At 42.4% G+C, this 126642-nt stretch overlaps 3 protein-coding genes across 4 annotated transcripts; 2 read left to right on the forward strand and 1 right to left on the reverse strand.

Moving 5' to 3' along the window:
* The first annotated feature begins 6334 nt into the window (after positions 1-6334).
* Positions 6335-24534, forward strand: wu:fc50b12 (uncharacterized protein LOC103911624 homolog). The gene is made up of 4 exons (XM_062533362.1): positions 6335-6350; positions 6492-6543; positions 6648-6811; positions 22326-24534. Exons 2-4 carry the CDS (start codon positions 6523-6525, stop codon positions 22555-22557), a joined length of 417 nt encoding a protein of 138 aa, XP_062389346.1. The 5' UTR covers positions 6335-6350; positions 6492-6522; the 3' UTR covers positions 22558-24534.
* Positions 24535-26398: 1864 nt separating this feature from the next.
* Positions 26399-61636, forward strand: ttf2 (transcription termination factor, RNA polymerase II). Of its 2 annotated transcripts, XM_062533762.1 has the most exons (23): positions 26399-26514; positions 27001-27112; positions 28224-28313; positions 34274-34343; positions 34764-35987; positions 37882-38002; positions 38385-38570; positions 38789-38946; positions 39763-39844; positions 40047-40157; positions 41642-41792; positions 44826-44931; positions 45213-45397; positions 47967-48120; positions 54855-54946; positions 55473-55552; positions 55708-55853; positions 57470-57646; positions 58088-58140; positions 58427-58580; positions 59369-59451; positions 60167-60241; positions 60535-61636. In XM_062533762.1, exons 1-23 carry the CDS (start codon positions 26487-26489, stop codon positions 60677-60679), a joined length of 3783 nt encoding a protein of 1260 aa, XP_062389746.1. In that variant the 5' UTR covers positions 26399-26486; the 3' UTR covers positions 60680-61636. The 2 variants fall into 2 exon arrangements, with proteins under 2 accessions (XP_062389746.1, XP_062389747.1); XM_062533763.1 differs by lacking the exon at positions 28224-28313 and having other exon boundaries at positions 26413-26514.
* An 835-nt stretch (positions 61637-62471) lies between these two features.
* On the reverse strand, positions 62472-63991 carry LOC134077725 (uncharacterized). The gene is made up of 2 exons (XM_062533363.1): positions 63395-63991; positions 62472-63200 (listed from the first exon to the last, which is right to left on the reverse strand). Exons 1-2 carry the CDS (start codon positions 63866-63868, stop codon positions 63015-63017), a joined length of 660 nt encoding a protein of 219 aa, XP_062389347.1. The 5' UTR covers positions 63869-63991; the 3' UTR covers positions 62472-63014.
* Positions 63992-126642: the final 62651 nt, after the last annotated feature.

Below are 126642 nucleotides of genomic sequence, written 5' to 3' on the forward strand. Positions count from 1 at the left end.
AAGCGCATATCGCGAATGGCGCAACTGGTTAAGTTGCATGTGCACCGTACTCCAGCGACCGGGGTTCGAATCTCACTTAACGAAACCCTTCAAGACAAAAGGCATCGTTTTATAAAAAAAATGAAAGATTTTCTCAGTTTTGCGATTTTTTTTATGTTTGCGATGTCTGCTGAAAAGAAAAGTTAATATGTGAATTCGTGGTTCAGCGCACACTCACACATTTTTACATGTAGGCTACATAGTGTCGGGCTCAAGTGTCTGTCGGGAGAGAAAGGGGAGGGTAGCAGTCGTTCTCATGCCGCATATAGGTAGGCTATAATGTAGTGAACTGGTTAGACGAGTGTGGGGGAGGAGGAATGATCGCACAAGACAATTGCTCTTCATGAAATGGATCTCACAGACGGCCGTCGATTTTCTCTCTCTCTGGGTTGGGAGCGTCACCTGGCTGTGTCAGCAGACTGCAATACAGTCGGTCTCGAGGGGTTAAATAGTGCACGTTACTTGAATTTTAATCTGAAGAAGACCAGACAGTAGAAATGTCATTCCTTTGTGCTAAAGAAAAGAAAATAAAATCAAAAAAGAAGGATTTCAAGTGTGCGAACCTTTTTCCAATTTTTATGATTCAGCCTAACTCTTGTTCTGCACCTTGACCGGGGATGTGCACAAACTTTTTTACTACACTTGAATTTTAAACCAGCTCTTCTCTTACCAGTAGCCTATATCCTACAGCCATACTTTAATAATCAGATGTTATGCTCATTTTTGTAGGCTACACCTCACCGGCAAGCACGCACGCAAATGCTGGTTTTGCACATCTACAATATAGGCTAATTGGCCAGGCTATAGGCTTAGGACTGTATTTTGCCTTCGTGCAACTTTAGTTGTACTCAATCTAAATTATTGTCAGTAAGGATAGGTCATATTACCAAATGGCGAACCTAGAAAATTATTTAGGATATAGAGCCGTGTCCATTACGCACTACTGTTATTTTTTAGGCTATTGTTTTATTTGAGTGTTTTTGTCTACCATGGGATACCGATATTTAGCAAACACATGTATTTCCAGCTCTGAAAACCGATGAGGTCCAGATCTCAGTGGTCTCATAGCTGCCTACAGCCATGCATAGTAAGCCTAATGATAGCCTTGCCAAATAAGTCATCAGTCACACACCCCTAATCGCGGGGTTGACCTCTTCCTTTCACACTGAGCCCGGATGAAAACAACCTCCTTGGCGGAGATAATAATTAGGCCTATCAAATTAAAAGCACACTACGACAGTTGTGTGATCACGCAACACAAGAGAGCATTTAGCGATGGGACAGTTGTGAATGAGTGCTTAACACCCTGGAGTCTAAATACCCCCCCGGGGGATTTGAAAAACTGTTCCAAACACACATCTCGACTCAATCTCTGCTTTTATCATATTATAGAAACACCATTAGAAACCTTTAATCAACTCGTTTTCAAATATATAGCCTATGTTTTAAGAGAATATGGCAATGATAATGGCACTTGGTAAAAACAATAAATTCTGTCGGTCCGCGGTTGCTTGGTCAATTGCGCAGCAAATTATCAGATGAAGCACCGGACCTAATTTCACTCCATGTCTCGCGGACCAGCAGCAGTCTCCACGTTTCGCGGCCCATAGTTTGAGAAACGCTGCATTAAAGTGTCATTAGGTTGTAGGCTATATGTTTAGTGTTTTCTTTGTGTGTTTTTCATTGTAGTGTGTGTGCATTGAGTAGTTCCTTTAAAAACGGAACAAAGAGCGTCCCGTGTGTTCAATACGGAAGAAGACTTTAACTATTACTTATATATTTCTTATAACGAAACGTGAAGCAAAAATACGAGGACTGACCATCTCGTTTTCCCCAATAGCCTACCATGGCGACAAAGAGAAATAAATATGATTTGACATTTAAGCTGATTGTTGACAAATTTGCCAAACACAATTGGGAGAAGCAGCGGACAGGAGCGCCACCACAAGCAAGCACTTCTAGCCCAAATTAACATGGCAACGTTGCCTATGACTAAAGTGTCTAAGTAGGCTAGTCCTACTAATATTACATTTGATTGGTAGCATGTTTGTAGCGCGCCAGTTTACCCATCCCCTACATCAACACAGCTTAGAATCAATCAAAGAATCAGCTGTGTCGGCGTTAGGCTGTAGGCGATTTTCTATAATCATTTTCATTCATTTCAACAATGGTTTATTGAAACGTCGTTTGATTAATTTCGCCAGTCATCACCTTCATTTTAATGATTAAATGAGATTAAGGAGTCGACTATTGACGGATATGCGGTCTTCATCATTAAATGCATGTGGGTTGAAACTTTCTGCCACCTGGTGGTTGTTTGGGTACATTGCCTTAGCCTCGAAAAAAATCGGCTTGACAGCCTGCGGGATCTCTTCGGGAGTCCCGCGGGAGAAGGTGCATTCTCAACCCGTACCATCTGTAGTTGTTGTCAATTTTTTTTTTTTTTTTTTCGTCATCGATTCTGAATTTTCCGTCAACGATTCCCGGGACACCGTAACACCGGGGCACATGAAACTTGGTGGGCATGTAGCCCCAGTAGACTTCTAAGGAAAAATTTTGTTTCGTCCCCGGGGGTCACTCCCCCCCCCCCGCGCTGCCCCCACCCGAAGCCCCAAAATTGCAAAAATTGTTTTTGCTACATAACTACCTGAACCGTGGCACCGAGGATGACAAAATGTGTATGGTATGTTGGTCTCAAGAGCTCGCATCAACTTAGCTTATAACCAGTCATTTGTGATGCAATGTAATATTGCTTTAATTGCCCCTATCTTCAGATGAGATGTTATGAACTGCACCAAATTTCACATGTATGATTAACCTGACACCCTCTGGGAGTATGCCAAGTTTTGTGGAATTTCATCCATGGGTGGCTATAAAATAAATAGATTAATGTGTACATTCAGGACTGTATACCCATCGGCCTGTAGATGGTGGTATTAACCCTCTGGAGTCTAAATCCCCCCCTGGGGATTTGAAAAACTGTTCCAAACACACATCTCAATCTCTGCTAGTTTTTGTCTTAGAAACATATAAGTGACACCATTAGAAACCTTTCATCAACTAGTTTCCAAAATATATGTTTTAAAAGAGAATGGTTGTTCTGGGTGCAACAAACATACAAACATGCAGAAACACACACACACACACACACACACACACACACACACATACACACACACACAGACACATACCTACACACACAAGCTCCAGCACATACACACATGTACATAAAAAATTACACAAACACGTGCACAAACACCCTTACACACACACACACACACACACCTACACCTACACACACACACAGATGCACAGTGCTCACACACACACACACACACCTCACACACACACAGATGCACAGTGCACACACACACACACACACACACAGACACACACACACACACACACACACACACACACACACACACAGTGAGTGTGTTTGTGTGATGTACTATATCCTGTGTGTGTGTGTGATGTACTATAGCCTGTGTGTGTGTGCGTGTGTGTGTGTGTGTGGGGGGGGGGGGGGGGGGTGCCTTTCTGTGTGCCCATGTGCATGTTTGCATGTGTGCATATGTGTGTTTGTGCATGTTTTGTGTGTATTCTGTGTGTTCTCTTCCTTTCTCTCTCTCTCTCTCTGTGTTCTGTGTTATCTGTGTGTATTCTGTGTGTATTCTGTGTGTGTTCTCTCTTTCTCTCACTCTCTGTGGGTGTATGTTTGTGTGTGTATGTGTGTGTGTGTGTGTGTGTGTATGTGTGCGTGCGTGTGTGTGAGTGTGTGCCTGTGTGTGTGTGTGTGTGTGTGCACGCGCGCGCCCGCATGTGTGTGAGTGTGTGCCTGCGTGTGTGTGTGTGTGTGCACTCATACACAAAAGCAAGCGCACACATGCACACACTTATTTACATACATAAAAGTTGCAGTAAGGGAAGGAGTAGGCGTTGGAAACAAAAGCGTGATTGATATTTGCGGAGAGAATGTGCAGGACTGAGCGGCGGTCATATTGTGTATCGCTTTGCGGTACATCTAGTTACTTATAAATTAGTAGTCGTCTATTGTTGTGACAGAACAGCACTATAACTATTAGGGATGTCACACATGAACAATGCTGCAGAAACGCGATATTTTGATATGAGTAGGCTATCGCATGAGTTCCTGACTGTTGATGTAGTGTGCGATGGAAATAATTTGAAAGAATCTAGTAGCAGTCTTGTAAATAGTGACCCACAGTCTTTGCAAAATCCTAATCTGAGACTGGCCTGTCAGGGCCGGTTCTCCCTATACGCACACGCAAGTTGCGTAGGGCCCCGCAAGTTAATGAAGGCCCCTCCCCCGTTTCCCCTTGCGTCAAGGGACAGGCAGTTATTATAGCGACAGTCATTATGACACCGGCTTAACCTTCAGAGCATGACAAACAGAAGAAGAAACGTCACGAGAATGAAATTCATATTTATTGTTGGTCGCTAGACTTTAACCCTGCACTGATGCACTGTTGGACTTGTGTACACTACCACTTTGACACACACTTCATACTGAATCACTGTACCAATCCTCAGTACATTCACATGGATCCTTGTTTTAGTATCTTTATCTTTGGCATATACTGTTCTTTTTAGTCATGCTGATTTTCTTTTTTATCATCCTGTTTACATGGTAGTGTGTTGTGTGTGGTGTCTTGAAGGAATAGTTCGGTATTTTACACTTTAAGCCCGTTTTCTGTATTGCCTAGCATGAAAACGGGTGTTTGACACCGAAATCTCGACGATTGAGCCTGTTTGTGCGATTTGGCAGCTTTAGAATGTTCTCTGTATGGCTTTAACATTGCTCGCTTTGTGCATGGACTATTCTGTCCTTAAAATACCCCTAAACGTTCTATTCCTTTAAGCTACTGGGCCCTTGAATTTCCTCTTGGGGATCAATAAAGTATCTATCTACCTATCCATCTATCTATCTATCTATCTATCTATCTATTTATCCACGGTCATGGTTGAAATTGTTGGCACCCCATGCTAAAGTTCACTAAAAAGAGGAATATAAAATCATCTTTTGGAAATTGATTTTAATGGCTTAAGTAATAAAATTATGAAAAATCCAACCTTTAAGGACACACCAATTTTCTTTGTGAATGAATAATGTATCATAAATAAATAAATGTTCTTCCCAAAATACTGGGGTCAAAAATATTGGCACCCCTATGTAACCCTATGGGAATTTAACACATAGGGTTAGGCAGTTTTTTTATTTTTAAAGGCCACTTATTTCATGGATCCAGGATGCATCCTGATAAAGTTCCCTTGGTCTTTAGAACTAAAATTGACCCACATCATCACACACCCTTCACCATACCTAGAGATAGGCACGGTGTTTTGTTCAGTTTTGTTCAGTTAGCCTATTAGCTTGTTTGATTTGCATTGAGTTCAATGAGCATCAAACAGGCTAATAGGCTAATAGGACCCTATGTGTTACATTTCCATAGGGCTACATAGGGGTGCCAATATTTTTGACCTCGGTATTTTGGGAAGAACATTTATTTATTTATGATACATTATTCATTCACAAAGAAAATTGGTGTCCTTAAAGGTTGGATTTTTCCTAATTTTATTACTTAAGCCATTAAAATCAATTTCCAAAAGATGATTTGATATTCCTCTTTTTAGTCAACTTTAGCATGGGTGCCAACAATTTCAACCATGACTGTATCTATCTATCTACAGTATCTATCTATCTATCTATCTATTTATTTATCTATCTGTCTGTCTGTCTGTCTATCTATCTGCAAATACAGCCGTCTTGAACCATCTACTACCATCTGTAATTCAATTCAAACTATTCCGTGGTGGAGGCAGAGAAGGGCGGCTTCTGGAGTTGAGTTCACGTGTTTCCATTTTAGTGTGGCGCTCCATGTCATCTGCAGCCAGACCCCTCTTAAAGTAACTGCTCAAAGGTGTTAACTCCATTTATCCATTAATATTCCCTGTCTCACACTCAATGTCTCTCTTGCTTTGTTTTTCTTTCTTTTTATCTTTTTTGCTTTTACTCACAGAATTGCATTAAATATAAGCCATAGACCTTAATATTGAATTGTTTTATTATATGCTTTGCACACCTTGGTATTTCCTTCAGAAATGCTTTGCTTGTTTTTATTGCAAATGCAAGATCCATCTTTTTAATGCTCTTCTGAAGTGGACATGGGTCTTTAACCACCCTCCAGAGGCACTCAACAAAGACAAAGGCTTAATTTTTAACAAGGCAGTGTTTTGCTATTTGAATCTCTATGGTAACATTTAACTCCCTGAACCTGTCCCTGAAACCAGTGAGTATTTTAGTAGTGCTGACTATAGCCTAAATAATAGCTTCAACATGAGAAGGACAAATCACTATTATGAACTTTTAGTTCAGTTATAATTAAGTTATTATAATAACTAATAATATTATTTGGTTGAATTCTCCACAGGCATATTGTGCTGTATGGAAATGATTTGAAAATGCCAAAAAAAGCACAAGAGGTAAGACCAAGACATATGCAATTTGAAAATATCATACAAAGCTTGCTTAATGTATCCTTGCTTTTGATGGATATGATATTGAACTGCCTAAATTATCCTCTTAGGATGCTGTTACTAATATGAAAACAGTACAACAAATTTCCAAGCAGCTGGGATTTGAATGGACTGTTGTAGCCTATGAGTTGGGTTTTACTCGAGAGGAGGTAAGGGAGTTCCATGTGAAGGTGCAGCAGAAAGGAACCCAAGCTAAAACCATGCTGGAGTGCTGGTATGAGTGCTTTTTTACTACCCGTAATTTCCCGACTATTAGCCGCGGCTTATATATTGATTTTGCAAAATTTCTTCCGCTATGAGGTTAATATAGGGGGGCAGTTAATAACAGTGTTACTATGGTTTTGTTTCTTTTAACTTGCATAAAACACTGTCCTGCGGCTTATACACAATGCGGCTTATATGCGGGAAATTACTGTAAGAGAATGACTGCCATTTTACACTGATGAGATTGTAGTGTGATGCAAATTGTACTGTAGGTTTACTTTTCTCATTTCAAACAGTTCTTGATCAGTTTACAAAACGCTTTTGCACACCTTTTGTAGGGACAGGTGCGTCGGAATAGGTTACCCAGTTAAACTTGTGAAAGAAAATCCCATACTCTGTCCATTACGCATGCATATTTATTTACAACGTTTCGGTCATAGACCTTCCTCAGGTAAATTCACCTGAGGAAGGACTCTATTACCGAAATGTTGCAAATAAACATGCATGTGTAGCATGGCGGGGGTAGGTTGGTATTTTTTTGGTGTCGGCTACGCCACCTGGAGGAGTTATGCTCCCCCAGGAATTAAGTAAAGAAGGATTGGCTCCAATACAGCCAGAAAACACTTTAGATTGAAAGGAACACAGGTTCGTTGCAATTATGAGACAGAGACTCAGAGATTCTATAAATCAATAAATACTTGTTTTTATTGTATTCCAAGAGCACATAATTGTCAGGAAATAGAAAGCAGATGGTCAGTTTATTCTGCACAAGAGAAAATACACTGTATGGATGATAACCAACACAAATCACATAACAGAACCAGAAAGTTAGACCACACGTGGAACTGGACACACACAACCACCCGGGTGAAGGCTACGGTGGAAAACAGTGAAACACACATGCAACATTGGACACCTGCCACCAGGTGACAGCCTCCCTGCGGAAAGACCCCAACTTCTGTAACCAAAAGAAAACAATAAAACAAAGACAATATCAAACCAATGGTTCAAGACACAGATTTAACAGTCGCTCTCACTGTCTGACTAATTGGGCAATGACACAGAAAAAGTGAGGATAGGGGTAGTTAGATTAGACATACCATGCACAAACTGTAATAAATACAAAACTCAGAGGCGCCACCAAAAGCACCTTACCCAAACTCACAGCAAGCTTCGTGACAAATACAGCATGCCCATGCAAACAGAAAGGACTTGCCACTGGTAAGATATCAAAGAAAAGAAACAAATAACGAACAAAACCAAATGCAGCACCAATGACCCGTAGACGCATTGACGGTGTCCACAGCAGACAGAGACAAACGAATAATAAACCAATACCAAAAACACAGGTACACAGGCCCACATGCACACACAGACAATGAATTACCGTGAGATGCCTATGTCAGCACACACGCTATGGCACCACGTCGCAGACGGACAGCAGGCGAACTCAAACATGAAAGTCAGACAAAACAGCAGCACAAATATTAGCTGGTGATAGAAATCAGCTCCAATGGAAGTAGCCAGCGTACAACCTGCTGAGGGTGTGAAGTGGATACAAATGTTAATACTACCAGTACAAAACTATAATCCAAGACATGATTCTCAAAGTAGCTAAATTACATACCAGCTGATGAACTGGGTTTCTATTTCATAGTTACAGACCGCCAGAGGCGATAGGGAGGGAAAGTAATCTCATAGCCATCTAGTGGTTGCGTTCCTAGACGCTAGCGGGAGGGGATGGGATTTTCTTTTAGAAAAAATATATCTCGACCCATGATGGGAACTTAGTTAAATGCCTTCAATATGCTATGCATTTAGGTCAGCTCTATTGCTTCAAGTGGTCATACTTTATTTTTTAGGATCAGTTTAATTGTTTTGAGTTTGTTTGTAACATGGTGATAACGAACTACAATACTAGCTACAGTAGCATTTGACGTCACCAGTTTGGGCGCTTCATCTCCAACTGATCAAAACGGCAATTTGCTGAACTGGCTTTACATATTTTTGTAATAACAGAGAGCGATATAAACCGTGTGGTAATTACCTTTATGTTGGGATAACTTGTGTTGTGCTCCTACTCACACAAGAGCTGGCAGTATGTGTGATTGTCTACTAACTAACCAACTAGCTAACAGGCTAATAAACAAACCATGCTAGGCGAGTAACGTCGTGGAAGGGTGTCACGTCACTTGTAGTTGTAGTCCATTTATGAAATGAAACGAGCAATTACGTTTTTTTTAAATAAGGCGAAATAGGGTCTGATATTTTCACAGTTAGTAGATTATTACAGTATGAAGACTGAAAAATATTATAACGCTTCAATGTACAGTATATAAGCCTACAAGTTCGTCATGATCTATCCTCTTTTTCATTTTTGCCTGGTAGAGAACTATTTTAGCTAACTTGGGCTGAGCATAAGCTCCCCCATTAATTGTTGTTATCAACACTTGGATTGTATTTTGCGGCTTCCGACGATTTCCCTCGGCGTCCAGGGACCCTTCATTGGAGACGTCAGCTAGCGGATCTACTCTTCTCTGGTGAGTACACTATTACTAGTACCACTACTACCTATTGGTTTTCCAGGGTTCCCTCGTTAGGTGTTTCACTGCTATTCCAACGAACACCCTTGGTTTCCAGGGTCACTTCGTTGTTGACAGTAGCTAAACTTGTGACTAGTGCTGGCTGCAGCAACGGTGAGTGAGCTACTGGGCAAGTAGGCCTAAACAAACGTCCAGCGAGTAGCCTACCTATTGGCTTCCAGGGTCCCCTCGCTTGGTACTTCTCTTCTATTCCCAACGAATACCCTCGGTTTCCAGGGTTCCATCACTTGGTGTAGATAATCACTCTCAGCTGGCTATATCTGTTCATGCTAGCCTCGCCTAGCTGTGGATATTAGCTCGACAGTGTCGGCGCTGGACCTCCGTGACATGGAGCATTCTGCTTGTTGCACACAATGCCTTGCCGGAATGGACATGTTAGATGGCCATGACCGCTGTCCATCCTGTTTGGGCGTGGAGCACCTTATGGAGGCACTATCTAACCCTTGCCCTGAGTGTAGCATGATGCCGCTTGAACAACGACAAATCCGGTTGTCCGTTGTTTACCCGAACGCATCTGAGTCTTCGTTTAAAGCTGCAGGCAGTATGCATGGTGCCAAACGTAAACGTTGTGAGAACTTGGAGCAACCTAAATCCAAGCGCAAATCCTCATCTGCTAATCTAGCAAAGCGAATGGATGAACTTAGAACAACTGTTCAAAAACTGCAGGCACTCCTGTCGGATCCTGTTATCAAAGCTGCTGAAAAAGACCACACTGATCAGGCGGACGGTGTAGCACAGCATAGTGTCCACGCTCTCCCATTTAGAGATTCCCCTTACAGGCAGCCACAATAGGTGGATGTTATGTCGGTGACAGCCTCAGAATCTCTCTTTATAGATCCCGACAGTCAGCCACCCACTGAAACACTGCTAACACCTTCACAGCGGTCTTCATTGCACTCGGTGAGTGGCAGTGAGTGTGAGAGCGACACCTCTGCTGTTAACTTGTCACTCCGTGACAACATCAAGATGGCACTTGCCAGGTTGAAACTGGACTTGCCTCAGGCCCCAGTGGGCCCTACCAACCTCCTGTGCCGTTCGGTGCCAGGGACAAAAGACGTGAACGTGCCTCACTGCAAGGACTTTACTGAAGTTGCATCTTCAGCATTTCAGTTAGCCTTGAATTTCCGGCCAGATCGTGCTGCTCGCACGTTGGCAGCCATGAGTATGCCGGATGCCATCGGTCTTGGGTCAATGCCGACACTGGAGCCCTGTGTAGCCTCTCTCATCGTGTCGCCTGATGAAGCCCTACGCCAGGATGTGCGATGCCCCAATAAGGAATGCAGGCGCACTGATGGCATGCTGGTTAAAATCTACAACACGGTTGCGCGACTTGGACGTGAGAGCAACTCAATGGGGCATTTTCTCTTGGCCTTACATTCCACTTTGGACGCAGCCGCTCCAGATATGGCTACGTCTGGTCTGCTTGATGCGTCTCTTCAGGCACTTGGTGCAATGGCGAGTGAATGCGGGAGAGCTCTGGGTCTCCTCGTCCATGCTAGATGACAGGTGTGGTTAGCACAGTCACCCCTGCCAGAATTGTGTCGGAACAACTTGCGACAGTTACCGCTGTTGCCTGGCCACCTGTTTGGGCCAGCTGCGCAGGAGGCATTGGAAAGACGCGTGTGACTGAGTCGCGTTCCCAACATGTTCCACAGCGCCCGCCCTTCAAGGAGCCTCAGGTAGGCATGTCTGCACCCCACCAGATGCCTGCTAAGCGCCATGCACCGATGCACAGTCATGGCAGGCACCCCCATGGCCAGTACCGCAAACCCGCCCCGCCGCCACCCCACACTGCTATGGGCGCACAGCCACAACCACCGCCTGCAAGGCAGCCGCCATTTCAGCGTCCCCCCAAGGCCAATGAATCAGCAGGCAGACACTACTGACGGCCTGAGGTCGGTGGTGGGTTGTTTTTCAGCACTCCAGCTGCAACGCTCAGGGTGTCTGCAGGTATAACAAGTGCAATTTTAGACTTTTTAAGACCTTTTTTAGACCATCATGGGTTAAATTTAAGACCTTCACGAAATATTAAAAAAAGAAATAACAAAGGGGGGGGGGGTTATGTATATATTACTATATATATCATTATATTATTATATATAATACATATACATGTATGATGTATGTAAACACAAACATACACACACACAGGGGAGAATACGTATTTGAACCCATGCTTAAGTTGACTAAAAAGAGGAATAGAAAATCATCTTCATGCCTTAATTCAAAAAATGAGTAAAAATCAAGGATTTTCTTCAAAAAATGAAGAATGTATTGAAATAAATACATTTTCTTAAATACAGGGGGCATACAGTTAGTAGGCCTGTTTTGACCCCTATGTCAATTCCCATAGGTGCAGGAGGATTTTTTTTATATGCCTATGTTTTTATTTTTAAAGGCCAGCTATTTCATGGATCCAGGATACTATGCATCCTGATAAAGTTCCCTTGGCCTTAGGAATTAAAATAGCCCCACATCATCACATACTCTTCTTCACCATAGCTAGATATTGCATGGTGTTTTTTTCCAGTTAGCTTATTAGTCTGTTTGATGCTCATTGAGCTCAATGCAAATCAATGCGCGTCCTGCGTTCTACAGAGGGTGCATTAAACGTCATTTGCACACCTATGACCTAGATCCAATTTGTTGGCCGTAATTTGGCAAACTCGTTGTGAAGTTTAAATGAACGGTCACGTTGCATCCAGGCTGTAGACGTTCAGAACATAACATTGTCGCACATGACGGTGGTTGATTTTAGCTAGTTGGATGGCATATAGGGCAATTGATGTTTCAAAGCTAAAGGTAGAACTTTAGAAATAAGTTGATATGTGGTGGAAAGTAGCCTAGTTCAAATCAGAGCTGCCAACCACACGATTTTGCCTGTTTACACACGCACTCACGCCATACATCCATTTTCTCACGCAAAACAAAATCTGATTTTGGGCTGAGACTCGTTCGTTTCTTTTAAAATTCCCCAACGGTATATGGTGCTAAGAAGCGCCACTGTAGAGTAGGCTAACCCTATTCGTTGCATAGACATCCAAGTTTGCGACAGAAGAAGGACACCCGCGGGAGAAAATAGCCTACATGTTCACTTCAGACTAACTTGTTGCACGTTTGTTGCACTGTTTTATTTGCTGGAACGTGTGGATAAATAACTTCTGGAGAGAGTTAAATCTAGTGCTCACTAAAATCATAAAGGAACATTGCAAGACACTCATCTCTTATATGATCCCTGGAAGATTTTCTTCGACTTGTTAGTGTTTTGAATATGTATTTTATCCAATGACACAGAAAGCAAAATTAATTGCATCCACATATCCTTGCATGCATCTTTTATTTCACTCGCGTAAAACCGTGAGATAGAAAGCTACTCACGTATTTCTTAAAGCGACAGGCACTTAATTACACACCACTAATGCACACTCAATTAGACCTAACTGTACTGTAGGCCTACACACCATTTTAAAATATGCCTGAGTAAGTGTAATAGTCTTGAAATCAGTACACGAATAACTAAACATTTTTAGCTACTAATAATTATGCAGATTGCAAAATATAACATTATCAACAAAATATGTATAGGCCTAGTTATGAATTCCAAAATATATGATATAGAGAGACATATGACTATCATTTTCTCTGTGAGTGGTTGAGCAGAATCTCAGATGGCCACTGGTGTGAATGATCACACAATATTCAATATTAGGTTACGGATGATTAAATCACCAAATACACTAAAATTGTTTTGTTTTTTCGAAATTGTTTCGAAATCACAATTCTTGACAATAATTTTGGTATTGCGACGAGTGCGGTAAAAACTTTTGGTCACCCCTGACAGAATCTCACTCCAAGGTTTTTTTAAAAGTTGGCAGCTCTGCCACCGTCATGTGGAATGTTAGTGTACAAACTCTGAACATCAAAAGTAGCCAACAGCAAATTGTCAGAAGTAACATCAAAGGCTTTCAGTGAATTAATCAAATCAATAGAGTCCATATAGGAAGGAAGAGAGACCACTTCTGATTTGATAAAATGATTAACATAAGCAGATATGTTTTCCGTTAGGCTGCCGATCCCACTAACAATAGGTCTCCCCTTGACAGGGGTATCTAAGCCCTTGTGTATTTTAGGGAGCGTATAAATTACAGGGATCACTGGATGTTCAACCTTAAGAAACTCAAAGACATTTTTATCAAACTCCTCATTGTTAAAGTGATGCTGCAATTGCGAGTGCACCCGAGTTTTCCACCTGCTAGTAGGATCAGATGACAACTTCTTAATTGTCTTTTAATTTCTTTTTCATAGTCCACAGCATTTTGCAAAAAAACAGCTCCCCCCTTGTCAGCAGGCCGTACCACAATCTTGTTATCTTTGCTCAAGTCCATTACAGCTTCTCTTTCGTCTTTAGACAGATTGTTGTACATTTTGTATTCCCTTTTCTTTTTAAGTAAGCCCTTTACATCATTCTCAACTAGACGGCAGTAAGTGTCAAGAGGGGCGTTACGGTACTTGGGAGGAATGAATGTAGACCTTTTCTTGAAGCGACTATGGGCCTCCTCTTCCGCTGGCTTCTTCGGCATCGTTTTTTCTTTGGTACAGGCCTCCTTTCCGCCAGCGATGTGGATTTTGAGGCCTTCTTTGTGTGTATCCTTAAAAAAGACGCTCCATGCTCTGATTGGCCATTCGCGTCAGAAGCTGAATCGTACGATGAGGAAGGCCTCCATGGTTTATTATTTCCTTGTTGTCGATGGCGTCCCTGCCGTGTATGTTGTCCTTGGTTTTGTTGGGATTTGGCTTTAGATTCGGCTTTAGATTCTGGCTTCCCATCCTTCCAGAAGTAGACTTTGTTCTGTTTGTATTGAGTGAGCACAGGAGCACCATCAGGACTGGGGATGAGCGCAGTCCTGTGGCCGCTCATTTTAAACTAGCTGGACATAATGTCAGCGCCCTTAGATACATCGGGGTGGAGCAGGTCAGAAAACCACATAGAGGGGGTGATCAAGACAAATTGCTTCTTCAACGGGAAACCTTTTGGATTCATTTCCTCAACACAATGTCTCCCTAGGGTCTCAATGAGGAATTTGATATTAAACCATTCCTATAGGACTTATATGTACTATGTGATGTAATGTTTTTTCGGTTTTTCGGTTTTCGGACATATGGGACAGTCTCTCTCTAAAAATTGTCTTTTCTACCATTTGTTTCTTCTTTGGTTTTTTATTTATTCTTTATTATTATGTAATTAATTATACCTATATGCAATGCTATTTACCCCTCAAGGCTGTAAGCCCTTTTTGACAAATCTGTTTAAACTTGAAACTTGTAACTCACATTGTGGGTCAGGTGACTGTTGGACCTTTATATGACCCTTTCATTGTATGTGTTCACCATTTGCCTGATGAAGACCCAGTAGGGTCGAAACGTTGCAATTTTCATTAAACCGGGAGCAATTTATCAGTGTTGCGGACATTACATTCTCTCCATGCTTAACTTTCTCTACCATGACTTGTCATGGAGTTTGGTATATCTGTTATATCCAATAAGTGACAACTAGTGCTCAAAATAAAACGTTAGGCTACGGTATTCTCCTGATAACGTTAGCCAAGATTTAATGTGAACGTAGCCTACATAAAAAAACGCAGAGTGGCTATATGATACAGCGCACATTTGCAATGAAATTGTTCCGCCTTTTTAAAGCAGGTGTAGTCTACACCGAATCGTGGTTAAATCCATCATTTAGAGAACAGAATTAGTAGGATACCATTTTTGTTTCATAGAAGTCTACCAGGCCTATGTCAAATGCAGGCTCGGGTGAAGCTGGGAGGAATAACACACAGTTTCCACACCATGTTTATCAACCGTGATAATAATAATATTTGAAATGAACACGGTAATTGTTATAGTCAACATTTTTATCATGGTTTACCGTTTCACCGGTAATCGCTACATAGTCACCAACTGATAACGAACGGATTGAAGAAAAAGAAGAATGGATTTGGAGTGACAAATCCAAATCTTGCGTGTGTGTGAGAGTGCGAGGTTGATGCTGAAAACGCAGGGCTGCCAAGTCTCACGCTTTGAGCGTATACTATATATTTTTTTTTCATGATGATAAACTTTGGTCATTGCCTTGCCGTAGTTTGAGCTCTGATTGACTGACCGCAATAACCAATCCATCAGTCCTTGTGCCTAAATCTCACCAACCACGGAAGGCATCACGCAATATAAACAAATCAGAAGCAACGTAAGGCGGGTCTTGGCGTCTCTAACTTATCTTTCAAACACAACAGCGCCGACTCCGAGATTTAAAATGTTCTCCTGCTTGCTAGATTTTGTTCACTGTTGATTCGCTGTTTCTCCTTAATTTTCCAAGTTAACGTCAAGGTTGCTAAGTCCATCATTGTCCTATACTTGTTGCAGAGCTGTGTAACATTTATATGCCTGTTTCTTGGTAAGTTCATACTTGAAAAATCGAATCTAATCGGAGCTGCCAAATGTCACGCTTTGAGTGTGACTGTCAAACATTTTTTCGACGAACGCATCTCACACTTGCCATTTTCTGAAACTTGGCAGCCCTGAAGCGTGAGTGTCCAGCCAGGTGCATAAGAGTTGTCAACTCTGAAATGTATATGCCTATAGCCTACAAATGCGCAAACATTTTATTAGGCTATACTTTGATCCACTTGGTGTGGATTCATTTTAGGAGCAAAATGCGAATGAAAGGGTTGAAATCAGTACTCGCACGTGTGCGAGCATTTATTTTTTCCCACTCGCACTAATATATTTGTAGTCGTTTTTGCGACGACCTGCTTGCACTGTACAGCCCTGTTTGGACCAAAAATCAGGAAAAACTGAGGACCATGGTGTCGGACCTGTTCCAACTGATATGGAATTGCCCGTATGTCAGCTACCCCTGACTTAATTGCCACAAGCCTGTAGCCTGGCAAGCCAAACTACACAGAAATGTATAGTCTGGGGTCGGACCATTCACAGAACTGAAGCCTGTGGGTGGGATGAACAGTTGTCTTTCAAACTGCCTCTGCGCATATAGGCCAGCATTTGTGACCAATCATACCCGGCCGGCAAAACAGCAAATACATTCTTCTTTAAAACGAATTACTTGAGTGCTTCTTTCTGCTCAACCTTCAAAGAAAAGCCCAAGTCTAACTCTTCCAAATTCGATTAAAACGAGTGCGCTTCGTTAGCCTCATCCATCTTTCGTTTTTCTCTATGGTTGTGCAACATGGTCTCACACCCAACTCGTCGGACGAGGACGCATGGTCCAGCCCCCTGGCGTCTTATCGGAAGCCGAAGGTGAGCTAAGGCGGGCTCAAGGACTCCGTACACAGATAGAGCGTTCTGATTGGCTAGGCTGAACTCGAGCCTAGCACAGGCTTGTTCTCAACGGTGCGACCCTAGACCATCCCGCTAGGCAAAACAATTTTTGGCCACTAGGGTTCGTCTAGATTTCTAGGCTATACTTCTGGTACAGTTGTCCTGCATTTCTTTTTTAAAGATTATTTTTTGGGCTTTTTATGCCTTTAATGGACAGGACAGTAGAGAGAATGACAGGAAGTGAGTGGGAGAGAGAGTCGGGGTGGGATCCGGAAAGGACCACGGGGCGGGAATCGAACCCGGGTCGCCGGGGTACGGTGCAGGTGCCCCAGCCAGTTGCGCCACTGCCGGGGCCTTGTCCTGCATTTCTGATTGGATATTGGCAGCACAATCAGCTCCACTGATTGGTTCATTGATGGAGGCACTTCCACGGAGGATCTTCCTCCCTTCGGCCATTTACTTGAATGGTATTCACGAGCCGCGGGGGTCTGGAGAGTTTATAATGGCCTCTAATGGGGGTCTTGAGGAGGAAGATCCTACGTGCAGTAATTTTCAATTGCGAGAGGGGTCGCTTTTACAAATTTGACTGATTTCAGTAAAATTGCGTTTGAAAAGCAGTTCTATGTTGTTTGAGTTAAGAAGTTGGTTCAATATATGTATATTTTATAATTTTAATTTCCCAGAAAAGTTTAGGGAGGATTGTCCTCCCTTTCCTCAATGGACGAGCCTCCTCTGCAGAGAACACAGATGATACAGGCTCTACCTATTATTCACGGACATTTCACTCATTGTCTCGCAAAGACTCTGACGGTATAAACGTAAGCCTTAGGCCTACATATTTCCACCGAAAACAAATTTCAACATCAACGACCTTAATTTCAAATTTGAAAAGACATTTGAGTTGAAGCATCAGTCCAGAGTGAAAGCTATAGGCAAAAGAATAAGTCATCGAAATGAAAGTAGAAAGAAGAATAAAAATGAAGTAAGGCCCCAAACCATGGGAAAAGTTTAGGAAAACCCCAACTCATGTAGGCTATTAAATGCAGCATGGTCATATTCTCTCCCGCACTCCATTTTCTTGTTGATACACGTCTGTTGTTTACATCTCTCACAATGCGCTATACGTTATGCTGATTGTCACCAGACAGTCTCACAAAGCAAGTAAAATCACAGTTTAGTAACGCAGCCTGCTTGCAGGAAAGTAACAGTAATCTAATTACTGTTTTTGCAATTGTAATCCCTTCCTTTACTCGTTACTTGAAAAAAGTCATTGGATTACAATAAGGCGTTACTCCTAACGCGTTACTGCCCATCACTGAACACAAGAGGCTCATTACATGAAAAGTTTACTCTTCATTACAAAAATGACTAAATCTGAAGGCCAGGAACATGTTCTCATTCAATTCATGTATCCTCACGGTCCAGCAAAAAGTTTCTTCTGGCCTGGGAAAGAAATCTGTGTCATAGATTTTTTGTGCATTTGAATATGCTTCCATAGGCCATTGAATGCTGGGTGTGTCCAAAAATACCGCATTTTCAAAAACACATTTTGAGAAAATGAGGCATAACACCATCACAACTGTTTGTTATGTTAAGAATAAACATATAATCTTTCCAAAAAAAGTTCCATGTTGGTAGATTAATTTTCAAGAAAATTCAAGCACCACAAATACTTTGATATACTGTACCTAAGCCACACCCTTGGAAATCCACATTCCTCAAGTCATGATAGCATATTTTAAGCCTGGAAAGTTTGAATGAGCTAGCTTAGACAATTTTCTAGTCATAGCAATTTGAAAATGGCTCTTCAGAAAACGCTGCTTAAAAATGCAAGGCGGGGTAGTTGCTAAAACATGCTTTTGTGCCAAAACTGTTGAGAGTAGAGAGCTAATATTTGGGAGTACACCTATTAAAGGTATACTATGCAGGATTGGCGATTTCATCGCCGGTTTCGCTTTCACTTTTCATTTTCGCTCGTTTTATGCTTGCATATTTCTCTGCAGAGCTTCCCCTACAGCTTTAGCGTGTATATTTGACAAAACTCCTCAAACGGTCAGTCTGCCGTGCCTTTTCATGAGACTTTACATGACACTTCCTGGAGTAGAGCATGGGTGCGTGCCCAGTGTCTCCTGAAGTTGCAAGCGTGGTTCTACCGCTACAGACCACTAGAGCGGCCAAAAAAAACACAGTTCGACCGGTAATGACTCATTTAATCATATATAACAGTATGGAACGAATTGATTAACTGAAAAACGTTGCATAGTATACCTTTAAGAAGTGTGTGAACAACCTTGATTTTTTTGTGACGGTCGAGTGGGGACATTTGTACATTTGCCATGGAATGACCCAAGTTTCTCTTTAAATTCAGGACTAAGCTGAGTGGAGGCTTTTCTAGGCACTCTTTTGCCATCTCAGAAATTCATACCCTGATCAGGGATGAGCTAATAAAGACGACCTTTCTGTGGGCTATGAACTGCCGAAGGGCTAATAGAATGCTGTCAGTGTCAAGACCTGAAGATCAAGGTGAACTCACTGGGTGGTCTGATACTTAAAAAAAGGATCTCTTCTCATTTCTATGACCCACTTGATGGCATAGGCGTAATTTGCGGGGGGACTACAGGGGTCATGACCCCCCCCCCCCCCCCCCAAAAAAAAAAAATCATATCCAGCTAATATAACCCCCTCAATATCATCACATAATTCAGATTACACTGAATATGAAATATTCTGGATGAATATGTTTTGTTCGTTTTCTTTATTCATTTCATTTTCCAGCAAGATAGTATCATGTTTTAGATATTCTGAAATGTACCCCCCTGCCCACCGACTACTTGGTACCCAACCTGTGTTCTCGAAAGTTTGTTTACTATTTTGCGCAGTCGCTGGGATGAATGGTTGGAGAAAGCTCTCAACTCAGGTGGGAAGATGAAGAAGACATTGAAAGGCAGCCAGACAGCATTTGTTCATTGTTGGTTGACACCAACCAAAAATAGGAAAAATCCTGACCAAATGGAGGTATACCCCTATTGCTAAGTTAGCTGTTAAATTAGCTGATGATTTATCGACTGGAGTTGGCTGGCTAGCCCTATGAGCCCGACGGACGCAAAGTGCGTCAAAAACACACCCATTCTTCTCTGTTACATTGCTCCGGGATTATTAGTCACAGCGAGATGAGAAACTAAACTAACTCAAGTATGAAACTAAAATAAAATCATGAAGTTAAATCATATTTACAGTCTATATTGCTCTGCATTCACCCAGGCATCCAGTACTCTCGCTTGAATTTACAACCCGCCATCGGAAAGATATGGCACGCATGTCAGATTAAAGAGGAGAGCTAGAGCTATCCACAGATACCAAATACAACCTTCTAGGCCATAAAACAGACGAAGTGACAGCAAAATAGTAACTTCATTTAGCTCCACTTACCCCATGTTTTTGTGTGGCATAATAGCCTATGTTCATAATCCAACGCTATCATGTGTTTCAGTTTCTCTATGGCAAGTCATGTTCATAATACGGTTTTGAGATCCTAGCAAACTCCTGTATGGTATCCAATTCAAGACTCATATTGCATCCAAATTTGTTTGACAAATGTGACCCTGTAAAGCGGAACCAGTCGTTTCGGTAAAATTTATTAAATTAAGTTATTGTACTCACGTGAACGGCCATAAACTAAGCTTTCCAACGATATGTATATCGAGGGTATTACACAAACTATCGCTAAGATAACCGCATCCAAAGTTGACATGGTTCCCCTGTCATGAAATGCCAGAAGAGTAGAAATCACCTTTTTAAGCGGCGCGTGCACAATGGGAATGACAGCAAATGTGTTGAATCATCGCCGAGTTTAACAGTCAAAACGTATGTTTTTCCGTGAAATGCGTTCACGATATGAAACTGTTGACTGTATACAGTCGAATTATGCGAAAACGTGAAATTCAACATTTTAACCCGGAAGTTTGTTATTGTTGATTTTCTCAAAATAACGTTGTGCGCAAAACGACTGATTTCGCTTTGAATGGTCACAAATAAACACTTTTTTGCCTTTACTTTGTTCATTGCAATGCAGTAAAAAATATTATGGAGAACCATCATCTGTGCACGTCATGTGTGCTACCACGCAAACAAGTCAGGTCCGATCAGCTAGTGTCACAAATATGGAACACAAAAAGTGTCAAAAAGTCATTTCTCATCACTAAATAAAAATTGCCATTTATTTCTGGAAGGCACACACCACATATTTCTGTAAATTGCTCAGCCCCAAAGTATACCTCCACCATGGTTCTTATATTGCATATTTTCAGGACAGTCAGGCCTACACAACCATGCAAGTCATGTCGAGCTGTCAGCTTGCTGTGGTGAGATATATGTCAAAATGTAAGAATTTGTAGGCTATAGTACGCTTTTTACATTTGTATTATTTAAAAATCAATGCAAGTATTAATACATGTGGTAGATCTGGGTAGCCTATACTGTGCTGAGAAAAAAAAACAATATGTAGCATGTGTGAATGGCACTTACAATGACCAGGATAAATGCTTCTAACTAGAGTAGTGAAAATGCCCTTAACAGCCTAGGGCTCATAGGGCTAGTGTAGGCGCGCACTTTATACATAGGCCTACACACAAGACGGTCCATGTGAGCACACTGAATTTAACTACTGTGTCATTATGGCACAAGCAGTCAAGTGAACAGCTGCATTTACGTTAAGTAGCCTAGCCTAAATCATCATGATGTATTTCTAATAAAGGAGCGCCAAATTAGCATGTTATCTTTTGCACAAGAAAATTATTCAATAAATAAATAAATTGATAAATATGCCGCAAGTTTAACCCCCCCAATGGTAGACCCAAAGTTACGCCCTTGCTTGATGGTAAAGGGACCGGAGGAGTCCATGCCAGATGACCAGAAAGGCGGATAATGGCCGGAATTTAGAGTTAGCTATTCAAGGGACTGAGGAAGAACTATTGGACTTTTGGTAACTGGACTTTCTTGACAGTCTGCTACCCATGCATGATCCAGTACTGAATCTGGGTTAACAGTCTTTGTGGACCATCAAGCAAGATACTCTACCTTGTCTGTGGACATCGTTATTTGCTGGATAAACAAATAGCGTGCGCGCGACAGAGGAAGAGGATAAACTAAAAAAGACCATCTACTCTCTTGAATCATTTTTGGAACAAACAACTGTCAAAGAATACCCCAGTCAATACCAATGTGACAAAGAACAAAACTTGACAAATAGTCACTACGCATGGCATTAAAAAGTATCTGATCATATCTTTATTTCAGCAGTTTCCTACTTTGGCTCCAACTAGCATTGGCTATGCATCATTAGCACCTGACCTCACATTACAAAATATACTGTATGCTTTACCTTTGGTGTTTTTTTCTCACCTTGAGTGGCATTAGTTAGGTGCATGTGATGATGGCCTCATTGTCAGTAGGAAATCTTGTGTGAAAATGGTTTTAAATCTTGTAAATGGGGAGATTCAAATGTGACTGATAGAAACAGGTTTATTCCAATTAACCATATAATGTATAACCTATTTCTTCATACCCTTATGTCCATATATTTCAAAGGTACAAGAGATCCTGGGACAAGAGCAATAAAACAAAGTTACTGCAAGATGGACTTGAGCGGGCTGGCCGTCGTGACCTGGCTGAGCATTTGCGCTGCCTTCACTGGGGACATCAGAAACTAAGCCACAAAGTGGAGCTTCCTTCGGCATTTCCTTATATCATTACGGTCCATAAGACCATAAAGAACAAAGAGGGTTTGCGTCGAATCAATGACCTTAACCAGAGTTATTAACTTTTATGATATCAATTTTTGAGTTTTCTGCTGGTTCCAATGACTGAAATTAAAGAATTTTACAGATGTCATTAAAGATGCCTTAAGTGATCTTAGGATTTATTTTTGCGTTAATATGTGATTTGAGTCAGGTGCCTTTTCCCCTATATAACATTATCACCAACTGTAACCTTCTTTTCAATTTATTGACAGTTTTAAAGACTTCGGGGGGAATTCTCCCATTTGCGCGTAAATCGCGCGTAAGCTTTTTTTTACGCGGTTCTCTTGCGCATCAATGTTTTACGCGCATTCTGCCGTCCCAGCTTATGACACACCCACATAGCGCAAATTCCAAATCAAGGCGGCCTTATGAAAGAGGCGTGATTTATTTAAAAAAAAAAGAACCAGACTTATCTACCTCCTCCTTAATTTAGGTTGATATGAAAACGTGGAATGTGGACTTTCTCATTGACCTTCTGAATGCCATTTAAATCCAGAAAGAACACCAACCAGTCTTTGATTTTGAAAACGTATGCAAGGTGAACTGAATAAAGAACTGCCTACAGTAAAATGGTGTCATCACATAGCTTAACAAAGAAATTACTTCACGAAATTTCACTTTTGCTTTGACGTTTGTTTATAAAGAGTCAAGACGTGCTTGAGGTGTGTAGACAACTCACAGTTGTCAAAAAGGTTTCGCTGGCAGCTGCCTCGCATAATATCAATTTATCTATGCTGACATATGTAGACTGACATCTGCAGCTTCGAACACAGTAGAGAGACTGACATAACGAGTTCAATCTCCATTACAAACAAATTAAAAGACGAGAGAATAAACTATGCTGCTCCTTCACTATAGTGCAGACGTCTGTGCAAATGTATGAATGTCTTCAGTGAAGTTGGAAAGAAACGGACAGTCGAACGAAGTATGTATGCATGGGATTATGACTTCTCGTCAAGTTAAAACTGAAGATACATAATCGGTAAGATCCAATACTGAAAGTGGGTGATTATAACGGGTTTTTCACTATTTAACAATGTAGCCTATGAAGCCAGTGATGGTAATGGCGCGAAATATGCCACCGTGTGACACTGTAATGCGGAAAACATGAAGCTGTATCAGCTTATAAGCATCACATTTGATACTGTAATGTCAATTTGTAAATTCCGTGTTGCATACATGTATTTAGAACTAGGCCTTCTGCCGACATGAGCAATATGCTGTTTCACCTTGTAGTGGCGCTCGACCTTATTCCAGCCCTCCAGGGTGCTTAAGCTGGAAAAGTGCTTAAGCCATGGCAGAATGCGCGCAAGAGTTGTATATATAAGAAACGCCCAGATTTTGGGGTTGCTGCACCCAAAACGCGCAACTCTCTCTACCACGCGTAAATGGCCGACTTAAGTGGATGGCAGAATCCGCTTAGAGGGAAACACGCGTAGTTGTGCGGTTTTTTGGACTTGCGCACCCTTACGCACCCTTACGCGCATGGGAGAATTCCCCCCATACTGTAGTCACCTTCCAAAAGATCTTATTTGCCCACCTACATTTTTTTTCAGGCATACATTTTTTTCACATCGAAATATAATGGATTGAAATATGATAAATGTTAGGGGGTGGTACACTTCATGATAAAATGGCTCTAGTTATCCAGTAACGGTCAAGGTTTTGACTTAAAATATATGCCTTCAATCAGAAATGCACTGTACTGTTCTTCTTGCTTCTTCTCGTTCTTCTTATGCAGTTAATGCAGCTTCAACCGTTTAACGCTCAATGGTGTTTTTTGCCCCCAACAGCACCTTCCAGCGCAGCCTAAAAGGCACTACCTTTACCCTATTCCTAACCCTAGCCCCCTCAACCCTCATCCTACCCCTAAACTGAGGGGAGTAGTGCCTTGAAGGCAGCGCTGCCTGGAAGGCACCATTGAGGGCAAATAATACCAAAGACCACCGTTTAACATAGAAAATTCATTCTGACTTTGTTACGTAGGTCTTAGGACATCTGGGGTTTGTATTTTTCAACTTTGTAACTTTTATACTTTTTGAACTATTAATTAAAAAAACTACTAAAATTTCCCCCATAAATTTAACGTTGGCTATTATGACATCACAATAGGGCTGTTAAAGGAATACGCCACCCAAAAATGTCAGTCTCGGTCACCCCCGGAGTTAGAACAGTGAAAGAAACCCGGTTAAAATCCGTCCGGGCATTGTCCTGCTTTGGGAGCAGCGTTTTTAGCTTTAGCTTAGCACAGTTGCTGTAAATGAAGAGAGTCAGTTAGCACGTCCGCCAAAAAAAGTGACAGAGACATTTTTTTTTCTTTCTAAATATATCTTGGAAGACGTGTGTTCAGAACGAGTACAAATCATAATGCAAAATCGAACGAGGCTATTACCTGGACAGACATTTACTTGGATTTATATTCGGCCTCATCACAGGCGAAGCACCGCTAAATAGGCGCAAAGTTCTCACGTAGCACTTGAAAACTCCCAACTTCTAGATTCGACTGGAACTTCATGGGATGGTTTTCAAGTGCTGCTGCGTGAGAACTTTGTGCCTATTTAGCAGTGCTTCGCCTGTGATGATCGGTGCTTCGCCTGTGATGATCAACACAGTATTGTGTCAAATTAATTGTGAATTGATTGTGAACAAAGATCCAACTTTAGAATAGGGAACATATTTGTCATTACAAAGACTTAATTATTAGGTATTTGTACACTATTAGCACTTGTGGTTTAGTGTCTAATTCCATTCAAATAGACCATCTTTGATAAGTATTATTAGGGGTGAATAACTGTTCTTGTGGTACTACCACCTTACAAGCCCCATACTGAGGCATACATATTTAGGTCAGAATTCATATGGAACAACTTATTTAATAACTATGAATAAGGGGAGCTTACATAGTAGGCCAGCCAATCTAGCTCAAAAAAGGGCCAAAAATGAAACTAATTGCAATAGTAATGATTCATACTTTTTATTGATCCTTGAACCCTCCTGCATCACATTAACAATCTACCCATTTATATTTAGTGGAACATACGTTTTTTCAAGGTCAAAGGTAGCAATTTCGAATGCATTTTGCCATTGGCATTTACAACAGGTGGGTAAAATTTTAAACTATAGATATCAACTTGAAACTTTCACAGTTGTTTACTCACATTAAGGCAAAGATTTTTTGTATTGCAAGTTTTCTGAAATGTGATGTTTAGATATGCAAATGAGAACAGTTTTACTTAAATATGCAATAATTTGCATATTTCTAGAAAACTAAATCTGAACAATAGGTCAGCTTCAAAATAATTGCGGCATTTTGCTTATATATTGGATACCAAAAGCCTTTGCAAAGGGAATATTAGATATCACTTCATCACCTCAAAAATGAGGAAATCAAGTCAAGTCAAAATCAATGCGTTTCATGGAAGTACATTATGGTAGATGGGGTATGAAGTATGATGTTAATTAGATAGGCTATAGGCTACCTAGGGATCACAAAAAAACTTAGAATGATTAGGCCTACTATTGCAATTAGTTATACGCTAGATTTACTGGCCTATTGTATTGTGTGTGTAATGAGGGAAGGGTGCTAGCTGCAGGGGTGAATATGAGCTGCCTTAAGATTTCAGTTTTATTTGTACTCTTTTGTTCTATGTTTGTTTTCCTTTTGTTTCTCTGTCACAGGCATTGAATGTTTATGAATGTCTGATTTTTGTGTTTGTGAATTGTAAAATCAATAAAAAACTTTAATGACAAAAAAGAAAAAACTGTAAGCCTACGCTGTGAGTTTGAAACACTAGATGGCAGCAAAAGAAAAATCTCTCCAACCTTATTTCAAAACAGAGAAGAAGTGGACTGCGCGCGCGCATTGAATTGACGTAGGAAGGAAAATCTGGCTGTAAACCTGCTGTAAACGAAAGCTCAAAAGCTTTTTACATCTGAAACGATTGTTATTATGGAAATTGTGCGTTGTGACACACATGGTAAGTTGCGTTTCAGATCAATTTTGTGACAATTGTTCTGTCGTGTTTTGATTGAATCGGCTTAACATGTATTATATCCCCATTTATAGTAGCCTAACTAACTTCGATGGAGTTGCCTACCAGTAGTCATCTGATTACCGTTGTTGTACCCACTAATATCGTCTGGTCTGATATATTTGCTGCCAGTGAAACTAATTTATACCGCTACTCTGCTAGCTTACGTAAGCTAATTTAGTTTCACCAAAGATCCTTCATTACAAGATAGAGCCCTAGTCCCATTATCAGACATAAGCATAACACTTGACTTAACTGCAGTAAACGTCTTGCTGTGATGTTGGAGATTCACATGTCTGACCGGTGCCTCTTTTTTTTTTTTGACTGTTAGCCGAATTGTTTTCCTCGAACGTGTGCAACTAGGCCCACCTACGTTAGCCAAGCATACTAGTTTGCAGGTCCCAGTTTCAGTTAACGTGCACTTTCTTTAAGGAACTACATGTTTATTGAAAACTGGTGTGAGAGATGGACCAAACAAGGGGAAATCGTTCTACGTCTGTGCAGCTCGCCAGGATCCTCCTTGTGATTTCACCCATCCAGCGGAGTAAGTCTATTCCAGCCCTTAGTTTGTTATGGGCTACAGTAGCTTTGACTGAATCTTTCCACCACTTAATCCTAGACTCAGTTTGATGTCTTTGTTGAGTTGGGTTCTCCTGTCTCGTAAACAGAATACATTTCTAAACTAGAAAAGCACTCAGAGAGCGCAGACCTCCGCCTTCCGTTCTTCCTAGGTTGTCATACATTTGAACCTAAACTATTCAGATTGCCACCACGTGGCCATACCATGCCATTGCACCATTAACCATTTAACACATAAACGGCTCTGGTATCCCGACGGAATTACGGATCACCCCCAAAATGTAATCGTTTCTTTCTTGGGTCAAGCCTGACATTCGCTGAAAATTTCAGCGAAATCCATCCATTACTTTTGGTCCCCGATGAAAAGTCCTTGGCAGAGGTAAAATACAGTAATTGAATAGTCAAAAGTCATAATCAGTGCACAGTGTGATCATGTGACAGTCAGGTCATAATAGGCGAGTTCATGATGGCTGCGCAGCACAAGATGCACGTGGTTAAAAATCTGTCCACGTTGGTTTAGATGGGTGTGTTTACGACTCGGCAGTCGATATCACATGGCCTTAACTTATCGCGGGAGCAAGGCGTTGCAAGGCGGCTGCTGAGCAAGCCTAGACCCTGCCTTCATGACGTGAGGACTTTGCCCTAATTGGCTTTTACATCCCTGACGTATGTGCAGGTGTTTAGATGCCTCTTCATATCCACAAGGGTCCATGCGGGTCCGTGCCTCATGTTTCGTCACTTGGTCAAGTCTAGACTACAGGAAGTAGAGTGTACAACTTCATAGCAGTGTTTGTATCCCCTCCCCTGCTGTCACCAGCAGCTCTCGCTGCTGCAAGAGGTCATTTGGAGTTGAACTTGAACGCGCCTATTGTTATATCTTGAAATTACCAGAACATGGCAAAGAAAGTTGCCTGACCCAAAACGTTCATGGGGTGAAAAAGTGGTCAACAGACCACCTGTGATTTTTGTGATTTATGAAACTAGGCTATTGAACAAATCACTCGGCATGTGATGATGATGATGATAATGATGATGATGATGATGATACTGATGATACTCATACTCCTCTTCCTCAGCATCCCTCCTTCTCACTGTTTACACCATGAAGACTCTGTAGTTGAACTCCAGGCTCTCATTAAGTCTGTCGACAAATCTCAGCGTTACAGGTGTGTTTCTATGTGTGTGTGGGGTGTGTGTGGGGTGTGTGGGGTGTGTGTGGGGTGTGTGGGGTGTGGGGTGTGTGTGTGGGGGGGGGGGGGGCAGCATTTTCATCTGTGTACTTGGATGAGTTATCGTTTTTAAAGGAATAGTTCGGTATTTTACACTTTAAGCCTGTTTTCTGTATTGCCTAGCATGAAAACGAGTGTTAGACACCAAAATTTGGACGATTGAGCCTGTTTGTGGAATTTGGCAGCTTTAGAAAGGTTATGGTTATGGTTATAGTTATTTGGCAGTAGGGATGCACCGATCCGATATTTGGATCGGATATCGGCCCCGATATGAACAAAATAGCTGGATCGGGGATCGGAAAAAATGAGCAGATCCATGGGCCGATCCGAATTTAATTTAGTTTAAAAAAAGGCTGAGCCATGACGCTCAACCAGCCATTTAGCGCCACTGTAGCAGACAGCTCACTGCTGCGGGTTAGAGTGTGTCATCACCTCACTGTGTGCTCTGAGTGTTTAAATTCACGGATGGGATAAATACAGATACCAAATTTATGTCATAGGATCAAAAGAATGTCTATACTAACCTCCATTTGTCATAGATTAATTACGATCTTCATGCGTTTTGTTGCATTTAGGCAACACGTTTAATGTGTAGTCAACACAAAATAGGCTACTCAAACTAAACACATTGTAATTTTCATCTCATATATAAACTGTTCTTGGTATCAAGACATGGAAATGTTCAAATTGGCTGTTAAAAACTTCTCATTTATTGGATAAAACGTAGCCTACAACTTTCAAGTGCCGTTTACCACCATTCAAACTCCGTGTGAACTAATTAGTTTATCGTTGGGAAACTGCGGGACCGTACCACTATGAGTAAATAGAGGGGTTTCGCGGGTGACACCATTTTGGCAGGAGTGTTTCAATGTATGTCACTAATATGGGATTTTTATCTGCAAAATTGTTTTGATGGGAGAAAATTATGCATTTGTTGAGTTTCATGTCAGCTAGTTAGATTTATTATTTAGTAATAACTGTAAACTTGAATTTGAATGCTGTTCCAAGTTGCTGCTGGTGCACAACTGTTTATTTTTAATACAAGTAATGTAATCAATAATGATGATGATGATAATGATAATAATAATAATAATAATAATACATTACCTTTATATCTAAGTGTTATTTTGTTAGATTTTTTCTAAGGAAAGTACTGTTTAGTTAGGGAAAGAATGTTTAAGTCAAGCCTGACGCTTTTAGTCTTTTCCACATGGTGAGGTATACAGTTTATTAATTAACAATGGTATCGGATCGGTATCGGATATCGACCGATACGCAGATCCCAGGCATCGGTATCGGTATCGAGACTGAAAAAGTCGGATCGGTGCATCCCTATTTAGCAGATGCCTTTGTCCAAAGCGACATACAAATAGATAACAATACAACTTAAATTAACAGTGAGCAATTACAAATTAGGGAGAATAGCAATATTATCAATAAAACGGTATAAAACAATCATTATAAGCACTAACCTAATGAGAAATAAAACAATGAATATGAGAATAGCAATTAAATAAGTCATTCAATTAATCATATAATAACAAAAACTATGGCAAGTGAATTCTGCCATCCACTTAAATTGGCCATTTACGCGTGGTAGAGAGAATTGCGCGTTTTCGGTGGAGCAACCCCAAAATCTGGGCGTTTCTTATATATACAACTCTTGCGCGCATTCTGCCATGGCTTAAGCACTTTTCCAGCTACGCACTCTGGAGGGCTGGAATAAGGTCGAGCGCCACTACAAGGTGAAACAGCATATTGCTCATGTCGGCAGAAGGCCTAGTTCTAAATACATGTAGGCAACACGGAATTTACAAATTGACATTACAGTATCAAATGTGATGCTTATAAGCTGATACAGCTTCATGTTTTCCGCATTACAGTGTCACACAGTGGTAGCCTGGAAAACCAGCGCCAACTGCTGGACGGCAAAATGTTTTGCCTGCATTTGGGTCTGGCCTCGGACCACTGTACATTTTGAAAACACTGCCCTGAATCTGGCAGATGGCAACTAAACCAATCACAACGCAGAGATGTGTTTTGAATCAACGCGGGCGGGGTTTTGAGGGAGCGTTGGCCTATAGGCACAGACACGGTTTGAAAGACAACGGGTTGTGCTCATCAACAATGTTCCGTTGTATCCATTCATCGAGGCCAGACTAAATTAGACATCCAATCCATTTAGGCTGGTTTATCAGGCTAACACAGTGGCATATTTCGCGCCATTACCTTCACTGGCTTCATAGGCTACAATGTTAAATAGTGAAAATCCCGTTATTTTTTTGTCAAAGTTCATAAGCTAGTAAAAAGATGTCTTCTGTAAGCCTAAACAGAGCCCAGCCAAGGACTCCAATAAAATGTTGATCAATTTTGGCCCCGGCAGTGGCGCAACTGGCTGGGGCACCTGCACCGTACGCTGGCGACCCGGGTTCGATTCCCGCCCCGTGGTCCTTTCCAGATCCCACCCCGACTCTCTCTCCCACTCACTTCCTGTCATTCTCTCTACTGTCCTGTCCAAATAAAGGCATAAAAAGCCCAAAAATAAATCTTAAAAAAAAAAAAAAAAATTTGATCAACTTTGAGGGACTGCTATGACCATTCAGGATCATCCAGACTACTCGTGGTGATTTTACTGCATACTCTTCCTATTTATGCACCAGCCTGCAAAAATTGAGTTTCCTACAGATTCTAGTTCTTGAGCAATGAGCTTCTGAACTTTGACAAAAAAAAGAGGCAGAACAAATTTGACACCCCCCTCCCCCCGTAAAACTGGCTGTTACTTGAAAAGTATTGATCTTGGCGCAAAAACATTTTACAGAGCGTCTCCTGGTTAACATAGGCACGCATGGTATTTTTTTCAGATTTTTTTCAGACGCAAGTGCGTTTGCTCTGGTTGATTTGACGTGGAATGACCCTATAACAAACGTCAAAGCAAAAGTTACATTTTGTGAAGTAATTTCTTTGTAAGCTATGTGATGACACCTTTTTACTGCAGGCAGTTCTTTATTCAGTTCACCTTGCATAGGTTTTCAAAATCAAAGACTGGTTGGTGTTCTTTCTGGATTTAAATGGCATTCAGAAGGTCAAAGAGAACGTTTTCAAATCAACCTAAATTAAGGAGGTGGTAGATTAGTCTGGTTCTTTTTTTAATATAAATCACGCCTCTTTCATAAGTCCGCCTTGATTCCGAATTTGCGCAGTGTGGGTGTGACAGAAGCGGAGCTGGGAGAATCTGCTTAACAGAGAGGCGCGCAACAGAAATGCGTTAAAAAAAAGCTTACGCGCGAACGGGAGAATTACCCCCTTAGTGTATATTAAACAAATATGCCTTAAGACCCCTCTTAAAATATCCAAAACTGTTGCTGGAACGGAGAGCACTGGGCAACTCATTCCACCAACATGGAACCACTGAAGAATAGGATCTACAATTTGACCTAGCATGTATGGTTGGTCGACATTACAGATGCCCCTCAGAAGATCGCAATGGGCGGTTGGGAGTGTACATCTTGATCAAAGAACTGGGGCCTGTACTACGAAGCTGGGTTACTGGCTTAGCTGGGTAACTTCGAGAGTAAGTTTATCACGTATGGCATAACTTCCCGGTTAACCCGTACTACGAAAGGTGGATAGGTTTTAACCGAGGTATGCTGCCATGGCAATTTACGCTGCATCTCAAACCTGCTCCGAGCAGGTTATGCTCTTGGTTAACCCGAGGTTTGCGGTTAACCACACCCTTAACAGGCGAAGTACCACCCCACAATTTCGACGTAGGCTGCCTGGAAGATCCATTGTTGGAGCGCAAATTGTAAGCGCCTCTCTTCGCAAGGCGAGGGTTTTTAAAGACCGCCAGAATCTTTCTCCATATAATATTCTCTATGAAAGATAGCCTATACATTCTCAGCCAAGGGAATTCGTTGCATTTGTCAGCTGATCGAGGCATAGTGGAGGCTATAAGCATAGGCAATATAACATAATTTTCATAATTAAGAAATATTAATGCAAACTATAACTAGGCCTATAAACCCTCTGAATATTTTTGAGTTTCATTTTCACCAGCGGCACTGCCGTTGCATCTAAAATGTTCACAGGATTAGGCATAGCCTACACTAAATCAGTCAATGGGGCTAAACATTCAATTATCATTATTAATCTACATGGCATGAATTATGTTGCATCTGTAGGACTCTTATGAACTCAAACTGTATCTATTTCAACACATTTCAGACATTCCGCAAGCTATTAATCCTCTGTAATACATAGGCTATTTAAGGAACATGAAATAAAACTTTACTTTGCTGCCGACGTATTTGATATGTGTTTTAGAGTGGGTTTTAATTCCTCGCACTTTTTATAATCATTGCGCATTCCTTATCCGTAAAATAACGTGATCGCGTCATGATTAAAAGTGGTGGCTTTGCACTGCAACCCGTCCATTTTATGTGAACGCGCACCAACTCGGATGAGGTTAACCCCAGTTCAACAAATCAACTTCTTACTCAGCGTCGTAGTACCGATTAACGCCAATGAAGATAACCAACCCCAGTTTAGCAAAGTAACCCTGGGTTACATCTGGGTAGGTTGAACTCCCTTCGTAGTACAGGCCCCTGAAGTAGCTGGGAGTAGATCCAGTCAGTGTCCTAAAGGCCAGAGTGAGAGATTTAAATGTAATTCTGGCTACTATAGGGAGCCAGTGGAGAGTAACTAGGAGAGGGGTTACTTGTGTCCTCTTCGGCTGATGGAAGACCAGTCGTGCCGCAGCATTCTGAATCAACTGTAGTGGTCTTAATACACAAGCAACATTGGTCGCTTTGTGCATGGTCTATTCTGTCCTTAAAACACCCCTAAACGTTTGTTTTTAAAAATGTGCAGCTCACCGAGTGGTTACTGGTCTTCAACGATCTTCTATAGCAAGTTTCGCAGTGAAATTCAAATTCTGTTGTGTTATATTAGGCACACACGGTTGAAAAAGTACTTCCGGGATTTCGAAAATCCCTGATAACAGATGACAGAAGCTGTATTTCGCTGCTAAACTTGCTATAGAAGATCGTTGAAGACCAGTAACCACTCAGTGAGTTACTGGTTTAGGGGTGTTTTAAGGACAGAATAGACCATGCACAAAGCGAGCAATGTTAAAGCCATACAGAGCTCCATTCTAAATCTGCCAAATTCCACAAACGGGCTCGTCGAGATTTCGGTGTCAAACACTTGTTTTCATGCTAGGCAATACAGAAAACGGACTTAAAGTGTAAAATACCGAAATATTCCTTTAAGTTGAATAATATCTTTTCAGTGAATAGCAATACAGTGGGGAACACATGTATTTGATACCATGCTAAAACAGGAATATAAAATCATCATTTGACAATTGATCTTAATGCCTTAATTAAAAAAACAGTAAAAATGATTTGCATTGAGCTCAATGAGCATCAAACAGGCTAATAGGCCTACTGGAAAAAGCACCATGGCAATCTCTAGCTATGGTGAAGGGTATGTGATGATGTGGGGCTATTTTAATTCCAACAGCCAAGGGAACTTTACCAGGATACATAATATCCTGGATCCATGAAATAGCTGGCCTTAAAAAATAAAAATCGGCCTGCCCCTATGATAACCCTATGTGTTAAATTCCCATAGGGTTACATAGGGGGTCAAATACTTCCTTCCCCCTAGCATTTAGGAAGAGCATTTATTTATTTACGATACATTCTTCAATCACAAAGACATTGAAATAAGACATTAAGATCAATTGTCAAATGAGGATTTTATATTCCTCTTTTTAGGCAACTTTAGCATGGTATCAAATAAATTTTCTCCTCACTGTATGTGTGTATTTGTGTGTGTGTGTGTGTGTGTGTATCTATGTGTGAAGCAATCTGTCTCTCTTTCTCTCATCACAGGTTGTACTTCCGCTGTGTGCTGGGAAAGAAGGAAGGACAGAAGTGGTGCGATAGTGTTCCCTGGAATTCCGTAAGATTCCTCCTTATTTGACTCCCTTGTTCCAGCTCTGTCCCCAAATTATCTGTCAGTGTCTCATGAGCTACATTTTGACTGGTGTATGTATAAGCAGTTATTGTCTCAGACGAGCTGTGCTTTTCCACTAAATCTGATTTGTCTGTGTGAAAAGTAAATGTCTACATGTCATTGATACTATTGGTGCCAATTAATGATGATGGTCCATCATGGTCTGTATATTTGACACAGCAACTTTTCAAAACATTTAAATGAACTCATTTGTTTTTTGTTGCTCTTTTTGTTCTAGACCCACATGATAATAAAGCAGTACAAGTAGTTACAGCAATGCCAGTAGTGGCCACAGTAGTAGACATAGTAGTAATGGTAGATAGAGTGGTAGTAGAAATATTAAGTCTGTATTTTTCTCAATGACAGAAAGACCCTGAGAAAAGGAGTCCTTTGGCAGACAAACAGCTGCAGGCCTCCAGCCTTCCTGCTGTGAGGAACCCCTTCAAAGCCCCCAGCAAAACGGACCAGAGCTCAGAGTGGAGGAAGCTGCAGGAACCGGGGGGGAAGGAGGGGGATGCAAGGAGCCTAGAGCAGGAGAACCGAGTCCAAGAGAAGAACAAAGAAGGAGAACGCCATGGCAGCAGCGGAGGAGGGGGTGATGGTCGTGATCTCGAGAGGGAACGAGAGCGAGGGTGTGGAGGTGGAATGGAGGAATCTGGAAAGGTGGTTGAGAAAGAGGGGTGTAGCAGTGGAGAGACCTGGAGGGCCAAACCGCTGCCTGCAGGGATGAAGATAAAGAAGAGAGTGTCTGGAGAGGAGGAAGAGGAGAAGAAGAGGAACGACAGCAACAGAACCACCGGAGAAGGAGAAGGAGAAGTAGTGGAAGAAGAGGGCCGTCAGGAGAGAAGGAAAACTGACGCCACCAACGAGAGAAGCACTTCAGAAGGGAAGAATTCTGCAAAAGCACTCAGTCCCAGCTCTAAAGCTGCCAGTGAGCAGACCACAGAGGATCAGTCTGGAGCAGTCTCGCCTCACGAATCCACCTCACACAGAGACAAAGACAAAAAACGGCATGCTGGGAAATCTCGCACCTCCGACTCAGACACGGACACGAACACTGCAGCAGCCAGACATCCTCACTTGGTCGGCAGCAGCAGCACGGACACGAACACTGCAGCAGCCAGACATCCTCACTCAGCCGGCAGCAGCAGCAGTGTCCGTGTCAGCGGCTCTGGTGTGGAGAAGACCCAGAAGGCGTCCAGCGGGACACCGGATAGTTTTGCCTCCATCGCCGCTCTAGCAGCCCAGAACAAGCCCAGCTACGCAGCAGAGAGGAACCAGGGGGCCCACAAGACTCCACGGGACCAATCTCAGAGAAGGAGCCCAGTTGAGCTGAACGATGACGACGATGAAGATGATGATGATGATGATGAAGAGGAGGAGGAGGAAGGGAAGGATGGCAGTGGTGATGTCGACGATGATGTCCAGTTGGTGTCAGTGCATCCCGGGCCCAAGAAGAGCTCCCCTGTCCGCCCACCCGCTCCCATGCAGAAGACTCTCACCTCGTACTTCCTGTCCGGCTCCAAGGGGCAGGAGAAGGACCCCCAGGCCCTGCACAGCCAGCTCAGTGCCCAGCTCAAACAGAAGAAGGTACAGTTGTGTGTGTGTGTGTGTGTGTGTGTGTGTGTGTGTGTGTGTGTGTGTGTGTTCTGTTCTGTAGCAGGGCTGTACACTGCGAGCAGGTCGTCACAAATGCAAGTAAAAATATATTAGTGCGAGTAGAAACAATTAAATGGGAGCACGCGTGCGAGTACTGATTTCAACCCTTTTATTTGCATTTTGCTCCTAAAATGAATCCACACCAAGTGGATCAAAGTATAGTACCATTTCCGCGCATCTGTATACAAATTTCAGAGTTGACAACTCTTACACACCTGAAATGTCACTCCAAATCCATTGTTCTTTTTCTTCAATCTGTTCGTTATCAGTTGGTGACTATGTAGTGATTACCGGTGAAACGGCAAACCATGATAAAAATGTTGACTATAACAATTGCTGTGTTCATTTCAAATATTATTATTATCACGGTTGATAAACACGGTGTGGAAACCGTGTGTTAAATTCCTCCCAGCTTCACCCCAGCCTGTTTGATACACGCCTGGTAGACTTCCATGAAAGAAAAATGGTATCCTACGATTCTGTTGTCTAAATGATGGATTTAACCACGATTCGGTGTAGGCTACACCTGCTTTAAAAAGGCGGAATATTTTCATTGCAAATGTGCGCTGTATCATATAGCCACTCTGCGTCTTTTTTTTGGAGGTTACGTTCATATTAAATCCATTCCACTAACGTTATCAGGAGAATACTTTGAGCACTGGTTGTCACTCATATAACAGATGTACAAAACTCCAAGACGAGTCATGGTAGAGTAAGTTAAGCACCCAGCCAATTAAACATGACCAAGGAAAAAGTGAACGGGACAACTCACAATGCCATGCCACGGTGGGCTACCTAAATCATAGAAGCTAACATTGCTGGACACTCATCTTTTCTATTACACCAGAAATATTTGTCTTTACATTTGTTAGTTTTTTTAACATTTAAGTTGTTTAATGAAAACATGATGTATCCTTGAACCCTTGACTCTTTTCCTAAAACCGGATGAAACCTAATTATGTTCACGTATGCTTCTTAAAGTGACAGGCACTCAATTAGACCTACACACCACCCCTGTACTATCATTAAAGACAAGTGTAATCAATATGAAGTATTCAAATTACTGAATATTTTAAGCTATAAGTAATTAAGAAGATCCTAAAATGCTATAAATTGTTAACAAAATGTGTACAAATTCTGAATTCAAAATATGAAATAGAAACAAGACAAACCATTTTCTGTGTGTGTGTGTAGGGTTTGAGCAGAGACTAGGATTGCCACTGCTGTGAATGATCTGTATCCTGCTTAAGGCAATAAGGTTTTCAAGGAAATTTCATAGTGCTCCTAAATTGTTTTCTGTGCTCCTAAACTTTTTCATTTAGGAGCACTTGTGCTCCTAGTGAAAAAGCTTAGTGTACAGCCCTGAAGAGGACACTTCTTAATTGTGACGAGGGTTCTATGTGTGTGTGTGTGATGTGCGAGTGATGTTTAGCATGGATTTTGGCCCAACTGTATAGTAGCAGACACAGTAAAAATTGATGAATTTTTCCATAGGTCTCACAAGTAGTTAAAATAGTGATTTTATTAAATGTACCTTGTTGCAACAAGGGTTGTGAAGTCAGTTTGACCGCAGGCTGTTTTTGTTTATAAATGACTGATCGTGGCAAATATCACTGCCGGTTTTGGTCCATGGACTGTTTCCAACCCCTGTTGAAGAAGATATTTTAACAAGTTAGTTATAACAAGTATGGAAGACCTGTGAATTGTTGATTTACAACTGTCCTAATATGTTTCCCTCTTTCTTATATTATATTCTTGTTTCTCTCTCTCTTTCTCTCTCACACATATGCACACACACACTTCCCATGGCTGTGCTCTGTGGCAGGCCACTCTGTCTATGGTGAACGTGTCGGCGCTGCCTGATAAGGGCCAGAGGCTGAGGAGTCAGGTGAAGGAGCTGGAGGACGCGCTGGACTCGCTGAGTCTCACTCCTCTCACAGAGTCTGGTAAGAGGGAGTCCTCCCTGCACTTAATGACCTCTCTTATTGATCCATATGAGGCATTGATTATAGTTATTGTTGTTTATTTGGTGTAAGTTGATTAAGTTGACTTTCATATACATGTATTTATGTCATTAAACATTTGTCATGATGAACCAAGGGCACATAATGCAATGCAGAGAAGCATTGTAAGACACTTTTCCAGAGAAAATCATACCTATCGTCTTTTGTAAATATCAACTATTAAAAGAATTTTGTCAAATTATTTAACTTTAACTTCAATATATGATGTTTTATAGATTTATTTAAGTTTTAAGTTCAAGTTATGCTTTTTAATGGTAAAAAAGAAAATATCAGAGTGGTGTTTATATGATGGGTCTGGTTTCAGAGTCACAGGAGGAGGCTAAGGAGGAGCAGAAGCCGTCTTGTGTGTCCAGCCCTTCCAACCCCTTCAGCCGTGCGGGTGGAACCATCCTGCTCCCCAGCGCCCCGTCCCCAACCCTCTATGAGGCCCCGCAGTCGGCCAGCTCTCTGGGGCTGGGGCTCAGCCAGGGTTACTCTCAGATGTTCGGAGGTATGGACTCTCCCGCTCTCTCGTGAGCTCAGACACGGACTCTTTTCTCACTCCCCGCCACGGCCATTTGGTTCACTTCTTATTTGTCCACTTCTTTTTTCATTGTACCTCAACCAATTAAATTCAACTGTAGCAAAGGCTATTTCCTAGACTGGTAGGGTAGCTTACAGTACTGTACTTACTCTGTTCTTCTCCCTCCCCCACCCCTCTCCGCTCAGTGGACCCCCAGAGTCACACCTTCTACGGGGGCAGGATGACCGACAGTCGGATGATGGCCATCCGTAACGCCACCACCGAGACCATCGACCACCTGCACAAGTCCCTGGAGACCTGCCCTGGCCCAGACACCGAGGTCAAAGACCCCAAAGGCATCAAGGCAAGACGACACACACACACACACACACAGGGGCTATGTCCGAAACGGAAGGCATCTGCCTATTGCCATGCTGCCTTCACTGCCTTGCGAGTGAGTTGCCGTAGATGGCAACAAGGTAGCAGCTGCAAACTCCATTTCGGACAGCCCAGCAAGATATCAACATAGAACTTCGTTGCCATGTTACCACAGCTGTGCTTTAGGTGCGTTAGCGTAAATCAATGCAAATTACTTGCCACTGATGTGGTATGACCGGACAATTTCTGGAAATGCTTTAAAAACCTGACCAGCCGCGCGGTTCACTTGTTAAGACTCCGGGGATGGTGTTGTGGAGGAGAGGAGTCGAAATTTGAAGTATAAACATGCTTTAGACGTGTAAACAGACCTATCGTGATTTTTGCAAGTTAAATACAAGGAGGTGAATGGAAGCATTTTACCGTTCACTGACATCATAGTTAAATAGAACTTTTGGCAGCATGAAGGATACATCTATGCTGCCTTCAAAACTGGGCAAAACGAAGGTATCTTAGAAGCGTTTTTGATTCGGACGTGACACGATGCCTCGCTCCCCTGTAAGATATCTTAGAAGGCAGCATTTTTGCCCGTTTCGGACACAGCCAGGGAGAGACACAGACACAAACACCAAGAATTCTAAATAGCACAGTCAAGTGTCTGAATACGCATTCATATCACCACAATACTTGTAACTCCTCACATACAAATATGGGAATATTTAACCAAATGTAGATGTGTTTTGCATATGGTCTTCATTGACAGGGTTTCCTCTTTTAAATGGAAGTCTGGTTCTCCTATGTTCAGGTGCAGTTACTTCCTCATCAGAGACGGGCTCTCGCTTGGCTGCTGTGGAGAGAGGACCAGAAGCCGTGTGGGGGAATTCTGGGTAATATTTACATTTACTGGTGTGAAGGTGGGGGTGTACATGTCCACATTGTTCATTGTTGTTGCACACTAGCCTATGTTGTTTTGGTTAAAGCACATTTGGTTGTAGCATTTGGTACTTTCACTCTGGTGTGCCATGACAAACATGTGTTGCATGTAAATGCACATGGTTTTGTTTAACATCTTGTTGATGTGCACTCCAGCGGATGACATGGGTCTGGGAAAGACGCTCACCATGATCGCTCTAATCCTGGCTCAGAAGAAGTCCCAGGATGAGAAGGACCCAAAACTGGAGGGATGGATCTCCAAACATGGTAATAGAGCAAACATAAGGCGCGTTTCCATTTGCGAGTTAGGGGTAAAACCGAGGAGGCGGTAACTTTTACAGGAACCTGCTTTCAAGCAGTCCTATCAGTCCTTTGCGTTTCCATTAGAATTGGACCCTGGTCAAACTCGCCAGCCGAATGCGGCACTAATTTGATTAACTAAAATTGCATAGCAGCTGCAGCAATATCACACTGATACACCTTTGCTAAAGTCTTTATTATCTTTTACTTACGTGCAGAGACAGTAGCTTAAACATTCTTATTCCCTAAATTAGTCTATCCTCCTCAGAGGCGAAAAATAAACTATTTTGAATCAGCTTAGCCTATTTTACACATATGCACTAATGTAGCACGTATAGTAAGCTCACGCATAATTTGTTTTAAGCATAGAGCTAGCGCATTAGTGTCTGTTGCCTGGTGGACTATAGGCTATCTTACCATATGATAAGGCTTAGGCTACTTGTTGACACTTTTCAAGAATAGGCAAGCTATGAAGAAAAAGGCTGAAGCAGCACAGGATGGGAGCCTCTAGCCTCGGCCTCGTTTCGACTCACAACATGAATTTCTGTCAATTAAACCACGCTATTGTCTTAGCAATACAGATTTATTGATGGATAGCCTCATGTATTGTGATGTCTTAGTCCCATGTTACGGGTTCTTCTTCCACGCATGCAGTGAATTGATTTGGATGAGTCAGACAACAGTAACTTGCCTGTCTTCAGCTTAAAGTTAAATTAATATAATCGCAATTCTAACCAGTAAATGCCTATTTTTAGCGGGCATTGTTCATCCAGTGTTGGCTACCTCAATTCAATAAGCCAACAGCCTAACTTGTAATGAATTCAGCTGTAACTGATATCTGCCCTGCTGTGTTTAAAATAAATGTGCTTGTCGCCTTCCACTCACACATCGTTTACACCTCGAGTTCTTTCAGGGCCGGCACTGAAGTACCTACCCCAGGGCAGGTAGTCCGTTCGGCCCTGTAATAGTTCCCGGAATGTCGCGTTACAGGGCCGTTCCTGTAATGGAAACGCGAACAAAAGTTCTGAACGTCCCGAAAATCAAGTTCCAGTTCCAATAGTGTAAACGCGCCTATTCTGTCATACTGCTCATGTCTCAAGTGATATGATGATGTTTTTGTTATTTAAGGTTTTTTGTTGTTGTTAATTGCTGTTACTAATTGTGTACATAGCACATTATAGGTTCCTGTTTCCCATCTGTATGTTCACCTGTCATGCATATGTATTTTACAGGCTTTTTGTCAACACGCATTTAGTATAGGGTATACTCTTGCTTTTAGTGTGCACACACATGTGCATTGAGTTTAGTGTGTTTGTGTGTGTTTGTGTGTGTGTGTGTGTGTGTGTGTGTGTGTGTGTGTGTGTGTGTGTGTGTGTGTGTGTGTGTGTGTGTGTGTGTGTGTGTGTGTGTGTGTGTGTGTGCGTGTGCGTGTGTGATTGTGGTCCCATCAGACTCGTCTCTGGTGGTGTCCCAGGGCACTCTGATCATCTGCCCGGCCTCGCTGGTGCACCACTGGAAGAAGGAGGTGGAGAGGCACATCAAGAGCAGCCGCCTCAGCGTCTACCTCTACCACGGGCCCAACCGCCAGAGAAACGCCAAACTGTATGAGACACACACACACACACACACACACAAGCAAGCAAGCCACTGTCCCAACCTGGGGCCTGTTGCACAAAAGAAGAATTAAGACAGCCGGGATAATAGTGAGCTGCGCTCAATGAATCCAAAACAAGAGCATACAGGCTTAATTGGTTGCACAAAGACCAAACCAGGGGCCTGTTACACAAAAGCAGAATTAAGACATCCGGGATAAGTTTCTGAGCTGCGCTCAATGAATCCAAAACAAGAACATACAGTCTTAATTGGTTGCACAAAGACCAATCCAGGATGAGCAGACACGGATTCATCAAGCCAGGTGTAAGTTATTCGGTATGTGTGTGCGTTCTCGTTTCTCCACCAAATAACTCAAGGTTGGAATAAAAAAGACGCGAAAAATAGCATCTTGTACATAAAGTGAACAACCGCTTTTGATATAGATTAACAATGAGGTAAAGTTGTACTTTTTTGGATGGGGGATCATGATTATTTCTGTTACATAGCAGAGTAGGTGTGGCAGATCAACTGAATGCAAATTTACGTATGCACCCACGTGTGAGAGCTTCCTTGTCTCGGCACGCAACATCATTAAGAAAGCACTTTGCCACCGCAAAGATGCACAAAGTATGTCCTATACAGTACCCTCCAGAATTATTGGCACCCTTGGTAAAAGTTGACTAAAAATAGGTATAAAAAATAATCTTTAGGTGATTTATTGTACTCCCACAATGAAAACAATGAGGAAAAATATACCCTGCAAGGCAAGCAAATTTATTCTGAGAAAAAGGAAAATCTCATAAAGAAATAAATATTTTTAACAAAAACAGCTTGCTCACAATTATTGGCACCCCTGAAACATATTATGTACAACATTTAACAGGAGCATGTTCCTATGTAAATGCAACGTTTTAAAGTAAATCAGTGTCTGTGAACTTTCAGAAGTAGTTCATGACGTTCTTTTTCACTATGGTATGAAAATTAAGTCACTCAGAGGCTAAATCCTCTAGTCATTTTTCAACATTGGAGAGACAAGAGAATACACTAAATTGAAATAAAAATAAATTGTGCTGACATTTTTAAGTAAGAGAATGTCTATGGAAACTAGGTATTTTGTTGAAAATGCCTATATTTCCAGTTAAAATGATGACTAAAAGGTTCTAATCATCTGGAAATGTGGCAAACATGCTTGGACAAAGACCCATGGCTATTTTGCTCCCACGCACAGTATGGAGGATGGTATGATAGGCAAAAAAAATCCATAAGAACCACTGTTGAGAGTTACAGACAAAGCTATCATCTTGGGGTCACCAAGTCCCCCCCCAAAAATCTTCAAAAGTGACCTCACTGCTAATAGATTATTTAGACAGCATGTCAGGTTAAAGCCAGTAGAGTCATTTAATGAACAATGTAAATGGCAGGAGTTACTGAATGGTACCATGACATGTCTGGGAGTGTGGTCTATTGTCAGATGAAAATAAAATTATGCTCTTTTGCTAAAAACACTTAAGGTGTCTTTGGCGTACATAGAAGAATGACTATACTAAAAAGAACCCCATGCCTAATCAGAATTATGGTGGAGGGGCTGTGCTATTGTGAGGCTGTTTTAATTCCCAAAGGCCTTGGGAACCTAATTAAGGTGCATGGCATCATGAACACCAAGAAAATCCTGAACATTTTCAAAGGAAATCAAACAATCTCTGCCAAGGCCCTAACAGTTGGTCATGATTGGATCATTCATCAGGTCAATGAACCAAAACAAATGCACAGATCAAAACAAATATGGTTTACTGAACACAAAATCAAGCGTCAGACATTGCCATAGCAGTCCCCTGATCTAAACTCCATAGAAAAACAGTGGGATGAGTCAACGAGAAGAATGCACAAGTGTGGACCTAGCAATCTGGACGATCTGGGGAGGTTTTGTAAAGATGAATGGTCTTAAATCCCTTACTTTGTATTCTCAATCTTTATGGGGTGTCAGAGAAGAACATTACATGCTGTTTTATTGACAAAGGGAGGTTTAAGAAGGTATTACAAGTAGGGGTGCCAATAATTGTGAGTGACGTGTTTTTATTAAAAACATTTATTTCTTTATGAGATTTTCCTTTTTCTCAGAATAAATTTGCTTCCCTTGCAGGGTGTATTTTTCTCATTGTTTTCATTGTGGGAGTACAATAAATCACCTTAAGATTATTTTTTAGACCTATTTTTAGTCAACTTTTACCAAGGGTGCCAATAATTCTGGAGGGTACTGTATATCTTAATTTGTCTTAAAAGCCAAATTAGTTGAAAACACCTTCGAACAATGTCCCCTCCACTTCCAATCAACTACTACAGCATGCTATTCATCAAACATCCGTCAGAAAGGAAGCAAACAACGAGTATGTTGTTAATTATAAGGCCACCATAATTTAAATGACATCCATATGGTATTAGGCAGACATTCTGCTGTGTTTTGCGAGTAAATGCAAGTAGCAAATAATATATAAATGGAATACAGCTCTTTAAAAATATCACATCTGATTTGAATGACCGCTAGCTGAACCAATCAGATAATGTTATTACCATTAGAATTAACTTAGCTTGGCTATTAGCCTGGTCTGGAGCAGGCTAGCTCCACAGAATAAATCGCCATGGTAATTTATACCATAACATATCCTGCTGCCCCCTATCCCGCTTTTGTGCAACTGGCTCACGGATCAATTGAGCCAGGATAACCAAGATATCCCGGCTTAATCCCTTATCCTAGTTTTATGCAATAGGCCCCTGGATTCCCAAACATGTACTACCGCAAACGCACATACCGCTCAAACGTACACACACACATCTCCATCAAGTCGATGAATTGAACACAACACTTATATTAAATCTACGGAATTAAAGATGAGTAGTAGTAGCAGTAGTAGTAATAATATTAATAATGATAATAATAATATATTTGCAACACACTTTACATTCACAGAGAATCCCAGGGTGCTGTCTGATAACACTTAACTTGCATGTATGGTCTATTGTTGTTTTGTGTTTTCACCCCTCCAGCCTAGCAGACTATGATGTGGTGGTGACCACCTACAGTCTGGTCTCTAAGGAGATCCCTGTGAAGAAGGAGGAAGCTGAGAGGCCAAGTCAGGACGCTGACGAAACGGTATGATTCCATTCATGTAATATTACATTTTCCTGACTTGGCCTTTAATATTATTTTTTATGTATTTTATGTGAGGAATTTAGTTTCTGTCCAGAGACTTTTTTTAATATGTGAAGTTAGCTTCTGTGCAGATACGATATTAATTACTTTGCATTATGGGTAAATTGAAAGGCAGTCGCTTTCCTGCATGTGCCACCTAGATGTATTTTCACAAGAGCATAGGAATTGCATGTTGCTTTCCACTCTGCCCTCTCCCTTATTGGTTGGTTCTGTCCAATCAGGGAGCGCACCTGCCTCCTCTGCTGCGCGTGGCCTGGGCCCGAGTGATTCTGGACGAGGCCCACAACATCAAGAACCCCAAGGTGCAGACCTCCATGGCCGTGTGCAAGCTGAGGGCACGGGCCCGCTGGGCCGTCACCGGGACGCCCATCCAGAACAACCTGCTGGACATGTACTCACTGCTCAAGTACGACCCTGCACGCCGTGTGTGTGTGTGTGTGTGTGTGTGTGTGTGTGTCCGTCCGTGTGTGTGTATGTCCGTGTCCATCCAGAACAACCTGCTGGACATGTACTCACTGCTCAAGTACGACCCTGCACGCCGTGTGTGTGTGTGTGTGTGTGTGTGTGTGTGTGTTTGTCCGTGTCCATCCAGAACAACCTGCTGGACATGTACTCCCTGCTCAAGTACGACCCTGCACGCCGTGTGTGTGTGTGTGTGTGTGTGTGTGTGTGTGTGTGTGTGTGTCCGTGTCCATCCAGAACAACCTGCTGGACATGTACTCACTGCTCAAGTACGACCCTGCACGCCGCAGCTTCTGGAGATGACCGCACTGTATTTGTTTATTGCATTTTGCTATGAGATTAGTTATCCTGTCTTACTGTGTGTGTGTGTGTGTGTGTGTGTGGTTGTGGTGGTTGTTTTTGGTGTGTTAGGCATTCCTCGTGTGTGTGTGTGTGTGTGTGTGTGTGTGTGTGTGTGTGTGTGTGTGTGTGTGTGTGTGTGTGTGTGTGTGTGTGTGTGTGTGTGTGTGTGTGTGTGTGTGTGTGTGTGTGTGTGTGTGTGTGTGTGTGTGTGTGTGTCAGTGATAAATGAGCATGCCAACAAGGGGTGCTGTACATTGCACATCCCTGCACATTGTTGTCTGAGATCCAATTGATCAGTGTCATGCAAGTTATCGGATATATATACAGTACCCTCCAGAATTATTGGCACCCTTGGTAAAGTTGACTAAAAACAGGTATAAAAAATAATCCCTTGGTGATTTATTGTAATGTTTCAATGAAACAAAATGAGGAAAAATCCAACATTGAAAGGAAGCAAAGTATTTTGAGAAAAAGGAAAATCTCATAAAGAAATAAATATTTTTAACAAAAACACGTCGCTCACAATTATTGGCACCCCTACTTGAAATACCTTCTTAAACCTCCCTATGTCAATAAAACAGCTTGTAATGTTCTTCTCTGACACCCCATAAAGATGGAGAATACAAAGTAAGGGATTTAAGACCATTCGTCTTTACAAAACCTTCCCAGATCGTCCAGATTCCTAGGTCCACACTAGGTGCATTCTCCTCTTTGACTCACCCCACTGTTTTTCTATGGAGTTTAGATCAGGGGACTGCAATGGCAATGTCTGAAGCTTGATTTTGTGTTCAGTAAACCATATTTGTTTTGATCTGGACATTTGTTTTGGTTCATTGACCTAATGAATGATCCAATCATGACCAACTTTTAGGGTCTTGGCAGAGATTGTTTGATTTCCTTTGGAAATGTTCAGGTTTTTCTTGGTGTTCATGATACCATACACCTTAATTAGGTTCCCAAGGCCTTTGGGAATTAAAACAGCCCCACAATAGCACATCCCCTCCACCATAATTCTCATTAGGCATGGGATTCTTTTCAGTATAGTCATTCTTCTATGTACGCCAAACACACCTAAAGTGTTTTTAGCCAAATAACGCAATTTTCATTTAATCCGGCAATAGACCACACTCCCAGACAATGACATGGTACCATTCAGTAACTCCTGCCATTTACTTTGTTAATTAAATGACTGGACTGACTTTAACCTGACATGCCATCTAAATAATCTATTAGCAGTGAGGTCACTTTTGAAGATTTTTTGGGGGACTTGGTGACCCCAAGATGATAGCTTTGTTTGTAACTCTCCAACAGTGGTTCTTATGGAATTGTTTGCCTATCATACCATCCTCCATACTGTACGTGGGGGCAAGATAGAGATGGGTCTTTGTCCAAGCATTTTTGTCACATTTCCATATGATTAGAACCTTTTAATCATCATTTTAAAAGGAAATATTGCCATTTTCCACAAAATGACATGTTTCCATAGACAATCTCTTACTCACAAATGTCAACACACTTTCTTTTTATCTAAATTTAGTGCATTCTCTTGTCTTTCCAATGTTGAAAAATGACTAAAGTCACTCAGAGGCTAAATCCTCTATTTTCATACCATAGTGAAAAAGAATGTCATGAATTACTTCTGAAAGTTCACAGACACGCTGATGTACTTAAATAAGTTGCAATTAGATGGGAAAATGCTTCTGTTAGATTTTGTACACAAGATTTTTCAGGGGTGCCAATAATTGTGAGCAATATCTTTTTGTTTAAAATATTTATTTCTTTATGAGATTTTCCTTTTTCTCAGAATAAATTTGCTTCCCTTCCAGGGTGGATTTTTCCTCATTGTTTTAATTGTGGGAGTACAATAAATCACTAAAAGATTATTTTTTATACCTGTTTTTAGTCAACTTTACCCAAGGGTGCCAATAATTCTGGAGGGTACTGTATACACGTTAAATTGCATTCAGAGCCTTTCATTTTAATCCATGGTCATTAATCCAAATGCATTAGCAATTAAGGTTTTTGATTTTGTTATCTAACCAAATAGCGAGATGAAGTTTAAATGATGTATCTAGTAGATTTGAGGTGCATAAGAGTGTAACTCTTATCTAAGTGTGTGTTGTGTGTTTGTGTGTGTGCGTGTGTGTGTGTGTGTGTGTGTGTGTTGTCAGGTTCATGAGGTGTGCTCCTTTTGACGAGTACAAGCTGTGGAAGGCTCAGGTAGATAACGGCTCCAAGAGGGGTGGGGAGAGGCTCAACATCCTGATCCAGGCCCTGCTGCTGCGCCGCACCAAAGACCAGCAGGACTCCACCGGCAAGCCACTGGTGTGTACACACACACACATACACACACACACATTCACACTCAGAGATACAGAGCAGGTGCAATGGCCCTCATTTATCAACTGAGCGTAGAAACCAGCGGAGATCTGAGCGCAAAAATCATCTTACGACGGGGCTCACATGTGATTCATGAAACTTTCGTATCTCGTATTTCGTAAACGTGTGTTGATAAATGTGGCAGCTGGAAGCAAGTGTGAATTCAGTATCACGCCCCTATGCTCGTTTTATTGGCCTCGTCCCTAGAATGTACAACATGAAGGTGCATTATACGTCCAAAAGGAAACATTTGTGATCTCGAGCCACATGACGTCCAGCTGAACCTTGTTAATTTTGACAACTAGAAGTGTCATCAAGGAAGGCGGGAAACTAGAGGGATTTTGCCAAAGAGAAAGTGGCCTAATCCTATATGGCTTTTCCTAAGCCATCAAATGTGTCAACACAATAGGCTACACATGTGCAGGAAAAGTGTTAATGTTCGACATATTTCATGTATTCAACTCTTCAACTTTCTAATCCAGCGCCGATTTCGAGCGTAGCCACCGATCAAGTTCAAATTGATAAATGCCATTAGCCTGGAAAACCAGCGCCAACTGCTGGACGGCAAAATGTTTTGCCTGCATTTGGGTCTGGCCTCGGACCACTGTACATTTTGAAAACACTGCCCTGAATCTGGCAGATGGCAACTAAACCAATCACAACGCAGAGATGTGTTTTGAATCAACGCGGGCGAGGCAGAGGGCTCTGGGGCGGGGTTTTGAGGGAGCGTTGGCCTATAGGCACAGACACGGTTTGAAAGACAACGGGTTGTGCTCATCAACAATGTTCCGTTGTATGCATTCATCGAGGCCAGACTAAATTAGACATCCAATCAATTTAGGCTGGTTTATCAGGCTAAAATGCCATGCTTTGTGTGGAAATAAGCGTACGCCTGTCGTACTCCTGTTTTTGGTCATACGCATTTTTAATAATTGGGGGCCAGTCAGTGTACATTAGGGCTGTCAATTTTCCTCTATTATCCCATTTGAATTTCATTCATTATTATTTTTTTAAAATTCGAATTATATTCGAAGAGCAGAGACCTTCTACGGCAACTCACTCGCAAGGCAGTGAAGGCAGCGTGGCTGTAGGCAGCTGCCTTCCGTTTCCGACACAGCCTATGTCACAGTATAGTGTACATGAGTATTTTTATATCCTCATTTATTTATTACCTCCGCCAAGGAGGTTATGTTTTCACTGGGGTTTTTATGTGTTTTCGTGTCAATGTGTATGTGTTGGCTAACTGTTGTGAACCAAATTGCCCCTTGTAGTCCATGGGCCAGAGCAGAAGTTGGGCTCACCAAAGGTGGCAAAATCTATCAATGATTTTCTTAATCCTCTATGTCTGAAAGATATGTTTTGGTATGATAACCTTTTCTAAGTGGTAGCTTAGTTGTATTTTTACTGGCTTTTATACCCATACCCAGTACAATTCACAATACACGCCTATGTGTAGGTATAGGTGTATACAAGTGTGTGGGATGATGGGATATGTCTTAATCCATGTTATATCACATGTAGATGCCATAGGCTTTTAGAAAATATATAGTTTAGATGGATTATATAGCTTTTCATGAATCACATAGGCTAAAATGTATCAGTCGTACACTTTTTCACCTACATAATATAGGATTAGATAGAGGCAAAGGACTGAAAGTGGGTGGGTCAAATCCCAACTCTTGCTATCACATCTAGAGAGTATGGGCTTTTAGAAAATGTATGGGTTAGATAGCTGAATACACTTTACACAGCTATTTTAGACCCATAACCAATAGCTGTCCATTGAAAATCAATGCATTTCAATGTAATGCAAAATACATTACAGCTATGTATAGTGATATGGAGGAAGTTGGGAGATATCTCAATGCACATTTTTATCACATCTAGAGTATATAGACATCTCAGAAAAATATATTTTAGGGTAATTAGCCTGTTTTCTTTAAAGATACCAGAACTATAATGATCGGATATGCCATGATATTTCAATTCATGTAGATCCTGCATAACTATTGGGCCTAAATTCAGTTTTTTATTTGCGTTATGACTCAGATGTGTGAGAATGAGTAAGGATATGACCAATGACTAGGCTACTAGACTACTACTGAAAGACTAGACATAATAACCCAACCGGCCCAAGTAAGGTCCTAACATCATTATCAAGCAATGATGCCTGCTGTAAACTGTAAAAGTAGGCTACTATACTTCAGTTGGTAAGTGAATTTATTTGAATTTGGAATTTACAGTGGCAGAATACTGATGATGAACAGTCAAATCCACAGTCAGATCCACAGCTCAAGCCACTGTATTGCACTCTCACTCTCTTTCTCTCTTCCTCACATATACTCACACATACTTCATATATACAAACACATTCTCTCCTTCACACACACACACACACACACTCTCTCTCTCTCTCTTTCTCTTACACAGACACACACAAAACACACTTCATATACAGTATTCCCTCTGTCTCTCTCTCTCTTTCTCTCTCTCACTCACACACACACTGTTGCTGAGTAAGAAAAGGCCTCATTTCAGCACATCATTGATTCTCTGTTGCTTTCAGGTTGCAGATTGTTGTACTGTACATCCAAGAATAGAGAAGACATAGAGAGAGGGAGAGAGAGAGAGGGAATATTGCAGATTGTTGTACTGTACATCCCAGAATAGAGAAGACATAGAGAGAGGGACTATGTGAAGTGTGTTTTGTATGTGTGTGTCGTGTGAGTGAGTGAGTGAGTGAGTGAGTGAGTGAGTGAGTGAGTGTGTGCATGTGAGGGAGAGAAACGCTATCAAATGATCAACTACACTAGAGCCATCAATTAGAATTTGGATACATTTTTTCCAAAGCATAATTGCACCAATCGCACTATATGGTTCTGAGGTGTGGGGTCCAGTAACACACAATGAATTTCCCAAAGTAGACAAACACCCAACTGAAGCCCTGCATGCAGAGTTCTGTAAAAGCATCCTCCGAGTACAGAGGCAATCTCCAAACAATGCATGCAGGGCAGAATTAGGTCAGTACCCACTTATTATTACTATTCAGAAAAGAGCCCTTACATTTTGGCAATATTTAAAATTAGCAACCCCCTTTCACTCCACTATTTAGCCCTGAAATGCCAAGAACAAAACATAGAAAAGAGTGCACTAAGCCAACTTGTCCTATAGACTCCGTGACATAACTCCAACCAACATCACTCAGTCTCAGGACAACTTTATTGTCAGAAAATTTGGACCCAACCAAATTATAAACACTGAAAAGGAAGAATACATTACATATTGGAAAGAAGTCACCAAAACACAATTACAATGCTATTTGGCCCTCAAACATGAATATACAACAGCTACTTACCTGAGCACAGTAAAAGACCCTAAACTCAGGAAAACATTGACAGTGTACAGACTCAGTGAACACAATCTTGCCATAGAAAAAGGCAGACGCAGGCAAACCTGGCTGGCCAGAGAGGAAAGATTGTGCCCACACTGCACTTTGGGGGTCATATAAACAGAATTCACAAAATATGAAGAAATTAGGAAATCCTCATACATCAAATTTAGTTCAGCCATTCCTGAATTCCCAACACTTACAAATGAGAGAACATGTTTTGTGTATGTGAGGAAGAGAGAGAGAGAGCAATACTGTGGCTTGACTCTATCATCAGTATTCTGCCAGTCAAACTTCCAAATTCAAATAAATGTAGTTACGAACTGCCTTCTCTCCACTGGATACCGACCAAGTTGAAAAACTGGTCACCTCAGCTAAGACATCAACCAGCAGTCTTTACCCAATGCCCACCACCCTGGTCAAGGCCTGTCTTCCCATTCTCCGTCAGTTGAAAACATCATAAATGCATCTCTTGTCTTTGGTGTGGTACCATCCAGCTTCAAAATGGCAGCAGGCATCCCCACTCTCAAGATGCCAGCTCAGACCCTGATGACCCCAACAACTATCATCCAATCTCCAACCTCCCTTTCATCAGTATCCTGGAAAGAGCAGTAGTTGCCCAGCTTCAACATCACTTGTCCCACCATGAGCTCTTTGAACCTCTCCAATCTGATTTCAGGATCCACCATTACTGATGCTGCTGACACCATCCTCATCCTCCTTGACTTTTCTGCAGCTTTTGACACAGTTTCCCATCCTTCTCCATTGCTTTTCTGAGCTCATCAGCCTTAGTGGCACAACACTGCCCTGGTTCACCGGCCGGACACAATTAATCACTCTCAATGGCTCCTACTAAATGGCCATCATCAACCATGGCATACCCCAGGGCTCTGTGCTTGGTCCTCTGCTGTTCACCATTTACATGTTACCCCTAGGTCATATTATCCGTAAACATGGACTCATCTTCCACTCCTATGCCGATGACACTCAACTTTATATCAGCACAAACCCCTCCTCCCATCTCCCACCCACACAACTTGTCAACTGCCTGCGGGAACTCAAATCATGGATGACCACAAACCTACTCAAACTCAACAGTAATAAGACAGAGGTTATGGTGGTGGCCCCTGCACCACTGCTCAGAAAAATTGGAGACCTGGCCATGGTCGTGGATGGCTGCTACACTTCCCCATCTACCGAGGAGCACAACCTGGGTGTTATCCTACTCCACTCTCTCCTTTGGGTCCCACATGAACAATGTCACCAAGTTCTTCTACCACCTCAGAAGCATCTCACTCCGGCTTTCGCTCACACATTCAGTAACAGAGACACTCATCCATGCCTTCATCACCTCCCGCCTGGACTACTTAGCAGACACCAGTATGTCCAGAACTCAGCTGCCAGGGTTCTAACCCACACAAAGCCCTGGCAGCATATCACTCCCATCCTCCAACAGCTCCATTGGTTGCCAGTCAAGTCACACACTGCTTACAAGATCCTCCTGCTCACATATAAATCTCTCCATGGACTCTCACCTCACAGATCTCCTGCACCCCATCCCCTACACTCAGTCACGTTCCCTGTGGTCCTCTAACAAGGACCTGCTGGCCACCCCCCGCACCAGGTTGCGGACTTTTGGGGACAGGGCTTTCTCTGTCAATGCTCGCACACTCTGGAATACTCTACCACTCCATGTCTGTTCTGCCCCGTCCCTGCCCATATTCAAAAAGCACCTGAAAACATTTATTTACATTTATTAAGTCCTTTGACCCTTAATCCCTCTCCCAAATTTTTAAGCAACCTTGGGTACCATGAAAGGCGCTATATAAATCCAAGTTATTATTATTAGTAGTAATAGTAGTAGTAGTAGTAGTAGTACTGTATAACTGAAACTGCTCTCTCATACATAGGCTACATCTTTGAATATTATTTTTGTCCTTTCTATTGTTCATGCACAAATTGGAAGTCTACAGCTTAAACTGGCTACATCTATTGAGTACGGTTTACAGCAGACATCATTACTTGATAATGATCTTAGTACCTTACTTGGGCCGGTTGGGTTATTAGTCTTTCACAAGTAGCCTAGTCATTGGTCATATCCTTACTCTTTCTCACACATCTGAGTCATAGCGCAAATAAAAAAATAAACAGGACTCACCTTATGCCCTATTTGTACAACAAAGTATAAAGGTAAAAAGGTGTAATCTGTTTTTGACGCTACAACAGCCATTGTTGTTCTGTAGCCTAACTGTACTGCTTCCACACACTGACCCAGCAAACACCAACACACTCTAACAATTCTAAAGTTGGCGGTTTACATTTCTACTGTAGAATGTTCAGAAAAGAAATCTTCTTCCAGACAAATTGAAAAAGCAGAATTTAGGCCCAATACTAATGTAGGACCTACATGCACTCTCTTTCGAATTGAAATATCATGGCATATACGATCATTATAGTTCTGGTATCATTAAAGAAAACAGGTTAATTACCCTAACATATATTTTTCTGAGATGTCTATATACTCTAGATGTGATAAAAATGTGTATTGAGATATCTCCCAGCTTCCTCCATATCACTATACCCTTGCTGTAATGTATTTTGCATTACATTGAAATGCATTGATTTTCAATGGACAGCTATTGGTTATGGGTCTAAAATAGCTGTGTAAAGTATATTCAACTATCTAACCCATACATTTTCTAAAAGCCCATACTCTCTAGATGTGATAGCAAGAGTTGGGATTTGACCCACCCACTTTCAGTCCTTTGCCTCTATCTAATCCTATATTATGTAGGTGAAAAAGTGTATGACGGATACATTTTAGCCTATGTGATTCATGAAAAGCTATATAATCCATCTAAACTATATATTTTCTAAAAGCCTATGACATCTACATGTGATATAACATGGATTAAGACATGTCCCACCTTCCTCCAGACTTTGAGGCACCCACATCTGTACATAGGCTTGTATTGTATAATTTACTGTGTGCATGTATAAAAGCTAGGAAAAATACAACTAAGCTACCACTTAGAGAGGGTTATTATACCAAATAATGTCCCTCAGGCATGGAGGATTACAAAAATCATTGATAGATTTTGCCACCTCAGGTGATACCAATATGTGATTTTTAGGGTCCTGGCCCATGGACTATTGGGGACATTAAAGACTTTTCAATTTAGTTCAGTAGAGCAACACACACACACACGCACACACTTGCATATATATTCTTATGAGGAGGTTTATTTGTCTGAGTTTCTTGAGCTGATTCCTGTGTCTCTGCTCTGTCCAGGTGGATCTGCCTGACCGCAGCTGTGAGGTGCACCGTGTGAAGCTGTCTGAGGATGAGCAGTCTGTTTACGACGTGGTGTTCGCCCGGTCCAAGTGCGTCATCTCACTCTCCCTGACCCCTGCTCATTTCTCACAACTGACTCACCAACAGAGGGAACATTTTAAGTGTAGTATAACACCTTGTCCTAACCGGACGCAATACATTAGCGATAAAATACGTTTCGTTACATTGTTTTCAATTGGAGTGTCCTGACTGAAGCGAAGCGAGCAGCTCGCCGTTTTTGAGAGAACTTTTGTCAGACGCCCGGTTTCTATTTTCGCTCGCTTTGCTCTGCTATTTTGAATGAGATATGGAAGCCCGTGACTCAATAGAAGGGCATATTTAACGGACTCAGTGAAGACAGACAACATTGAGAGTCGCTCGCTTGGATCCGGTTAGCAGAAGCGAGGTGTAATAAGCTGGTATTGATTTTGAGGATTATGCTGATAATCAAGCATGTTTGCTACATGCTTGGTGAACATTATCATGCCAACTCAAATTCAGTCTGAAAATTGAAGCATTTTGCCTCTATAACAAATTTAAAAGTGTGTTTTTTCGTGTGTGTGTGTGTGTTTCCAGGTCCACTCTTCAGTCCTACCTGAGGAGACATGAAGGAAAAGAGGGCCACAAGGGAGATGGCAGCAACCCCTTTGACAAAGGTCTTTAGAATGCTGCCTCTGTGCTTCTGCTCACCTGTTTAAGGCCACTGTTGCACGTTCCAGACTGCACTGATGGATTGTATTTCAGTATGCAATGGTTTATTCCTGCCCCGTCACACTGTTTATGTGTGTGTGTGTGTGTGTGTGTGTTGCAGTGGCGAATGAGTTTGGCATGTCCCAGCAGGGGGTGCTCTCGTCCCAGCAGCAGCAGCAGCAGCCCCAGGCCTCCAGCACCGTCCACATCCTCTCACTGCTGCTCAGACTCAGACAGTGCTGCTGCCACCTGTCCCTGCTCAAGAAGGTACACACACCCAACACACACACACACACACACACACACACACACACACACACACACACACACATTCACCCACCCGACATGTGACTTTGTTTCTGTTGTGATCACACTAACCATACTAACTACTAACTAACACACATGTACACCAAGGTGGGAATTTTGTCATTTTAGGGGCTTGTGCCTTATTGTCAGTTTCGACACTTATTATGTATATTCTCCTTTTGTTAATTTTTTGTAAGACAACTCTACCTGTGAAGCACTTTGGGTCAACGGCTGTTGTTTTAAATGTGCTATATAAATAAAGTGACTTGACTTGACTTGTAAGATATAAAATTACATGTTTGCATGAGAGATACTTCTGAAAACAACAGCAAATATGGGTGCTATTGTTTTGGGATGTTTCCCAAACGGATCAACCGTTATCACATTCTGCGATAATTACCTGCCACATTTCTGGCAATGGCGTACATTCAGACATGAAGCATGGGCCATTTCCTGAATGTAAAGTCCGTGAACATTGCGAAAATACACCGCTGTCTGAAAACGGCTACAATCTGGTAGGCAAATGGAGAAATAAAATGATATGGTTTATAATGAAATTTCATTTGAATGCATGAATGTAAGGAAACACAATACCAACTTTTGTCTATGGTAAACGGCCGTGCAGATAGGCGTAAATCTGGAGATCTTTAAATGAAAGACTAGGGCTACAATCTTCTGACCATGTTTTATAAATTTATTTATTTATTTGACAACTGGTAAACAATACGCAATGCTAAACAATGTTTGCTCTGTTTGTATGGAAGTTGCGAGAATCCACGTTGCTCTATTAAATATTGTTAAATAATTAAATAGCCTTCCGACAGGTTGAAGCAGAGCTTTGGCACTAACATTATCGTGTAGTTTCAGTTTCTGTCACGCAAACGCGCACACGCATGCATTTAATGAAAGCTCATACCACCACTTAATTGTATGGCTCTATGATTAATCACATCGAATTAGCTAGAATTTCCTCCTGATTGCAGAAACGTTTGCTTTCTTTGGTACTTTGGGGTTAACTGTAACCATTTTTGAGGCCGTTTAAAACGCACCAAATCAACAGGCCACTTGTTCACCATTCACCATTCAAATCAACAGGCCAGCTGTGCACCATTCAACAGCCTCAGAAAATGGTTACAGTTCACCCCAAAGTACCCTTTCTTTTTCTGTCGGTCCGCGGTTGCTTGATCAATTACGCAGCAAATTATCAGGTGAAGCACCGGACCTAATTTCACTCAAAGAGCAAAGAGCGTTCCGTATCAGTTCAATACGGAACAAGACTTTTATGTGTCAAATACGGGACAATTCCGTATTATACTGAATGATTGGCAACCCTAAGTCGGGGGCATGAAGGCCACTGTGGCCGTACGATGGGTTTTTTTTCACAGGGCATGAAGGCCAAAGTGTAGGGCAACAGCGGCCATGGCCGCGGTATAATTCCCACCCTGATGTACATTATGTTCTAACACATTGTGCTAACATTAAATCGTGCCGGCCTTAAATCAAACCTATGCACAATGTGTATACACACACACACACACACACTCTCTCTCTCTGTCTGGGTGCCCCTCCTCTCACAGACTCTGGACCAATCAGAGCTGCAGGGCGACGGCGTCACCCTGTCCCTGGAGGAGCAGCTGAACGCCCTGTCCCTTGGTGAGCCGTCTGACCCCAGCGCTGACCTCAAGGACACCGTCTGCCTCAACGGCTCCCGATTCCGCTCCGAGCTCTTCGAGGACACCCGCGGGAGCACCAAGGTGACCCCCTGAACTTATCTCGTCATGTTCCCATGGCAATACAACCCTGTCCAACCTTGTGTAGGCTCTCCATTACCATGTCATGTTCCCCTATCCAACCTTGCGTAAGCTCCCCATCAGGGGTAATGTAGGAAGTGTGAATCGGATTCATAAGTTTGCAAGGCCTTGGCCTTGGTTTATGCCTTTTTCCAAGTCTCTGATCATGTCAGATTGTTGGTTCAGTAACGCTACTTTAAATATCATAATTTCCCCTTGCACAGGATGGAAGTTTGCAACCGTTAAGCTTTGTTCATCCACTTGGAGAATGCTGTATTGAACACCCATTGTTTGAAAAAGCTGTAGTCTAACACAGCCCATCACTGCCTGTGCCTGTATGCATTGATTGCAATGTTTTCTCAACATCTTGTATTTTATTTTGTGCTTCCTGCTTCTCTCACTCAGCTCTCTGCTGTCCTCACTGAGCTCAAGGAGATCAGGAGTAAAGACCAGAAGAGGTGCGGACTTGTTTGTATTTGCTATATTTATAGAAGTAGATTTTAGAGGTGGAAAAGTCCAGTTTCAGAAAGTAGAAGTAACACAGGCGATCTCACTAGTTAGCTACTCTACCTGGCTGAAGAGTTGTGCTAATTAGAATCAGCTGGGTTGTGAATGGGTGGCACAGATATGTGGTAGGACTTTTACTTTCTGAAGCTGGATTCAGCACTGGATTTGCACTGGATACAATTTTCTCTGAGCTCATTTGTGTGTGTGATGGTCATTGCGTGGTGTTGTGTATGTTAGTGTGATAGTGTCCCAGTGGACCAGCATGCTGCGCATCGTGGCTGTGCACCTGAAGAGGATGGGGCTGACGTTTGGTGTGATCGACGGAACCGTCAACATTAAACACCGCATGGACCTGGTGGAGGAGTTCAACTGCAACCCCAAAGGACCACAGGTGTGTCCACACACTGCTGTTTCAGACTAGGAATACACACACACACACACGTAACTTGCGTTGTGTTGAACCACCGCGGTCCAGCCCTGCACATGCCCAGACTCGAACCCACGAAACAGCAGCACCTCTGATCAGGAATCGAGCACGTTAACAATCCAGCTAAAAGCCCAGGCTCTTGAGACGTCAGGGAGTGAGGTTTACTAACGTTCCACACACACAGCTAAGCTAGCTGGCATCCATTACATACGCACACACACACACACATAGTAATGTATTCAGTGATCCATAAATACCCTCTTGGAAAACACAAGAACACACACTTTGCATTCAGGCGCTTTAAAGTGTGTATGTGTGTGTGTGTGTGTGTGTGTGTGTGTGTGTGTGTGTGTGTGTGTGTGTGTGTGTGTTGAAAAAATGACTATATACCAACCCCTCCTTGCAAAGATCAGTGACCTAGGCTATACATGTAAGTTTGTGGTGTTGATATTTGGCAGCCTGGGACATGTCCACAAAACGACAATCAGTGGACTAAGACTGGCAGGGCTATCAAAGTGAAAGTCTAAACAACTGGCAAAATTCTGTTCCATATCAGCTGTGATAGGCAGTCTTGCTGTGTGGCGTAGGCGATGCTTTATGTACCCTTGAATGTCAAAGCTGTATTTTCTCTGAGAATATTTGAATCCTTTCTGTAAAGAAATTTGATTGGCGGATTCAAATAAAGAAATCAAATGTGTGTGTGTGTGTGTGTGTGTGTGTGTGTGTGTGTGTGTATACACTGTCTCTATCAGGTGATGCTGGTGTCCCTATGTGCTGGTGGGGTAGGCCTTAACCTGGTTGGTGGGAATCATCTCTTTCTCATCGATATGCACTGGTGAGCAGTCTCCATGTCATCATCCCTTACCGATCACCATAACAAGCTTTAAATGGATACTATTTATTAAAATACCATAAAACTTGTTCTAGGTTTGGAGAAATGGAAAGCACCAGTGTTTCCTATGAAAGCATGATGTGTTTAACATTATAATACAAATATACATGTACACAGTATGTATTTCATTTGCTACGCCCGGCTTTGCCGTGCTTGGTGTGCTCACTCCACCTTTGACAGTGTACGTTTGGGCAGTCTCTAGACAACAGCTGATTGGCGGGATTGTTCAAAAACATCTTGGACGCTTTGCTCGGGCTCTGATCTGTTCTGTTCTGCTCTGGCCTCCGTGCTGGTGGCAGCACCATCATGCTACTTTTTGCCTTTTTGCACTACACATAGGCTACACTTCACTGATCTGCACAGCACATGATTAACCTTTTCTTGCTTCTCATTTACTGACTTGATATACATCTTAGATTATACTTTAATCGTATTTGTGTGTGTGTGTGTGTGTGTGTGTGTGTGTGTGTGTGTGTGTGTGTGTGTGTGTGTGTGTGTGTGTGTGTGTGTGTGTGTGTGTGTGTGTGTGTGTGTGTGTGTGTGTGTGTGTGTGTGTGTGTGTGTGTGTGTGTGTGTGTGTGTGTGTGTGTGTGTGTGTGTGTGTGTGTGTGTGTGTGTGTGTGTGTGTGTGTGTGTGTGTGTGTGTGTGGCTTTACAGGAACCCTGCCTTAGAGGATCAGGCCTGTGATCGCATTTACAGGGTGGGCCAACGGCGTGACGTCACCATTCACAAGTGAGAATACTCTAAATGTCTCACATGGAGGATATGTAGAATATGTGTAGACCAATATTACATGATATCTATTATCTTTCAGTCGAAACCAACATGCTCAGTGTGCAAATGTGAAATAAGTAGAGTTGTAAAGTTAAGCTGTACACTTTACTCTGTAACTTCCACTAGGATGTGTTGTGAAGGTGTTGTGTTGTGTTGAGTTGTGCCGTGCTGTGCTGGGTCCAATAGTGTTGAGTCGAGTCTGGCTGTGCTGTTGCGCTCAGCTTTGTTGATCCTGCCCCCTCCTCTCACAGGTTCATCTGTGAGGGCACAGTGGAGGACAAGATCTCCTCCCTCCAGGAGAAGAAGAAGGAGCTGGCCCAGAAGGTGCTGACGGGGACTGGGTCCACCTTCACCAAGCTCTCCCTGGCCGACCTCAGGGTCATCTTCGGTGTCTAGGCGCTACCAAGATGGTGAACCAGCTATTGTGCCAGGGTTCAGGCCTAATTGGATAAACTTGAAAGCGTTCAGCAACCTATACAAATGCAAGAGGTGTGAGCACAATAAATGAATCCTAGCCTTCATGCCTTAGACATCAACACAAATCATTCTTATCAATCAATCTGTCTTGTCTTTGGTTGTCTAGCCAGAAAGAAGTCTATGCTGCCAGTGAAACATGATATTGTACTGAATCTTTTTAGGTATTCATTTTATGGTCAAAACTAGTATACTGCAACAGTATGTATGACCTTAACTGTGCCAACAAGGGTAGTTATCATGGTAGTTACTTGAACAGTTGAGAAATGCTGCTAGTTTGAAAAACTTGATTGGATGCTAGGCTTGAGTGTCATTGTTATTTTATTTCCATAGAATATCACAACCAATGAAGGGAAATCACTCATTCAACACCATTGACAACATAGAGATATTTGTATACTCTGCAGCAACTATTGCATGACAACTTTTTATCACTTTACTTTAAGATGTAGCTTTCTGCAGTCACCGTTGTATTGTATTGGACAGACCAAGTTTGATATAACTGCTACACAGCCTGGGCAAAATGCTGAAGATGAATGCTTTCAGACAGTAAAGGTAAACCTCATTCACTTACAGAGGCTGGGATAGGTGAATGTGCCTTTGCCTTAAGTGGAATTTTTTCACATTGATAAATGGTCATTTTTTACCATTATGTTACCATTTTTGTCATGTCATGTATCAAGATTTGAGGCTGGTCATATCAGAGTAAATTCTGTGCATCCCTTTATGTAAAAATGATCAGCACTTGACGACCTGATTTGCCTTTCTGTTTTATTGCTCGTTTATGTTTATTTGTCACATTCATGTACATGTTTGTCTCTTGAAGTCAAATGACTTGCTTGGTCTTTTATTTTGTCAACAATAAAATATATAATTGTACATATTTTCAGAATCCACATAAATTGTGCAACGCCACTGTTATCACGGCGTAATACTTAGAGTGAACAAACAAGCAAATACGTTTGAGTATATGCAGTTTTGGGCCTACTTTCTGGGTATTGACAGTTATGTGTACTGTACATTTCATGTGATACAGGTCAAATCTGGTAGTCAGAAAAACCCAAAAGACTGTCTAATATCTGAATGTGCAGGTCAGGATTCAGTTTGGGGATTTAGAATATTTGTCACTCCTTTAAACTTTCCTCTGCTACTGTAGTTATCTCTGCAGTTGACCCTATTAGGGGAACTAGCAAGCTACTTAAGAGCCAGCTCACTTGCTGTGGGAAGACACAAAGAAGGCCATCAGGGAGTATTGACATATTGTATCTTATATTAATAATTAAAAATGGACATAGATGATGTGCTATTTTGAAATAAGTTACACGCCTACTTATGACTGATCACAAGGGAATTGGTATTTTTTCTGTTTTTTTTTTTTTTTTGCGCTACACTGACAAACTGAGCTGAGCTCAACTTACTGATCACAAGACATGCCATTGTCTCAGTAGCCATTGAGATTGTTGCTTCCTTATCAGCGGTGAGACCAACAGAAGTGTGTTTCTCACAGTACTTTTTTTTGTCACTGCCACACAAATATCCATGTAGCAGCATGCATAATAGAATTAAGTAGGCACAAAGTTAAATGACCTAAACATCTATCAAGTCTTTATCAATTTCAATAATAACATTAACAATCTTATTAAATTATTATAATTATTATGATTAAATAACAAATGACTCAACCAATGTAGAAAATAGAATAGAAAAAGAATGTATTTAATAGAGAGAAGTGGAGGACACATCAAACACTCTTACGGCCTTACAGTACAGTATGTGGCATTCGTCATCATTTTGACCATTTGTGATCTAATCTAATCTGTATGAGCCCTCCAAATGATCAGCAGGGCAGTGGGAATATGTCTCAGTTTCAAATGCTACCTATAATTATTACCAACTAGTCTTGGCCCTTATGGCACAATAGTCTTGTACTACTATGGTCTTTCCACATAGCTGAGTTAAATATCCAAGGTTAGTTCTTTAGACATTGTATTATAGTTATTATATTGTGAGCCTGTTCGGCAACTCTGGATGCACAGGAGTCAGGACTGATTGTATTGTTTATGGGAGAACAGCATTTGCAAAATTGTTGTAAAGACAAGTTATCCATGCTTTCCTGATTATGTTTTCAATTATTAAATTTGATGAATGTCCCCCTTTTTTGTAAAACATTACATCATTTGTTTGCTGTTCCATATTGCATAGGCTTGAACAATTTATGAAACAACTTATCCATCAATGCAGTCATCATCATAACATGTTATCTGATATTTGTTGCCCCTTCTCTTGATTTCTGTTTTGCTTCATCAACTATCATTTGAAGGAAAATGTCTTCAGATTCTTCCTCCAGTTGCTGGTCAAAAAGATGTTGTCTATAAGACGTGCGTCTGCACGATCCACCAACCCACAGGAGCAGAACTATTAAAATCAAACCTAAGCCCACAGACTAAAAGAGAAAAAAAAGAGAATTTAAAATGGTGCATCTATTGAGAATACTTTATTTGACGACTATTAATTAAATATTTGCTAAAAAATACTATGTGTGTGTGACCAGACTGAATTAGATGGTGAATTAGCACATTGTAATTAAGGGGAAGTGCATGCAGTAAATACATAATTGATAGCAGTTTAACTACTTACCCGAGATACATTGGTGTAATATGTGACTTCAACCTTTTCAGATTTTGTCATGTCTCCCTCATCCTTGCAGGCAAGCTGTTCCTCCGCTGTACCATTGCTATGCGTCATTAAGCACACATACCAGTCTCCATTGATGAAAGCTATTATTAACCAAAGCAGGCCTATGGACAACGCCTTCAGAAACACAGTGCAACACTTGGTGGAGGGCCGGGGGAAGTCCTCTCTGGTCCATCCGCAGGTCTCCATGCGCTTGTTGTCCATCAAGAGGCAGACGTAAAAGAAGATGCACGCAGGGAGCAGCATGTACATTATGCAGAAACAAACATGTCTGCCATAGTTTGGATCACAGGGACACAAGAAAACAAACTTGAACAAAAGCTCGAGAAACAGGAACAGGACAATGAGGGCAAGCACTGCAGTAGCTGGTGAGCCCATCTTCTTCAGGGGTGGCACTGGCAGGAGCTGCTGTGCCATGGTGACTGAGGGTTCTGCTGATTCGGTTTAGAGAGGCTGTGCGTTAGTCTTTTGGGACATCTGTACCCCATACATGATCCAAAGTAATAAGGCACATCCTGGCATTAGTGAACGCACTTCTGCTTCTTACAGTATGTGTCCTGTAACCACAGGAACAACTGGCCACAGAGAAAACAGGCACGACTGAAAGTCTGAGCTGGCACTGAGGGGAGGAACTGAAATGAAATCAGTCATATGACAAACCACAATTCAGTCAAAAAATAGTACATGAATAAAACCATTTTCTTTTCTTTTTTTTTTTTACTTTTCAGACTACTATGAATCCTGTGTTGCTGGCATTCTGTAGTCAAATTCCATAGCCATTTACTCATTAGAATGTCTTAATGTAACATAATGTAGTAATATAACATATCTTCCAGTACTCCACCTCCCTCTGTGACAGGATCAAGAGATACCTTTATAGTAAACAAAGGTGTACACAGCCATGCTCATGGTTTCTTCATTCAGGGGAACACAAACAAAACCAAGTCAGCTGACCTCACATGCCTACTGTAAAAATCCATTCTACCAGTTTAGACTGTGACTTTTGTTTCCTGTATCCCATGGCATGTGATGCTGTCAATGTATGTAAATAAATGTACTATTATTTAGGGTGCTCTTTGGGGGCCCCCGGTCAGTGCAGGGCCCTTAGAATTGTCCTAACTCAACTGACCTGGAGCCTGAGGTCTGCACTGGTGGGAACCCATGCGTTACAATGATGGTCAAAAGTGTTGGTACACATGGTAAAGTTGGCTAAAAAGAGAAATATAAAATCATCTTTTGGAAATTGATCTTAATGCCTTAAGTAAAAAAAATATATCCAAACTTTAAAGAGTCACTTCACCCCATAACTCCACCCACTTCACATTTCTGAAAAAGGCTTTCAAAATGGGCGGGACGTTCTGAAATTTGGAAGGGAGTGCAGCCCTGCTGCAGCCAATCAACCATGGTGATTTCGTGTCAATCTGGGAATGAGTGCTACAGACATCACAGGTAGGCTAATCAGGGCAGCAGGTGTTGGGGCGTTTCATTCCTAATTTGTAACGACCCGGTGATGTAGTGTTGGACGAGAAGTGCAGGACAACGTCAGCATTCCAATAGTATTTTGGACCAACATGCCATGGCATGTTTCAACCTGTAGAAGGCGCGGAGAGCAATATCTCCAATACAAAATCATACGAAATGTTGCTTTTGTCGAGAAACACGATTTTTGTCAATATTAACCCTGGTAATAGTATAGTTCACCACTATACTTTCCAATCAATCAACAGCTCAAAAAACATATTTTAGGGTGTAGTTACCCTTTAAGGACACCAATTCTTTGTGAATGAATAATGTAATAAATAAATGTTCTTCCTTAAAATACAGGGGTCAAATGTTAAATTCCCATAGAAGCCGGCATATTTTTGTTATCATTTTTAAGCCTGTTTGATGCTCATTGAGCTCAATGCAAATCAAATATAGCTTAAAGGCTAACTGAATGAAAAAAATAAAATAAAAAAATAAATAAAATGCCAAACTCTAGGTAATGTATGGTGAAGGGTATGTGATGATAGGCTATTTTAATTCAAAAGGCCAAGAGAACTTTATCATAGTGCATAGTGTCCTAGATCCATTAAATAACTGCCATTTAAAAATAAAAATCTGCCTGCTTCTATGTGAATTTAACATAGGGGTGCCAATACCTATGACTCCTGTATTTTAATGAAGAACATTTATTTATTTATGATACTTAAATTCATTCACAAAGAAAATTGGTGCCCTTAAAGGTTGGATATTTCATCATATTTGTACTTAAGGCTTTTTGATTTTATAGCCTATTCCTCTTTTTGGTAAACTTTAGCATGGGTGCCAACACTTTCAACCATCACTGTAGTGTGTTCATGCGGCTGGTAAGTGGGATGGTTCCCACTTCCGAAGTGAGAGCGTTCATTATGTTGGGTGATGTCAAAACATTAATTTGGAGTATGTCCCCTAAAACCTACACTTAAATTAATTGAATAAATAACACACTCTCATTTGACCTTAACTATACAAATGTATGGCAATGAAATAATGCAGAGAGTAGTTTCTGCAGAACTGTAAATAACTGATTTACATTTGTAGTGATAGCTACAGGCCATGAGAGCAGAGGGAAGTCTGTAAGTGCTGCCTGCAGTGATTATTACTGCAGTTGTAGAAAATCACCTTGTTCTGCACCGCCATCTACTGTCTGTTGAAATGAATTAGTGAAGGGGAATCAGTTTTTGTTTGTCATCATACTGTAGATACACACTGAGATGATAAGGAACTACAGTAAAATGGCATTCATTCTAATGACACTTCTAATTTTAATGAATGATTGCTGTCTGGAGAATTTTCTTATACAGAGGGTATAAGTCAGCAGCAGGTACTGTAGTTAGGCTGATTAGCAAAACAAGTGTGCATTTTAGGACTAAAGCATGACATTTTCACCATGTAATCTTCACCCCCTAAAGTTTCATTTCAGACATGGAGGCACTTCAGATCTGACCTCTGGATTTGCTTTGTCTCCTCCAGGCTGGACTATTGCAATGCACTCCTCATTGGGATCTCTGGCAAGAGCACCCAGAGACTTCAATACATCCAGAACAGTGCTGCCAGGATCCTGATGTGGGTGCGCAAGCATGAACATATCACCCCCATTCTGAAAAGTCAAGTCAAGTCAAGTCAAATTTTATTTATATAGCACATTTAAAAGCAACAGCATTGCACCAAAGTGCTTTACATAGAACAAATAAATATCAATAATAATAACAATAATAATAATAATAATACAATATTAGTAGGCAAAAGGATGGGCATTGTGATAATATTAATGAAACATAGAAACTAAAAATAAAAACAAATAAGAAATTAAAGAAAAGTTAAGAAGTTAACACAACAGTGGAGATAAACAAAAAGGAAACATTTGAGGGAGAGGTGGAGAGGTCAGGGAGTGTTAAAAGCTAGGGAGAAGAGGTAAGTCTTTAAGTTGGATTTAAAGCTAGTAATAGTGGGGCAAGATTTGACAGTATCAGGAAGGCTATTCCAGAGTTGGGGGGCATAGACAGAAAAAGCTCTGTCACCTTTGGATTTAAGTGAAGCAGAGGGAATAGAAAGAAGACATTGTGAGGAAGAACGAAGAGGTCTAGGAGGACAGTAAGGAATTAAGAGATCACAGATGTATTGAGGTGCTAAGTCATGTAAGGCTTTATAAACAAAGAGCAGAATTTTAAAATTAATTCTTTGTTCAACAGGGAGCCAGTGAAGTTTAGCCAACACAGGTGTAATGTGGTCATGTTTCTTAGATCCAGTTAGCAATCTTGCTGCAGCATTTTGGACAATCTGGAGTCTGTGCAGGGTTGACTTAGTTAAACCTACATACAGTGAGTTGCAGTAATCAAGTCTAGATGATATGAAGGCATGTATAAGGACTTCTAAATCACTGTAGGAAAGACAGGACTTAAGTTTGGCTATTAATCGAAGCTGGAAAAAACTCCCTTTGACCACACTGTTGACTTGCTTGTTAAAAGTCAAAGCAGAGTCTAGGAAAACACCTAGGTTTTTAACAACACTGTGGTGGTTAACAGACAGAGGGCCAAGAGCCTTGCTAAGAGTGTTGACAGAGTTTGATGGTCCAAAAATGATCACTTCTGTTTTATTTTCATTAAGCTGTAAAAAATTATTAGCCATCCAATTCTTAATGTCACTGAGACAAAGAAAAAGGTTGCTCAATGAACAGGATTTTTCAGGTGCCACTGGTATATAAAATTGGGTATCATCCGCATAGCAGTGGTAACGAATATTGTGACGGTTAAAAATGGACCCCAGGGGAAGCATATATAAAGAAAATAACAGAGGCCCTAAAATAGAACCCTGGGGGACACCACACTTAATGGGAGCAGATGAGGACAAAGCATTACCTAAATGCACTGAAAAAGATCTATCAGTTAGATAGGATCTGAACCAAGTTAATACAGTGCCTTGCAGACCGACTTCAACATCCAGGCGATTTTAAAAGGATATTGTGGTCAATAGTGTCAAAAGCAGCACTAAGATCTAATAGGACCAGAAGGGCACAGGAACCAGAGTCAACAGAGAGCATTAAATCATTATGGACCTTAAGTAATGCAGACTCTGTACTATGAAGTGGTCTAAAACCAGATTGAAACTTGTCGAGGATATTTGAAGTGTTTAAATAGGAAGAGACCTGAGACAGAACAACTTTTTCTAAGATCTTTGATAGAAAGGGCAATTTAGATATGGGCCTATAATTTTTCTTCTAAGTCTTCACTGGCTCCCGGTTAATTTCAGAATAGAATATAAGATCTCACTCCTCACCCACCAGTGCATATATGGACATGCTCCCCTCTACCTACAGGAACTCCTCACCCTCCAGACCTCCTCACGCCCCCTGCGGTCAACAAACATTACAGTAACAGCCTCCAAATCCCCAGAACCAAGCTCCACAGGATGGGTGATAGAGCTTTCTCTGCTGCTGCTCCCAGGCTGTGGAACGCCCTCCCTGACCACCTGAGGTCCCCACAGACATTGAAAACTTAAAAAAAAAAAAAAAGAAAACCTATCTTTTTAAAAAAGCTTTCTGTTAAATGTATTTTGATGATGTGTGTGTGTGTGTGTGTGTGTGTGTGTGTGTGTGTGTATACATTTTATATACACGTATGTGTGTGTGTGTGTGTGTGTGTGTGTTGCGAAGGACTGCTGTTTCAGCCACAACGCTGTTCACGTGCGCAGCTGGCTGTCACCGCTGGGTCATGCTCGCAGTGCGTGCACCCCTTCTGACTCCACTTGTTCGACCAATCAGAGTGTGAGTCTAGGGATGCATGCGCTGAGGGTGCTTAGTGGCGCGAATAGTTTGTTTAGAGTGATAGCATTACAGAGTGTATTGTGTAGGATTGGACATCGTTTTTGTATTGATACATTGTGTGCGTTCGAAGACCTGTAAGTACTGCAACATGTTTGCATCTGTTTGTTATGTATATTGTAATATTTGTGCCGAGATCGCTAGTGTTATGTTGTGTGGTAAATGTGTTATTAGAAGACAAGTGTTTGTTATACGGTCGCGGTATGAATGTGAATGCGAGTGATTTAATTATTTATTATATGTCCGCGGTTACTATATACATTGCTAGTTTGCTAGTAAAACGTTTTGTATAGTGCCTTTTCCCTCGGAATGCTCTTGTGCAGCATGCTTGGACTGTAATTATTATGCTACTTTGTCACAGAATGTGGTGCACTAGGCTGCACACTTTAGGAGGATATTTGCTGCTAGCTTATATCAGATTGTTGCTATAGGCTCATGTGTATTGCTATTAGCCTTAGGCATTATGATGTGGATGTTACAATTAATGTGTATAGTAAGTATTCCTGTATTTGTCTTCTTTCCAGAACCACACACCTTCATATGTATAATAATAGTGCCAACAACTCCATTCCTACCTACAATAAATACAACTATTGAGTGTACATCATCTCCGGCATTTTAATCCGATGCACCACAGCGGCTGCTAATTATTACTAACTAGTGACAGCCACTCTCCATAGCAAATTGGTGCCGAAACCCGGGAAGAGTAGTTGCTGTGGATCAACCAGGATGTACAACCAATCCGACCATCTTGCCGATGCCAGGCCTAGACGTGAGAGAAGACCACCAGCTTGGTTTGCCGATTATACAGGCAATGGTATGGGGTCTTATCCGGAGGGAGCCGAGATGGCAGCTGAGCCGGTCCCCTTTGCCCTCTCTGCACATGCAACCCAGTTGTCTGTAGATGCCAGTGCTACACCTAGAAACCTGAGTCAGCCTGTGCCTCTCAGACCACAGTATCAGAGCACTCCTGGCCCCCAATGCCCACCAACAACACAGGACACTTCTGTGATTTTGAAGGCTATTAAGCAGCTCCAGGAGGACAACCAGAGACTGCACTACACAGTCATACAAATGCAGAGACAGATAAGCGTCAATGGTCCAGCATCGATCCCCCTGCCTTCTCCCACTGCCCCTGCAGTGTTAACCCGGTCTGCTTCCTTTAGGCCAGCCCTAGACGGTAGCCTTCCACCTCCACCTCCACCACAATACCTGCAGCCCACTGGTACCCACCATAATGCAATCAAAGAAGAGAAGGATGACTGGCCACTGCCGCCACCTCCAGCAGAGCCAGCGGCCCACAACCACCCAATAACAGCACCCTCTGCAGTTAATTACGTCCCCTTGGTGGCGGAGCTCACAGAGCACCTGAGGAGAATAGGGAGTATGCCTCCGCGCCCTCCAGTGCCCACACCAGATTACTGTGAGCCAGACGCAGGCTTTGAATGTGATTCAGAGTTCAGTATCCCTGTGTCAGACAGAGCTTCAGTAGGTCACCAACCAGACCTAAAGACTTCCCACCCCCAGCAAGAGCGGGTGTATCGTGGACCAAAGCCCAGCATTCCCCACTTTACAAAGGGAGACCCCAGAGAATTCACCCGGTTAAAGATAGCACTGGAGAATTTGTTACCTGCTGATGCAACTGAGCGCTTTAAATACCAGATACTGGTGGATCACCTTAAGTTTGAGGAAGCCCTTTTGATTTCGGACTCTTATACCAATTCCAGGCAGCCGTACACAGACACAATGGCATCCCTCACTGAACACTATGGCCAACCACACCAGCTGGCACTGAGACGCATCACAGAATTGATGGAAGCCCCCGACATCCACACCAATGACACCCCTGGCTTCAAGAAATTCGCGCTGCGAACACGAGCGTTGGTGGGGATGCTTGACCAGCTTGGAGAGAGTGGCCAGGTCGAGCTGCAATGTGGCTCACATGTGACACGACTGCTGCAGAAGCTCCCACAAGATATGAGAGCCGAGTTTAAACGATATCTGTATCCTCAGCGCATCCGCATCCCCACTCTGCTGCACTTTGCTGAATGGTTAGAGTACGAGCTTAAGATGCAGGAGACTGTGTTCGATATCCCCGGTGGGAGTGAGAAAGCAGGTGGAGACCTGAAGAAAGAGAAGATTCGGGATCGTAAGTCGAAGCGGCCCACCAGTATCCTACACGGAGCCGATCAGCCTGACAGCAAAGCTGCGCATGAAGCACCTTCGTCAGGAAGTACCACGCCAGGGGACAAAAGGGTTTACTGTTCGTACTGTTCAAATACTCAGCACTATTTGAGCGAATGTGCGAACTTCAGTCAGCTGACGACAGAGCAGAAGGCGTCGTGGGTGAAGACCAACAAGAAGTGCTGGCGCTGTGGTCGAGCCCACCAGGCTGCCCAGTGCCGTCTCAAGACTACATGCAAGAAATGTAAAGGGAAGCATCTGGACGCACTCCATGATGTGAACTACAGACCAGTAACTGAGAACAGCTCCTGTCCTGTAGGGAAGACGAATGATGTGTTCTATCTAGATCGGCGGTCAGGCTGCAGTCCAGTGATGCTTAAAGTGATCAAGGTGATCTTGCGTAATGGTAAACACTGCATGGAGGCATATGCCATACTGGACGATGGCTCAGAGCGCACAATTCTGCTAGCAAAGGCAGCACAGGCTCTGAAGCTGGAAGGAGAACCTGAAGACCTCTCCCTGAGAACAGTGCGCCAAGATATGAAAGTGATACATGGGGCCTCTGTTACATTCTCTATCTCTCCTGTCCATCAACCACAGAGGACTTACAGGATCATAGGAGCATTTACTGCAGATCAGCTAGGCCTAGCAGAACATACCTACCCGGTGAAGATGCTGCAGAGGAAATACAAACATCTGAAGGGACTGCCACTGCAAGCATTCAGTCAGGTCCATCCTGTTATTCTGATTGGTTCAGATTACACCCATCTTATCACCCCAATCGAGCCGGTGCGCCTGGGGCCCCCTGGTGGACCAGCTGCAGTAAAGACCAGACTTGGCTGGACTCTTCAAGGGCCAACGAGGTTTGTAAAGCAGCAGCTCCGTCAAAGCCAGTGTTTGCACGTGTCTACTCAATCCCCCTCAACCAAGTTGTTCCAGCACGTCGAGAGGCTCTGGCAGATGGATGTCCTGCCCTACAGAAGCGAGAAACTGGTGACCCGCTCCAAGCAAGACAAAGAAGCCATTGACCTGCTGGAGAAGAGAACGGTGCGGATTGGAGTAGAAGGGATTCAGCGCTATGCCACCCCGTTGCTGCGGGTTAAGAACATGCCAAGACTTCAAGCACCTAAGGAAGCTGTTCTTTCCTATCTCCGAGGCACTGAGAAGCGGCTGGCCAAAGATCCTGAACGGGCAGCTGCTTACTGCGAGGAAATTCAGAAACTGGAAAAGGCAGGATATGTTGTGAGGGTTAAAGGGGAAGAGCTGAAGAATGGTGGTGAGTGTTGGTATATCCCTCATCATATGGTCAGCCACAATGGGAAGAACCGCATTGTTTTCAATTGCTCCTTCACATACAAGGGTTCCAATCTGAATGACCTACTTCTGCCTGGGCCCACCCTAACGTCAAGCCTGCTGGGGGTACTGTTGCGTTTCAGGGAGCATTCTATCGCTATCAGTAGCGATATTAAGGGAATGTTCCACCAGGTAAGGCTTCTGCCTGAGGATAGGACTGTTCTCCGCTTTCTGTGGAGAGACCTACAGAAGGATGAAAACCCTCATGTCTTCGAGTGGCAAGTTCTTCCTTTCGGAACCACTTGCAGCCCATGTTGTGCGACGTTCGCATTGCAGAAACATGTTTCCGATCATAGCCAGCCTGGGGAAGACGTTCGGGTAGCAGTAGACAGATGCTTCTATGTGGACAATTGCCTCCGAAGTGTACCTTCCCTACATGAAGCTAAGCTGCTGGTGAATAAGCTGCAGTCTCTCCTGTCTGAGGGGGGCTTCGAGCTACGTCAATGGGCCAGCAACTGTCCTGGGACAATTAGCCACCTGCCAAAGGAGTTGAGATCAGAGAGCAATGAGTTGTGGCTAAATGCGTCAGAAACGGACCCGCAGGAGTTGGCCTTGGGCCTTAGGTGGTTTTGCCACTCAGATACCCTTGGGTATAAATGCCGTCTGGAGTGTCACCTCATGCCCACCATGAGGAATATCTACAGGGTTCTGGCAAGTCTCTATGACCCATTGGGTTTCATCATTCCATTCACCACGAGGGCCAAAGTCCTTGTGCAGGGCCTGTGGAACAAACCCAGAGAATGGGATGATCCAGCACTGCCTGAAGATGCATTACAGATGTGGAAAGAGTGGGAAAAAGAGTTGGAACACCTGCAGAAAATATCCATCCCCCGTTGCTATGTGAGTACTCACATGGATAGTGTGGTGTGCGCTAGGACAATACATATTTTCTGTGACGCGTCTGAGCGAGCCTATGGCTCTGTCGCTTATCTGCGCACAGAAGACCAGCATGGACTGGTTGAGGTGTCATTCCTCACTGCACGATCCAGAGTGGCACCAAAAAAGCAACAATCTATGCCCAGACTGGAGCTGTGTGCAGCGCTGACAGGAGCCCAACTGGCTGCTCTGCTGCCAAAGGAGCTCACCCTCCCTCTACAGGATGTTGTGCTTTGGACAGACTCCACAACCGTGCTTACCTGGATCCAATCAGAGTCCTGCCGGTTCAAGGTGTTCGTTGGCACAAGGGTGTCAGAGATACAGGAACTGACGGGTGCCAGTGAATGGCGTTACGTGGATACTGGCAGTAACCCCGCGGACGACATCACGAGGGGTAAGACCTTGCTGGAGATAGCTGAGGACAGCCGGTGGAAGAATGGACCAGTATTCTTATCACGACCAGCAAAGTTCTGGCCCGCCAATCCCTCTGCAGGCGTAGGGGAGGAAGATGCAGAACTGCGGAAGCCCGCGTTCTGCAGTTATGTCACCACAACTGCAGAACCCCCACACCCCGATCCGGACCAGTTCCAATCATTCAGGGACATGGTGCATGCTGTTGTTCTCTCCCGCGATGGGGCGGCCTCCGATCAGAGTGGTCCGACTGCTGAGGACTACCGGGAAGTAGAGATGGATGTCCTACGGCAATCCCAACAGGATAGCTTCCCTGAAGACTACGCCCATCTAGCTGCTGGAAAATCAGTGGCATCCAACAGTCGGCTGATTACACTTGCCCCTGAATTCGATTCGGTCACAAAGTTAATAAGAGTTGGGGGACGACTCCGCCGCGTTCAGCTACTAGAAGCTGATGCTGTCCATCCTGTGGTCTTAGATCCAGCGCACAAGATCACAAAGCTCATTATCCATGATGCTGACAAGGACCTGCGACACCCAGGTTCTGAGCGCCTCTTTGCAGAGATCCGGAGGAGATTTTGGGTTTTACATGGACGAGAAGCTGTTAAACGCCATCAACACACCTGCCCAGACTGCAAGAGGTGGAGAGCCCAACCGATAGTGCCCCAAATGGCCGACCTACCACAAGCACGGCTGCGCTTGTTCAAGCCCCCCTTCTTTTCCACTGGAGTGGATTGTTTTGGACCGTTCACTGTCAAAATTGGACGGCGCTCAGAAAAGAGATGGGGGATACTGTTCAAGTGTCTGACGACGCGTGCAGTTCACATAGATGTCTTAACCAGCTTGGACACCGACTCATTTCTGATGGCTCTTCGCAGGTTTATTGCTCGGAGAGGGAAACCTGCCGAAGTGCTGTCAGACCAGGGCACTAATTTTAAGGGTGGGGAGCGAGAACTCCGTGAAGCATTCCAGGCATTGCAGCCTGACCTAAAGAAGGAGTTGGCTTTGCATCAGATCAGCTTCAGGTTCAACACTCCTAGCGCACCCCACTTCGGTGGCATTTGGGAAAGGGAAATCCGGTCAGTGAAGACTGCCCTGTATGCCACTGTACAACCCCACGCAGTACAAGAGGAGGTGTTGCGGACTGTGTTGATCGAAGTGGAGGGAATGCTGAATTCGAAGCCGTTAGGATATGTTTCTAGTGATGTTGCTGACCCAGATCCAGTAACCCCAAACCTGTTGTTGATGGGGCGGCTGGACCCTGCACTACCTCAAGCCGTTTATGTTGAGTCAGAACTTCTGAGCCGAAGACGCTGGAGGCACTCTCAGATTCTTGCAGATCAGTTCTGGAAACATTTTATTAGGAATTACCTTCCAGCCCTCCAAACCCGCACAAAGTGGCAGAAGGAAACTCCAGCACTACAACCTGAAGCCATCGTGATGGTGGTAGACCCGCTCCTGCCACGTGCTCAGTGGCCTGTGGGCCAAGTCACCAAAGTGCACCCTGGAGTCGATGGACGCATTAGGACAGCAGAAGTACAGGTCAACGGGAGACACTACCTCAGGCCAGTGGCCCGTCTCATCACACTTCCTGCCATCCCGGATGTGGACCCTGAGCCCACCAGTCCTTCGGATTAAAGCAAATTCGGCTGACCAAATTTGGGGGCGGCTGTTGCGAAGGACTGCTGTTTCAGCCACAACGCTGTCCACGTGCGCAGCTGGCTGTCACCGCTGGGTCATGCTCGCAGTGCGTGCACCCCTTCTGACTCCACTTGTTCGACCAATCAGAGTGTGAGTCTAGGGATGCATGCGCTGAGGGTGCTTAGTGGCGCGAATAGTTTGTTTAGAGTGATAGCATTACAGAGTGTATTGTGTAGGATTGGACATCGTTTTTGTATTGATACATTGTGTGCGTTCGAAGACCTGTAAGTACTGCAACATGTTTGCATCTGTTTGTTATGTATATTGTAATATTTGTGCCGAGATCGCTAGTGTTATGTTGTGTGGTAAATGTGTTATTAGAAGACAAGTGTTTGTTATACGGTCGCGGTATGAATGTGAATGCGAGTGATTTAATTATTTATTATATGTCCGCGGTTACTATATACATTGCTAGTTTGCTAGTAAAACGTTTTGTATAGTGCCTTTTCCCTCGGAATGCTCTTGTGCAGCATGCTTGGACTGTAATTATTATGCTACTTTGTCACAGAATGTGGTGCACTAGGCTGCACACTTTAGGAGGATATTTGCTGCTAGCTTATATCAGATTGTTGCTATAGGCTCATGTGTATTGCTATTAGCCTTAGGCATTATGATGTGGATGTTACAATTAATGTGTATAGTAAGTATTCCTGTATTTGTCTTCTTTCCAGAACCACACACCTTCATATGTATAATAATAGTGCCAACAACTCCATTCCTACCTACAATAAATACAACTATTGAGTGTACATCATCTCCGGCATTTTAATCCGATGCACCACAGCGGCTGCTAATTATTACTAACTAGTGACAGCCACTCTCCATAACAGTGTGTGTGTGTGTGCACATGGAATTTGTCTGGCAATACTGAATGTAAGGGTGAGCTACCTCACTTCATTTGATTTTTGGATAATATAATACATAGTATTTTGCAAAAATGATAAGTAAAAAAGTAAATACTATGTATGAATGTATGAATGGGGAGTATCTGTACTTAACTTGGGTTTTTCCACCTACTTTTACTTTAACTTCACTTCATTTTTAAAATTAAATGTTGGCCTATACTTTTCATTAGCAGCAAGTATAAAGTAGGCTAACATAGTGTGCAAATGAAAACAACAAGTGACCCTAAGATTTTCAGACCTGATGTCACCACGGGATACAGCAATGAATTAAGATATACTGTAGTGATAGTGTTAAGGCCCAGCAAATATAGCTAAGACATAGCACACCAAGTCCTAAAGTCCTATGTAGGCTGGTGTAAGGAGCTGAATTAAACTAAATGCTTTCTCCACTTTTGTTTAGGCTTTCAAATAAGATGCAACAACATTTCAATCTTTGTGAACTTCTTCTTTCAACTTTTCCTGCCATTCACCTAGTGTTAATTTCGTCAGACGAGACGAGACTAATTATGTTCGTCAACGACCTTTTTTTTCGAGACTAAGACGAGACGATGACGAGACTGAACCAATGTCCTGAAACGCTGACTAAGACTATAATAAAATGCATTAGTGTTGACGAAAAAAGACGAGACTAACATGTTTTGCATGATTGAAAAACTAAGATAAAATCTCTCTTCGTTTTCCTCTACAAAATGAGAAGACAGAATATCTAGCCTATGCTACCTGTTAAGCATTCAGAATAGTCCAAATTAATTCATGGCCAGCAGCTAGCTATGCGCTGTTTCTGTAACCCTGTGGCTGCAACGACTCATACTACAAGTCAACCCCGAGAGGAGGAAGAGATCCCAAGCCTGGCTCCATTTCACTAAACGTGATGAAAATTCTGCCGTCTGCAACCAGTGTAGTAGCCTATATATTGTTATCGTGTAAGGGTAGTAATACCAGCAATATGTTAAAACATTTGTCCGTGAAGCTCCAAGAGTGTCATGTGTTCGACTTCGACAGCCTACGGAGGGGTGCTAACGTTGCCCGGTCTAGGGATCCAGAGTGCATATGCGCCCAAAATGTGAGTGAGTGTGCCTGAAAATAATTCTAGGTCGCACTGGTGCACCTGACGCTGCTCGGGTGAAAGCATACGTTTCCTTCACAAGTTTTAATTGTAGACTATGCGTGCAACTTTGCCAAACTGTATAGAAGTAAGTAACCCCCTTGGCCCGCTCTATCTCCATCTCCCTCTCCCTCTCTCTCGTGCGCGCTCAATGGGCACCCGCCTCTCGACATGCACATTCACAATCGTGAAAGCAATGACGCATAGAAGACGACTAGCTATTATAATTAATTTCGGTTAGCATCATAGCGTAGTAGGCTACTGCACAAATTTAATTCAAACTCTTGCATTCAAGTTGACTGATCATCTCAATGTTTTCCAACTAAGACTCAAAAGGGCCTGTCCCAAGGAGAAAAAGTATTAGCCTACCTTACAACTTAAACACACGTGGGGAAACTGAACAGTCCAACCAGTAGACTATAATAAGCTAGCCAACTATGCTACTTTGTTTACAATTTGAGGCTTCAAGCCGACAGCTGAATTAAAGAGGCAGAGTTGAATATGAATAGTCATGAATGTCATGAATATCAGAAATGTCAGTAGTAGGCTATAGGTTAGAATATATAAAGAATTATATTATATTATATATATACTGTAGGCTATATATACATCGTTATCATTCTTTATAAAGAATATGTATATTCCTTATTGTGTTTTAAATAAAGACAAGCTTTTTCTACGCCTTATTGTTAAAAAATCATTCACATTATATGAAAGGAGAGCAATAAAAGGTGACCTTTTGGCGTTAAAGGCGATGCAATGAAAAATGTGGGTGCACCTACATTTTTTGGGAATCGATAAGAGAATTGATAAGGAATTGGATTGATAGGCAGAATCGATAATGCCATCGATACTGATAAAAACGTATCAATACCCATCCCTATATGGGACTGCGTTTAGGCGCATAGTGCCATCTAGCTATAGCGGAGTAAAACATTCGTAGGCCTACTTTGGGTCTGCTCTGGACATTATTGGGGGAAAATTGAGATGTGTGAAACACATAGCTGAAACACTATTTGACTGAAATAGTAGCCTATTCAAAAGTATCTTGTTATATAAAAAAGTATCTTGTTAGATAAAAAAAGACTAGAATGTTTTGACTAAAACTTGACTAAGATACCTTGAGTTTTCTTTTGACTAAAACGAGACTAAAATTATGAGACTTTTACTCGACTAAAACTAGACTGACAAAAAAGATATTTGAATGACTAAATATGACTTAGACTAAAAGGAACATTTCGTCACAAGACTAAGACTATGACTAAATTAAAAATAGGTGACAAAATTAACACTACATTCACCGATGAAATGTGTGTTCAGGAGTGTTTCGATTGCTATTCAATTTCAAGCTACAGTAGCTTTCCGTTTTGTTTGATTGTCAACAGAAATTATGCAACATAGTTTAGAACACTTTAAGGAACCAGCTCCCAGCGTTTGATCACAAAATCGTGCCATTAAATGAGTGACTGTGGGCTGGCCATGCTTTTAAAGCAACACTAAAGCACTTTTCCTCTGTCGCACACATGCTATTTGTTTATCCAGCAAATAACAGACACGGTATGTTAAATGATTTTATGAAAGTATGATGTATTGCAACATCGAAGCAAGTCAGATTTGTAGTTTCTGATGTCTCATTTCATCGAACTACAGATATACTACCCCACCTCGTAAAGTTACATAGTGCGGTCATAGCCGATAGAGGGCCACAAAGTGAAAGCAGAAGTGCCGTTCACCCTGTTACGAGTTGATGAACCGCTGAAATGATTTTGGAAACATTATTTTAAGGTGCGAAAAACTCCTTAGTGTTGCTTTAAAGTCTATAAACGTAGTGCCTCTAACCATCCATTTTTGATCACCTAAATAGGGCCCAAGGTCTCCATGATCCATATTTTTAAAGGTAGATATCAGCTTTGCAGAAAGGTTATTTTAAGAAATAGCATGCAAGATCTCCCTATGGAGGATTGAACTACCATGTAGGGGTTTTACACAGAGCCATGTTAAAGCATGCTAAAACAAATTGGACAATGAATCATTGCCAGGGTACAGTATGATAACTTTATCTCCATTATATTAAAAGCTCCAACTATACTACACAATCTCCATCAAGCACTCTGGATCATTTAGGTGGTCTTAAAGTCAGCCTGTTTCTTGTGTTTGTGTTTTTATGAAGTCAACTGCTTAATATGATAATAATAATAATACTAATAGTATAAATAAATATATATATATATATATTATAATATATATAATAAAATATTGGAGATTCACATACTAAATCATGGGCTGTGACTAAGGAGTGATGGCGCTTAAGCGAAGTTCTACAGGGAAGACCTGTCACACATCTAATTCATATCTTGCTAACCAATCACAGCTCAGGAAAAGTAGGCTTTCACTTTCTTTCACTTCATCCTAACCAATCACAGATGACCCACAGCCACATTGCCTACACCTCCCATTCATTCAATTACTCTAAAAACCAAAGTGCATGCGCTTTTTAAAAACTTCTGTTTCTAACTTACTCACCTCCATGCTACTTTCAGTAAGCTGACTTCGGCGTCTCCACCACCACCCCACTGCCACCAGTTGGTGCCTGTCACAACACAAGCTTAGGCTGTGGAGTAGGCTCCTCGTCCCTGTCTTGCTCTATTGGCAGGATCTGATATCCCCACACTGCTTGGTTTACGGACAGGGACCTATGCCAAAGAAATGTTCAGATGTTATTTTTCAAACATACAGGATATAATTTCTGACATATTATTCAGGATTAAAACCTCTCCATTATATTTTGTCTCCCAAATCTTTCTGGTGGAACTGTGATGAATGACACTCTGTGACTACTGACACACCTGTCTTCAGGTGTGAGGTTAATAATTGAATGATATGAAGACTGTGCCTATCTGATCTGAACCTTCCTCTATGGTCAGAGTCTGCTTACTATGATCTGACTTCAATGTGCGCTTTTGTTGGATCTGTATGTAAAGCATATGCATGTATGTTTTTGATTCATCAACCTGAGCTGAATTAATTATGACAGTAATATCTAGTAGGACTTCTTAGAGAACATAATTGATCCAGAGAATTAGCCTTCAGAATTCCTGCTGTTTCCGGTATAAACAAAATGGACTCTGTATTGAGTAGTTTTCTGGTTTGCGGTGCAACACTCTTTGAGTAAAACGTTTTCAGTCAGCAAGATGCAGCACCTGTTTGGTGTGTATTTGCCTTGTTGATACTCGAAAGAAGAAGGAAAAACACAACTTCACTGAAGTAGCCTACAGACTGTCAGGTAAGATCTACTTTGTGAAAACCAGGAATTCTTTATAAAACAATGATCACAATTATCAATCTATTCACCAATATGCATATCACACATTTAAAGGGATATTCCGCCATTTTTGGAAATACGCTCATTTTCCACCTCCCCTCGAGCAAAACAATCGATATTTACCTTGTTCCCGTTCATCCAGCCATTCTGTGAGTCTGGCGATGCAACTTTCAGCTTCAGCCTAGCATAGATCATTGAATCGGATTAGACCATTAGCTTCTCGCCTGCTAGCTTCATGTTTACAAGTGACTAAGATTTCTGGTAATTTTCCCATTTAAAACGTGTCTCCTCTCAAGTTAGAAAGTGCAATAAGACCAACTGAAAATGAAACCTGGCGTTTTTCTAGGCTGATTTGACATGGAACTACACTCTCCTCTGGCGTAATAATCAAGGCAACTTGCAAACATACCATAGGCGCAGTGATATCGTACGCAGCATCTGAAAATAGTCCCCATAGACAACAAGCAGTAGTGCCAGTAGTATGCAAGTTGCCTTGATTATTACGCCAGATGAGAGTGTAGTTCCATGTCAAATCAGCCTAGAAAAATGCCAGGTTTCATTTTCAGTTGGTCTTATTGCACTTTCTAACTTAAGAGGAGACACGTTTTAAATGGGAAAATTACCAGAAATCTTAGTCACTTTTAAACATGAAGCTAGCAGGCGAGAAGCTAATGGTCTAATCCGATTCAATGATCTATGCTAGGCTGAAGCTAAATGTTGTATTGCCAGACTCACAGAATGGCTGGATGAACGGGAACAAGGTAAATATCGATTGTTTTGCTCGAGGGGAGGTGGAAAATGAGCGTATTTCCAAAAATGGCGGAATATCCCTTTAACACAATGGAAATACACATGGAGTTATATGGAGGTAAAATATCCCTCTATTATTTCAGAATATAACAATAGCCTATGTATTCTTTTTTATGTTCTCTTTAAAAATGCACAATAGTTATGTAGAGTCAAAAATAAGAGGTAAGGTGAGAAAGGAAAGTAAGTTTGACAGATGAGTGGGGAGGTGGGGGTAGACCTACAGTAGCTTGAAGATGTTGGGTTAATGATTAACTTCAGAGCTAATGGAGGTAAAAGTTACTGCAGTTTGTTTTACAGCATTATAATATCATAGACCTAATAAACATTCATTAATTAAGACCGCCGCTAATGTAGCTAGCATAATAGTGGTCATATAGCCTACTGTAGGGACTGTCAATTGTTTTTCCCGCCATCTACTTCCTGACTTTTTGGTCAACCAAGGACACCAAAACAGCGGGGCACATAAAACTTGGCGGGCATGTGGCCCTACCAAACTTATATGGAAATGTTGTTTAGATGGCCAAGGGTTGCTGGTAGAGGATGATGAGGAGAGGAGCTACAAGACTGTCTTACACACTCTCTCTCTCTCACAAACACACACACACACACACACACACACAGAGAGAGAGAGAGAGAGAGAGAGAGAGAGAGAAAACACATACACACACACACATGTAGGCTACACACACTCAAGTGCAAGTGATCACATCCGATCTTGGCGTGCAATAGACCTCTGAAGTTCGCCTACAAAAAGGATCCAAAGCTGCCATCTTTGCCCATATAAGGAGATCCGGGAGTTAATTAAAGCTAACTGCCTATGGCAAGTTGCATGGTAAGTTAGCTCTGGGGTAGCAAAGATCAAAGTGTGCCGTCTTCACCTACCGAAGATCACAGTATCCACTAGACGGCAGTGGACAAAACTGTGTAGTGAAAAACGTCTGCATTTCCAATGTCATCATCACCGCGAGAGTTTAACAGGTGCGATAATTGAAAATCCCCATGTTATTTTCCCATAGAAAAAATCTCAAGATACCGGATCTCCTTATTATGTGAAGCGGTCATATAGTTGTCGTCAAAGTTTTTTTTTTTATTCTTTTTTCCCGTCATTTTTCGTCAACGATTCCCGGGACACCGTAACACCGTAACACCGGAGCACATGAAACTTGGTGGGCATGTAGCCCCAGTAGACTTCTGTGGAAAATGTTTGTTTCGTCCCCGGGGGTCACCCCCCCCCCCCCCCCGCGCTGCCCCCGCCCGAAAATTGCAGTTTTTCCTACATTACTACCTGAACCGTGGCACCGAGGATGACAAAATGTTTATGGTATGTTGGTCTCAAGAGCTCGCATCAACTTAGCTTATAACCAGTCATTTGTGATTTGCACCCCCATGGTAAAAATTGAAAATGCAATGTAATATTGCTTTAATTACCCCTATCTTCAAATAAGATGTTATGAACTGCACCAAATTTCATTTGTATGATTAACCTGACACCCTCTGGGAGTATGCCAAGTTTTGTGGAATTTCATCCATGGGGGGCTATAAAATACAGTGGGTATAGTAAGTATTCACACCCATGCTAAAGTTGACTAAAAAGAGGAATATAAAATCATCTTTTGAGAATTGATTGTAATGCCTTAATTCAAAAAATGAGTAAAAATCAAACCGCTAAGGACACTAATTTTCTTTGTGATTGAAGAATGTATCGTAAATAGATAAATGTTCTTCCTTAAATACAGGTTGCATAAGTATTCAACCCCTATGCTAAATTCCCATAGGAGCAGGAGGATTTTTTATATGTTTTTATTTTTAAAGGCCAGCTATTTCATGGATCCAGGATATTATGCATCCTGATAAAGTTCCCTTGGCCTTTGGAATTAAAATATTCCCACTATTAGCCTGTTTGATTTGCATTGAGCTCAATGAGCATCAAACAGGCTAATTGGCTAACTGTAAAAAGCACCATGCCAATCTCTAGCTATGGTGAAGGGTATGTGATGATGTGGGGCTATTTTAATTCCAAAGGCCAAGGGAACTTTATAAGGATGCATAATATCCTGGATCCATGAAATAGCTGGCCTTTAAAAATAAAAACATATAAAAAATCCTCCTGCTCCTATGGGAATTTAACATAGGGGTTGAATACTTATGCAACCTGTATTTAAGGAAGAACATTTATCTATTTACGATACATTCTTCAATCACAAAGAAAATTAGTGTCCTTAGCGGTTTGATTTTTACTCATTTTTTGAATTAAGGCATTACAATCAATTCTCAAAAGATGATTTTATATTCCTCTTTTTAGTCAACTTTAGCATGGGTGTGAATACTTACTATACCCACTGTAAATGGATTTATGTGTACATTCAGGACTGTATACCCATCGGCCTGTAGATGGTGGTATTAACCCCCTGGGGATTTGAAAAACTGTTCCAAACACACATCTCAATCTCTGCTAGTTTTTGTCCTAGAAACATATAAGTGACACCATTAGAAACCTTTAATCAACTAGTTTCCAAATATATACTGTATGTTTTACTGTAAAAGAGAATGGTTGCTCTGGGTGCAACAAACATACAAACATGCAGGAACACACACACACACACACACACACACACACACACACACACATAAATATACACACACAGACACATACAGTACCTACACACACACGCACCAGCACATACACACATGTACATAAAAAAATCCACAAACACGCCAACATGCATGCACACATACTGTACACCCTTACAGTATGTGTGCCCATGTGTGTGTTTGCATGTGTGTATATGTGTGTATGTGCATGTTCTGTGTGTATTCTGTGTGTGTTCTCTCTCTCTCTCTCTCTCTCTGTGGGTGTATCTGTGTGTGTGTCTGTGTGTGTCTGTGTGTGCCTGTGTGTGTGTGTGTGTGTGTGTGTATGTCTGTGCATGTGTGCGTGTGTGCCTGTGTATGTGTGTGTGTGTGTGTTTGTGCACGCGTGCGCATGTGTGAGTGTGTGTGAGTGTGTGCCTGCGTGTGTGTGTGTGTGTGTGTGTGTGTGTGTGTGTGTGTGATCTGATATTGGAGTGACAGTGACGGCAGAGAACACAGTGAACATATACAGATAGAAACACATAAAACACACACACAAGCAGACAAACACACACACACACACACACACACACACACACACACACACACACACACACACACTCATAAACAGAGAAGCACTCATACACAAAAGCAAGCGCACACATGCACACATTCATTTACATACATAAAAGTTGCAGTAAGGGATGGAGTAGGCGATGGAAACAAAAGCGTGATTGATATTTGTGTAGAGAATGTGCAGGATTGAGCGGCGGTCATATTGTGTATCGCTTTGCGGTACATCTACAGTAGTTTGGGCAAAGATGGTGGCTTTTTTTGTAGGCGAACTTCAGAGGTCTATGCTCTGATATAAATTACACACACCTGGTTTCATTAGGTAGAGTTGTACAAAACCAAGTCGTCATGGATGAAAGTGGATTTATTTTTTATATTTTCCAACTTATTATGCGTGGCCACGGCGCAAATACCTCGTCACCCTTTACGTTACAGTTTTCCATGTTTCACCATAAATGATGACTTGAGTTTGACGTTGGTTTTTGTTTTGCTGGTAGCCCTGGCCCACGCGCTGAATCAATCAATCAATCCCTTCCGTCACTCAGCAGTGCAAATGAGGAAAGGGGCACGTTGAAATCCTATTCAAGTTGTTCGACTGTCCAGATTGAGTCATATCCGATAGTAAGTGATATTGAAAGCATCTCCGTATGTGGTGCAAATCAGCATTGGTAAAATTGCATTTCATGCGGTTTTGTGCCGTTCAGACTACCCAAAATTCAAGCTAGATACAATCCAGATAAGCAAAAAATCACAGAGCTTTGTCTGTTTCAGGAGCAAATATGGCTGATGGAGGCACAGACAAAGGTAAGAAATAGCTACAATGTGTGAGTGTGTGGAGAGAGAGAGAGAGAGAGAGAGAGAGAGAGAGAGAGAGAGAGAGAGAGAGAGAGAGAGAGAGAGTGCATAAGAACATAACACCGACAACTCTCTGTTTGCCAACAGATTTTAAACTGGTCAGACCTCATGATATTGAGGAGTTTTCTCCTGGCAAAGATGTCACCCTGCACTGTTGCCTCTCTCCTACAACCAGTGCTGTTGCTATGGAGATCAGGTGGTTTAAGAAAACAGAGTGTATTTACCTGTATAAGAATGGAGCCGTAACAGTGCGGGAAGGTTATAAGGGAAGAGTGAGTGTGGACACCCAGAAGCTGCAGGGAGGAGACGTGTCTCTGAGACTGAGAGAGGGCAGAAGAATGGATGAAGAAGTGTACACATGCCAGGTCATTGGTGGACGGAGAGTAGAAGGGAGAGTTGGGCTGTGGTTTAAAGGTGAGTCTCCTGTTTCTCTGATATCAAAATGATTTTACACAGCTGCAAGTCTTTTCTCAAGATCAAACTATATAGCCCTGAAATAATCCCATAGCTATCAGGACTACACAGGGATACACACACAGCTAAAGTTTAGGACAAGTTATGTCAGATTGATGTAGTGTGTATGCAATGTTAAAATGATTCTTGCCTGACTAATGATCTTTTTTTGTCTTTTTTTGTAGATCGGCGATTATGTAAGTATGCAGCAGAGCTGGTTTCTCTGGATTTCTTTAGTTTAGGAGACAGTCTGCAGTGGAGTATTATAGGCATAACGGGGCTGCCATGGCCTACTGGTTAGGGCTTCCAGCTTGTAACCGGAGGGTTGCCGGTTCGATCCCTCGACTAGTCCACGGCTCAAGTGCCCTTGAACAAGGCACCCCTCACTGCTCCCCGAGCACCACTGTTAGCATGTGCTTCACCTCACTGTGTATTCACTATGGGCTGTGTGTGTTCACTAATTCACAGATTGGGATAAATGCAGAGACTCACGGGACTCAAAAGAGTGCTTATGCTTTCTCTGGATACACACACACACACACACACACACACACACATACAGGGAAAGAAAGAGACTGTATGATTCATACTTTTACTGTACTGTACTGTAAGTCATAGTCTGGCTATCACATTAAGCTCAATCTTTTAAGATTGAACTTAGTGTGGGGAGGCTGCGCTTTGTTTCTACTGCACAAGAGGCGTGATCAATGGGCATCGTTCAAATGACTCTCTATGCGCAGCCGCAGACATGGGCAGTATTTCAATTATATGTATTTTAAATACGTATTTAATTACTTTAGGGTATTTTGTAATTTGTATTTTGCAGGATTAGAAAAAATCTAATGTAATTTGAACACTTTGAGGGATTGTATTTAGAGTATTTCAACGTCCAAAACCAGTTTGTTCACTAAGTTCACTAAGATTCTGACCTTTGGCTCCCGGACTAGTTTTTCATTTTCGCTCGTTTTATGCTTGCATATTTCTCTGCAGAGCTTCCCCGACATCTTTAGCGTGTATATTTATACATATGCTACAGTATATGTAAATATATAAATTGCAAGCGTGGTTCTTCTTGTTCTTTATGCGTCTCAGCCTTCCAGATGTAAACAGGGAATGATCGTCTCCCGAACAAACTGCAAGGTTGCAATAGCGGATAGGGACACTGGGGGCGGGAGGAAATATTACTGTTTTCGATAAAACTGGTCAGTCAAGCAAAACAACGATTTCTAAGCGATGTTATGACTATGAAAAAGTTGCACAGGGTCTCTTTACTGTAATAGGAGCCCCAAAGTAAAGAATGTATAGCCCTCTGTCAGCCAAACAGAAACTAGTATTTCTTATAGTTTATTTTAAAAGTTGGCAGGCTATACCATGATTATTGTGGGGGTGTTTTTGTATTTCTTAATTACAAATTACTTGTATTTTAATTAAATACATTTTTTCACATCAGTATTTTGTATTTTATTTTGTTACATTTTATAAGCCTGTATTTGTAATCTGTAACAAAATAGTTTTTGATGTATTTTTGCCCACCTAGTACGCGCTTGGATAGACCTTTAACCAATCAGACCAATGATCCGGTGCGTCTTTTGGATAAGCTAGTTTCTGATTGGAGCCAAAGGTTCTGCCAGGGAACAGAGGAGATAGGCGAAATCCAAATTCGCTGGAAGTTCAAGCAGGGTTCACCCAGTCTAAGTCATAACATAAATACACATATTAATCAATTAATATTAATTTACTTACTTAATAAAACAATATTACTACAAATAATAATTCATGGTGTGACGGACCGCTTTGCGGCCGCACATATGGACTGCCATACTGGCGGCAAGTTTGAACAGTTCGCACGCACACCTGACATTGTGACATTGCACCAGTTAACATACACTTTCATATCAGTTCATACAATTAAAACACAACACGTTTATTTGCATTCAACAGCTCTACGTTTATTTGACATCACACATTTAACATAATTACGTTCTACATATCAGTTGCAGTTCTGAGGGCACGCAGTCTGTTTCTGTTTGTTTCGTTACTTACATGTCTTTAGTTCTGAGTTTGTTTAATTTACCCGGTGTGGGTAGTGTGGCTTCTTCCGGCTAGCATGGTGTAGCTTCCTTCCAGCTAAAGGAATTCGTGGCGAATGGATGCCAGAATAAGAGTCCTCTGGAGGGCACCACCATTGCAGATGTCCGGGGGGGAAAGGGAGAAGATTATTTCTCATTAATGGTTGACTGTGATTATGTAATTGAGATTGGTTATGATTATCCTTATTTAGGAAATAGTCTTTATTTACCTTGTTATGTTGAGGTGGCTATTGTCCTTGAATGTGTCTTGTAAATGTTGTTAGTCTTTGTCCTCCCCTGTGTGTCTTAAATGGTTTGATCAGCCAGTATATATGTTTCCCCAATGTGTCATTGTGAGAGGTCAGTCATTATGTTCAGTTCTGTTTGAGTCACCATTATTTGGATTTGATTTGAGTTAAGTTCTGTTTTGTAGCTCTAGGCCTGAGAACGCTCTTTCGAATTATTTGAAGATTTTGGTATGATTTCAAGTTCTGATTTTTGACCCTTTCGTGTTTTGTTGAAATAAATCCCTTTTTGGAAACTTTCTCTCTGCATCCCCATTGCCTTGCTGCCTGGTCCCTCACATATGGTGGCAGCGGTGGGATCAGCCAGTAGGGGGTGCAGATTTTTTCCCTACTTTTCCGATTTTTTTCGCCTCGTGCCGTCCTCACCATGCATGGTGGAAGAAGGACAGAAAGCCGGAGGGTTGCCATGCAAAGGCCAAGGAGAGCTGAAGTTATCGGGCCAGCAGCCGTTGGAGTGTCTGGACCAGGAGCCGTGGGTGGAAAAGAAGCCCCTGAGAAGAGCGATGGTCGAGAACCAACCCCCGCAGAGTGGGTGAGCTTTTTTCCTTCTCGAATGGCTCAGCGGAAGGACCGAGGTGTGCAGGTTTGGTGGAAGGAGCATGGAGATGCCTGGAGACCAAATTGTCGTCGGTTGCAGGAGCCACCTGAGAGTGAGAGTAGGCCACCCAATACAGAACTCTCAACTGGTCTGGTCAGGAAACGGCCCATCTGTTGCCTTGGTGGCCAGGAAGGCCGAATTAACCTGATGTGCCCAAAGAACTCTACAAAGCTAACCTTGGGGTGCTGGGGCCCTAAGCAAGAATTGCCAATGTATGTGCCAGGACGAATCAACATGGCAGCCGATATCTCTTGGTGCTGTTCCAGCCCAAGTTTTGAAGGGGGGGAGTGTGTGACGGACCGCTTTGCGGCCGCACATATGGACTGCCATACTGGCGGCAAGTTTGAACAGTTCGCACGCACACCTGACATTGTGACATTGCACCAGTTAACATACACTTTCATATCAGTTCATACAATTAAAACACAACACGTTTATTTGCATTCAACAGCTCTACGTTTATTTGACATCACACATTTAACATAATTACGTTCTACATATCAGTTGCAGTTCTGAGGGCACGCAGTCTGTTTCTGTTTGTTTCGTTACTTACATGTCTTTAGTTCTGAGTTTGTTTAATTTACCCGGTGTGGGTAGTGTGGCTTCTTCCGGCTAGCATGGTGTAGCTTCCTTCCAGCTAAAGGAATTCGTGGCGAATGGATGCCAGAATAAGAGTCCTCTGGAGGGCACCACCATTGCAGATGTCCGGGGGGGAAAGGGAGAAGATTATTTCTCATTAATGGTTGACTGTGATTATGTAATTGAGATTGGTTATGATTATCCTTATTTAGGAAATAGTCTTTATTACAGTGCATGAAAATGCACTGTACTGTTCTTCCTCGGTCTTCTTCTTCTTCTTCTTCTTCTTCTTCTTATTACAGTGCATGAAAATGCACTGTACTGTTATTCCAAGTCTTCTTATTACAGTGCATGAAAATGCACTGTACTGTTCTTCCTAGGCTTCAACTTCTTATTATTCTTCTTCTAACGCACGCAATTCAGCATCAACCGCTTAACGTAGAAACTCCATTCAAACTATGTCGCGTAGGTCTTACTTACGCGATGTGTGCTTTGTATTTTTCAACTTTGTAACTTTTATACTTTTTAAACTATTAGTTAAAAACTATTACAATTTCCCCCATAGACTTAACATTGCTCATTATGACATCACGGCAGCAATTAGAATCTTATGCCAGGTGGCCGGCCACCTGGGCACCAACTGTCAGTTTCTCTGGCTTTAAGCATACAGTCTCTCTGAAGACTACATATCCTGTTACTGTTTCCTCTGTCCACAACTGTTTCAAAATAAAAGTCCTCACTTTAATAATACACTATTAAATCATGTAACCATTGAAACTACTCAACTATTGAACTGTTCAACCATTCCAACTGTCAGTTATCATCCACTATGCCTCCAGTCAACTACATGAAACCTCCATGTACCTAGCAACCAACATAGCAACCATTAAAATTAAGCGTTTATGACCGTTTCCATAGCAACCAACATGATTATACTGCAGTAACTTCTTGTTTCCTGATAGTGGCCACCATGGATATTCTAGCAACAAATGTTTCAAAATAAAAGTCCTCACTAGCAAGTTATCTAGTTAGCATGGTTAGCATAGTTAGCATAATTAGCATAGTTAGCATTTTTAGCATAACTGCAAAAAATCATCAACTAAGTTAGCTAATCAACCTGGTTAGCATTATTAGCAGATTTAGCATTGTTAGCATAGTTAGCATTTTTAGCATTACCGCTAGAAATCATCGGTTAAGTTAGCTAATCAACCTGGTTAGCATTGTTAGTAAAGTTAGCATTGCTAGCATAATTAGCATTTTTAACGTAACTGCTAGAAATCATTAGCTAAGTTAGCTAATCAACATTTTAACATGAATAGAATTCATTAGTTAAGTTAGAACTGGAATGTTTCATCTTTAAACTGTCTACCTTCACACTATCAACTCTCTGTAAACTATGCAACCACCATGTTTACCCTAGCTACACCTTAGTAACCATATCTACACTATCTATCTATTTTTGCATTTTCATGCACTGGTAATTCCTTGGAATTGCATTTCTAGTTATTATTATTAAACTTCTTCTTCTAACGCAGCCAATTCAGCTTCAACCGTTTCACGTAGAAACTTCATTCAAACGTTGTTGCGTAGGTCTTGCTTATGCCATGCCTGCTTTGTATTTTTTAACTTTGTAACTTTTATACTTTTTAAACTATTACTTAAAAACTATTAACATTTCCCCCATAGACTTAACATTGCTCATTATGACATCACGGCAGCAATTAGAATCTTATGCCAGGTGGCCGGCCACCTGGGCACCAACTGTCAGTTTCTCTGGCTTTAAGCATACAGTCTCTCAGAAGACTACATATCCTGTTAACTGTTTCCTCTGTCCACAACTGTTTCAAAATAAAAGTCCTCACTGCAATAATACACTATTAAATAATTTAACCATTGAAACTACTCAACTATTGACCTGTTCAACCATTCCAACTGTCAGTTATCATCCACTATGCCTCCAGTCAACTACATGAAACCTCCATGTACCTAGCAACCAACATAGCAACCATTCAAATTAAGTGTTTATGACCGTTTCCATTGCAACCAACATGATTATACTGCAGTAACTTCTTGTTTCCTGATAGTGGCCACCATGGAAACCCTAGCAACAAATGTTTCAAAATAAAAGTCCTCACTAGCAAGTTAGCTAGTTAGCATGGTTAGCATTGTTAGCATAGTTAGCATTTTTAGCATAACTGCAAAAAATGATCAACTAAGTTAGCTAATCAACCTGCTTAGCATTGTTAGCAAATTTAGCATTGTTAGCATAGTTAGCATTTTTAGCATTACTGTTAGAAATCATCGGTTAAGTTAGCTAATCAACCTGGTTAGCATTGTTAGTAAAGTTAGCATTGCTAGCATAATTAGCATTTTTAGCGTAACTGCTAGAAATCATTAGCTAAGTTAGCTAATCAACATTTTAATATGAATAGAAATCATTAGTTAAAGTTAGAACTGGAATGTTTCAGCTTTAAACTGTCTACCTTCACACTATCAACTCTCTGTAAACTACGCAACCACCATGTTTACCCTAGCTACACCTTAGTAACCATATCTACATTATCTATCTTTTTTTGCATTTTCATGCACTGGTAATTCCTTGGAATTGCATTTCTAGTTCTTCTTCTAACGCACGCAATTCAGCTTCAACCGTTTAACGTAGAAACTTCATTCAAACGTTGTTGCGTAGGTCTTGCTTATGCCATGCCTGCTTTGTATTTTTCAACTTTGTAACTTTTATACTTTTTAAACTATTAGTTAAAAACTATTACAATTCCCCCCATAGACTTAACATTGCTCATTATGACATCACTGCAGCAATTAGAATCTTAGGCCAGGTGGCCGGCCACCTGGGCACCAACTGTCAGTTTCTCTGGCTTTAAGCATACAGTCTCTCAGAAGACTACATATCCTGTTAACTGTTTCCTCTGTCCACAACTGTTTCAAAATAAAAGTCCTCACTGCAATAATACACTATTAAATCATTTAACCATTGAAACTACTCAACTATTGAACTGTTCAACCATTCCAACTGTCAGTTATCATCCACTATGCCTCCAGTCAACTACATGAAACCTCCATGTACCTAGCAACCAACATAGCAACCATTAAAATTAAGCGTTTATGACCGTTTCCATAGCAACCAACATGATTATACTGCAGTAACTTCTTGTTTCCTGATAGTGGCCACCATGGATACCCTAGAAACAAATGTTTCAAAATAAAAGTCCTCACTAGCAAGTTAGCTAGTTAGCATGGTTAGCATAGTTAGCATTGTTAGCATAGTTAGCATTTTTAGCATAACTGCAAAAAATCATCAACTAAGTTAGCTAATCAACCTGGTTAGCATTGTTAGCAAATTTAGCATTGTTAGCATAGTTAGCATTTTTAGCATTGCTGCTAGAAATCATTGGTTAAGTTAGCTAATCAACCTGGTTAGCATTGTTAGTAAAGTTAGCATTGCTAGCATAATTAGCATTTTTAGCGTAACTGCTAGAAATCATTAGCTAAGTTAGCTAATCAACATTTTAACATGAATAGAAATCATTAGTTAAGTTAGAACTGGAATGTTTCATCTTTCAACAGTCTACCTTCACACTATCAACTCTCTGTAAACTATGCAACCACCATGTTTACCCTAGCTACACCTTAGTAACCATATCTACATTATCTATCTTTTTCTGCATTTTCATGCACTGGTAATTCCTTGGAATTGCATTTCTAGTTATTCTTCTTCTAACGCACGCAATTCAGCTTCAACCGCTTAACGTAGAAACTCCATTCAAATTTTGACGCGTAGGTCTTACTTACGCGATGTGGGCTTTGTATTTTTCAACTTTGTAACTTTTATACTTTTTAAACTATTAGTTAAAAACTATTACAATTTCCCCCATAGACTTAACATGGCTCATTATGACATCACGGCAGCAATTAGAATGTTACCCCAGCTGGTCAGCCACCTGGGCACCAACTGTCAGTTTCTCTCAGGCTTTACAATCTCTCTGAAGACTACATATTCTGTTCCCCTGTATCCTCTGCGCACAACAGTATCAAAATAAGTCCTCCTAATTCCATTCAACTTTATATCCATTCATCTTCTTCAAACCATTCACTCATCCACCCATTCTAAACAGTCTGCCTATCAACATCAATTAGACGCTCTACATTCAACTTTTAAACAATCTACTCTGTCTCAGGCTGGCTCTCTTAAGACTAGCCAGTTAAATTGATTACACCTGTATCTGTATCCACTACTCTCAGTAGAGAGCTGTGTGTCTCCATTCTACAAGAATATAAGGCACATTCCATCCAACATTTTATCCATTCATCTTCTTCAGACCATTCACTCATCCACCCATTAAACTGTCTATCAACATCTATTAAACAATCTATCAACATCCATTAAACTCTCTGTCTATCAACATTAATTAGACTATCTACATTCAACTTTTAAATTATTTACTCTGTCTCAGGCTTTAAGAGTACTCTGACTAGCCAGTTAAATTGATTACACCTGTGTCAACTACTCTCAGAGAGCTGTATCAGTGTCTCTCTTAACAAGAATATAAGGCACATTCCATCCAACCTTCTATCCATTCATCTTCTTCAGACCATTCACTCATCCACCCATTAAACTGTCAATCAATATCTATTAAACAATCTGCCTATCAACATTAATTAGACTATCTACATACAACTTTTAAAGTATTTACTGTGGGTCCCTCTCAAGCAGCGTTTATATGTCCTCCCTCGCTCGTCGATCCTCAATGATCTACATAAAGAAAGATAGAAGAAGGGCTAGACTATCCCATTGTTGCCGCTCCATCATTCTTTATGTAGATCAGTGAGGAGCGAGAGAGGACGCGTAAACGCTATATGAGAGGCACCTTCTGTCTCAGGCTTTAAGCATACAATCTCATTAAGACTACAGATCCTGTTTCACTACGTCCTCTGTCCACAACTGTTTCAAAATAAAGGTCCTCACTGCAATAATACACTATTAAATCATTTAACCATTGAAACTACTCAACTATTGAACTGTTCAACCATTCCAACTGTCAGTTATCATCCACTATGCCTCCAGTCAACTACATGAAACCTCCATGTACCTAGCAACCAACATAGCAACCATTAAAATTAAGTGTTTATGACTGTTTCCATAGCAACCAACATGATTATACTACAGTAACTTCTTGTTTCCTGATAGTGGCCACCATGGATACCCTAGCAACAAATGTTTCAAAATAAAACTCCTCACTAGCAAGTTAGCTAGTTAGCATGGTTAGCATATTAGCATTGTTAGCATAGTTAGCATTTTTAGCATAACTGCAAAAAATCATCAACTAAGTTAGCTAATCAACCTGGTTAGCATTGTTAGCAAATTTAGCATTGTTAGCATAGTTAGCATTTTTAGCATTACTGCTAGAAATCATTGGTTAAGTTAGCTAATCAACCTGGTTAGCATTGTTAGTAAAGTTAGCATTGCTAGCATAATTAGCATTTTTAACGTAACTGCTACAAATCATTAGCTAAGTTAGCTAATCAACATTTTAACATGAATAGAAATCATTAGTTAAGTTAGAACTGGAATGTTTCATCTTTAAACTGTCTACCTTCACACTATCAACTCTCTGTAAACTATGCAACCACCATGTTTACCCTAGCTACACCTTAGTAACCATATCTACATTATCTATCTATCTATCTTTTTTGCATTTTCATGCACTGGTAATTCCTTGGAATTGCATTTCTAGTTTACCTTGTTATGTTGAGGTGGCTATTGTCCTTGAATGTGTCTTGTAAATGTTGTTAGTCTTTGTCCTCCCCTGTGTGTCTTAAATGGTTTGATCAGCCAGTATATATGTTTCCCCAATGTGTCATTGTGAGAGGTCAGTCATTATGTTCAGTTCTGTTTGAGTCACCATTATTTGGATTTGATTTGAGTTAAGTTCTGTTTTGTAGCTCTAGGCCTGAGAACGCTCTTTCGAATTATTTGAAGATTTTGGTATGATTTCAAGTTCTGATTTTTGACCCTTTCGTGTTTTGTTGAAATAAATCCCTTTTTGGAAACTTTCTCTCTGCATCCCCATTGCCTTGCTGCCTGGTCCCTCACACATGGTTTGAAATGAATGTATGAATGAAGATGCAAGTTCTTCTCCATTGTGCCACATGACTGACTTCTTCTCTGCTTCTGTTTTCTTTAGGTCGGTCAGTGGGTAAGTATCAGTTGGTTTGTATATCTTTAAGAGGGAGGGGGGTCAACATAGTCATCAGCAATAGTGAATATATGCTACTGATAATATGCTGTAGACTCTGATAAAGAAATCCATTAAGTGCTTTATCACATTTTGTTTGCAGACACACATTTTCTTTGCCGAAATCTGTAATTTACCCAGCCAGCCACTCAATGTAATACTGTAATGTTATGTAGCACTCAATGTAGTATACAAGAGATTGATATTATGAGCACACTCAACACTGGTCCTTTTTAAGTTACGATCATGTTACGTTTTTGTTAGTTTTGTTTTTGTTCTTTGAACTGTATGTATCATGATCCACGATCTTAGCACACCTTACATTCCATGAAAAATGGTATATGACCAGGACCTAAGCCTTATGACACACACACACACACACACACACACACACACACACACACACACACGGCTGTATAATCAGCATGTCTTGCATGCAATGTGTGAGTATTTCTTCATTGGGCCTTATTAATTATTTCATCTTCTGCTTCTGGTTCCTTTAGGTCTGTATTTTGGTAAGTAGAGACAGAAAGACACAGGGCTTTATCTAGAAAGCATCTCCTACATTCTGTTTATGTTTATGTAACCTACAGTATCAGACATGTTTCATTTGAAGAGGAAAAAAATGCTTCAGATGATATAATGTGGTGGGCCCCCTGCAGTAGGCTACCTCCTCAGACCTCCAGTTGAAGATCACTGACTTACACGCATCTGCACTCATTTATACTCATAGTAAAGTGCAACTACATAGTAAACTCAAGTAAAGTGCAACTACCCCAGTAATGTTCGAATGACTGCAAGATATATCCTTGGGATTTTTATTCAGAGGAGTTATTAACCAGACTGAGGAACAGTTTCCTCCCATCTGCTGCTAAACTGATTAATTCACCTCATCACCTCTCCTCTGATCTGACCATAGACTGCTCCCGATCCATGAACTTTGTCATGGACTTGAGTACCCCGAACACTAATGTCATTCACTGCATTCAGTTTCCTGTTCAGGAGACAGAAGCCCTTGTGTTGGTAATCTTTCAGTTGCCAAACAAATAGTAAAATACTGTAAATACTGTGTAGGAATACAAAGTAGGAATACTTTTCCCAAATACTTGAAACATGCTTCATTTTTACAGTCCTACAGAAAAGCCCACAGGCAATACTGTACTACTGTGCACATTGAGCTGTATTGTACTGTACTGTACTATACTGATACGCAGCACTGCAATGTTCTAGTGGGTCACATCTCATCAGAGATTACGGTCCTTGGCCTCCCGTCCAGTCCTCCTCCTCTTACTCTCACTCCTCTGGCTCTGCCTCTGCCTGTACTACTACTGTATACTAAAGCTCTGATTGCTAATTGTAAAACTGTGTGACAGGTGTTTGCCCATGTGATGAGTCAGTGCGCATTGCAGGGCACTTAGCTTTAGAATTTGAATGGCAGTGTGTTCCTTGTGAAAACAAGAGATTTTCTTCATGAAAACTGATGCAGCTGTGCTATATACAACTTTCACTATAGACCAGGTTTTTCATGGTCAGTGGCATAATGATTTAGAGGGTGTAAGATAACGATTTGTGGATCATATGCCAGACCCTATGTTGCTAATTACTACACCCCTTGGCACAAGGTTTCATAAAAGTTGAGCACATGGCTCAAAAATCCACCAATGACATAGGGTTTAAGAATAAAATAAGCTTTGCGCCACATTTCTAATCATCAAGATAGAGCTCAGAGTGTGTGTGTGTGTGTGTGTGTCTGTGTGTGTGTGCGCATGCATGTGTGATACAGTCATTGTGACTTGTGCTTCAGATGTGTTTCTATTAAAAAAAAAAAAAAAGCTCATCTCCGTACTCTGATGTTACAGGTGTAACTGAGATAAGTGCTGAAGAGAGAAAGGAAATGGAGGAATCTGTCCTGTTTCTGGGTGAGTGTGAGAGTCGATTGATGAAGATCTGAGAGGATAATGTTGGTTGAGATCTGGGATGTGTTTCTAGAAAGAGTAGTTGGCTAACTTCTGTCAAAATCTGACATAGGAGTTACAGCGTTCCTGTGAAAGTCATGTCATACCACAGTGGTTTAGCAACAACTAACTTGTCGAAATGCACCCCACACGACTGATGAATGAGGAGCAGAGATGATTGGTTGAGATAGATATAGATAGATAGATAGATAGATAGATAGATAGATAGAGTCTTTATAGTCCTACAAAGGATATTCTTCTTCACACATGTCATTTCATTACATAAAAGATAATAATAATAATAATAATAATATCTTGGATTTATATAGCGCCTTTCATAATACCCAAGGTCGCTTAACAAATGAGGGGGGGGGGGGGGGGGGGGGTGTTAGGGGTCAAAGGACTTTGAGATAGCAGCATTTGATGATAACATCACAGCCTCATACATATAACATACTGTATCACACATCACACATCACATATAACATACAGTATAACATCTAATATGACACCCACCATACCATATACACCCTATACCATATACCCCCTCCCCTCTAGTTCCCTTCCCTCCTCAACACAGTGCAATCAAAAGTGGACAGTGCAGACAACATAACCACAAGAATGGAGGGGATGGATATTGTCACCGGAGTTTGTTACTAAGTGCAGTGATGGCTAAAGGTACAAAACTTTTCTTAAAGTGCGGCCAGATGGGAGTAGGGTGAAAAACCGGTTCAGGGGATGGTCAGGGCTGCTTGTCATGGTGCGGGCAAGGCGTGTGATGGCTGTGTCATTTGCATCAGTGAGGCTGGGGGTGGGAAGCTATGTTATTTTAGATGCTACTGTAAGTGTGAGACTTGAGATTGGATGGCTGTTGAATGAGGAGCAGGAATGAAAGGTTGAGAGGACAGCAATCTAACTCACAGTAAGCCCAATTTAAGACTGTACAGATAGGTGGACTAGCACTATCTAAGAGACAAATCGTGCAGTTAAAGTGCTTTTTCTGACTGACCAAATAAAATATACTTAGTTATATGCAGTGTGTGTGTGTGTGTGTGTGTGTGTGTGTGTGTGTGCTGTGAGACTACACCATTGCGTAAGCACCCTTCATTCTAAATAAGTCAGAAATAATATATTATTATTTATTAGTCGCTATTGAAAATGGACTGCACATTGTATTTCTACCAGATGATGAAATGGCCTCATTAATTGTCAATACTTCAAAACAAAACAAAAATGTGTCTTCCCAGTTTCTCCTGCATTGCACTTCATGGAGGGACATGAACATCAAGACAACGACAAGCAGGCAAAAGAGATGCAAATTACAGATGGCAAAAGGAACCTCAAGGAGAAGGTGAAACTTTTGGAAGAGAGCAAGGAGAGATGCGTGGAGATGGAGAAGCTGGTGGAGAAGAACAAAGAGATGGGGAAGATGACAGAACAACTGAAGGACAATGAAAAAGAAATTGAGAAGATGACAGAACAACTGGAGAAAAAGAACAAAGAGATGGAAAAGATGACAGAACAACAGGGGAACAATAAAATAGAAATGGAGGCAACAAAGAGGGAACTAGTGGAAAAGAACAAAGACATAGAGAAGACAACAGAACAACTGGAGGAGAAGATGAAAGAGGTAGAGAAAATTACCCAGAAACTTGAAGAAGGAAATAAACTCCTCCAGCAAAAAGAGACAGAATTAATGTACATGACTCAACGAGAGACAGAGAGAGAGGGACTACTGGAGAAGATGACCAGTGATGTAGAGACCTATAAAAGCCAACTGCAGTCACTGGAAAAGGAATTGCAGGAAATGAACAGACAACTGCAGGACCTGAGAACCCAGCTTCAGGAAAAGGAGAGGGAGCTGGAGGAGAGAAACAAACAGAGTGAAAAAGAAAAACAACAGGAAGAAGAGGAGAGACACAGAGAAGGTAAGGATCGGATAAGACCACCATTTTACATTGGTATCCTGAGAAAATACTTACATTATAGCTCACCTAGATGTGATCCCACTGTTGTTTTTATATCTTTTTTCTTTTATCACAGCCATTTTTCCTAAAATTCCATAGCTTTCTACATTACATTCTGTGCTTGTTATCTTGCTAGACACTTAGATCACAAGTTATTTAACCATGGAATTCATCATGCTTACTGTACGTACACACGTAAAAGAGTTTATTTTGTTTATTTATTAGCTTATTTATTAGCTTGCTTGATTTCTATGCATGCACGGTAGCTGCTATCATAGGGCACCTACGATCAGATGGAATTCACTGGTTATTCACATACAAGGTAGACTTAATCCTTGCAGACCATGAGTATTGATGATAATCATTAAATGAGAAGTATAAATTCTGGTGTTGATCATTTATGGCGCGTTTGCATAAAGGTGTTTGCCACATTGCTTGAACCAAATTAAATATATATGATTTACCTTGTTAAACTCTAAAAGTAAATGTATCATTCAGTGCTGCACACATACACTGAACATACACTGAATATAGACACAACTGATAAGAAATAGGCAGATTAGCTGCCTTAAACTCAGTTTGATTGATTGTTATAGTTCATTGTCTATGTGTGTATGGTCGAATTTAATCATCTGTGACTGAACTATGACTGTGTTTGCAGTGGTACAAGACAGTCGAGAGCCTCCACAGTCTCCTGCTGTGTCTGAGCTGAGGCTGGTGCTGATCGGGGGGAGTGCGTCTGAGAAGAAGGCAGCAGCAAACACCATCCTGGGCACATCGACACAAACAGAGACCCAGCACAGTGAGAGCAAACAGGGGAAGGTAGCTGGGAGATGGGTGACCCTGGTGGAAACTGCAGATTGGTTCTGCAGTGGACTTTCTGAGAAGGACATGAGACAGGATGTGAGGCTTTGTGTTCGACTGTCTGCCCCGGGACCTCATGCTGTCCTCCTGGTGATTCCAGTGGAGCTGTCTGAAAGGGCAGCGAGGGAAATGCTAGAGAAAATGGAGGATATTTTTGGGGAGGGCTGTTGGAGACACACACTGCTCCTCTTTACTAATATTAAGGGGTTGAGAGAGACAGGTGTGGAGGAGTTGATCCAGAAAGGTAGTCGGGAGCTCCAGCAGCTGGTAGAGAAATGTGGGAGCAGGTATCACCTTCTCAATGTTAAAGACAGGCCTGATTATATGAACATTACACAACTGCTAGAGAAGATAGAGCAGATGTCCAGAAAGAGAGAGAGATTCTACAGCAGTGAGACCTACCAGGAGGCAGAGAGATGTAGAGAGGAGGAAATGTCAAGAGCTCAGCTTGACAGAAGTGGTCAGGAATTCCTGAAAAAGATGGAGGAAGAGATCAAGCAAAAAGAAATACAAGAACTGGAGTTGAAGATGAATGCAGAGAAAGATGTGCAAAAGAAACAAGAGATGGAGACAAATTTGGGCAGAAAAAGAGAGGAGAGAGATAGGGAGAGGAAAGAGATGGAAGAGAGGCATAGAGAAGAGATGTGGGAAATGAGAGAGAGCTATGAGAACAAGGCCAGGGCTGAATCAGAGAGAACCCTCATAAAGGTCATCCTGGCTGAACAACAGAGGAAGATGGAGGCAGAGTTGAATAGGCAGAAAGAGGAAAACAAAAGAAACACAGAATGGACAGAGAGGAAGGAAAAGGAGATGGGAACTCTGAAACAGAATGTTCAACGTCTACAGGCCACTTTGGCAGAGGAGAGAGAGAAACGGAGACAGGGGACTTTTGTTCTATATGCCCTTCTTGGAGTCGTTATATGTATGATGATTTATGCAAGAGGTAGTTTAAAAATGTAGGCCTTCCATCCTCACACAACCCTACTTAGGCTCTTTGCTCTTCTGCTAGAAATATCTCTGTGTTTGATACACTGAGGCGATACTTGGGTACAGCCTCACTAACAATCATATCATATCGTTTAAATATATTCTGCTCACTTGTATTAATCCTGTCTTCCATATGTTGTGTGAATAAAAGTGCTCTTGCTTGTTACTTGATCAGCCCAATATTTGGACTGGAGTATTTGAGGATCTTGTGCATCTGAGAAAAGTCCTATTTGGAACTCTGCTTGCCTTGGGCTTTTTTCACTCTATGAATAGTTATACTGGAGTATGCTTACAAAATAAACTTCAAGTATGCTACTTTTTGCTAAGGGAAGTCTTTATTGTCTCTCTCAAGAGAGAAATTTGCTTTGGGCAAACAGAAAGCATCGGCGACACATACAGTCAGTCCATGAATGTTTCAATTTTCACAGTCGTGGCAATGTTCACAGTCGTGGCAATGATTATGTCGGGGGTCACACGTTTACACACACACACGGGGATAAGTAGGCTAGCAGACCTATGTGTAGCTAAGCCTAACGCTAGCCAGCTAAAGAAGTGAGCACTTTAGGCTACGGTCGCTTGTCCAATAAAACAAAAACAAACAGCACAAGAGGCAATACGAGGACAAAGTTTCTGCACTCGGTGTGGTAGGCTAAACACAGCTTGAGAGTCAAAGCAGAGTGGAGACAAAGCAGCAGCGGTCACACAGCAGCACGGCGGCAGTTCCCCATCCCGTTGTTAGCTACAGTTCTCAGGTTCGCATTGCAGAGGGCAGGGGTGCTAGGATGGGATGTACATCAGAGAATGTCTAATAAGGGGAGAACTGCCACTGTCGTTATACTTCCGGTTTTGAAATGGTTGCAGTTCCACGCTGGTTCCATTAGAGGCGCTCGCATTTGGAATGCAGAATGCATGGAGGTCTATGGAGCAATACCCCTCAAAATCCACTTTTCTCAAAATATAATTTTTTGTCAATTAATTTGAATGTTGTTTTTGAAAGGGGATGCAAAGAAATTACGTATTGTGCGGTGATTTTTTAGAGTCACTTATTTGCTTTAAAACGTCTTTTAAAATGTAAATGACATCATACACTCAAGCTTCATTAGCAGAATGCTAGCGTGGTATGGGCAACAACAACTCAACCTGTAAGAAATCGGAAGGACATAAGTACTCGTTTATTCAACTTTTGACCTATAACTCATGTTGAACTTGCAAAAACTACAATCAAATCTGAGATCTCTCAACGACAATTGGGTGAAAGAGCCAAATTTAGTCGTCTAGCTCCATTGACTCCCATTCATTCTGCACTCAGCCGACCGCCCCCAGTGGAATTCTGGTGGAACTGCAACCAAAAGACGTTACAATGGGACTTAATAGCGAGTGGCAAGGCTCTCCGTAGAGCTCCGTAGGGCTCTGGATGTACATGTAGCAGCGACTACCGGCTATAGACTATCCAGGCGATTAGCTGTTGACGATTGTTAGCTGCTAATCGAGTTAGCAGCTAAGTCAACTATAAGTTCATTTCATGTGCACATATCTCCCACCTGATAAGTTTTATCCAGCTACTCCTGCTATTTTGGTCTTTGGGGAACCACTGAGGAGCAAAACAAACAGGCATACTGAGTTTAGCACAAACTAACGTTAGCGATCTTACTTGCAAAGGTACTAGTGTTGAAAGTTGGAGGGACAATGACAGTGACGTGACTTATGCGACAAATGTAGTCTGTTATCCGAACGCTATTTTAACATCATTTATCTGGACAATCTCCGAACAAATTGACAATGTTTTTGCATGAACATTTCATATTTAGTTCCTAAATCAGCATATGTGTTATGCAGGTCATACAAGGACTGGGAACAGAAGATATATATCCCCTCACATGTTAAAAGATTGAAGCCTAAGGTCCCATGGGGAAAACGGAAGGGGAAAAATCGGGGCGTGACTTACGAGCTCTCATGCATTAGCCTGGCACGCCCTCCCAGTGACGTAGCCTAACACCTTCGGCGTTGCTGTCGGGAGCGTACCTATGTTCCCCGGGTCCTATGTTCCCCGGGTCCTATGTTCCCCACTTTGTATGGGACCGGGGAACATAGGACCCTTTTTAAAAAAAAGGGTCCTATGTTCCCCACTGTTCCCAAAAAGGGTCCTATGTTCCCCTCTTAGTATGGGACTGGGGAACATAGAACCCTTTTTCAAAAAAAGGGTCCTATGTTCCCCAGGAGACCGGGGGAACATAGGACCCTTTTTTTAAAAAAAGGTCCTATGTTCCCCGGTCCCATATGTAACCGACTCTAATCAGTCAGTTACATGATTTATGAAATAATAGTCTTTATATGGCAAGAAGTAATGCAGGACAGGCGCAGAGTAGATTTGTCAGCACTTTATTCCTGGAAGACAACAGACAGGGCATCAGTCGCACACACACACGCAGTTGAGCAGGGATAGCTGGCATCCCCTTTCCAGACTTCCAAGCACGAGAGAATAAAAATACATGCATACAATAAGCTAAAGCATGCTACATACTGTTCAGTAATCTATATTAGCTAGTCAATAATCTCCCGTGTGAAATAAACGTGATCGTATAGTAATATACAACTTATAAACAAAAGACATGAAATAAACCAGTAATAAGATACATGACAAATCTTTTTTAAGGCAAACATACCTGGAAGACAACAGACAGGGCATCAGTCGCACACACACACGCAGTTGAGCAGGGATAGCTGGCATCCTGACGATAAAGCACCCATTAACACTTGACCCATTCACACGATATAACTACAGCCATTTGCATAAACGATCTCAAAATAAATAAATGGGATGTCGTAAAATATCTTTACATCAAATAATAATGACAACATCTTGAAAAAAATAAGAAATAAACAAAGTTAAGACCATTTACTCTCGCAGGATTGATAAAACCAGCTTACCCCTTTCCAGACTTCCAAGCACGAGAAAGTCTACAGGTGTGCAACATAAATTAATGCCCCATCGGAAACAAATTTAGCAAACTATTAGCGGAACCATAGTTATTTAACAAGAATTATAAGAAAAACAGAAGGGGAAGTTCACAAATTAGGCAACATTTATTAATGCTAAATTACGACTGCTACATACTCCCCTCTGAACTTCACCAAAATATCACTGCTGTACAAGCGTACTCGAAAACCTGTGTCGGTACTATGAGACAAAGTATACTACACAGCATACTGCAACATGTGTGTTACCCAACTCAAAGGGAAAGTGACCATAGAAAGCTGCGCAGACCCCCTACAGTGTACTTGCTACGGGAGTGCCATATACACTACCTATAATATCTCAAAATGACTACTATATCTTGACCTAATTTGAATCAATAATACAAAAAATGTCACTCAAACATCCATCAGTGTGTCAGTATGTGTGTGTATTCATGACAATAAAGCTCTAGCAAAACTACGAACTGAACTGGTTGTGTGCTGAGCATAGTGTTGTGTCATGTTCTGAATCAGCCGATTCACTGGTTTAACTATTCTACCCACTCGAGTCCTAACTACACTAGCTCTACTACTTGGGGAACTTCCAATACTAGAGAGCTGCATAGAAACCTCAGATCTCTGGTCTTCACTTTGACTGGCAGGTACACAGGGTGAATGAGAATCAGTCCCATTCTCCCCTGTGTTCACCCGCACAGCCAAGTCTGTCTCCTGTGTGAATGAACTCCTTGGACGCCCGTTGGAGGCAGAGGCCTCTGCCACCCAACTAGCAGTCCAATCTGTCTTGTCAAGCTGTGCAACCTGAGAATCCTCCGAAGGTAAGTCTTCCTGGTCATTCCTTGACTCACATGACTCACTGAGAGTTGCTTCATCCTCCCCATTGTCCATCTCAATCGGCAGGAAGTTAGCCAAAAGAAGGAGGTTGCGATGAACAACCCTCTCCTGTCCGTTGCTTGTGTTCTTGATCCGGTAAGTATGGCACCTGGGATCAGCAGAGATGACGATATATGGGGTAGAACCCCACCTGTCGGCCAACTTTCTACGTCCACGCTCACCCTTGTTCGCCATCAAGACCCGATCACCTTCAACAATGACATTCCCCTTCATCTTTCGGTTGTACAAGTCTGCTTGTTGTTCCTGGCTGATGAGAGCGTTGGATTGAGCAGTAGCCAAAGCCTCCTTGAGATCTTGCCTCATCTTAGTAACATACTGGTCATAGTCTGCAATGTCACAGTCCCTTCCAGCACTCTGAAACATAACGTCAACTGGTAGACGCGGTACTCTTCCATACATTAGATAAAAGGGTGCGTACCCCGTTGACTCATGTGCAGTGCAATTGTATGCAAATGCCAGGGTCTGTAACATCTGCGGCCATTTCTGCTTAGCTCTTGGAGGGAGGGTTCTGATCATACTGCCCAAGGTTCGATTGAACCGTTCAACGTTCCCGTTTCCCATGGGATGATACGCCGTGGTTCTTGACTTCCGTACTCCAGCAACTTGTAACAGCTCTCGAATCAGTTCGCTTTCAAAATTAGCACCTTGGTCCGAGTGAATTCTTTCAGGGAACCCATACACACAAAAATACTTGTCCCACAACTGGCGTGCAACTTGCTTTGCAGATTGATCACGGCAAGGGTAAGCATGGGCCATCTTAGTAAAATGGTCAGTGACCACTAAAACATCCACACTCTTCCCGTTGGTGTCCTCCGCAGACCAAAAGTCAATGCAAACCAGTTCGAGCGGACTTGTAGTTTTAATGCTCTCGAGAGGAGCTCTCCCTTCTGGTTCAGGAGTCTTACTGACCACACATCGCTTGCAGGTTTTCACATACTCTCGAACGTCCTGTTCCATATTGGCCCAAAAGAACCTCTGTCTCGCCAGGTACAACGTTCTGTACTGTCCCTGATGGCCGGCTTCATCATGGATTCCTTGCAGTGCTTGCTTAGCTAATGAACTTGCAATAACATACTGGAACCTTTTCTTTCCAGTCAGTGGGTCTTTGCTCACCCTATAGAGTAGCCCATCTAACATCTTAAGCTTGTCCCATTGCTTCAGCGTTTTCAAAACTCTGCCCGTCTCCTTAGCCCTTTCCCTTCTCGTTGGCCTCCTACCACGGACCACATACAACAAGACTCTAGACAGTGTACTGTCCTGTTGCTGTTTGTCTTGAAGCTCCTCAAGAGAAAACACAGGTAAAGGATTCTGACCAATTGAAGCAAACTGCTGAACATCATGGGCAAGCCAAGAGATGACTCTGTTGTTCGGGCCCATCTCCCACTCAACATGACCCTCCAATACAGCGGTGACCTCATCATTGTCGAGTGAGTGATGCTCCAAACCAGTGGTGTGTGTGAGACACCCAACTTCCTGCTGGTTGGCACTCAGCCTGAAGACATCCTGTATGGTGTTGTCTTTTATTTGTTGCGCCTCCTCAAGCAGGGCTCCATACGGCTCGGACACCAGCCTCCTGCTAACACGACTCTGGACAAAGGGCTGTCTGCTGAGGGCGTCTGCGACAATGTTCTTACTGCCAGGGATGTATTTGATACTGAAGTTGTACGGCGCTAACTTCGCCACCCATCTCTGCTCGCACGCGTCCAACTTCGGTTTGGTAAGAATGTACGTTAATGGATTATTATCCGTCCAGACAGTAAAAAGATGGCCTTTCAGCCAATGGCTGAATTTGTCGCAGACTGCCCACTTCAGAGCCAGAAACTCCAGCCGATGTGCAGGGTATTTAGTCTGGGCATGCGACAAGGATTTACTGGCAAAAGCAATGGGACGGGCCTTGCTCTCTCCCTCTGGAACTTGTGAGATGACTGCACCCAACCCATCTAGTGAGGCATCAGTCGATAGAATAAACGGCCGACTGAAATCTGGATGAGCCAAGACCACTGACTTCAGTAGGGCAGATTTGAGTTGCTCAAACGATTCTCTGTGTGCACTCGTCCAATCACTAGGCTTGAGTTTCTTAAACGTGGCAAAACCTCTTTTCGGCCCACTGGTCCTCCTCGGTGCCGATGTCAGAGCAAAGAGAGGCTTAGCAATTCCAGAACAATTCTGAATGAAGCGCTGGTAGTACATCACCATGCCTAAAAATGATTTTATTTTCTTTTGGGAAGGAGTAACACCATCATCCCCCATCAACGCTTCTTCAGTCATGGCAGCAATTGCTTGCACCTTCTCTTGGTCGGTCGACACCCCACTCTCATCAACAACATGGCCGAGGAACTTTACACTTCGCTGAAGGAAATGACACTTTTTAGGCGCCAACTTCAATCCATGTGCACTCAGTCTGCCGAACACTGTTTCTAGACGCTTCATCGCTTCCCCTTCATTGGGCGCAAATACCAACAAGTCATCTAGGTAACACAGCAGCGTAAGAAAATTCTGGTCGCCAAAGATGTTTGTCATAAGACGCATGAAGCTCGCTGGAGCATTACATAGACCTTGCGGCATTCGATTGAACTCATGCAATCCCATAGGGGTGGTAAAAGCAGTCAACTTCTTGTCTTCTTCGCACATGGGGAGGTTATAATAACCTGATGTTAGGTCCATGGTGCTGAAGAACGCGCTGCCACCCAGAGCGGCCAGACAATCTGCCTGATGAGGCAACGGATGGGCATCTTTGACGGTCCTGGAGTTCAACCAACGATAGTCCACACAGACTCTCAAATCACCGTTCTTCTTCCACACGAGTACCAGGGGTGACGCCCACTCACTAGAAGATTTACGGATGATTTCTTTCTCCTCCATCTCAGACAACACTTGTCTCAACTTCTGGTAATGGCCTGGTGGAACACGCCGGTATGGAAGTCTGAACGGGCGGGTATCTGTGAGGTGAATTCGATGAACAAAGCCAGTGGCTTCACCACAGTCTAACTTATCTCTTGAAAACACCTTCTCATACTTCTGTATCAGGTCGAATAGCTGCTGTTTCCAGTAACGAGACACATCACATGAATCTATGTCAATGTCACTCAATCCGAGTTTCTGCAGAGCGTCACTGAAGTTGATGGTAGACAGAGATGAGCAATGACTACCAGTGTCAGCATCACGTACGCTCTGGCTGTGCACATGGAGATCTTTTTGAGAAGAATGAGACACGTCCACATTCAGGTCTTCTAACGCTACACACGGAAGCACATCTGCTATTTTGGCATTCCGCCTCAGCGTTACATGCTTGTCACTGGGATTGATGATCTTGACCGGCACCCATCTGTCTCCAGACATTGTGGCCACGGCTCTCCCAACCATGATACTCTTTTTGTGACACTGAGAACGCGGAGCGTCGATTATCACAGCGCTACCCTCAGAGACAGGTGTGTTCACTGGAAGCCTACCCCACACAAGATGTTCATGACGTGGCAGCAACGTCACAGCCTGAGTCAATATAGCCGTTCCTATTATGTCAGGAATAACACTTCCCTTCCACCTATTGACTCCAGACAGCATATTCAGAAAATGTTCAACTGCCATGTCATCCGTTGTTTCAGGCTTGCTCATCACACGCCAGTAACTGGGACTCTGTTTGAGTTGGTGTATCAGATGTTTTATCACATTTGAGCCCAGAATTAGTTGATCACACTGGCCCGGCACAACTAATGTGGGTACGCTCATTTCTTGGCCATAGACTTTCATCTCCAACTGATAAACACATTTAGGTTTAACTTGCACTCCGCCACATCCTACCAGTACAATATCAGTGTTTGAATAACTGCTGTCTGGACACAGACCAACATCCTGTAGTTTTTGTTCAGCATTTTCGTTCATTGTACAGGCCATGGAGCCACTGTCTATTAATGCTTTCAATGAAACTTGATTCTTCACAACTGCATCAGTATAAAAGAGACTATCAGATTTTCCTAACTTGTGCACATTCTGACATACAATCACACTTCCACTAAGAGCAGACTTGCAACTATCTTCATACACGGATAACATGTCATCTTCTAAGCTGAGGGACTGACTAAATGCACCCACATTGTCCCCTCCCACATGTGGGTAACTTAGTTTCCCTGAACGTGTGCAGTGGGGTTCGGCTGAGCAGCACGGCGTACAGTGCATTCTCTCCTCTGATGTCCAACCTCACAGCATGCAAGGCACCTCCTTTCTCTCATACAGTGGGATCTTGTGGAATGTGTCGTCACCACAGACACGGCAGGGTGCGACACGAACCCAGGGCGCTGACTGTGGAACACCAGGTGAGCTAGTCTGATTGGTCTTCTCCAACACCCTCTCCAGCATACAAAGGACACGCTCAAATGCACCCCCTTCCATACCCGCAGACTCACCAGACCTGGGAGGGCAAACTGGACTTAGCGCATTTGCAGACACTTCCTCCTTAACATCTGCCATAGAGTGAGCAGCAGCTGTGGCTACCTGGATCGTTTTAACTTTCCCAACATTTCCTGACTTCTTCTTAGACAAATGCTCCCTTTGGTGCTCATCAATAGCTTCCTGCACTTCTGTGGAGACCCATTTGCTCATCGGCTTGCTCTTGAACACACTAGACAACTCAGAGTCATTGCAGTTCCTTATGAACATCATAGAAATCTCTGCACTCATGTTCTCTAAATTCCTACCCTGCTTTTTCAGATGACGATCGGCCTGCTCAGCCGCTGTGTTCAAACGCACCCAATAGTCCACTGGACTCTCACCCACACTGGGCTGAGTAGCATAGAAATCAGCTAACGGTAAGCATGATACAGGACTTTCACTGAAATACTGCCTCAGGATATCATAAATCACTTCTGGCTGGACCGTCTGATTGAGGGTGGAGCTACTCTTCAACCCCACTTTCACAATCTTCTTCGCCCTACCCATTAAATGGCTCAAAATCTCCTCAGCTTGTTCCGAAGCTGGACACTTCTTTCTCTTTAGATACACTTCTATCAGCTCTATCCATTCTTGCACCGTGCACTTGTCAGATCCCTCACCTCCGAACACAGCGGGCTCCCGGACATCCGGCTTGACAATTACATTAACTCTAGTGAGATCAAGTGTGTTATTGGTAAGATCATGTCTGTCTCCTAACAGTGGGGACACTGAGTCACCAGAAGACGGAACAGGCTGAGGAGTGGCAAACAACCGACTGGCTATTGAATCCCCTATTTGATTTCCCAAAACAGTAATTAGGTCACGGAGCTCAGCTGTGGGGTCATTGTTGTTGGTAGGTACAATGGGCGTGGAAGATTTAGGCCCTACAGGAGATGTGACTACATGGCCTACCTTCACCTGTGTATCCCCACCACTAACACTGATAAGTGGAGGCGGCGTCAGTGTGAAAGATGTGGATCCTAAAGTGTGTGTAGCCATGCGACCCCCCTCCCCCAACGTGTCTGTAAAACATAACTTTTTAACCTCCTCATCTCCAGTGTTTGTGTATAGGCCTCTGCCCCTACCTCTCCCAGCAAATGGTGTTGCATAATCAAAATAATCCTGTCCAGACATACCACTAGCCATGATGTAAACTGAAGTTGTTATTATTGAATAATACCTAAATACGAACTGAAAAGTAATTTTTTTTGTGTTGTTTACCTTCTTAAAAAAAACAAATAAAATAAAATGAAATTACACAATGAGTTTTCCTCAGTATCTAAACCCAAAACAGTTACAGTTGGTGTGGACGATGAAGTATCACTGATCTTCGGACACAATACCTTCACTGCGCAGACAGCTTGACCCCGGTGATCGGCGTTGGCTGACCAGTTGAATCCTTGAAAGGTCACGGCACCAGTTTATGTAACCGACTCTAATCAGTCAGTTACATGATTTATGAAATAATAGTCTTTATATGGCAAGAAGTAATGCAGGACAGGCGCAGAGTAGATTTGTCAGCACTTTATTCCTGGAAGACAACAGACAGGGCATCAGTCGCACACACACACGCAGTTGAGCAGGGATAGCTGGCATCCCCTTTCCAGACTTCCAAGCACGAGAGAATAAAAATACATGCATACAATAAGCTAAAGCATGCTACATACTGTTCAGTAATCTATATTAGCTAGTCAATAATCTCCCGTGTGAAATAAACGTGATCGTATAGTAATATACAACATATAAACAAAAGACATGAAATAAACCAGTAATAAGACACATGACAAATCTTTTTTAAGGCAAACATACCTGGAAGACAACAGACAGGGCATCAGTCGCACACACACACGCAGTTGAGCAGGGATAGCTGGCATCCTGACGATAAAGCACCCATTAACACTTGACCCATTCACACGATATAACTACAGCCATTTGCATAAACGATCTCAAAATAAATAAATGGGATGTCGTAAAATATCTTTACATCAAATAATAATGACAACATCTTGAAAAAAATAAGAAATAAACAAAGTTAAGACCATTTACTCTCGCAGGATTGATAAAACCAGCTTACCCCTTTCCAGACTTCCAAGCACGAGAAAGTCTACAGGTGTGCAACATAAATTAATGCCCCATCGGAAACAAATTTAGCAAACTATTAGCGGAACCATACTTATTTAACAAGAATTATAAGAAAAACAGAAGGGGAAGTTCACAAATTAGGCAACATTTATTAATGCTAAATTATGACTGCTACACATACAAAGAGGGGAACATAGGACCCTTTTTTTGAAAAAAGGTCCTATGTTCCCCAGTCTATTATTATGACCGCCACACAGCGAAGCGGTGGGTAGGTCAGGTTTAGTCAGATTTGGGGGGGGGGGTTTCACATGTGCAATTTTCCGTCAAGAAGTCCCGGGCCACTGAAAGACCGGGGTGCATGAAACTTGGTGCGCATGTAGCCCCACAAGCGTAGCATGGAACCATTGTTTTTCGTTTTGATCCGTCGCCAACTCAACTGGACCCCCGTAAGGAGGGTAGAATGAAGAATAGATCATAAATAAATAAATGTTTTCCTTGAAACAAGGGGGCATAGTGACTCCTATGTTAAATTCCCATAGAAGCAGGAAGATTTTTTACATGTTTTTATTTTTAAAGGCCAGTTATTTCATGGATCCAGGATACTATGCATCCTGATAAGTTTTACTTTGCCTTTGGAATCAAAATAGCCCCACATCACCACATACCCTTCACCATACCTAGAGATTGGCATGGTGTTTTTTTTCAGTTAGCCTAGGCCTATTAGCCTGTTTGATTTGCATTAAGCTCAATGAGTTATGTGGTGATGTGGGGGTATTTTGATTCCAAAGGCAAAGGGAAACTTGATCCATGAAATAACTGGCCTTTAAAAATTAAAACATATGTAAAATCTTTCTGCTTCTATGAGAATTTAACATAGGAGTCAAATACTTCTGCCCCTGTGTTTTAAGGAAAACATTTATTTATTCATTTATAATACATTCTTCATTCACAAAGAAAATGTATGTCCTTAAAGGTTGGATTTGTACTCATTTGTTTAATTAAGGCATTAAGATACATTTTGAAAAGGGTATTTCATATTCCTCTTTTTAGTCAACTTTAGCATGGGGTCAAATACTTATTCTCCCCACTGTATACGTGTGTGTGTGTGTGTGTGTGTGTGTGTGTGTGTGTGTGTGTGTGTGTGTGTGTGCCTGCATGTGTGTGCATGTATCTTTATGTGTTTATGCGTGCGTGTGCATAGTGTACAGTCGCTAAATGTACACATATTCATTTATTGTATGGTCCCTCAATTACACAAAACTTGGCATACATTCAGAGGGTGTCGTAATTTTCTGTGCAGTTTTGAACCTGTCAACCAAAGATACCTGCAATTACAATGCCTCAATTTTGCTTTTACATTTTTAACTAGGTGGCTCTATACATGAAATGAGTGGTTATGGGATGGGTTTATATGGTCCTTTAAGACCAACATACAAAAAAAGGTGGTCCAACATGTCCAACAAGTTTCGTGCACCCGGTCCCGGGAATCCTTGACGGACAATTGCACATGGAAAAAAAACAAAAAACAATCTGACTAAACCTGTGCTGTAGGGCGGTCATAATAATTTTACCAACAAAAATAGCACAAACAATGCACAGTTAAAGTATTAGCCTAATTGAATTTAATTTCCCCTTGGGGATCAATAAAGTATCTATCTATCTATCTATCTAATCCTCACTTACTCTGCCTCACAAGAGAGTCTTTCACCTACCACTCACAAAACATTTTACAATCAAAGAGGGATGCAGTGGGTGAGACTGGTAAAGTTCAGTTTCTCACAGCGGGGAACATAGAACCCTTTTTAAAAAAAACGGTCCTATGTTCCCCGGGAGACCTGGGGAACATAGGACCCTTTTTCAGAAAAAGGGTCCTATGATCCCCTGTATGTATTGCAACTGGGGAACATAGGACCCTTTTGGGGAAAAATGGGGAACATAGGACCCTTTTTCTGAAAAAGGGTCCTATGTTCCCCGAGCGGGGAACATAGGACCTGGGGAACATAGGACCCGGGGAACATAGGGATGACCCCTTGCTGTCGCTGGTCTGGCCAACTGCTCATCGGACAGGATTTCTGAATTCCGCAAAACTGTGAAACTGCCCCCTTTGGTCAAGAACCAATTAACTTTGAGCAGCTCCAACGGCTCTGGGTAGAGGCGTGTTCAAGGCAGAGGAAAGAGTGTTGTTATTGTTTTAACACTAGAAGTGCCAAGCGCCGGTCATTTGACCGCTGACGCGTATTCCTAGAAGCGCCGTGTGGGTTTGACCTAGATATACCTAGAACTGCCGGGCTGCGGTCATTTGACCGCAGCGATTACAAAAAAAAAAAATCTTTTCACTCGATTAAATTCCAGGACCCTACGTTCACGACTTTTCCTAAATACGCGTGTTTTGTCACCCAGAATTTTTACATGATCAAAAGCACACCGGTACAAGCTAGTTTAGAGCTATTTTGCGCTCACTTATGTGACAACACTATGTTGTCTCGCGTTCGGCCATTTTTGTCCAGGCTGCTATTCTCTTTTCTCACAGCAGATGTCGCAAGGATTTCCTGTCAGTCGGGCATGAGAATAATATTTTACCATAAAACATATCGTTTATATATGTGCAATATGTATTATATATGTGCTTTATTTTAATAACTATTTTTCATTTACATGGCATAGTCTATGGAGGCGATTTACAGTGGTAAAATGCGAGTTTGTTTTGAAAACGTTGCGACAGGCCTACATGTGTAAAACATATTTTCGTCGTAGCCTATTTATGTACGTAGGGCGCGTATGCCTACGTACATTCATAGTTGTATATCTTATCTTCTATTTGTAGGCTATCTTTTAAAGCTCAGACTAATGTATAAGCATTTTCTTACATATTTGCTGGACAGACTGAGTTACGTCAAGCCAAACACCTATCCTAAAGCAGTCTTTGTATAATGTCAAGTGGCGCAGCGTTAATACTCCTGTCTGCAACGCCGGAGACCCGTGTTCACATCCTGGCAGAAGCGAAATACAGAATCTTTGAACGAATTTACTGACCGTTTTTCAACGTCGATGAACAATTATTTTTTGTTAATGGTTTTTAATAACAACCTATCTGAAATAAACGGATGAATCACAATATGTTTAGGCCTACCATTAACGAAACAACATTTCGCCAGCCAATCATTTTCTGCCGCCATCTGACAAACTTTGACTAAGCCAGTTAGACTTTTTGCATCTAAAAATAATTATATCATAGTGACACGCGAAAAAATAAACGATAGCTTAGAAACTAGGCCTGCATGAGATTTTCCCACTGGACACACCACATCAGTATTGTGCTCGTTGCTACGATACACAGGACTCACAGTGAGTTGACGACCAATGAAAATGACATGGGGAAAAGAAGGAAACAAAGTAGAACTACTTCTAGCCTGATTTTGATCTCACCTTAGGCCTACATACTTTCCTAATTCCTACGTTACTCAGACTTTTGTTAAATCGTCAGGGCCCGGTTGCACAAACACCAAAACCAAAGATTGATGATATGAACCAAATATTCTGGAACAGATGGATTTACAGCATTGAGCGTGATAGGCTATTAGGCTACTGCTGCGACTTCCACCGTTTCCTTTCCAGAGATTGCTGCGCGTTCACAACGCAATGAACGCATGCAGTCTACATTGAAGTGAAACGTGCAGAACGTTGTCCAAAACAATACAATAACATTGTGTGTTGATATCTAATACAATATACACATCTGTAGACATGAAGTGGCAACTAAAGCCATTATCAGTCATGAAAACTTTGGCGGCTGCATTAAGGTTTTGGCTGAGCCAGCTAGCCAGCCAACAACTTCATCAGCCAGCCGTTCTCAAAGCAAATGGCTTCGGGGTCTATACATAACACTATCCATTGCAGCCTATTTGAAACCGATCATCCCCCCTCCCCCATACACTCGTCTAGGCTAGGCTACAGACATCACCGAGGCATTGAGGACAATTAACTGCCTCCCCACCCCCACCCCATCTATCTGTCCCTGCCTACTAGTCTGTAGGCTGACTGTTTAGGCAACTCGTGGAAGAATGCGCAATGTTTCATCGCATATGCGCGTTTCAGAATGTTCGAATTCGCCAGCGTGCGTGTAGCCTAGTTATGTGAATAGAAAAGAATAGAATATAGCCTACTTTATTGATGTCTTGTTCAAAAGGACTTCCGTCATGAATAGGTTGGGAATCGAACCAACACCCCTTGGGTCCTGAAGCCGAAGCTCTAACCATTGAGCTACAACCTTGCTTACCAATTATGTGAAAATGTGTGTCTCAATGCTGAATCTCAAATTCACATAGAAGTTAGCTTAAATTGTAGAAACAGGCCTATAGCTTTTTTTCAGCAGACATCGCAAACATAGCCTACACATTCGCAAAACGGAGAATATCATTCACTCATTATTTTAAATTAGGCCTATGCTACTTCTCACGCCTATGCCTGCTCAGCATAGCTCTCTCTATCTCCCTACCTCCGAGGTAGCTAGCCTAGACCCTATAAGATGTTTCTCCCTAAATGAATGAAAGTTGTTTTAGAAAGTAGCCACGGTAGCCTGTAAAATGCGGCATGAAATCCTGGCTACTGTGTAATTGAAACCAGACTGTTAGGCTCTTTGTTCCAGGTGACTAGGTCCGATCATTTTCGGCGGCGCGAATCTATTAAATTAATAGAAGTGAATTTGGGGAGTGAATTAGAACTAGCCACATTCACTTTTAGAGCATTTTAGTTGAAAGTCAAGTTTGCTTAAGGTTTGTTCAAGAACTCTTCCAACGTTTTTACCTCAAACAACACAAATCAACACAAATACATGAACAGATAACTCAAACGTGCTGTATGTCATAATGAAACAAACAACCACAGATTATCAACAACACGGTCTGACACGAATGACACATGGCTTAGTGCAAACTGAATTTATGACCAAACGATTTCATTCGTGCACGAAGCGCCATCTAGCGATCATTATGTGTAAGTAAAAGCCTCCCAGTCTAAGGACTCAGCGGTCATTTGACCGCCTCGCCGCGCTTTAAGTAGTTCACAACAGGACGGCGCTTCTAGTAGGTCGTCAAAGCGGTCAAATGACCGGGGCGCGGCGCTTCTAGGTATAAGTGGGTCAGAACGGCGCGGCGCTTCTAGTGTTAACCCTTTGATGCATGAGCTATTGAAACCTAGCCTGACTCTCGCCAGACCCTTGTAGTTCCGCCATGCTCCACCAGAGGCGTTTCGCTGAGCTCCACACAAGGCAGACAGCGAGCGAACTACAGGATCTGGCGAAAGTCAGGTTAATTGAATTAAATGGTAAATTTGAATATTAAATGACTAATTTCACTGATTTGAAATAGTACTGCAAAGAAATTCTGATTATAGGCTAATTTTACATAGGAAATGAATGCGGGTCATTTGTGACCCATGTGCTCAAATGTAATTTAGGCAAATAAAAAGAGTTAGAATTCAAGGAGTATCCATCAATTAATGAAAATGATAATTGATGTTTGGAAGAAACTAAGTAAGTGATGGAAACCTGGAATATTAGATGACAAATTAAATTATTTTCTTAAAAATAGCTAAGAAACCCTAACTCTTCAACAAAACTCCATAGTTAGAAAAGGGTATTGTGTTTAGACATTGGGGAACATGGAGGAAACGTTTGTGAAATGTGTTTTAGCATTTGAGAAAAACTGTATTATGCTTTTTGACTATCATGCCAGTTTTTATTTCATTTACAGTTTTTCTCAAATGCTAAAACGAAGGGTTACGCAGGTAACCCAGGTTCTGTGAATGAAGGTCAACACGCCACAGTATGGGTCATCCTCTCAGAGAGGGTGAGCTGTTAGGAGACAGAATAGCAAATTAACCACTCCCCGCTACGTACGTGCAATCAACGCAGCCTACATATACAGGTGCATGCACGCCGGCACTTTCTCTTTTTGCCATCTGGCACCATGCCACTCCCCGAGTGACCACGCAGTGTGGCGTGTTGACCTTCATTCACAGAACCTGGGTTACCTGCGTAACCCTTCGTTCTATTTCATATCGGTCAACACGCCACAGTATGGGTCAACAGTGTACCAAATAAAGTCACGAGGGGCAAGTAGCGGGGAACCTAATCCAAGAAAAATGACGACAGGACAAAGATATTCCATTCCACAGTTCTTTATTGAAACATAAATCAATGAAATCACCAGGTGTCGAACACCCTGTAGAAAACTGAAAAAGGCCCATGGCCAAAGTCACAGCTGTACCCCCGCCTGTAGGACAGAGGCAGCTACAGAAGAGGCCACATCGAGGCGGTAAAACCGTGCGAACGTCAATGAAGACATCCAGCCAGCTGCAGCACAGATGTCTTCCAAGGAAGCCCCCTTAAACAAAGCCCAAGAGGCCGCCATCCCCCGGGTGGAGTGAGCCACAACGCCGGCCGGTGGGGCAAGCCCCGTCTCACTGTAGGCCAATTCGATGGCCCTCACCAGCCAACGAGCCAGTCGGTGCTTAGAGACTGCCCGACCACAGTTTGATCCCCCATAACACAAAAACAGCTGATTTGTTTGCCGGAGAGCCGTAGTGCGATCAACATAGACCCGTACTGCCCGGACTGGGCAAACAAGGTGCAATCTAGCAGCGTCAGGAGAGTCATGAGGAGGAGGCTGAAAGGGATCAAGAATCAAAGGCCTTGAAACAAAGGATCGCGGGAGAACCTTGGGCAAAAAAGCAGGGTTCGGCAAGAGGGAGATGGGAGAGCCGCTCTCACCAAGCCGCAGACATGCAGGATGGACTGACAAGGCATGCAGTTCACTGACCCGCCTAGCCGATGTGACAGCCAGGAGGAACACCGTTTTAAGGGTAATAAACTCCAAATCTACCTCCGACAATGGTTCAAATAGACCGTGAGCCAGGGCCTCAAATTATGGAAACCGTTACCGAAAAGGTGGCAAAGGCTACCATACCTTTTCTGAAAGCTTGGAATCTCAGCTTTTCAATGATGTATGATGGCCATCTGACAAGAGTAGCTGTTTTGAGTTATGACACATAATGTAAACTAAGGTTAAAGAAATAATGTGTATAAATCAAGCAGAACACTGGAATATTTTATTTTGTTATGTTTGGTATCATTTTAAAGGGGAGACTCTGAGCTTTCATTTAAATCCTTTTGTGAACATTTTGGATAAGTACAGCCAACCCTGGAGCTCTTCAAACCTTTAATCACACACATTTCCCTACCATTTCCCTGCCATTTTTTGTCTTTTAATCCTGTGGCACCTGGGAGCATCAGAGAAACAAAATCCAAACACTGAAATACTGGCATGACCCTAAGGATTCAGGAAATGTATCATTTACCCATATTATCTGATTTGGAGGGGGTGATTTACAGTCTTGTATCAGAGATGGCGTTTTTTCAAAGACATAAACAGTAGTGTACTATTACCCTAGGCTAATTTGTTGATATGTTGAGTTGAAAGTCTGAGGTAAATATATTTTAAATAATAATTATTGATACAGATCATTTTGAAAAAGTTGTTATTCAGCATTCTCAGCATTTTTAGATAGTTAAAAAGGTCCTTAATACATATCCACCACATATCATTTATATCAGGTCCCCACTTTCTTGGAATTTATATTAAAAAATGAATGCCTTGTTCTCAGGCAAGAAAATACACGTATACACAGGCTGCGATACTGTAAGTGCATTTGCAGGCCATGGTAAAGTGTCAGCCCGAAATCTTCTGTGAGACCTTTCAGAAGGTTGGGGCAGACTGGGCAATGACACCTGCGTTGTATGCAGCCTTAAAGGAGTTCACATGTCAAATGTACAGCTCCAAGTCCAGAATCACCAACATCAATGAAATGAAGTATGCACTTTTTTTGTGCAAAGAAAGGCGTAGAATCCTGGCAGTTAACTCCATGCTCGGATTCTCTCAGGAAGCACGGTCTCAGAGCTAACTATCAAGGTGCTATCTGGAGGAGATGCCTCGAGAACAACCCTGAAGTTCCTTCCCCAGTTGAGCATGGGTGGTCTAGCCTGGACCAAGATGGTGACTTGCAGCTCTCCATAGACTGGTTCAATGTCTCCATTGGTCCACAAGCAGTACTTGCGTTTCTGTCCTGCTCATGCAAGAGGGACTGTGTCACTCCTCATGTCAGTGTGTTGCACTGTATAACAACTTTTTCAAAATGATCTGTATCAATAATTATTATTTCAAATATATTTACCTCAGACTTTCAACTCGACATATCAACAAATTAACCTTAAGGGTAATAGTACACTACTGTTTATGTCTTTGAAAAAACGCCATGTCTGATATAAGACGGAAATTCATCCCCTCCAAATCAGATAATATGGGTAAATGATACATTTTCTGAATCCTTAGGGTCATGCCAGTATTTCAGTGTTTGGATTTTGTTTCTCTGGTGCTCCCAGGTGCCACAGGATTAAAAGACAAAAGATGGCAGGGAAATGGCAGGAAAATGTGTGTGATTAAAGGTTTGAAGAGCTCCAGGGTTGGCTGTACTTATCCAAAATGTTCACAAAGGGATTTAAATGAAAGCTCAGAGTCTCCCCTTTAAAATGATACCAAACATAACAAAATAAAATATTTCAATGTTCTGCTTGATTTATACGCATTATTTCTTCAACCTTAGTTTACATTATGCGTCATAACTCAAAACAGCTACTCTTGTCAGATGGCCATCATACATCATTGAAAAGGTGAGATTCCAGGCTTTCAGAAAAGGTATGGTAGCCTTTGCCATCTTTTCGGTAACGACCAACCCCTCTGGCTCACGGACTAAAAGGGAGCCTTTGACACCGCTTCCAACACCACCTGCAGATCCCAGGAAGGGACCATACGGGAACGTGACGGATAGAGCCTCCGGGCTCCTCTAAGGAACTGGCCGACAAGAGGCTGCGAGCCTTCTGACAACCCATTCAGAGTAATGTGGCCATCTGATATGGCTGCCACATATCCCCTCAAGGTAGATTCCTTCAGACCATCTCCCAAAAGAGACTGAAGGAAAGACAAGACAACAGGCACGTCACACGAGACTGGGTCAACACCCCTGGGACGACACCAGCGAACAAACTTCTCCCACCTACCAGCATAAAGGGCTCTAGTGGACGGTGCCCTTGCTGCCTGCAAGGTTGTCAAGACATCCTGGCTCAGACTGCCTGGCTGGCGCCGTGCAGCGGCCAAACATGCAGTCTGAGAAGGCCTGGGTCTGGGTGGCAGAGCTGCCCACGACCTTGTGTTAACATATCCCACCTGAGGGGAAGACACCACTGAGACCCTGCCAGCAGAGCCACCAGTTCTGGCATCCACGACTGGTTTGGCCAGTCTGGCGCCACGAGCAGCACCTTGGCCCGCAACATCCGTATCCTGGCCAGCACTGCTGGGAGCAACGGAAAAGGAGGGAAGGCATAGAGGAGGACCCGAGGCCACTTGTTCGCGAGGGCATCTATCCCCAACGTCCCTTTGGGACCTGTCAAGGAGTACCAGAGAGGGCAGTGCGATGTTTCCTGGGACGCAAACAGGTCTACTGACGCCCGTCCATACCTGGCCCAGATCTCTTGCACAATGTCCGGGTGCAGCCGCCATTCTCCCGGCTTTGGCCCCCCCCTGGACAGAAGGTCTGCTGCCACATTGTTTTCTCCTGGCAGATAGACTGCCCGCAAGGACAGGTTGTGCACATGAGCCCACCGTAGGAGTTTGTGGGCCCTCTGATGGAGGGACACAGAACGTATCCCCCCTTGGTGGTTGATATATGCCACCACCGTCGAGCTGTCTGTCCGAACTAGGACATTCCCTGCCTGCAGACTCGGTAGGAAATGCACCAAGGCTCGACGCACAGCCTCGAGCTCCAGCAGATTCACATGAGCCCCTTGCCATGTGGATTCCCACAGACCTTGGACTGGACAGCCCCGCCACATGGCTCCCCAACCCAGATTGGAGGCATCTGTGGTCACAGTTTCCCTGGAACTCTGCTGGCCCAGAGGTACACCCTCCTGTGGGTCTAGGGCGGCCAGCCACCAGTGTATGCCTGGAACACAGTCTGCGTCCAGCTGCAGAACACGTTGTCCGTCCTCGTAGGGGCTCACCTTGTTCCGCGAGAACCACTGTTGTAGCGGCCTCATATGAAGCAAGCCTAGTGGCACAACCTGGGCTGCTGCTGCCATCAGGCAAAGCAGCCTCCGACCGGACTTCACAGAAATTTCCCTTGCCCCTAGAAGCTGGGACAAGCTCTCTCTCAACACAAGCTGCCTCCGAGGAGACAGCCAGGCTCTCATTGCGGTGGAATCTAGCACCAGACCCAAGTACTCTACTGAGGTGCAGGGAACCAGCATGCTCTTCTCCCTGTTCAGTGTCAAGCCCAACTTGAGGAGGTGCGCCAACACTATCTCTGTGTCGCTCTCTGCCTGCTCCTTGGTTGGAGCACAAATCAACCAATCGTCCAGATAGTTTAGGACACGAAGTCCCCGACGCCGGAGTGGGATGAGAGCCGCATCCATGCATTTGGTGAAGGTGCGAGGGGCGAGAGATAGACCGAAAGGGAGAACTTTGTACTGGTACGCTGCCCCCTGAAAGAAGAAACGGAGGTACTTTCTGTGGTCTCTGTGGATTGGGATATGGAAGTAAGCATCCTTTAGGTCCACTGTTGTGAACCAATCTCCGAGACGAACAAAAGTGAGGACCGTCGACAGACGCAGCATCCTGAAGGGGAGGCGCTGCAAGTGTCGATTGAACCTCCTCAGATTGAGAATGGGGCGCAAGCCACCATCCTTCTTCGGAATGAGGAAATAAGTGGAGTAATACCCCTGCCTTATCTCGTCTGAAGGCAGGAGTGTTACCGCCCCTTTCCCCAAAAGAACAGAAATTTCTTCTGACAGGGAATTGTGCTCGGCATTGCCCTTCAAGACAGTAGGGACAACCTTGTGAAAACATGGGGGTCTGGTGCTGAATTGCAGCCTGTACCCTGACTCCAGGGTGCTGAGCACCCAAGGGCAATGAGTACACTGGCGCCAATGGGCAAGGTGTTGAGGTGTGAAGTCTGACGTCGGAGGCTGGTGACCATCAGCGACGTGATGGTCGTCCAGGTTGGCGGCCGCCTGCAGGCCGGGAGCCCCTTTGTTGGCGAAAGGGACGATAGGCAGCCTGGCTTGGCCCTGCTGTGGCAGTCTGAGCCGGTGCACGCCGCGGACCAGTCCAGGTCTGAGGAGCTGAACGAAACCAGGTGCCCGCTGACCCAGAGTGCCCCCCTCTGCCAGCCAGATTCACTGAGCGAGCCAGCTCCCTCACTCTCCTCGACTGTTCCAGGGCCCCTTCTGAAGGTGGGCCAAAGACCTCACCCGGCACAACTGGAGCTGCAACCACCGCCATGCAATCCTGGTCTGCTATGTTGGCCTGAGAGAGCCAGACCTGACGTCGTGCCTGGACCATCGACGCCATGGACTGACCCAGAGCCTGAGCATGAGCACTGGTTCCTCGAAACAGTATGTCCATGACTCGCAGCATCTCTGTGATCTCGCCCTCTGGGGCAGAGGACGCCATATCCTGCAGCAACCCCTCCAAATACACCAGCAGAAGGGAGTTGGTACAAGACAGCCTGCCCGCCAATGCTGAGGCCTGATAAGCCTTCCGCAGTTGGGAATCAACAACCCTGCAGCGCTTGTTCGGATGAATTGCATCCCTGCCAGCCCTAGCCGTTGCTCCCGCCAGCATTGCAAAGGTAGGCCCCACCACAGGAGCCGCAGCCAGCCCACAGGTTTCGGCCCCAGCCAAGGAAGCCAGCTGCGTTCTGGGCAGTGGGGTCGAGCTCGGGGCTTTCCAGGACGAGTGCAGCTCAGTCAAAAAATCTGGCAGGACTGGAAGCCCTTCAGACTTGCGTCGACGCGGGCCCCTGTCGAAGACAGAAGCCCCTACGGAAGAGGTCAGAGGCGGCAACTTAGCACGCTACACAGCTCTTGCAATCACAGCTCTGTCTGACGGATCCAAAAGAGCTGGCTCAGAGTTCTGTGATGTATTCTCACTGAACTCAGAGTCAGAGTGGTCACCGGGGTCCTCAAGGTCCTCAAGGTCTGGCGTAAGGCTGCCATGGGAACCTAAGACCCCTGAGGCTGCCAGTGACAGCTCATCAGGGCTGAGACGTCGGCGCCTAGCCGCTGGTTCATTCAAGCCTGCTGGCCTCTGGGTTTGCACTTGGTCCTCCAGGAGGCCATGCAATGTACCCTACACTTCCTCCAACTGACGCTGCAGACACCTCACATCCTGTTCCACATGCTTGCGTTTGCGGGAGTGCTTCTTCCCAACAGGCCTCTGCACAGGGACTTCATCCTCGGCCTGCGCTTCCTGGCCACCGGGGAGGGAGCTCTCGTCCTCCAACATGTCACCAGCTCAGAGCTCGAGTGTGTATTGGGGAGGGTTTAACCTAAGTAGCTTTCGTCTTCACAGACAAAGAGGCCCCCAGACATATAACTCCTCAAATAATGTTACAAAACAAGATATCAAGGGTGTGACTCAGGTAGCTTTTGCCCTCACAGACAAAGAGGCTCCAACAATTATGTATAAATGTATAGTATATAACAAAAAATTCCACACGGGTAGCTTTTGCCCTCACAGACAAAGAGGCTCCAACAATTATGTATAAATGTATAGTATATAACAAAAAATATCACACATGTAGCTTTTGCCCTCACGGACAAAGAGGCTCCCAGAAGCATAAAAACACTCAAATAACTAAGTAAACACGAAAATTTACCAGACGTAACAACTCAAACATCACCGTAAGAAAGTTAATAAACTTGCCCACTGCGGAATGTGAACCCGGGCCGACCGCGCAAACAGAGTGTCGTAGAGACGTACTCACTGTCGAGAGCAGAGGTCCGTTTCACTAACAAGCAAAAGATAATACTCACGTCTCACAGCCACCGTCCTCAGGAGGCAAAAAGAGAAAGTGCCGGCGTGCATGCACCTGTATATGTAGGCTGCGTTGATTGCACGTACGTAGCGGGGAGTGGTTAATTTGCTATTCTGTCTCCTAACAGCTCACCCTCTCTGAGAGGATGACCCATACTGTGGCGTGTTGACCGATATGAAATAGAACACATTTCACAAACGTTTCCTCCATGTTCCCCAATGTCTAAACACAATACCCTTTTCTAAAGCTACATAAGCACAACCACACCTCTCAAAACTCAAACTTTCACACCAAAAGAGCAGCTCGAAGCTTTCAAAAATGTAAACACTATACACATCATTACACTACAGCAAAACAATTGAAAACACAATGCTCAATTTGTGAGAAGGTTCTTTGTTTCATAACTGCATGCATAGAGTGCATAGAGTAACAGATCTTTTTAGATCTCTGCAGAGGATTAGGCATTTGAAGAGTTCTTTTCCAAAACGCTATATCCACCATTTTACTAATGAATTTTCATAAATATATTTTTGTTTTTCAAGTAATCTCAGTGAAACTGTATTGGGTTATGTTTAGTTACAGTAATTTATCTTTACTCAATAAAAACAAAACAACTGCATTTGTATTACCCGAAACACATAATTACTGTAAATACAGTAACATGATTTGTTACAGTACAGTAATGTCTATAAAATTGATTTATAGCGTTTTGGAAAAGAGCTCTTCATTTAGAGTTGTGAGTTTCATATGAAGAGTACAAAAAAATTCTCCAAGTACACTACTGTAACACAACTCAATGCAAAAACCAGAATCTATTGCACACAACAGTACTCTTAAAAAACGTGATCAGGGTGTGAAACTCTTTTATTTTCTTCGTTCACACCACACACACACACACCACAGTCACTGTGAGCATTAGCAACAAGTGTCTTCATTTTTGAGTCGTTGTGTGTAATGAATGACGCCAGGTGTGTTCATTGTGTTCAGTTATTGCTGACCGTGGCAAGCATTTTGCATCACATGAGCTTTCATTTCAGAATATGTTTTGCAACATGTGTTTTAGCAAGGAAAAATGTGCTTAGATTTATGAGAACGGAGGATTGTGTTTTGAGAATTGTGTCTTCATGTGAAATGTGTTTATGGTATTGAAAAATTGTGGCTAGATTTAGTAAATGTGTTTAGACAACTGGTCATTTGGTTTAGAGGATTGGCTTTTGTGTTTTTCTCATTATCTTTATTGCCAAATATTGGCCTTAATTGGGTAACAGTAAATAAAATCCCATCTTCCAACTTACTCTTTGCCTCATCCTGAGTGTAAACCACCTTGCTCAAGACACACATCCACATCTACCCTTAACAGAAAGTTTGAGTTTTGAAGTGAGAAGGTGTGGTTGTGCTTATGTAGCTTTAGAAAAGGGTATTGTGTTTAGACATTGGGGAACATGGAGGAAACGTTTGTGAAATGTGTTTTAGCATTTGAGAAAAACTGTATGATTAAATGATGGGGTCAACTTTTGAAAATTATATTAATTGATAGGATGCATCTAGTTGTTCATCAATGCTCGCCTTACAGTATATCAGACAAATATATGATTGTTGGAGGATATTTCTTTCCCAAGAAGGTGATTTCTGTCTTAACACTGTTGTAAAGCCATCTTTATAAACTTAAACAATTTTGTGTGTGGTTCCAAATAAATACAATTATACTTTCTCTCGGTCTTACCACAACAGACAATGTTTTCATTATGCCACTATGCTGTAAGCCATAATGAAAAAGTATTCCCTGAACCGTCAAAGTTCAAACCAGAGCGCTTAAGGGATGGGAGAGCCAGGCCCCACCCCTCTGGCTCCA

Source organism: Sardina pilchardus, chromosome 4, assembly GCF_963854185.1.
Source record: "Sardina pilchardus chromosome 4, fSarPil1.1, whole genome shotgun sequence".
Taxonomy (NCBI): domain Eukaryota; kingdom Metazoa; phylum Chordata; class Actinopteri; order Clupeiformes; family Clupeidae; genus Sardina; species Sardina pilchardus.

Bases quoted from the DNA above. Each gene is read 5' to 3' on its own strand.
- ttf2 (XM_062533762.1), top strand. From the start codon at position 26,487: ATGGAAATTGTGCGTTGTGACACACATG. The intron at 34,344-34,763 runs GTAAGATTCCTC...TCTCAATGACAG, and splicing joins ATAGTGTTCCCTGGAATTCC to AAAGACCCTGAGAAAAGGAG. The intron at 55,553-55,707 runs GTCTTTAGAATG...TGTGTGTTGCAG, and splicing joins CAGCAACCCCTTTGACAAAG to TGGCGAATGAGTTTGGCATG.
- wu:fc50b12 (XM_062533362.1), top strand. From the start codon at position 6,523: ATGCCAAAAAAAGCACAAGAG. The intron at 6,544-6,647 runs GTAAGACCAAGA...TTATCCTCTTAG, and splicing joins TGCCAAAAAAAGCACAAGAG to GATGCTGTTACTAATATGAA. The intron at 6,812-22,325 runs GTATGAGTGCTT...TATATTTCAAAG, and splicing joins AAAACCATGCTGGAGTGCTG to GTACAAGAGATCCTGGGACA.
- LOC134077725 (XM_062533363.1), bottom strand. From the start codon at position 63,868: ATGGCACAGCAGCTCCTGCCAGTGCCACCCCTGAAGAAGATGGGCTCA. The intron at 63,201-63,394 runs GTAAGTAGTTAA...TTTCTCTTTTAG, and splicing joins ATTACACCAATGTATCTCGG to TCTGTGGGCTTAGGTTTGAT.